Source organism: Anopheles arabiensis, chromosome 2 (assembly GCF_016920715.1).
Source record: "Anopheles arabiensis isolate DONGOLA chromosome 2, AaraD3, whole genome shotgun sequence".
Lineage (NCBI taxonomy): Eukaryota > Metazoa > Arthropoda > Insecta > Diptera > Culicidae > Anopheles > Anopheles arabiensis.
In genome coordinates, this window is record NC_053517.1 from 309,758 (window position 1) to 431,653 (window position 121,896).

The following is a 121,896-nucleotide window of genomic DNA, read 5'->3' on the forward strand; positions in this document are numbered from 1 at the left end:
GATGGAAAGAATACACTTGTTCTAAAGCTATGCTTTTCTAGAGAGGTCGTTCAAGGTTCGACTTAGTAACGATAATAAACACTTGGTCAAATTTGAAAACAGTTTGACCTGAAGTTGATAAAAACCAATCCTGTTTTGGGATGGTCCAACAGTAAATTGGATGAACGCGCCAACTCCTTAAAATTCGGATCTGTTCGATACTCATCGGGAAAATCCCCCCCCCCCCCTTCCTCTTCTCCCCCCATCACTGCCATGCCTGTCTCTTTAAAAGGAACCTAATAAGATATTATATATAGGCTAGCCTGACCGACATGTACAGTTGAAACTAACAAGAAGAAAATGCTAAATTTTTAATAAACCGCTCAACTCAATTATAACTGTTACGAGAAATAAGTTTAAACATTAGTCGTCTTATTTGCATTGTTTCGTGTTGATATATATGATGCTATTATATGTATATATATATATATATATATATATATATATATATATATATATATATATATATATATATATATATATATATATATATATATATATATATATATATAACAGGCGCATATATATACTGCAATGATACTGTAATGATATCTTGTTACATTTATAAACATATATCTTTTTCAATGGTCAGTACGAATCAGACCTGAGATCAGTGATAGCTCTCCATCGATCACACCCCATTTATCTTCCAGCATGTCTCATCTAGACATTCAAAATATGTCATTATTTATTGCGCCTGACTAGATTTCAGCTCAATCGCAATCCTTTGTGTGGAATGGCATAGTTTGAGGGAAGAGCAACCCAAATAAGTATGTGTATTTAAGTAAGTGCATTGTATTTAATGTGTATTTAAGTAAGTGCACCACCTTCAAAACAATGAGAAGAAACAATTAAATACACTGAATCACTATGCAAAACTTATTTCTTGTGTAAGAATGTGTACCAATGTGCATGGTACCAATCACTCTGGTCAATGCTAGACGACGCGACAAACGATCATTGAGCTAAAATGCAAGCTGTGGTTCGTGTGTCGTTATTAATGTGATCTATAAATACATATATTTTGTCGGCTTCATGACAAAAGAAACAGAAAATTAATCATATTTTTTCCTCGTCTGTGTTCCACACACGCAGCGTGTGCCCGAAACATTCTACCTGCGCTAAAGCACGATCGTCACACGGTCCTTGGATCGTTGCCGACTGATCCAGACTGTCCGAAGAGTCTGTCCAATCGAGGTACCCACGAAATTGAATTTTCGTTCGTTTGACTGTCCATCCCAGGGGTTCGTCGCTTGCCTCTTTTTGTGATCCTTCACTACGTTTTGTTCGTTTTAGTCACAGTTGTCGCAAGTCAAAAAGCCTTATGGCGAGCGCCTGGCTGTGCTTTGCGTTCGTCTGATTTCCCATTCGATTACATCAGCTTTGCGTCCCGAAAATTGCGGTAAGGGACGATCTCGCCTCGAGACAAACGAAACGATCCTGGACTGCTTCACCCGATCTGTAAACCATCGCTTGTTGTCATCTTTCTCGCTCAGCAACAGATGAAGCGTAATTTTGTTCTGGATTAAGTCACCGGATGAAAATCAGGACATAAAATTGCTTCTATAATTCGGTAAATTGGATCATCCAACCACCAAAGACACATCTGCCAGAGTATCAGTAATGGTTTTTGTTATTATTGTGCTCTTAAAACAATCATCGAATCAGCCGATCGAAATCACGATCACCTTATTGTGCCTAATTTAGGTTCTGTTCTGTTTTATGGTATTTTTGATACTACCTTTTTTCGAGACGCTTGTTTCCTGAAATGAATGTTGTAGGGATGATCGATTTCAAACATGTTTTACTTGCTACGATCAAGCCTCCCGCAGATACTTCTCATGCATGATCAGAACAATTTACATTAGTGATCCACCACACTGGATGCGACAAAGGGGACCCTCCCAGGGGAACTATGTCTGTAGATGAAAAAAATAATTTGTGAACCGCATGATCCACAACCTGTTTGTCCTTTATGTTGCCATCAGACACTCAAAAGTCGTTTAAAACATTTTGTATTTGGAACCGAGCTAGCAAAGCTAGCTAGTTGCATGATACATTTTCAACACGTTTTGGTTCTTTTAACTTTGTTTGACTTGTGCCTTCTTCAGATAATTCATCGTGTCATCAATAATTTTAATAATAACTATATTTTGCGTTAGTTGCTCTTGAGTGCTATAAACAGAAATAAAAGCATATGGTTTTAAGTTCAAGCGAGTCTATCATCTTTTTTGTGAAAGGTGATTGATACATAGTTCACCATCACCATCAATTGACATTGACCTTACAGGCGTATCTATCGGCTACCTGATAGTAAATTCCGCTTTTCATCGTGTCTATCATCGTCATGAGTTCGAGCCCCAAATGGACCGTGCCCCCATACGTTGGACTGACTATCCTGCTGTGGGTAAAACAAAAAATCACAAAAAGCAAAGCCCACTTGTGGTACTTATGGTTGTTGTGCCATAGAAGAAGAAGAAGAAGAACAACAACGATCGTTTTTCATTGTCTTTTGCTTTTCAATTTCTAGAGGTAATATACGGGGAATTGGGTACATAGATGACAATGATTAAATAAACAAATATTTAGCTTTTTTAAATTAAGCTTAAACCGCGTCCCATTCCACACATAAGGCTATCGAATGGGTTAATGTTTAAGTAGAAGTCGTACGCTATTTGAAATATGCAATATCAACTATTAATATGCTGCATGCCAAGATAAGAAGATTCCATTTTGCAAAATTCATCATAAAATATAAAAACTATTCAACCGTGTGTGAAGTATAGAGAGCACTTGCAAAACGGCGATTAGGATATGACTGCAACGTATAATACAAGCCTCAAGAAATTCAAGGTCGCTAGAGGTGGAGCGCTAGATTTTAAACTATCTATTTTAACTGCCATTCATTGATGATAACGGCTTACTCGTAATTCTCTTTAGATATTTGTCTTGTTACCTCCTCACTTAGAGTTTCTTGGTCCATCGTTTTTCAGCGCGCTTTACCACTGAGTGGAAACTTATAGATTGCATTTTGATAAAACAGTAACGAGTAAAATGCATCAGAGTAGGTACATGGACATCAGTGCTGCTTTATGTAGCCGCTGTCTGAATTATTGCCAGTTGAATTCTCCAAAAGAGGAGGAGTTCCTTTACTTCCCAATCGCTAAGGAGTTAGCACCAAAACACACTGCGGAGGTACTGCAAAAAAACAGTGCAAATGACCCAGTTGTGTAGGCTTGCTCTGCATACCATATATTGTTTGTTCTACACTGGTGTATATGATGATGTAGGTTGTGTAAGACATTCTATGCACCAATCCTCGTTTACAATATGACCACTGGAGTCGTTGGGTCGACTAGGACCTGGCCAAAATGATGCAAAATTGCAACAGTCTCACGTATCGGCCGTTCTTTATTAGCGTATACCTGGTCCGCCAAAGCGCGGCCGTGGCCTTTCAAGGTGTTCCATTCAAGGGACACATTTAATTCAGATAAGATGTTTAAATTCTCGTTTACATCAAATGATAGTTTGTCTGTACAATAAGAGCTGGTTTTATGGCGTAATGTAACAGTATATTTATTCATCAAACATTCAGCTTAAAGCATTTTAGCTGATTGCATTGAAGATAATTGCCAAAGCACCCGTTAGAGAGTGAGACTCATTTTACAAACTGCTACACGCTATAACAATACATTAGAATAAAGAATATGTTCTGGGTAAATATTTAAAAATCTAAATTCATCAGTAAAACACATAAGAAGAACAGCAAAGTTATTCTTCTTTTCGTAGAATGAAACAAACCGATAACCTTGAACCCAGGCGACCTGTGCGACAATCTGGGAAACCAAAACAAAATCATCCGTCTCCTGAACAATCATCTCCTTCGACATCCACGAGAAGCCACGATTTGAACATTGTGTACGACATAACGACAACCATGGCTAAGGTATTGCTATTTCACTTGAACCATTGGAGCAGAGATCAAGAAAACTCATTAATCATTCATTCTTCCAGTAAACACGTAAAGGAAAGACATTCGACACAGGTTATCTCCCTAGGTCCCTAGCAGAGACGGTGATGAGAGGGTCGCCAACACGGAAGGGAAGCTTCGTCATCTCGGTGCTACCCAATTGTATACCTCTCTACTTATTAAATTATTACATTTTAATGACACGTATCAAACCGCTCGGGCATGATCATCGGCGCGTCGCAGCAAGGGCAAAGAGCATGGCTGAACACGAATGCTGAGCCTTATTTATCACCGAGAACTTAGTAAAACTGTTAAATAGATGCACCTCACGGCCAACCACACGAACAAGTTGATTATAATGATATTACACTCTGTTTCACTTCAATGGAATGTCATCAAAAAATAAATCGTGACATCGATCGTGAGCTCTATTTCCGACAATAGAAAAGGTATATTTATCAATGTTGGTGCGTGTAGTTGTTATTATAAAAAACACAAATAAAATATGACTTATTTATGATAGTCGTACAGTAGATATCATGGCTCCTATATCACCGATCTTGGTTTTGTTCTAATCCAGATTAACCTCTTACTGCTAGGACTTGAATATTGTATAACGCAGTAAAAATAAGTCTGATAAGCCTGTATAAGACCAGTCTGACTACGTAAGTCGATATGCTAACAAGCGATCATGCAAAACTCTTTATAATACTGTTTTCAACTCAGGACGAGTATGTTACTATGCAAAAAAAAATTATAAGCATGATTATCCAATTGTTTCCAATCGCTAAGTGTTGTTAATTGACAATGTTTAAACATTCCAGAACTCAACACGGAAATGAGGCTGAGTAAACTGAGCAAAAATAAAATAATCCATTATCTTATAAGCATTGGCATCTAATTATCTGTAAATAAACACAAATGCGCTCTTCGTTCTCTTACGACTGAACTCAATCCCCGCCAATGTCCCCTAGGGCTTATTGACGCTGGGTAGGATTTACACATTAGCAAATTTCCTGCAATTTAAAAACGCACACACCAATTCTATCTAGCCCTTTGTAACAAAAGCCAAAGTTTTGACGTAAAAGGCTTTTTTGTCGGGAATCAACTCTCACATTCTTAAAAAAATACTCATTCCAGTTTCTCTTTCATTATTGTTCCTTTCACTTGCTTTGTATCCTTTCCGTACATTCGGCTGATTTCTTGCCTGTTCTTGCTCCTTTGTAGCCTGTTTCGCCTGTTGGTTATTGAATTGATTTTCTTCATATTCGACGATATAATTTATGCAAAATATGTTAATGCTTTAGTTGGCGGCGCTCGCTGCTGCTTTATCACACTTTTACTGAGCAGAGCAGTGTGATCTCGTTTGAAGATTTCTGCTGTGGTTCATGGCATTAAATTAGTTAATGTTCTTGTTAGGCACGTAAGTGATGCGTAAGAGACGCTACTAACCACTGAAACACTATGTGTGTGTGTGTATGTGTGTGTGTGTGTGTGTGCCCGCGTGTGTCTGTGACTGTTTGTGTGTGTAAATGAAGCATCGTTGCGATGCAGTTTTGTTCATTCTCGAATGAAAAGAGCATGATCAGAAGCAGCACTTCTTTCTCCATCTCTACTCGCTCTCTGCCGCGCATCGTCGATGCATTTAGTTGTTGTCTGTCTTGCAAATAATACGTTCTTTAAAGGCTGCTTAGCTCCAGGGCGTGCCATAAATTGACATGTGATGATTTTATAACTAATTGAAAGTTAATACAACATTACATAACCACTTGGATTGCACGCAGTTGGCCGCTCTTCGGTCGATCGCTAGCAGGAATTGACTTAACATTTTTTTCATTACAGTTATTTAGGTGCAGCTAAAAATTCAAAAAAAAAATACTCAGGGTGGTGCAGCTATTCACACCTTGGGAAATCAATTTGATGAATTGCCGCGGCGCATAAATTGGATGTTAATGAATTTAAATTATGTGTTGCACTTTCGCTCGTGCACATATCACTTAATGCCAGTTCGAAGATAAAATCACAAGTACTTTGTGATAAAGTAATTCATGGACGTTTCTTGCTCAGATCGATTGATTAGTTTCAGTAGGCGTTAGATAACTGTCATATTGAAAATAAATCTTTTAGCTCGCACGGACGTTAGGGATCAGAATCGGGAAAACCTGTTGGTGCCGCATGTAATGTACTTCGTGACAGTTCTGGCAGAGTGTTGCCATACGAAAATAACCTCGGGCAGAAACGAGAATTGGCGCAAACCTGACGACGGAACGGTGATGCACTTTGGCAATGACGATGATGAGAGATGGCGATAAAATGTGCGATGAGTAAGGAATAAATAAAGCATTTATCTCGCTAATTGCTGACATTGTAGAAGATATTCTCACACTTTACATCCAAAGCTACATCTGAGACCTTCGCGGGTGTCACGCTTTGTGATGGTTTCTCTCTATAACCGATTACAGCCGATTAAGATAGTCGTTCTAGAGGATACTGGATCAATCGCGCAACCAGGAGAGTACCTGATGTATCAGCAATTAAAGTGCTGTTAAACAGAATGGAAACATGATCGAAGGCAAAGACGAATAAATCAATAATGTTGCTAGTGGAAGACTTAATTTATGCAGTGAGATGTACGAACACTACAGCAACTGCAATCATGATACTGTCCGATTGGGAGGTACCCTGATCAGGTCATGGTTTAAAATGGACTTCAATTCAGTTTGTAGTGTAGCTTTTGCAACTCAATAAAAGCTAATGCTCGTCTGTCATTACAACTTTACAATGTTTGGCGGGACGGCATTTCATATAAAACTTTGTGAGACTTTTATTGTCATTAGAAATTGTTTATATTTAACAATCAGAGAGGCTTTGATAACAAGTTAAAAGTGTCGGAAATGGTCATAACATCAAACTTTTAATCACCATACTGCAAGTGAAAAAACGATGTGTTTCTGGTAGCGTATTTCTGTCAGTTAAATAATTGTAGCGAAAAAGCATGAGCTTGAATGACCTAATACAATACCGTTGGTATGGTTTTATGTTTAATAGCTAAATATATAGATACGGTAGAACTTTCCTTAGGTTATGCTAGGTAGAGAATTGCTCAAGCCGTGGACCATAAAGGGATGGTAAAATTTGAACTAAGAGCCCGAAGAGCTATGGTTGGAAATTCACTCCCCTATCGTTTACTTCAAATGAGCCACAAATCTTCGGTGTCATCTCAACAGTTGATTAGCCGCCTCAGAAGTGAATTTAGATTGCACGGTGTGCAGTCTAAAGGAAACACGTCACAAGACAGTTGAAATAGTACCTGTTTTAGAGTGCGAGGCAAAGGATGTAACATACAGGGTAATAAATGGAAAATTTATTTGCATTTCACTACTGACGGTACTGATGATTGGTGCTGCCAGTTTCTGTACCACTGTCGGAGCTGGGAATGCAATGCTAGGGGAGACCTAATCCACCTTTCCTGTACCTTGAGTGCAGTATGACATTTTGACTTCCACACCGCTTCCGCCGTCCGCGTCGTCCGGCATCCAGCTTCATCCGGGATCATTTGCTACGGTAGTCGTGATCGTAAACGTACGTTGCTATATGAGCAGAACCGCTTCACATTCAGCGTTCCAAGGCAAGATGCTAGTAGGCCCCAGTGGCAGACCGACTCTTGATCCACGATGTGATGCTTTCTTTGCGTAGTGTTCTCACGATTCGACACGCGGGAGAGGATCGGTTTGTTCCATTCGTTTTTACCGGTACGTGTTGCAAGCTGCTTCCTGAGCATGGTTTTGACTCCTGAATAATGATTTCCATATCTCCTCTCCGCCTTTGCTGTTGAGGCCAAACACGCAATATGTATGCTCTCCGGCAGGATCATCCTTCCATTGCTTTGAGGTTGTACATTCGGTGAAGCTAAACGCAAGGTTGGAGAATGGTTCTGTGCCAAAAGCGTGGTTAGGTCAGCTCAACCGATGAATGCAGACATCAACAATATCGCCTTCGTCGTCATCAGCATCTTCTGGTCATCTGACTTCTGGAGATGGCGAGGTTCTATATAATTTAGACACACGGTTTTAAGTTCAGTAGAGAATTATACATTATAGTTTCAAGAAGAAACACCCATCATTCGTCAATACAGTTTTTTATCTTATTCGCTTTCCAGACTTGTATCCTGTGTCATCAATCGTTCGCTTATCTTTTTCATAAAGTACATTTCAAAAGCTATTTAGTTAATTCAAACAAAATGTGTATCCGAATTTATAAAAATAAGAAGTCAAAACTTGTTCTTAGTTTTTTTTTTGCTGTTTTTTAAATAATATATTTCCATCTCCATACGTTATGTATTCAAAAACTGCTCTGATTCATCAAAATGTTCATACACAAAAGTGATTAGATGGAAGATTTTCATACAAAAGTATAAACGAACACGTATACGATGGTGCGGTACCGAATATCGTGCTATGTTAGTGCTTGATCGCCTTGGTTTCTATGGAATGCCGCTTTTAGAGCAGTGTGTGTCCTGTAATGCCAAAAACTCCACTTCGAAAGCCAGCCCCGTGGTCACGATTCTGACATCCTATGCTGATAATTATAATGACAGTTTACGATTTGTGGCGTCTCGATTTTCTGTACGTTCGTTTTCCTCGCAATTCACATTGCCCATCTCTGGACCATCTGCTGTAGCGTTCGCTACCATAATGTTGTGTTATCTTCAAAAATATCCACCCAGACAACTCGCGCGTTTGTGGTGCACGTCAGTAAGGTAAATCCTACCCGATATAATTAGTTGGCTGCGATATCGGTGCAAAGAAAAACATTATCGAGGTGCGTTTCCTCACCAGTTTAGTACGATCGATGAGTGATCGCGCTCATGATGACGTTTGACGCGGCGTGAGAACAAGTTTATGGTGCTGGCAATTTTTGACAAATACCCGGATATCCCGAACGAAGCGAATGACAGACTAGACGGAAAAGAGGAGCAAAAAATGAACGCTACGCTTGCATGTCGTGACGAAGAGATGGCCTGCGCTTAATTAAAGACTACAGAGAGCAGCACGAACGCATGTAATACATTAGAAGTAACGAAAAGTAATCTGAACAGTACTGGAGTATTGTTAAAGTGTTTGTTTTTAAAGAAGCCCAAGAAGCAGTTACCCAAAAAACTTTAACATTTATGGTATAAATTAAATGAAACATGAATTGACTCATAATTAATGACAACAAAGTAAACTTTTAATTTTCAATGTAAAAAGTACGTACTTAGCTATTCATGAATATTCGATGTCATTTTTGTACTCACAATGAGCTGGAGCTAACCCAAAGTAAAGGAATCCGAACGTCTCATTTGATTTACTTATCTGTTGGTTCAAACTCGTCAAATTGAATAAAAAAACCATGTAAAGCAATATGAATACAAATATCAAACGAAAGGGACATTTTTAAACCCATACAATATGTCATGTTGTGTGAGCAGTTATAATGTGCACATCGGCAGATAAATTCCCATAATCCTTGTTGGATTCAAAATGCTTCGCGCGTTGGTGTACAGCAAGATTTTTCGGGGGTTTTTTTCTAACTTTTCCGCTCCACCGCATGCAGTTTGAAGTGTTTGGGCAAAGAATCCTACTGACCTTTTCTCCTTCAACACCCAAAAAGAGAGTCTGATAAACCACGACTTTGCTCTGTCAAGTGCAGCCAAATTCAGCACTAGAAACGGATAAGCAATTACACAAACGCACATATATACAAACAGTTTGGATACCGAATGTGGCAGAATGTGGCCTGAATGGTCGCTGTGTCCTTTTACGAGAGAAGCAAAAGGGGTTTCGTTGCTGTCGGATAAATCCCCCTGGAGGGTTGTCCATTTTCCGAATCGAAGATTGATTGGGCCCGAGAATAAGTTTTCCTCCATCACGCTCCGCAATCTCCTTCAACCGTGCGCGGCATTACCTGTACGGTTTCGTTCGTTGCAAACAGAAATCATCGAAGTGAAAAGACCCGTGAAAAGTCTTGCTTGCGGATTTTTTCAAAGCATTTCACCCGTCGAAGGCCAGCAGCTTAATCGGTCGATACTTGGATACGTGGCTGGGATACGAGAAGTTGAGATGGGATTATTTATCATGCTGGACATATGTTTCGGGGAAAAAAGGGTTTTTCCAGTCCATCCTGTGGAAGATGGGTTTACACCTCCGTTGAAAGGGGTGGTAGCCGCTGTGGTTAAATTTAGTGCTGCTGTTTGCTTTTCACGTTTTCCCCCTTTTCCTTATCGGGTGGATTGCAACGCATTAGAACTGATGAAGGCGCGATTGTCGGTGGATTGTTACTGAAGTCACTTTCCACATACCACTTACCCATTTTTATATTCCAACTGCCGTCTCAAATTTCTCCCTTTCTTCCATTGTATCCTTAGTTCCCGATCGATGAAAGTAAGTAACTGTTAATCGATTCACATATATACCGTATTCGATGCAAAATAATGCAAAGCAAATTCCTATCCAGTATCGTCCGGCTGCTGATGGGATGTGATGAGTTGATGTGATGAAAGCAGACCGTTGTAAGTTTAACATTACATCGGACAGTGTAGAAAACTACTCTAGAACACGATCATCAAAATGGAAAAGATGAAAAAAGTTAATCTAATCTAAAGGATCCAAAGTTGGTGGTTAAGATGGTACACCCCTGTGCTATCGAAGCACGGAAACTGGACGTGACCAGAAACAGTGACACCAGGCTTCAGAGATCGGTCAATCATTACGGTAGCGAACGAACACGACCGTCATCCCAGAAAAGCGTCCAACAATCTGCACCAATGACCACGAACCGGCGACGGATTGATTATGTTCAGGCTCCCGCCACGGAATCCAATTATACTGGGTCTACGACGCTCGACCACGCTGATTTGTGGTTGCAAAGGTGTCGCTTTTCTTGATATCAACTTGCGCGCGCACCATGATAAACTTTAATCAACATACCTGCAGTAACCTTTTGACATCACTGCGTCTTGATGATAAACAAGTTTAGCACACTGCTCGTCTCCTGCTTTCGGATGTAAGACACCCACTTTGGTATTATACAATGTTAATTCAGGAGTGATCGATCCATCCAGTGATGATGAATTTCCGAGTAAAACCAAATGTCTGGACGTCTCACAACTTCGCAGCACTGCACTGTTTTTATGTGTTGTCCTCGTCTTTTTCGGGTAACTAAATCGATAAGCATGGACTAAAAAACTAAAAATCGTTTTGTTAATTTTATTAATTGGTTCCCGGGAAAATTGCATACCCCTGAAAAGGGAATCAGACCATCGGTTTCGGCTGCTGTTGTGCGTGTGCTCGGACGAAATTAAGGCAGCCTCACCTCGCTGGTCAACGCTGACTGTTTAAGCATGTTCTTTTTTGTATCGAAAAGATTTGTCTCTGGTGTCGTGCCATCCCGAAGAAACGAATCAGCTCCGAACGCAACGGGAAAGTCTAATGATGATCGCTGCGGCTGCCGTCGTCTGCACGTCATATTATTATCATCTTTATAAAGATTACTTCTATAAATTATCTCTTAACTCTTCAGCTCGGATGATAGTCTATGATTATCCACAAACTCCTGAGCATAACTCATTTTGTCCTTGTTTAACTGGGGATGGATAGGTAAAAAAAGTATGTTCATGAAAGGACGATGAACAATAGCTGTGGCAGTGAAATAAGGGTATGATTATTTGAAATAAAAAAAAATCACTTGTTAGATTCAAACGGAAAAACACTCTCATATACACACTCTTTTAATCAGCTTTTGTAATTCGAAAATTTTCTACAGATCTTGAAGGAGTTTTGGTTAGTGGATGGACAAAAAATTGCATTTCTTCTTTTGGAGAAGAGACAATAAATAACTCTCACACAAGCACTGACCCCAATTACTCAAATAGAAAATTTAAGGGTTGATTTCGCTTGACGTGCCTTTCGTTTCCATCCGCATCGTCAACACCGACAGCAACGCTGACCACTAGCAAACTCACCTATGGGATCAAAAATCACCCCTTGTGAGAACGGGTAAGAATGCAGAACACTTTCCCTTGCCAATCGTACTTCAGTGTTTCTTGTTCGTGATTATTCTTACGAGGGTGAAAGATTCCTTACGAAAATTAGCTAAAGATTGAATATCAAGTAGCAATAAATCGTTCAAGCGTCTTTTTGTACAAAGGTCAAGACAAGAAGTGAGGTGCTAGGATCAATCCCTTCGTTTTCGGCCAGTCAATTAGGCGTTTGACATGCTGGATAAAATCTGTTCCAGTCACACCAAACCTTTCAAATGCAAACCAAACCTTTTGCTAATGTATTAATGCTTTATAAACTAAAATCTAAATTAATATTGACCTCAGTTTTTACATATTTTAAAACTCAATTTGTCATCGAACAATATCGAAATTATGAGGGAAATTTGAATATATTTTAATCGTTATCTATAGCTAAAAGCCTATTTTTTATAGCCTATTTTTTAAAAATGCGCTATGTATGTATGATGAATGTGATTAAATTTCTTCTCATTCTTTCTCTCAATTCTTTAAACCTTCTTTCGCTATCCTCATAATTCTGAATGGTGACTTCATAACAATGAATTAAAAAATGATTGAAACCATAGAATGATTATAACGGTTTAACTGAGAGGAGGAGAAGCATTGGAGAAGATCGTAGATTCAATTGATTTTTGTACATTATTTTACAGCACGAGAACGATAGCAGCGTATATGTTTGTAGTTTTACATCGTTCAGAGATACTAAATGCGATCCCTTATATTACGAATGCCGTTCAATATTATGCATAAACTTTCCAAGTATCAAACGACATCTTAAAAACTCCAAACACGACTGACATTCTCAGTTTGAACGGAATCCTGAACGACCACAGTAGATGAACAAATTGGACCAAACTACTTACTTGGCGGAACGTCCTACGCGGATATACGAGAGGTTGGTCCTTTCGAGATTTGAACCCAGGCATGTTGTAAAGTCATGCAAGTTGACGACCACGGAACCGCCCCGATTGTAGGAGCGGAGCATTCTAAAAATAGCAAAACAACGGGTGGCGCCATCTATTAGTGAGATGAGGTGTGAAATTAAGCTTTTATTGCCTCGAAAGCACCCTAGCCGCAAAATTGAAGATTTCGGACGTCGTGTGGACGTCGTGTGGACGTCCACCCGACGTCCACACGACGTCCGGTTTAAGAGGTTACTCGACCAAGCGAACTTTTTTAGACGGGTTTTATGGCAAAAATTGTGGCAGATTTCCCAGGGTTGTTGTATCGAATAGCAGCCACAAAAAATAAATTTTATGGATGGGTAGAAAAAAATGAATCTTGCCTTCCCCCTTACTCCTTCCTGGTCGGTAGTTGCGATCACACCAGCTGTTCATATGATGGTGGTGGGAGTGATATCGCTTTTATCTACTGTCTTCTTTATCCGTTCTACCAGATCATACGCGTTTTCAGTGACGTCCTTCCCCACCTCCTTCATTTTCCCAGCAGTTATTGGCGAATGCTTGACCTTGTGTGAGCGCGCTTGACTCGGGGTTGTTGTTTTTTTCCTTCCCGTTTTTTTTGGCTGCTGATGCATTGCGCGTTGGCTAGAGCGCCGTCGTTCGAATCTGGATTTGATCAACGCGCAAGTTGTCGTGTGGATGGAATCGATTTACCGTTCGAGCTATTTGCCGGATCGATTGAATGCATGCTTCGTACTGGTTTTATGTTATTTGTTAGTGCAGTTAGTTGCGCTTTTGCAAAAAATAAAAAATAAAAAAACAATTCAAACAAAATATCATTCAATGCACTAGTCCGCTCATGTTAAGCCAACCAAAGCTTAGTTAAAGTCAACGGAAGGTCAAATATTAATATGAGGGATACCCTTTTAATCCTTGTTACCGGAGTCTACTGATCGGAAGAGAAAAAGGAACGTCTCCCCCGCCTCTCGCTCGATGCTGTAAGCGAGGAGCGACCCGCCCCGGCTTGGCTGACGCATGCATCGCTCGCGTTGCCTAGCTTGCTCTTTCTCTTGCCGTTTTTGAAGACGCATCATCGTTGCGGATGGTGCTGCGCGGCCATATCGCTATCTGTAGGGTGGCATAGAGAGTTGTATTCTAGCCCGTCGCTGCACTCGCCATTGACGTAGCATGCGTGAGTGACGTTTATGATGTATGCACAGTCGATAGCGCTGCAGCTGCGCTCGGGGATTGGCTGTGGCGACTGGCCCTCCGGAAGCCTCAAATGCGGGTGGTGCAGCCGGACCTTTCACGCGCCAAGCTGCTCTACGCGTCCCCGCATTCTATGGATGGCTTGGTTGGTTTCGGCTGCCCCTCGTTGTCGTGATACCCGAACACAACACAATAACATACCCGTCCTAGGTTCAAGCCCCGTATGATCCCAGTGGCACAGGACTGGCTATCCCGCTATGGGTAAATCAAGAACATCGACTAACAAAAAAATCATGTTGCTCCCTTCTTGTATGTCCTTCCCGTTCCTGTATGCTCCCTCCAGCTCGCTTCGCTCTTGTCCCCCTTTGTTTAGAACCTATCGTCGCTCTGGAACAATTCGCGCTGCCGCACGCAATCCACGCCTTCATCTTCTCATCTCACCTCTTCGACTATCACCCTTCCCGCTCCTCCTTCCGCTCTTGTTTGACCCCCCCCCCTTTACCCCCATTTTCTCCCTTCCACCTTCTTTCCTTTTAATTCGTGATGCTGTTCAATGTTCAAAAACAATAGTAAGGTGCGAGCAGGGGCGGATTAACCAGTACGCTAACTTAGCGGCCGCATGGGGCTTAGAGGAAAGGACCCCCCCCCTCGCTCACAATTAAAACTCGAACTCGATGCTCCCACGATTGTTGTCGTAACTGTCGAACTACCTAGCGTTCCAGCTGGCCACATACTAGCGCTCCGTGGAATCACGTAGTCGATTGCAGCCCGTGGTTGATAAGACCCTACAGCTCCCTGCCATCTCCCTACTTTCTTTGTTTTACAGATGATCTTGCATCCCCCACGTGCCGAGGCCGAGTGCAGCAACTCAAGCCCACATCTTCCCGTACAAATTTGCTTCTTCTTTGACGTAACGAGTAATACTACGGACCGGGCCGTAACGGCTTCTTTACCTTACTAAAACCACGTTATAGAATAGTCGGCTCTTGATACCTGGAGAATGGTCCGGATGAGAATCGAACTCGTCTGGCCTCGTAGGAACCGATCTAATCACAGCACGCGTTCAATGAGTCGGGACGCTGGTCGAAGAGAGCAGCAGAATTAGGATTAAAATGCATTCTGCCTTTTGGTTTAAAGTCTGTATACAATATGCGGCAATTAATTGTTGCTCGACCGAAGAAAAAGTTTACCAAAATGTGTCCCAAATATACACATATCATAATACTGTGTTTGTGGTTGTGTTAGTCACTCTTGTGGAAAATGAAAGATTTGACAAACTTGAAATCAACATCATACATGAAATGTAGGACCCCTGTGGGGTCAATGAAGGGGGAGTTAGTGGAGTGTATTAATTTTTTAGGTCATTTAATTTTGCCCACCAACACAATCACACACCAGCGTGAGCTTTTTGGCGGCCATCTTGAACCCTCAAAAACCCCTCGCTCGAAACGTCAAAAACCGTCACAACTACTTACAAAAAGCATCGCTAGCGAGGGAAAATTACACCGATTTGGAGCGTTGGCGAGCTTGTGAAAACCGGGGTTTGGCCTGCGGGACTTCCAATGAAGTTTGATATGTACGATCCAACCTGCTCTTGAACAGCGTGGCGGAAACGTCAAATATTTTATTCCAAATTTAGCAATAATAACAAAAAACAATAACAAAGCGACACGTAAATGTTTCGGTATAAAAATTGAAACGCAATAGACATCGTTTTTATGAACACAGGTAATGCTGCATTTTCAAACGGTCAGAACGCATCACAGGTCCTGTGTGTTAAGGATTCAAACTACCCCCTCTGATCCACTATTGTCCAGTTATTTTCGGCAGATTGAACTGCCCAGGTATCTTAATCCTTCTAGGTAAATGTTTGCTTAAAGCGTTTGTTTTAACCAAAAGGCACAGTTTCTTCATAGAAAATACGCCTACAAACTTAGGAGGTAAGAATCAGCGTACAGTTCCAACGATACATGAATTCTACATGTAAATCTGTAAGATATCGATTTGTAGGCGGTTTTGTAAGCCATTTTTGTAGAAGTTTTGTCTGTAGTATTTACTTTGTGATTTTCTGCCAATCAGGTAAATAAATAGAAAGAGGTAAGAATGAATTTAAAAAAGTGCAAGCTCTGAGCAAATGGAAACATCTTATTCTTTCCACTGTTCTGCTAGCATCACATTACGGTTGGGTTGCAAACAAAAGAGGCACACAGTTATAAATATCCCTCGCAGCACGAACGTGTCAGCTCCTGCGCATAAAATAATCACTGTTTGGTTTGTTCATACTGTTTTCTTGTGATTTGTGAATAGTGTGACAAAGACCAGCGAAGATGGAAGAACCGGATCGTGATGCAGCACATGTTGGTGCAGTTGGAAAAGTTGACACAAAAAACGATGCGCTAACGGTTTCATTTAGTTCCGAGGATTCCGACAGCTGGACTCTGCTGGGAAAGGAAAGCGATCGGCAGAGCAAAGAACCGAGTGGAGTGCAAGAAGTTATAAAGGAAGAAGTGACTGTGGAGGAAGGAAAGGGCCAACCGTCTCGAAAGCAGCGTCACGACAGTCATCGCAGCACTGAGTGAGTTATTAACCATTTTATATGCGGACTTTAGCCTTTAGGAGGATAAAAATAGCTTTACTAGAGACAGACTACGCTCCACCTTGATGCAATCTTTCATGCACTACCAATGTGTTCCGGTTTGTAGTTTTCATGTAATAATCTGGCAACAATTTAACAAAGGTGTAACTGTTATCGATTGTGTCACATGTGTTGAACTGTGTTTAATTTAAATTGTCCTTTTCAGCTCGCAACTAGATGAATCTTCCGATGGAATCAGCATCATCAGTGAGAGTGACGCCAGCAGCTTGCCAATGGAAGAGGATTTGCATGATGATAGAGGTACACTTCATTTCTCCCGAACCATCGATTTAAAGGCTGCTGACTATGAACCTTTAACGCCACCATTTACGCCGGATGATGTAAAAACAGTAAAAGAAGAAGGGAGCATTCAAAGGAAACGAGAAGTGCAGGTGAAGCATGCCGATGAAAATTCAGTTGAGCCGGTACAATCGATGGTTGAACATTCCCCTGTCAGCAATGCCAACTGGATCATATTTAGCCTGATAGCCACAGGTATGGTAGCCGTTATACTTGGCAACTCAATGCGACTTCAGAATCGCGTTAATGAAATCAATTTTGAGCACGAGAAACGCATTTCGGAGCTTGAACTGGAAAACAATATTCTGAAGAACGAGATGAACAAACTGCGTCATCTTTATACGCGCTCCGAATTAGACGAACAAGTTCAGCGGGCTGAATTTGAGTGGATGGATGCGCTAAGAGAAGCAAACGTGGTAGAAATAACTGAAGATTATGAAGAGCCAACTCGGGAAGCTAAAGCCGCCGAGGCAGGTTTAAAGGTTGAACAAATGGTCCGGAAAGTACCTCCTCAAGATAGTGGAGTAAAAAGGAAAGTTGTTTGGTCAGGAGACGAAGAGGAACCGATGTTGATTGTTGACAAAGACTATGTTTTACCGGCGTTCTGCTACAACAAAGACCAAGCAGTGCATGACGATCTGTTTTCCGAGTATAGTGCCAAATATTGTGATGTAAAGAAGCGGAAGATCGAATCAAAACAGAAAAAGGCAGAGTTTCAACAGAAACAGCAAACTAAACAGGAAAATTATAACAAATTTATTAATCCAGCAACATTAGAACCTTCTCAAGAAAAGCGCTCTGACCCTAGTAAACCAGCATCACCATTTAATATCGATTATCAGAAAGCATTCGATGCCATTAAAGCAGAGGGTAGTGTTATCGTGGATGCATTGGGGAGCATTTTAGATCTATCACCCGAACCAGAGGACAGTTTAGGAGCGAAAGTTCGAAAAGTTACTCCTGAAGCTACAACGCCAGAAATACTTGATGTGAAAGCAGAATTGCTTGAGTCAGATCATCACCAGGAATCCAAGGAACTGAAGCACGACGATAGGAAACAAAGAAAGTACAGGCCGGAAGAAAAGAAAACACATAAACAAGAGGACAACTCTCATTCTTCGGGAGAAAGTCAATATTCGAAACGTAAAGACGGCAGTAATCATTCGACGCACGAAAGTCGTCATAAGAAGCAAAAGAATGGTCGTGCAGACAACGGTAAATATGAAAATAAGGAAAGCCAACGCGAATACGGAAGCTATGAGCAGAAAAAGTTCGTCGAAGATAGCAGTCATAAGAAAAGTCATAAAAAAAAGCATGACGACGATGGCAAACATAAATATGTTACGGAACGAAACAATGGTCGTTATTCAGATTCTTATATTTCAGCTGACGGTAGCGATGATGATGATGATGATGATGAGGATGATCATTACAAAAAGAAATTCGACCAGCGTGAAACATTTAGCGATCACAATCATGACGGCAAGTCTTTTGAAACAAATCGGGCTAAGCAAACGGAGGCACTCGATGAACGGATACAACACATTCGCGAACCAGCTGGCGAAGGTTCGTATCTGGAGCAATACAAACGGGCAGAATCGAAAAAAGGAAAACGTCACCAGGAAGATGATTATTACCACGGTCAGAAGCATAATAAGCATGCGAATAAGCAGCAGCAACAGCGGAAAGACGGAGACTGGAACGAGAAAAGGTATAAGGGCAGAGATGAATACCGTCAGAATGGCGGTAAACATGGTGAAAGAGGCTCAGGTGATCAACATTGGCAGGAACGCACGAAGCATGGTCGGCAGGAAGCTAGGGATGAGCAAAGAAAACGGGTGGAAAATAATTGGTATCTAGAGCGAGGAAATCAGCGAGAGGAAGACCGAATTTTCCATTAATCAAACCGTAGAGCGCGATAAGTGAGGATTTCATAAGCATCCCGCTGTAAAATTCATAAAACTCTTTTCTATTCAATTTTTCCTTTCACCCACACTAAACATTTTAATTTTTTGCAGTGTAATGAAAGGATGTCGTTAATGCGTTTCTGCATACATTTTTCAAAATGAGCTTCTACCACAAGTCAGTTTCAATGCATACCGTAGTAGTCACAATGGGTATGCTGCATTTGGTGTGGTTATGAACAACCATGCCGCAAATGTTATAATATCCACCGCTAAACAATACATGTGATATATATGGAACTAATAAAAATGTGTTTCAACTCTAAAGAAAAAAAGAACAGTTTTTGTATGTTTGGACATGATAACGGCAAATACGACATGCTATGGCCTTTATTTGTATTTCCCAGCGTATCTAGCGTCCGCCACCCAGAAAACTCGGTCTCCATCGCTGTACCGCTGGCAGGTTACGTTGCTTTTCCTCGTGCTCCCGTTCGGCCATTTGTTCAGCTAGGAGACGCTGATTTTCGCGGAATTTTACTAATGGATTTTCAAACGATTTGTAATAAGTCATCACATCACGTACATCTTCAACCTCGCTCGTAGCAATCGTCACCAGCATAGCCATAAGATCGAACAGCCCAGCATCGTCATCGTTACCGGTCCAGCGCGGTATGTTTAGGGTATTCTCCGGGTGCAGTTTGGTAGAGTTTGGATCCCAATCGACAACGATCACTTTACTTAGGTCTCGGTTTAGGTTGTCCAGATTTTTCACATGATGACCATCGACAAAGTGTGTAGCATCCCTCACCAAACGATACATTATGTAGCCCCGAGGATCAAGAGCGTCCAGTATCGGGAACACTGTCATCCCTTGATCGGCGGTGAACACTACAATTTCATAGTTTGCGGCTAGCGTTTCAAGGAACTTGTCGACGCCGGGACGCTTCTTGAAACGCCAGCCAGTTTGGTAGGTCCAGTCTGGGTGTACCAGCACATCTTTCATTTCAAGCACAAGCGTATAGGGTGGTTGAACGTACGGATATTTCAGCGGGTCGGGCAATAGTTTTTCGCGTGACGGTTCTTGAATCATTTTTTGGTAATAGGTCATCGATTTCCACATCCTACGGAAATATTGCTGAAAGGTGGGCAGTTCCATGAACTCATCGACGATAATGTTACCCTCTGCGTCTCGGTCAGGCGCACCAAACACCCATACCGTGTACACACAGAAAGCGGACACGGAAAATCCAAAGAAGACGAATCCGAACTTCATCCTCTTCCAAGATGATTCCTTCTCTGCCTCCTCCTCCTTCCGATGCTTCTCTTGCTGCTGTTCATTTTCCGTACCTTCAACGGCGGTTTGAGGGAATAGCTTTGAAAGCAACTGCGGTGTGGGAGCATTCTGCTGTTGTTCGTTGCCAGAACCTTTTCCAGCTGCAAAATAATGGGGAAATTACACATATTACACAACTGTCGTTCGGTCGCGAACACGCGGGATCGATACATACAAACAGCCGAAAAGAGCCGAACTTGCCGGCAGTGCAGAAATTTGGCCGAGGTACAGTACGACCGGATCCATTTAGATGGAAGCGGACTGGCGTCCCAAGCCTTCACGTATCCTTGTTTAGACTGACAGTACTGCGCGCGATTTGTGCCATACAGCGAAGAGGCTGAAATTGTTTGAAATTGATAAAATTGTCTGAAACGAAGAAAGTCGAACAGGTTTCTCGAAACCATTTTTAATGTTTAGATTCGTGACATCGGAACGGGCTCTGACACATGCTACTTGACAGCTTCGCCTGTCCTATGTGACAGGTAACATCATTTGAGATGTGGATAAAATTTTCTGCATATACTTTATTATCCATTTGATTAAATTACCAAAACCAATCCTCCAAAACCAAACCAAAGTCCCGTTATCGTAATGGATTTACACTATTTAAATGAATGAATCGGGTAAAAAGTAGAATTGAATAGAAATTCTGAGCGCCTAATGTCATATGTTGATCTGTCAACTCGCACGGAAACTGGCCAACCGTTCCATCTGTAGTTGTCATTGGTTTCGGTCGTGGTTAGGTGGCATACAATTAAAAGAATAGAATAACACAATTATACTACAAGACTATAAAAGCTTTTGCTGATATCCAGTAATTACAACTAACATTTACTGTTGTGAAATAGCATAGTTACGCGAGTGGCTCGAAGCCAGCATATACTGTGTTTTAGTAGTGATTTATGCAAAACAAAGCTGCAAACGCCAAGGAATCGCGTTTGTGTGGCGGAATTTCCTGTCCAATTCTTGTGCATCATTCCTAGCACAAATGCATTTGTAAAGGGGGTTCTTTCGTGATATTCCTGGTTCGTTGTTTAACTCTCACAAAATTGCACATTTTCGGGCCATACACACGGCAGAATCCTCTAAACTAGATCTATTAATTTCCAAGTTAGCCGAAGTGTTGTGTGACCTCCAGTCAAGCCAAAGCGATTGTGAAACAGTATCACGAAAGGTCATCATCGGTGCCACATCTTGTTTATTACAAAAAGTTAGTGCGGCAGCGTTTTTACTGCATACAATAGAACAGTAAAACTGGAAGGGGTAAACGTGACAGCGAAATTCATTTAAATGTGATTTAAGATCAGCCCCCTGAGCAAATTCACAACTTCCTGTGACGATCGGAAATTTGGTCTGGAGATAAGCTATCATTATTGTGGATGTTATCAATGCGTTGAGAACGAGAAAAGGTGTGTTACGAGTTCTGTGTGTATTTTCTGTTACAAGTGCCTATAATTTTGTTTGTCCAAGGTGTACATGCCGTTAAAAATACCATTTAACACACTGTATAATAAAAGGTTTGTGTTGTATGTTGTGGAACGATTTTTAAGCAAGTCCGATCGCTACCAAAACAGTCCCACTCCAGGGAAGTATACACTAGACGTGGTTAAGAATAGCTGGAACACGAACAACATTTGCTGAAAGCCATTCCAGTGCTGGCGTACCAAGCATCAGTTTAGCTGGCAAAAATGGCACAAGAAGCGGTAAGTAGGCAATGCGCTCTGGTAGTTAGTTTCAGATCAAATTAAATCATGCACTACCACAATCACTCGTCATCATAGCAATTGGCAAGCGTTTGTGTCCGCGTTGTAAGCGCCCCTCAGTTTGAAATTGCGTCGGAGATTAACTGAAGATGTATTTAAATAGTATAGTTGTTTATGTTCAAACGCAAAGAATCGTCCGTCAGCTGAAGGACCCTGTTCATAAATATGAAATACTGGTGCCTATTTAGCCACTTAGTGTGATGTGCAAAGAATGCCATAGAAACCGAAACATACTTTGGAACAATATTGAAACGGTACATCTAATTATGTTGTGCTATTGCTAATAGATGAAAATACATTACTTTAGAACATGTTCGCCTGGTTTGGCTGGGTTGGCCGAGTTAGTTGATTAAGAGAAAATGTTAAAGTAGTTCAACTTACTTTGATGTTGTGTTTATTGTGTTGTAGCTACAATGTTGTCATCATTTAACATAAACTCTACTTCATGTTGTCACGTTATGCTGGCGTATAACTACTTTTTTATTGATTTTATATTGATGACGAGCCAAAAAGTGCCAATTTTTCTAATTTGTTGGCGGGCAAGTTACCCCAGGAACGCACGTGTTCGGTACGCACTCGATCATTGGATCGCAGCAGGCACGATGGGGATAATCGCACACCCATTCACGAACATTGAAGTGCAATCCAGGCGGACACTTCATTTCGCACGCTCGGCCAGTCTCACACACATAATAACGGGTGCAGTCGCTGTGCGGCAACATCACTGGCTGGGGTGGATTGAATGCAGGACAGCCAGCATTCGCCACACAGTTCAGTGGACAGGAGTTGCAGTTATCGTTAAACAGTTCCAATGATACTGACGGAATCGGTCCCGAATTCAGTTCCAGGCCTGCAGCCAATGCAATCACAGCGAAAAGGATGAATTGTTTCATCTTAATCTTTGACCGAGACGTGTGATTTCCAGAGTATTGACTGATCTCAAGTACTTAAAACAATATGAGCTTTATGTGTAAAAGGCAGCTGATTTTATACTGCTTTTAAGCTTAAAGATTTACAGACATCAAACAACAGACATCAATTAGAAACGATTTATCGATATTGTGAATGATTATCTGATAATTTTGTCACATCAAGTCGATTATTAATAGTGATTCCATCAATCATCGTTTCTTTCCATTAGCAGCGACAACAGAATTTGGAATAATTGTTGGACGGGTTAGACTATTTTTTATTTTACAGAAAGAGTTTTATATGAAAGAGTTAGGCGTGATGGATGGTGTATGACAAGTGATGGTTCGTTTACGCATTTCTTTGTAGTCTTAGGATTTAATACAGGATATCTGAAGGCAATGTAAAAGGATTTGTTGCTATTACCAGGTATAAGAACAATGTAGTGGCATTTCCTGCTATTGTGGACTGGGCTAATTCATCTCCAAGAAACACTAATCGGGGTTTGATATAGTTAGAGAAGGGCATACAAAATAATATTAGAATTAGAAGCGAAAGCCTTTGCAACATCGCATATTATGAATGCAGGTTACGTTGCTTAAAATATCAATCAAGCTTCGAGATGCATGATTTTGTTGCCTAATGCACACTGTGCGATAACCTTTTACCAGGTATCAGTTAAAACATTCTCGAATTAAAAAAAAACACTAAAAACAAAAATGTTGTTCATGTCTCTCAACAAAATACATCCACCCTTTTTTGTATCTATGATTGTAACTATGATTGATTCGTATAACTGTATGTTGAATATCGGTATCTGAATGTTATCTACACCCGATGGTTTAATTTTTGTTATCTAACAACAACAACTTAACAACATGCCCGTCATGGGTTAATACCCGAATGGACCGTGCCCCCATACGTAAGACTGACTGTCCTGCTAAATCCAATTAAATAAGTCACTGAAAGCCACTAGCGGTATAGGCATGCCTTGACTTGGCCGATGGCCGGAGAAGAAAACAACTCTAGAAGCAAACAACCTAAACATAGAGAAAAGCTCATAATAACGTACAATAGCTATCAAATGTGTATTTTAAAGCAAAAACCACATTTGAATTTGAATCGTACTACGTACTTTGAATCGTAATCGTATCGGAAAATCCGAAATGGAAAGGGAGGATTTTGATGCTTTTTAAATCAATTTTTGTTTAATTAATTGTGCCATAAATACGTCTTAAACTATTGTTGGACAAACTTATTTCCAGCAAAATGCTAGCTAACTAGCAGCTGTAATAGAATCAAAGAAAGCCATGCGCATCATCATCTGAAATCATGTTGCTGTAGAAAAGAGCGCACTATAAAAGTTCACAATTGCTCTCACTATTCCATGCTCTCCGAGCATTATTTGCAGTTCTCTCATTTGAAGACGCTGCATAAAATGTTTGCCTCTTCTCTACCATCAAAATGATCGCTCTCTCATGCGATCGTGAGTCTTGATCGAGAGGCTGGAATTTTCCAGCGATCGTGTTGGTGCTGCACACTACATTAGCTGCTCGTTCAGAGCGATGTTGATTGATGTAGTGGTACTGCAGATGCAGTGCATGGAGAGCCAGGGCAAGTCTTAGCTCGGAGCAGTCCGGATGAAAGAAAGAAAGTCAATTTCTTCGCAGTATGTGTTCAGTGGTGCTCGCGTCGCGTAGCCCATGCGTCTCTAGACAACGTTGATAGAGATCTTCACAACTAGGATACTGCACTGTTTCCGGAACTATGCTCCCTGCAGAATAACAGTAGTGTGGAAGTGACGTGACAGTGTTTAACTGTAGATTAGATTTACCCTGCAGACTGTTTCAAGCGAATAACGTACGGTTTTACAAAAGAGGATGGCAACTATGCTGTTCCCTACAACGATCCATTATGCGTTGCGCATAGGAACTGCTTTTTGAGAAGCACATGATTTCGTAAAGAAAGAAGCAAAGCCCTGATGCTGCTGCGTGTGCGTGAGTGTTAGTGTTGCAGTTCATGCTTCGCAATTTTTTCACGGTGGTAGTGTTCCGTTATAGTGTCGTTATTAAACCGGCAGGGCAGCTAGAAGCCGCTGACCTCGCCAGTGCAATTTACACGAATGTCGGAAAGTAAAAGATGCCCTGCAGAGAAATGGAGCAAAATGTGAAAGTGAATCATCTGCTTTATGTGCTGCTGTAATGTGATACTTTTCGATGCTTTAGTGTGTTTCTTTTGTTTTGTTCGATTCTCCAAAGCAATGTTTTGTCGCTTTCCTGAGTGGAGTTAGTAGTATGTAATATAGTATCGTAAGTTGTAATACAATTAATAATCCCCACATTGTGATAATGAAGAAGAAAAACAAAATTACAATCATGGACCTTATCCTGCTCTGGGCTCTAAAGGTAAGGATGTTGCGTAAATAGAAATTTGACTTAGTCTGATTGTTGGATTAATTATGATCTTTCTCGATGTGTTTTCATTTTTATTGAATACGATGCAAACGATACTAAAATAATGTAACTTTCCCTTGGCACGTTTGATTCGAAACACAAAATATAATGGGATTTAATGAACCATTATAAAAATTGCAACAATAAAATCATAGTTGGTTATTTGAAGTGATGGATGAAATAGTTTGATCGCGAAGCAATTTAAAATGCCAGTTACAGCTAATGATAACAGCGTGGCAAAGCCTGATCAATTTATTTAATCCATGTCATTTAGAGTGGTTCATATTTACACTCGGTCGATGCTCCATTTTTGCTTTAGTTTTCATTTAAAGTTTAGGTCTCTCTTTCTTGACCTAAACTGAATCTTGCCTAGGATGTTCGAGAATAGAAACAGGAAATCAGCAAAGCTAAGCGAACGTTGCAGATGCACGTAGGGTTGAAAATCATTTCCATTTCGAGTTATTTGACCCATTTCCTGCGCGTCGTATATTCAAATGAAGTATGAACGTGCTCATGGCAGCACAGGAACAGTGGACGCAATAGGATCGAATTGGCTCGCATCCGCACACAAGCGCGAACCGATCGCCTCTCAGCATCCGAAGACGGCATAGTTAAGATAGTAGTTGAAAACGGGGCAAAATTGGCCAGTTAGGCAGCTGCATGTTTTATTGTTTCTTTATTTTTCTACAAAACGCTATTATTCTTACACTGTTTTATGTTTCTACTATTTATGATTTCAAATTATACACGGCCTCAAAATAATTCATTAATACATCTTTTTATTTTTATTCAGGAGAATTCCTTATCATGCTTATCATAAAGTCTTGCTAATTTGCCAAGTTTGCGATTGGGGTAAAATGGGTACATATTTTCTCTTCCTATCTTTTTGAATTTTTTGATTGGCTTTGCGTCATATGTCATCAGAAGCTGCCCATTTTGCCCCATGCGAAGCGTTTTTTAATATTTTCTGTTATTGTTGTTATTGTTGTTTAACAATGGGTTATAAAATGTACATGATGTTGATAAAACACTTCATTGAATACATTCTGAGTCTGGGAATCTATCTTTTCTGTGAAATAATGCTTAAATAAAGAGTGCCCATTTTGCCCCGTTTCCCCCCTATTTTATAGTGTACGGTTTCTGATCGACCTCGTCTGCGGGCTTGAAACGGATACACCGAACTGCCTGTTTTCCTTATGGTGATTACAATGATGTTGACTGTGGGGCTGTTGCTGGTGATAGTTGCATTGAAAACGTTAGCGGAGCATCGCGGAACTTGCTTTTCTCGTTTGCTCTCCAGCAGTGGCTTGTAGGCAAGACTTAAGAAAACCTGCTCGCACCCTTTCTATTACTCAGTTCTGATCTCTTGCGATGCATCCTTTGTCGCTCTATGAAATACTGGTATCTGCCGTACCGGCCGGCATTTATAGTACTTCTCTTTGCTTCTTATTTTTCTTTCGGATCAAATTTGCGGTATCGTAACTTTTTTTTGCGGTTTTCCGCTTGATCCGGTAGGCGTAGTAGGTTACATGGCTTGAGGGGTCTTGGAAATCGGTCAACGAACGGGTTTCGTCGAAAGTTGCCCGGTTGTGTCGATACAGCAATTGGAATATCCAGCTACAAACGCGTACGGAAGAAAGTACCAAAAGTTGCTGCTTGGCATCAGCTGCTCAATGTTAGCTACATGTAATTTTCAAGGGATGTATTAAGATTTGTGCATCCTAAAAAATGAATAACACATAACATTTTAGATGTTGTGTCCAGAGCTCCTAACGCGTGAGTTAATCTAATTTGATATGCCCTACTACTTTGATATGCTACTGTCAAGTATTATGAATCACGTTCACTGGTACTATTTTAATCGATTAGCAACTCTTTTAAATGAAGAAAAACGTTTTGTTAATGAGCGTCAAAACGGTAGTAAATCTATTTTAAGTAAAAAGTTTGTTTGAGCTGAGCAAAAGAAGAATCGATTCGTGTATGAGCTTCCCATGTAAGGTCGAATTAAACGCAAACTTTCTTTCCGAATGATTACAATCATCATTTGCAGCCAAATCCGACAAAAGCTCTCGAATCAGGCGCAAACCTTCCACTTGAATTGACCCAACAGTTGTACACGTACCTCGCCACTGTCCGAAGACTTTCGCTATGTGCTGTGTTCCGAATTGAAACCGTTACGCAGTAGCTTCGAGATCGGGATGTTGGAGTTGGTATTTTCCTCGTAAATCAACGTTTTCGCTATGTTCTTCATTTCATATTTCTTCCTATTGCTTCTTTGTTCGTTTCTCAAGTGATGTGTTCACTTCCATACCTACAATATCCATACCATATCACGCTCTGGGTAAAGGTGTAATAAATAGTAAGACAGATGAGTATCTACCGGACATGTCTGTACTTCTTCATCAGTAAAAGAAAACTTGGTCCATAATTTTTTTCCTTCATTTTTTAATTATTATATTTTGTGAATTAGCACCAAAATACGCGAAAAACGTGTATTCGATTTAAAAATGGTAAAGCTTGTGTTATTTATGTCTGCTGTTGTTATTAATCGTCTAACACAGCGATGTTCAAACGGTGCAGAATTCCTCAGGGGGGGATTTTGAATTTTTTGGGTGGCAATTTTTGGGTTGCCACGCTCTCCCCTGCTCATGAGCTTGTGAGGGGGGAATGAAATCCTATATGCACCCTACATGGGGGAAAAGCTGTATAAAGGTTGAAAACCACTGGTCTAACACATAACATCAAGTTCGTTTCTTAGACAATATTCGATAGTAAGTAATCCAACAAAATGTAGCTTTGCAATTGATTCATTCTAAAATCACGAACCTGTATAATAAAAAATCGTGCATTCGTTCGGCTCGTTTATACATTCAAAATGTTATTAAGATGGCTAATATTACATTGAAATTTTTATTGTTCACACGCAGGCCGTAAAACAGTTCATCGATCGAATCAACAGCTCTAGCAACGACCCAAACCGAAAGGCGGTGACACCGGCAATTGCAACCCGATTCCTCTTGGCACGAAAATATGACATCACTCGCGCAATGGCACTTTACGAGCAGCATGAACTAATACGGCAACGGGAAGGGTTGTATGGATTTGATCCACAAACAGAACCGCTTCGAACAGAGCTGGAGACGGGCAAATTCACGATTTTGGTAAGATATGTCATCTAACATTCTCAAATATGACAAGACAGTTACGATTAGCGCGCTTGCCACAGTTACAATGCGTACACTTGGTAAAGTGTACAAATTGTCTAGTTGTTTTCATAGTTTTACATAGAATTTTCTATTCATTCAAATCATAATCTAAACATAAAAAAGTAAATATGTTTTGCTTGTTTCTTACAGCCGGGCCGGGATGCCAGTGGGGCAGCAATCGCCCTGTTCACTGCCAATCTTCACTATCCAATGACCGTGACCCATAAAACAACTCTTCAGGGTGTTGTATATCAGCTAGACGTAGCTTTACAGAGCAGCGAGACACAGAAAGCTGGTTTAGTATTCATATATGATATGAGTACTTCGAAGTATTCCAATTTTGATTACGATTTGTCGCAGAAAATCCTCACACTGCTAAAGGTACGTAAACATTATTACCATGTTTAAAAAAGTGTGTGTGTGTGTGTGTGTGTGTGTGTGTGTGTGTGTGTGTGTGTGTGTGTGTGTGTGTGTGTGTGTGTGTGTGTGTGTGTGTGTGTGTGAGAGAGAGAGAGAGAGAGAGAGAGAGAGAGAGAGAGAGAGAGAGAGAGAGAGAGAAAGTGAGAAAGAGAAGAGAGAATGAAAGTGAGAAAGAGAAAGAGAGAGAGAGAGAGAGAGAGAGAGAGAGAGAGAGAGAGAGAGAGAGAGAGAGAGAGAGAGAGAGAGAGAGAATAGCTTCTGATGTTGTAGGAATCTTCGGTTATATTCAATATAATAGTACAATAGTAGTTCAATATAATAGTATATAGAACAACTATTTTAGTTGATATTGCACTTGAAACCAGTTTTGATTAACCAGATTATATATACTTCAAGCTGCTACGAAATTAACTGTCCTATGCAGACAAAACTATCTGAAACGCCGGCGTATTTTACAACCCTTTAGTGACCTAAAGTCGGTGGTTGTCGCGTTGGTCGAATTAATATACTCTGCCGTTATGTTGGCAGACACAGCCGTACAGATGCTAACCATTACGTACGCATGTCCCGCCCACGTGTGCCAACAGATACTAACCGTACCCGAGGATCAACCAAGTTATGGTCAATTGGCGTCGTTAGCTGATCGTCACAGCCCAGGTGACGCTGCATATCGAACGAACACTATATTCAGTACGTCATAATTCAGATGGCGTATGTGTATCCCCGGCATTGAGCGCTTGTTGCCTAGTCGTATCGCTGTCACAAATGCGGTGTGTATATATCGTGCTCTCGAAAGTTTCATACAAGAGATAGTAGTATTTAAATAATATGTTTCAATTGAGAGTTACCCCGCGCGTCTCCGTATGGCGCGCATATTGTGTTGCTACTGTTTGTGTTTTTAGCGACGTTCTAGTACGGACGTAACAGCATGTACACATGCAGCGGATGTTCACATATACACTGTCGCTTGTCGAAAAGAAGCAATTTGTAAGCGGCGCAAAGCGACAAACGAATAAACAGTAGTAAGTGAGGGCGGTGCGCTAGGCACACGGCGCACGTTACGGATTTCCTGGAAACCGAAATATACGCCTGGATGCCTATTGCATCGCAGGGGCAAGCCCATCTTAGGACAAATATCACCTGTTGTTCCGCTGTTGCCCTCATCGAATTCCTTTCAAAGTCGCGGGGTGATTCAGTCTACCGGGAGTAATCAAACGAAGCGGGACGGCGTGAATTTTGCTCGCGCAAGTCGTGTTGATTTATTTGCTCACTCGCACCACTACCTGCCGACATCGTACATATTTTTTCTTTATTGTGCTTGTTGTCTTTCATTGAGTCATCGTGAAACCTAGAGGTTCCGTTCGTAATATCAATCGTGGTGACAACACATGCGCATGCTCGAAGACGTTAGCCAGGCGCGCGTATTTCGGTGCACGTATTCGTCGTGCTCAAAAGTGTAAATATATGGTAGATCGTCGTGAATAACAAATCCATTTATTCTGCTGCGGAAAAACGTGTAAGGGAAAAAATCGGATAGTAAAAAGTGCAAGATTCGTACGTCCATACTTTGTACAACTACAAGGAAAGCGTAGCAATAGCGCTTCAGAACGTAGCGCATATCTCGTGACGGTGAATAATACATAATTTATAATTATTTAATTGTGCTGGCAATCGATAAGATATCGTTGATTTGTGCTGGTGCGATGCGAGCTGGTTATTAGGTTGACGATCCTTAAGTGTTACGAAGTGCCTAGCTCCCGGTTGACGTAGTATCTTGAAATTGTATTCGAATCTCGTGTGCGATGTTTATTGTAAGTTTAATAAAATTTAATAATTAAAAGCAAGGTGTTGGTTGCGTACATTGCTTTTCATTGTTAGCTTACTATGTCGCTAATTCACTAGCATGTTCACGTGACCTTCGTTAGCAGAACAAAGTTTCGAGTCGATCTAATATGTGTCTGTAGATTTGCGCACACGCAAAATCAGACCGTACGCAGATTAGTCTCAGCGCAGAAGATGCTTGTCAAATACGATGAAGCTGCCATTGCCTCTCATTAGAACATTGGAATCATATTATATTGCACAGTTTCAAAATGCCTTTCTTTCTGTGCGTTGCGATGTATTGCGATTGAATTGGATGTCAGCGAAAGGAGTAATCGTCATAGCAGTTGAATTGTTATCAACGGACTTCATGTTTTAATTTGTATTGTTTTCCTTAAATTTCTTAATTTAAAGCTTAATCTAAACTGGAAACGTGTAAAAACATGACGTAGTTCTGATACTGGATAGCGTTTGTAATTATACAGAAGTAACAATTTATTTCTGGTGGTATGCTCTAGCCACCGGAAATGATTCCATATTCTGCTTCTTAGATTTCGACTTCATTGAATGTTTCCCTTTTTTATGCGATTGCTTTTACCTGTATTTTACCATCCATGCGCGTCCCTATTCCGAGTTCCCTTTTTGCAAGGACGATATAACGTTATCCTGACAACCGAAACCAACGCTACCATCTGTATGCGTGTCTATGACGATGCGTGTATGTGAGTGTATGCGTGTTCACGGGAACAAGTTCATGTATGTATGGGTTTCGTTAAAATGCGTGTGCGTGCGGTCGTTGAAGGCGCACGCGTTTCACGAACCAAACACGACGGGAAGAGTTGGGTTGTTATTTCGTGAACAGCAAGGTTGTGTTTGCGTGGACACGCACGCGCATTTGAACGGTTCACCCTCGTTTTGGATTGCACAAAACGGCCAACTACAACACACATCGACAAAATCAGCGCCATATTACGAAGTGACCGCTAATCAGTATGCATCAACTTTATACGCGAGGCAAACGAACAGTGTTGAATTCGCGGTGCCAAAATCAAAAACTCTGAAACATTGGTGTCAGTGACCAACTTATTTCTAATACGTCTCTATGGTATGTGCATTCATGAAACAGTACAAAATTGAGTGACGGTAGTTTTTCAAGTGCAAACATTAAGCATCACGATATTTCGACTCTCGTCGACCCTTCGAAAATGACGTCGTTAGTGTCATGGTGTTGATGTTAGATAGTGTTTGTTTTTAATTGCGAAAATCTCCCAGCATGCTTACCAGTGTTCTGTACAGAATTTGATTCAGATAGTTAGTTGGCCGTGGATAACGTTTCTATGTAAATCTGTAAGGCTGGCTTCCGAATCTGCAGTTACGGCGGTTTTGTGAAACACGATAGTTATCAGTGAAAGAAAGTGTATGGTGAAACAACTCACATCCACAATCCGAACGGATAGCTCTTGCAAATGTGGCCGCTGCGGCAAGTAGTGTTATCGATTTTGTGGAAAATCTAGCATCCGTCCAACTCGTGGTAGCGTTTTTTGTTCGAGAAAAGGTTATAAATATTTCCTTTGTTCTTCTGATCTATCCATGCGCTGCATATAACAACAGTGCATGTAACAATTAATCGAATGTACAATCGACCTACTATCCTACAAAATTTTCCATATGATAGGAAATGTTTGTCGTCATTATAAGAAATATCTGTGATTAATATTAAAGAGAAAGCGTGCATTGAAGGTTAGTACTGAAAATGTCGGCTCGGTTAACTGATGACTGTTTTTGTGTGTGTTTTTGAACATTTCGGGACTGTGTCATTCCGTTTCGAGTCGGATGAATGGTCGTCCTACGCATTTTTGTCGAATGTCGTTCCTGCAAAAAGAATCGATTTTACATAATTGAAATGTCATTCAATTCCCTGAAAACAGGCGTGACAAGGCGACAAAAGAATCAGTGAAACCATACTCAAACGTCGTCTCTTCCATCGGTCAATGAAGTACGACAAAATCGAACATTTTTTAGCAACGCGATACTTAAGAAAGCAATCGAAAGCGAAGGATATACAGAGAGAATTCATTAGATGCAGTGAGTTTCAGTGAGAATGCAAAATGCAATGCAAGCAAGTGATCATGGCAGAATGGAGCGCGTTTGTGCTTAAAATTAACAAAAAATCAAGCACCTCGTTAATTAGTTCAATAGAAATAACATCACATTGTTGTCCTTGTTCAAGGGCGTGATTTGGCGTTGGATCAAGCATTCTTGAATTCTTTGCGTAGGGCTAAAAATATAATACTAAATTGTCGGCTGTTCGTTCGACATTTTTAAAATGAATACTGTAGCAACTGTAAACTGCTAGCTAAGCCATATTTTACTGTTATCGGTCGCTGATGATTCTGTAACAATTTCCCTCGTATGGCCTTGCATATTTTGCATAAGGAATTTTAGCGAATTAATGAATTTATCAAAAACAATAATGTGCAATACTTAAAACCATTCTACTAAAAACACAAACAAAAGCAAACCATTGTATGTGAACATTTTAAGCGCTACAATTCCTAACCAAAAAATAACTCATGGCCTTTAAGGGATAATCTTATCAATTCCTATGAGTTTTAAGATTTTTAGTATAATTTACACAATCTATTAACGCCTAAGCACATTCCTTGTTGACCCTGATGCGCTAGTAAATATCAACAAATCTTGATACATAAAAAATCGTAAATTTCATTGAATGGTTTTAACCATTAACTTTTACTATTTATGTAACTTTTACAAAGGAAAGAATCGGTCTTAGTTAGAACATTTGTCTTCAAGACGAACGAAAAAATAATGTTATGTCCCCTTTCGCTATTCTTGTATTCTTTGCGTCTGGTGGCCTAAGAATGCGTTTTCCCTACCATGCAATTGTATGTTTGTATTGTTTGTATTGTTTGTATTGTAATGGGCGCTCTATCCAGTTGCTATTCCGGTTTGTTTTCCTCTTTTTTCGTGTGTTGAATGGAGTTATATGCCACTTCATGTGATACATCCTTGATACATCTTAATTCTTAATCTGTATTGGTGTGACTCGAAACCTAGGAGAGTTTTGTTATTGAAAATACATGGTGTTTCTGCGTTAATGTGCATATTGTAATTAGAAGTACTGCAGGAAGGATAATGTTTTATCTGCAATAGTACTACATATATTGGATTATTTTCCTACACATGTAGAAAGTTCAATCAGGGGCTTGAAATTAACATTGTCTTTAATAGTACATTTCATTACTACATTATTTTTTGGGATTAAAGACCATTTAGTGATTGAGTTAAAATGAATGTAAAATATTGCCACTTAAAAATGATCACTAAACTGACGTGGATCGATGGATCATTGTTCGGCATCTACTATCTAAACTATTACTGATTACGGTCATCTTTTCTATTTCAGGGCGGTTATCCTGCAAGATTGAAAAAGGTCCTTATCGTAACAGCTCCGCTTTGGTTTAAAGCACCTTTCAAAATTCTAAGGTTGTTCGTGCGAGAGAAATTGCGGGAACGTGTCTTCACCGTATCAATACCGCAGCTTAGTTTACATGTTCCTAGGGAATCTCTTCCAGTTCGGTTAGGTGGCACTCTAGAAGTCGATCATTCCTCATGGTGAGTAGAATTTATACATAATTTGATTAGCAGCACATTTTACAAAACGGTGTCCAGTACTGCTACTGAATTTCGTTTCGATAATCCTGATTCTCAAATCCTTAATCCCTGGTGCGTATGATGTGGCTATTATTGCTTGATTGCACCTGTCGTTGATTTAGTGTTGTGTTGTGGCAATGCGATCGCTGTTTGTTCATTCTCGTCATCGCTATTTAGTATAACTGAAACGAGTTTTCTCCTCTAGCCGCCTTTTCGGCTGCATATGTAGTTTGATGAAATAGCACTAGCATAAAGCTATGCAATAGTAAGGAAAGAGTTTAGTTATCTGGGATTAAAAACAATCGATTCTTTTGTTCCCTATAAAAATCGGTATCTCCTTCCGCAGGACGCACAAATCATACAATTTCTGGGTGTTGGACTGCGTCATTTATTGTGCATGCCAAGTTTAAGGTAACATGAAATTAACTTTCTTCTCAACAGTAATGCATCCTTTAATCGAGCATCAGAATTTCACTGACTCATATTCGCCCACCATAGATACATGCCATCCTCACCCTGTACCACAACAAACCATTCTATGACCTTTTCGAAATTGAGTTGTTTTTTTCATTTGTATTATTATTCATCGCTTTCAGGATTGAACGTATGATGCAAATAAAAAGAGTAATGAAAACTGTCAGTCTGTTTGTATTTTTCAACGAACATGTGCAAACAATACACGGAAAAACAATAACGTTAATGAGATACAAAAAAAAAACGAATAGATATCCTTAGCTATAGTTCTGATGGTTAACTGTATGAAACCGACTTCTAATTGTCAATCTGACACCTTTTTATAATTCGTATGTTGTATTTTTATACCTTGGAAGCTTCACTTAAGACGATTGAAGGCACGTGTAAGAATGAAATATTTATTTGAGGTGCATGTTTAAAGAATTAAGAGGTCAAAGACGAACTCCTTATAAAATTGCAGTGTAAGTCTATTTTCTGTACAGATTTAATTTGGTAGTAAATGAGATGCAAAGTATGTCGTGTTTCATGTAATTTTTGTAAAGAACGCCACATTTTAATCATACATTTTCCACCTTTGTGAGGGATAACGGGATTATAAGTTGTTGGAAGATAGTCATTTGGATAAATGTAAGGCTAGTTTACTTTTGTCATTATTTTTCACGGTCTCGCTGGTTTTTTTTTACACAATGGGTTTTCTTACCGTCTGTCATGTTTAACTATTCTTAAATATAAATTTAAAATGGTATTATATCCTGCATCGAAATCATTTGAGTCGTGTTTAATCGTTTGAACAATATTAATTAATGTTAAATTATGTTTTCAGGTTATTGCATTGTTACAAATCGATGACGAATCGTGAAGACGAAATTATTGCAACAGCGGGCCAGCAACAGCAGCAGCCACAAACATCTCAGTCGAACTCCACGGATCTTAATGGAGTGATTGGTGCGAGTCCCGTAATGGGTAGCGCGGGCATTGCGGCGATAGCTGCTGGAACAGGTACACTGGACACTCACCATTCTCTAACTGGTGTTGTTGGCTCGGAACTAGTGGACGTAGAATTTGTGAATTCTCATAACCATCGAGTGTCTCCTGAAAATGGCGCCGAGGTGGAGGATCACTTAAATGTGGAGGATATTAGCAACATAGCAGTTGTGGGTGCAAATCAACATCTTCCGGCAAATCATGCAGGCCATGTTGGACATCAAAATCACCATACAACCAGTGAGCTTTGGACAGAAAACCCTCCGAGTAGCGCTTCGTCTGGCTTTAGCGACGATGACAGTTTGGCCGGGGCAGAAGGAGACCCTAAAACGATCGAGCAAATTGTGCAGATGGTTCGTGAAAGGGGAAAAATGGGTTTAATCCGCGAATATACCGAAATAAAAGCCCGCGCTCCAGATGGTACCTTTACGCATGCAAAGTAAGTATAAGCTGTGCACGGAATCGGCCATTTCTTTTATTCTGTAATGGTAATGGATGTAAAATGTCTGTTTTTACAGGTTAAGAAATAACCTAGCCAAGAATCGATACACGGATGTGCTGTGTTACGACCACAGTCGCGTAGTACTGTCTCAGGAAGAGGATGATCCCGCGACGGATTATATCAACGCGAATTTCGTCGACGGTTATAAGCAAAAGAATGCATATATCTCCACACAGGGTCCGCTGCCAAAAACGTCGTACGATTTTTGGCGCATGGTCTGGGAACAGCACTGTTTGCTGATCGTCATGACGACTCGGGTAATGGAGCGGGGCCGCGCCAAGTGTGGACAGTATTGGGAACCGACCGAAGGCGGTTTGGCGGAGTATGGTTCATTTCGATTGCGAACAATGTCGATAGAAACTAACGAAGATTATACAGTGGTGGAGTTGGAAATAAGAAATATTAAGGTAAGACAGACATATTGCATGCTAACTGAAGCGTGTGTATTAAAGTAATGTATATTTGTATTGCAGACTGATGAGGTAAGATGCGTATCGCATTGGCAGTTTACCAGTTGGCCCGATTACGGAGTGCCGTCGTCGGCGAAAGCTATGCTAAACTTTCTACAGCGTGCCCGTGAAAAGCAAGCAGAGATGGTCCGTGCGCTAGGCGATCTTTGGGCCGGTCATCCCAGAGGTCCACCTATAGTCGTTCATTGCAGTGCCGGGATCGGTCGAACGGGAACATTCATCACGTTGGACATATGCATATCGCGCCTCGAAGATGTCGGTACGGCCGATATCAAGGGCACGGTGGAAAAAATTCGATCACAACGGGCCTACTCAATACAAATGCCGGACCAATACGTATTTTGTCATTTAGCACTGATTGAGTATGCTCTTTCACGCTCAATGCTACAGTCGGTGGACCTTTCGGAGTTCGACGATCGAGACGAAGAATCCGATTAGAACATAGCAACTTAAGTGACAAAACCAGCATTAGCGAAATGTGCGCGCATGTGATCTAAGACGATTGATACTGGTCCGGCTCATCGGCTTCGGATTTAGAATTCCTGAGTAGGTGTGGAAGCTATCGTATTTTGTACAGTAGGCAAACTGTTGTTAATATTCTGAACGCTGTTTTGCACTGTTCCACCTCCAAACCGATTAACACTTTCTCCGCAATCACAGTAAATAGCGATCCGTTTTTCTAACAGCATTAGAGGTTCTGCTGATGTATCATACATGCAATCACGCTTCACGTTAAGTATGTGGGTTCTATTACTGTTTTAAAATAACTTCACTAATTTTTGACACAGCAAACAGAAACCACGATCCTACATCCTACATAAGAAACGATAAATCCTGACTGTTAATCTGCGAAATACCAGGAGATATTAAATTACAGCATGGGAAGAGATGTGGTAACACACGGTAGGAGACTGTGGTGTGCCCTAGTATTCGCATTTAATTTGGCTTTTTATTATGTATTAGCATCAAAGCTCTTTTCCCAATCCGGATGCTTTTCAAAGACAGTAGCAAACGAAACGGCCAAACTCATTTCAACAGCAGGTGTAGCAGGTGATTATAGTTCGAGTAAACTCATGGGAAGACGTTTATCGCTACGTGCAACAGACAGATTTCAAGCTTTATCTCCTATTACAGTTCAATGCGAAAGTCTTTTGCAATCATCAGGAGTAGATCAAAAACAAAAATTGTATGATAATTTATAATAATTTTCCAAACCCGCTACATTTCAGTGCGGTAACATTAGAGACAAGAAACAGCGTAGATGGCGTAGAAAATATCAAGTCCAGTGAAATGTGAAAAAAAATCAATTACTAAAGGGAAATGTAGTAATATTAAAAACCACGGTAAAAACTGTTGTAACAAGAATGCGAGAAATAGAAAAAAAGATATCAAACTTTATTTTTTCTATTTATTTTATCTTTAGTGAAGGCGATATTCGTGAGTGCAGATAGAGATATTTAAAAACTAGAACGGTAAAACAATAATTGGAAAGTGGTACTGGTACGTTGGGCGTAACAAACAAACAAAACAATAACTAAAAAACAGCTCCGAAAATAAATTTAGAACATGATACACATATTGTGACTACACTGAAGGTCGTTCAAGAAAATTTGTATTATTCATCCCTTTTAAAATAAAATGAACCGAAGCGGGTTATTGTCGCCCCTGGTTTGAAATCAAGTGAAGGCAGATAATCAAATTGTATTGTCATAAAATTAAGCCAAGTTTACTTCTGAAACCCGTCATCATTCTTTTTATCTCAGTAAAAGCATCAGATGATATTGTGCGGCCATGTGCAGATGCAAGATAATTGCAAAACCACGCCGGCTCACGACTCCGAGCTGGCGGAGGTGTTCGTTCATTTTCCTTTTTGTAACAAAACCCATGATCGTAAGGAAGCAATCGAAAAGATGAGATATTTCTGCTGGACAACGCACTGAATCGTGAAGCCAGTGTGAGGTGAATGTGAGAAAGAAGCGAAATCTAAAATATAACCTATTAATGGTTTACAGCTCTGTTCTTCTATTGTGTTTATTTCTCAGAGAAATCCCTAAATGATATGAAGTATTGAAAACTGTATGCCGGCATGACCGTGTAGGTTGCTTGCCAAAATGAACGAGATGATCGCGCGGAACAAGGTGGATTATTAAGATATATGCTTAGTCCACTTTGGTGCGAAGTTAGCAAATGTTGACGATTATTGAGGAACTGATGTGTAGGCTTTTCGCAACTATTTTTATTGCGGATGTTAGTACATGGTCCTAATGGGACATGTAAGCCTGTGTAAGTAGTAGGCAGGCAGGGAAGGCTTTCGAGATTTTATTCAGAACTACACAAGAGCCTTTGCTCGACATTTGTTTCCATTTGGGCGTTAAGGATGTTTCGAGGTTTGAACCCACGACAGGTTCGTTGCTAAGTTATGCGAGTTGACGACTGGACCATGGAATCACCCCACGAAGAACATTTCAACACGATTTCGTAATACATAGTAATTTAAGGCGCTTCTACGTAGTGCGTAAGATGTCAAGATCGTATTGAGATTTATATGAACTGTGTTAGATTGTATGGTATTGTATTCAATAATCCATACAAAATTCAATACCCGGATCCCGATAAGCGCTTGAACTCTGGTTAAACGCAACTTATACTCAGCTTACATGCGCAAGTAGTTATGTGCCTTGCATATCATTCCCTCATAGAAAAACAGACACGTAATTACCTTACCGTACCGTTTTCCGATGTACATTGAGTGGATTACTGCCAGAATGACAGCGATTGGTCAAAATTGAAAAAGTCGAAAGAGGTAGATGAGAGATATATGAAGCCAGAAACATAAAACAAGCTATCTGTAAAGTATAATTTTCTAGCTATGTATGGGTAGCTATGGCGTTAACGTAAACAGTGTGAAGCAATCAATAGTCATATCGCCTTTATCTTTTTTCTCAAAAAAGAACCAAGTTCTGGCGAAACTTAATGTAAACATATTCTTTCAGACAAATTGTTAAAATCAACTGATTTTATTGCCAAATTACGATGTTAATTGAGTTTTTATGTTAATAGTGTCTAGCTATGGTTTGCAAGTAGTACAGATTGAGCGAGTAATGTTTGACTTTCCTTGCTTATCTAGTGCGGAGGATAAAAATTACATGGCGATCCAAGCTCATAAAGGGAATGTAAGCAAGCAGATAAAGTACAACGAGCAGCATACTGCTGGAAAATGCTGATAATTTACGAACATATTTGAGTGTAATAATGTCGCACTGAAAAAGTACTATGGCTGTTTGTATTTTTCACCGTCTTCAGAAGACACGATATGGTATGGTGCCCTGTTTCAATGTTTATTTAAAGGAAAGGCGGTTTCGGAGAATTGCTGTACGTTGATTATATCGTGTGCAGTATTGCAGAAAAATCTCGACCGACATGAATACGTTTGCGAAGAACAACTCTGGAAGGATGGAAGCGAAAAAGATGTTACAAAAGTTAGACACATCATGCAGGATCCTCCAACCACTTTCCTAATCCCTGCGCGAACGAATCATTTTTACTTATGTATCTTTAATCATACTTTATCAAGAAAGACGGAAGAAAGCAGTGTTACCGCGATTTAATTCAAGACTTAATAACTGTGTTCTACGTGTATGCAAATCGTTCGTAATTTTACACGGTTTATGTTGCAGTAAAAGCTGTCAAAAAAGGCTACAGCTCCCAATTTCCCAATCTCAAGTTCTAAGTGCCGTATTAAGTTCACTAAATCACAGCCGGCTTTGTCTGTTTTGCCATCCACCAAATCGCTACAGCAATACTTGTGACTGTGACAGTCTCATGTGAATTATCCGCTACATCGAAACAAATGAATCATCCAGCAGTAGGCACATGATTACAATGATTATACGGTAAACTGACTCCAGCATGCAGGGTCTAGTGGCGCTGTGAAGCTTAGCTAGGTGGCTTTATCAATGCGCAAAGCATTTGAACATGCAGCGAAGTATGTTTTCTTCGTATATCAGGTGAAGGTACTTTGATGACATTTTCGTTCCGGACATTTGACATTTTCGACCGACACTGAACCTGGCTGCGAAAGCAGCGATGAAGAGGAAAGCAGATTTGCAGCTGGTGTCAGAAAACGTTGCGGAAGACGTGTTCCTATTCCTACTATCAGCAGTCTAGTTGCAGAGCGAAGGTTTGTCCGCTAATTTCTTTTCGCAAACGCTGCACTGCTACTGTGTACTGCGTTGAAGAATTATTTGAGCGGCAGTAGTATGAAAAATGGCTTCTCACATATTATGTAATGGTGACACACATATGCACCACCTTCTAAGCTATTGTGTACTAAATGACTTCGCATAGATGTGTTGCCTTTTAATGATACACATGATGGAAATGGCTTTCAAATCTATTGAAAAAATAAATAAATACATAAATTGCAAACTCTAAACAACAGCACAATGGTGGAATTATCATTTGGTTTCTGCTCTTGTCTTTTTTCATTTTTAGCAATCATGTGAACGTAGAAGGTGCTACTCACAAGCAGGTGGTGGATCTCATCAAATCCGGTGGCGATACTCTAACGTTGACCGTCATATCAGTCACACAGCAAGTAAGTGCGAACTCTGGCGACAATACGCGGTCGCTTGTGTGTATTGGTGGCACTTACTAACAGTTTGTTTCTTGCTTCAGGAGGCGGAACGTCTTGAACCGACGGAAGACCCTGGCGGATATTCATACATCGACTATTCGGAAAAACGTAGCCTGCCCATTAGTATTCCGGATTACAACATCATTCATCGTGGGAACGAGCGATACGTTGTTTTCAATATCCATATGGCTGGTCGGCAGTTGTGCTCACGACGGTATCGCGAATTCTCAAACCTACATCAACAGCTAAAGAAGGAATTTTCCGGCTTCAGCTTTCCCAAAATGCCCGGCAAGTGGCCGTTCCAGCTAAACGAGCAGCAACTGGACGCCCGCCGACGTGGGCTGGAGCAGTATTTGGAAAAAGTCTGCGCCGTACGGGTGATTGCGGAAAGTGACGCAGTCCAAGAATTTCTCACCGACACTGTAGATGATCTGGCAGCGTCACCAGTCGATATTAAAATAATGCTACCCGACCATGCCGTTGTAACGGTGTCGGTGCGAAAGTCGGCGAATGCACAGCTCGTGTGGGAGCAGCTGGTGCAGCGAGCCAATCTGACCTCTTACACTCAGCAATATTTTTACCTTTTCGAAATTGTCGAGTACAATTTTGAGCGTAAGTTACAACCCCACGAAATTCCTCATCAGTTGTACGTGCAAAACTACAGTACGGCTTCCAGCACGTGTCTTTGCGTAAGGCGATGGCTGTTTTCTATAGAGCGAGAAATGTCGCTTCCTGCCGGCGAGCAGGCAGCGAAGTTCATTTTCTATCAGGTACTTACCGTGGGGCTTCAGTCGGTCCTATAGGTTTCGTAAAATTTTGCATACATTGTGGAGACAGGAGCTTCTGAGTGTTCGAGGTTTAATGTTGATTGTTCTGATTGTACCTTTTTGTCATTGTGATGTTTGCAGGCCGTCGATGAGGTGAATCGCAGCAATATTCGTGCAGATGGACGTTTGTATGAGCTGAAAGCGCTACAAGACTCGAAAAAGGCGGACGAATATCTTGCACTAGCACGCACTTTGCCCGGCTACGGTGATATCGTCTTTCCACATTGTGCATGTGACAGTCGTAAGGAGGGCCATGTGGTACCGGCAGTAGGCATGAAAAGCTTCCGATTGCATGCCTGTAGGGAAGACGGTGCACTCGAGGCACAAACCGTAGAGTTGCAGTGGGCTACAATCTCACGTTGGGAAAGTGACGAGGAATCGATGGCGTTTTGTTTCCAGTACAGCCGCTCGGACAAACCGCCGCGATGGGTTAAAGTTTTTACACCATACGTAAGTTAAAATCTTATTGCGGTTATGTGCTAGTGTAAACATTATGCACTGATATTGATTTTATGGTTCTCTCTTTGTAGCACGCATTCTTGGCCGACTGCTTCGATAGGATAATGGAGGAACGAGCATGGGACGACACAGGAGAGTAAACAAACGCACGTTCGATAGTCGGATATGATAATGCATTTCAGTTAGCCAGGATGAGGATAGTTTTATTAGCTGTGAATGATTTGTCTTGGATGAATGCACGCCAAGACATGAAGATGATGTTACAACGGATGTTTACATGCATCGACAACACAAATTGTTGCTAATTATTTAGTCATGAAATCGATGGCGAACCTATATTTCCGGACGATACTGCGCCTGTCGCGATCGTTATGTTGGATCAAGATGGTACGAAATTATTACGATCGCTATTGTTGTAGTATTACGAAATAGAAGAAAGAAGCAAATATTACTACTATACCTTCTGGAGCATTCCGCCATGTTTAGCTATGATCTGATGGATCCACTTATGACTAATCTAGTAGTTTTGCACAGCTAGTAATATATTGCGACGCATGTTGGATGAAACATTTGTCACTGAATAGTGCAGCGAAACGTCTCTCTCTCTCTCACTCTTTCCTATTTTCAAACTCTATCTTTCTTTGTGTATTTCTTTAAGATGTCTATTATTTACGTAGTACCACTGACGCCATCGTATGATAAGATGTTTTGTTATGGCAATTCTTTTGGAGTGATAATCTCGAAGTACTACAAAAACACACCACACACATATTTATCCCACGTCATAAATAAGCATAATACAAGTAGAGTAGAGATCTGAAATTATTTCCATTTAATTTTCCGCGTTGCATACCATTCGCTGTTGAAAAATGTCTCGCTAAGGTAGCTGATACTTCCATTTTATTTGCCTCGAAACATGTATTAGTTCCTTACCAAACGATTTTTTAATCATGCAGCATTCTGTAACGCCTTGCAAGTAAAGCATGTTTGCGTTTGAGGTAGCCAAGAAAGGGATGCGTCGTGTACTAGCAGCAGTATGAAACATAATCGGTAACGCCTAACAACCAAAACATTTTTAACATTTTGGACAGTATGTAGCTTGTTAAAAATATTCATATATGTTTTCGTAAATACAGTCATTTGGTTAGTGGTATGGTCTGTCAGAAAACATTCCAATTTATGTTTGTTGATTGTTGAAACTGTTGCTTCATTCCACTACGCCATGATGCCTTTACAGCATTACTATGACGCTAGTCTGCATGTTCAAAAATGGTATGAGTTGCAAAAGGGTTATGATTGTTTAGGAAAAAAAACAATAGTTAGAAAAAAAGAGATTTGAAGATGCAACAAAAGAAAAGATGATGAAAAAAATCAACAAATTGGAAAAAATCAACAAAAAATAATGTCCAATGATCTCTCTACAAAATTATCACTTGTATCTATGTCGTGTAAAGCTCCCAATTGTTAGCACGTGAACGTATAACAAGTAAAAACCTTGTAGTATTTCGATCTTAGTATTACCAACAATCAAGGACCGATAAAATTAAAGCCACCACAAAGGAAATTAATGTTTGAAGTAGACAAACCATGTACATAGAAATTAAAGAAAGTCGGAAGGAAATTTTACTCTTGTGGAAGAAAGATACGAGTAGAAAACGTCCTAGATTATATGCTGACCATCATATTTAAGGCAAATTTTTGCACAGTAACTGATGTATGCTTGCGCACCGATACACACGTAACGAATGAAAGGACATAGATTTCAATTAGAACCGATCAAATGATATGCTGAACAACATCATTAAGATAGTATTCTGTATGTTAGTCTATTTCTTGTGAGACCACGATAAACAGAATTCATGAGAGTTGGCAATGTCGAGCACAGGAACGAAAAAACAATGCAACATAATCACATTGACTGCTACATGAGGCAGCGCTAATGCAAAATGCTTCAAATTGGGTACCGGGTGCGCTCGCTCAAACCGCAATGATGGAAAAGTTGTATCTCTTGGCTGCAGGATCTGTTCATAATTAATTTCACGAATCCAGAACCATTGTATGTTTTACTTACGTAAATAATTATCTCAGATCAGATCAGCGAGTTCGTTTCCAACAAGCGAGTAAATGCACCTACCACATAATTCTAACAAGCTATTGCAATGCAGTGGAAATGTCTGTACGTTTTCCCGAACCAGTTGACGTGCAAATGTGTGTATCGTTTATGCAACACGCAATAGTCAGAACAGAATTGGATAATTTGGAGGGATCTAATTGTACGCCATTATGCAACAATATAGCAACTGTTTCTGTGTACTCTGGCCTTCTGTACATACCAGAAATAGAGAAGCAACGGCTATAGTTAAAACAATTATCAATGACGAGTCTTCTTCTCTTAACAACCTTAATCGATTTAGGCCTGGCTTAGCTAAACCGAAACGGAACTTTGGTTGTCTGCTCGGTTCAGTTGAGATTTAAATTCATCCAGGGCATGTTGTAAGGTAAGGTGCATCTGACGACTGTACCACGGGACCGGCACATCAAGAACAATTAAGCAATGGCAATTAATAAGAAAATATTGTTAAGAAATAGTAAATCCTGATAACCTGATACGATAATTGGACAGTTTAAAGCTCGGTATAGATCAGCAACACATTATATTATATAAAATACAAAAAGAAGCAGACCATAATTTATTATATATAAAAGTGATACTATATAAAGTTTTAAAAATAATACTAACAAAGTGTAAAAAAAACTACTGAAACATTTTGCCCCATTCCTGTACAAAGCGTTCCGAAATAGTTTGTATTTTTGAGAATAACGTCATTGGCTCTATCGCTAGAGTGGAGCCAGTTGGACAGTTTCGCTTGTTTGTCAGTGTACGTCTTTTTCAACGGCCTGAATGTCTTTTGTGTTATCGGCGAAGGTAATAGGTTTCAATTGTTTGGTTATGATAAACAATCAATTCACATTATCATCAACGAGATTGCACATTCGTGTGTCTACTGCCGCCAGTGACATGGTTTGTTGCTTGCGTCAGATAGATTGAAGAACTAATGGATCTGTAACCTAATCACACCAGGTAAGCGAATGAGAATGGTGTACAGCGGTGCTACTAACTCATCGAATCTGACTAGAATTGTCCCCAGAAGCAACGATTTGCTTGACTAAGCCACCCAGTGTCTTACCGTGTATTTGTACGGTTACTTGTGTTGCGGTTAAACCGTCTGCGTGTTTTAGTGACTGTCGGTACTAATAAGTCGATAAGGCGACGAGGTTGCTCTATAGAAAACAAAAAAAAGCGATGAAATGGATTTTCATATTCTACCTTACCGATGAAGTTTCGCGTAGAGCTGTGTGATATTGTCGCTCAGAGCATGGCTTTGAGCAACACGATTAACGGAAAAGTGTGAAATAGAATTTGCATCGGCGGAACTTGGCAGCCGCTGTATGGCATAGCAGTACCAGCTCCATAGCTCCATTGCCATAGATATTGTGGTGTTGTAAAGTAGTGGAAACATTCGTGTGCAAGATTGGTTAGATGTGTTTGGTAAATTTATCTGAGAATCCTACAACAACTTCATTAGACATAATACAATAATCCGTTTAATTCAAATTGTTGCATGATACGTGAACGAACGTAAAGATAATATTTTCTTTTTCGTTGGATGAAGCGATAAGATTCCGCTTATTTAGCGCATTAACGGGTGTAATGAATAATTGTCTGTTCGCATTGGAAAATGTACTGTGTAAAGCAACGATAAAGAAGACCCACAAGCGTGATGGGCTCAGATTATCTTATCTTTCTGGACATCCTTCTTTTCGAGAGGTTCGATTGAAGATTGGTCGTGCACGAATATGATAGTAAATTCCAGGTGGAGCTATTTTTTGCAGTTGAAATGCTCAAATTCAAATAATGTTTAACAGTTTTTAATTTTTAAACAACAGTTGGTTGTATCGCCGGTGTTGCGTTTGCCAGCTTCGCAACATTGGTTAATTGCTGTGCGCCTTTAGGAAATAATTTGAATGGCATAATGGACGGCCGATGTAGCTCACGGTGCAAGTGTCCCGGTTGCAATGACACGAATTAAAAAAAAATAAATAAAACGTGACTTTTCGATGCGTCGCTGTACCTATTTTGTGGATTGCTATTGATATTAACCCTTCATAACTCAATAAGGTTGATGGTGCTAAGAAATGTGTTTAATTTTTATTTTCCTAACGTAATATTTCTAGAATAAGAAAGATAGTCAGTGTGTACGCGAACGAAATAGTGTGTGTGAGTGTGTGTGTGTGTGAGAGAAAGAGAGGTGCTTCGAGGGAAAAGGCACATCGTTCGTAAGTTTGTATCAAATAGATAGTGCAAACAAATCGCGATCATGCACAAAGGTGCTACAACGGATGAACCACATGGAACGTCACGGCAAGGGCACGGTCGGCAGTCCAAGGCAGGCGTCCCAATCGAGAAAGAGAACATCCCCTTTGTCGATTCGGATCACGAAGACCAATGCTTTGACGACGGCGGCGATCGTTTGGCAGCCGCGATCAGTAGTAGATCGACAGTTGACCAAGAGTACGACATTATGACGGAAAGCCAGGAGAATCTCGCTCGAGCCTATATTACTGGCCGCAACGCAGCTGGTCCCAGCCTTGCCGAAAGAAGAATGCAGGAAAAACTAACAGTTTCCATCGACACTAGCAGTAATGATGGGTGAGCCGCCGTATTAGAGAATAAATTCACAGAAACTAATTACTACTTCCACCCATAGGGATTTGATCGAAGAGGCCAGGGACAAAGCTACGGAGCTGAAACTGATCGACGAACGAGCTAGAGGTTTGCGTCGAAACTCCATTTCCTTACCAAGCCTGAATGTGAATGAGCTGGAAGTACTGAGATCAGCGCATGAATGTGAAAATGGTTCAAAAATATCGGTAAGTATGATGTGACGATGCATGGAATGGTGAAAACTGTGAAAAGAGATGCATTCAATCTCCTGAACGCCTTTCGAATGCCGTATCTGTACAGTTGATGAGTTAAAGGGTGTTGTCGAAGGTTATAGTACTGTCGGCATGTGGTCAGCAACACTTTGCGATTCAACTAAAATAGGTACGTAAATTAGTTGGCGACTAATTTATCCTAAAATGGTGCAAAGGTCGTTTTTTCCGCCGTTTATACAGCATCGTGAGGCATATTACCATCTGAAAGGATTTCAAATTATAGGCAAACATAGAACGACCATGCTACAAATTGCGCCATTACTTCTTAGCTTGCTAATGCTAATCGAGTAACAATGGTTGAGTGGATCGGGTGATCTTGAGTGGAGGTAAAATGTGTTCGCTTCTAATTACGAAGTACTCTCACGGTACTGGGGAAGATGCATTGGAAGCACAAAACTACTGTTCAAATTGCGCACGACATAACACATAACATTGCTTTATTTCCAGGTCATGGAATCTGGATCAGATTCTCTGTCGGACGGAACTACGGTTACCCCAGAAACTCCTACTACACCAGCAAACCTCAAACCAATGCTACAGTTTAATGATGATAGCAGTAGCGACGAGGACGATAAACCCCGTAGCAAGTGAGTAGCGTTGAAGCTGGATATCTTTTATCAGAGATAAGATTTCACTTTTCCACAAATAACCTATAAATCATTGCAGAACGCTTATCGCACGAGCGTCTTGCGATATCTTACATAGCCATTGGATCAATGGTCAAATGGACAAAGAGATAGTGTGGACAGCTAAAAAAAACATTGTGAGCTGGATTGCGAGCGAACAATTTGCTTCTTACGAAAACAAAAATAGTTGCTGTAATCACTCGCACGACATGCAAATTATCTCTTCATTTGTTCCCTTTGCAATCACAGCGTAGAAAAAAATTTTTTTTTCAACATGATTCTATTGACCGAAAATCCAATGTACTTGGCTCATTGTGATTAGTGTGGCAGGTATGAAAATAATTGTATTGCAATAAAATAAGATTGCAACGGCGCAACGTTTAGCAGCTGTCGCTGGCACTAAGTATCTTCAAACACATCAACTGAGCGTTTGATACAATCAGCGATGGGGCTTTGGCCATCATCATCATCATGTGTGTGTTTGTGCGTTGTGTTGGAATTTTCAATCGGTCAGCATCTTAATCGTCTCTACGACTAGGCTAGGTTAGTTCCTTAGTAGGCGCAGGAATCGATCAACCGTTTCCATCTTTTTCGCCCATCGCATCTCTGCGAGCTCGGCATATAAGGTAAACAGAGCAGAGGGTAGTTTGAACTGAGCGATCGAATGATAAGGTGCATTCGCTGTGAACATTTGCGTAGGATTAGAAGTTTTAGTTTGAGCACATGTGACCGTGTTTGCAGCTGCCAGTGTTTGCCAAATAATTGCTGATTATGGTCAACCAGTGTTCTGTGCAGCGCGAGTGTGAAATGGAAGAGTTTGTGGTGGAGCCTAAATATGCCACCTTCAGTCACTTCGGTCAAACAGGGTAAGGGTAAGTAGGGTCAGGGGAAACATAAGCAAGCCAACATCTACAGAGTATTAACGCTGTTCCAATTACTGTTCCATCAGAAGAAAGAGTGTTTTTTAATTGAAATAATCGAAACTATTAAAGTGTTGCAAAAGTGGTGTGAAAAGATCACTGTATGTGCAATGTGCATCAGTGATAATTATTGAAACTTTTACGTACATATTTTTTGCTTATCATGGCAACCTTTCCTTGTGAATAACTACTCATTTGCTTGCAGTGCATATTCCGCGTTCCTCCTACGCTGCCGATTAATTCCGAGCTGATATTGTATTAGCGGCTATCCTTGGTCCGAGGGTCGTTGAGGTTCTCGTATGCGTATACGTATACGTAAACAAAGCACGCAACATCTTGGCAGAACCAGCAGAAACAGAATACGTTATCATACAAAGTTGAATTCATTATATTCATATCGTGCAGATGGGTATTTTACTCCCAGCCTATAAGAAGGACTATAAAGAATGACGACACTGAATCTTACTCTCCGAATCACAGAACGAGTTTCTCTCTATCGCAAAAGCAAACGGTGCAGAGATAGACAGCTCTCGGAACATTCAATGATATTACAGTGGGTGCAATGTGTTTAGCAGTATTTACGTTTTCGCTGATTTACATTCATACAGTGCTTGACCGATTATTGGCAACAGAATGACAACAAATACGAATCGTTGAAAGTATATATGATACAACAAAACCTGTTTTAGTTCAAAGCATTTGCCGATTCCGAGACGATGACGAAGCTTATGATACAACACATCTACAACAGCCAGACAAACAAACAGCTGTTGTGTGTCGAACGGTGCGGCAGTGCGTCTGGCACTACCATTGCCGCATTTAACGAGATAAGGTCTGCCTTGCCGGTCGGTTCAGGGCTGTTACGCGCGGTGTCAGATCGTTTAAGTCTATAATGTCTACATTGCATTTTACTTCCTAACAACATAAAGCTGCTATAGTAAGCATATTTTGTGTATTCATCAAGTGACATTTATATCAAAGTAGAAGTTTAAATCGATTGTGATGGGGTGGTTGTATGGTTGTTGTTGAGTAATGAATTTGTACGGTATAAACGTATGACCTTCTGTCACTTGAATTTGTTGCTTGGGAATTGTATTGAGGGGACGAATGAAGGAAACAAGGAATAAAGAAGGAGTCTAGCGCAAGCGTTCAATCAGTACAGACGTTCCTCTCTCTACCAGTTGAGAAATTCACTAACTAAAACATTATGGTCCTTCGTAGAACCGGATAGAATTGGCTATCGAGATAACGACAATTCGTTGCACACGGGTGCATTAGTGGCAGTGTATTGTGCGTTTGCTGTTTCGATACTCGTAGAGAGATTGAGGAAGTGTGCATAGCGGCAGTGTATTGTTCGCGCGAGTGTCACAGTGTGAGTTGGACACTAGGACATTCAGTGTGCGTGTAAAATAGCTGTGCGCGTTCGGACAGGCTCATACTTGAGCATACGCATGCGTTAGATCGTGCACTTCACAAGTGGCTTAATTGTGAAGTCCAGATACGCAACATTTGGTGCATCGAGCGTTCAAAGTGTAGAACGTTTTCGGTGAGAAGTGTTGTGTAGCTTCAGTGCGGGAGTGCAAGTGTTCCCACAAACCGAGTACCTGACTTCCAATTCGTGGAACGTCGTTGGTGGTATCGTTTGTTCCAGTGTAGGTGCGCAAGTTACCTACACACGCACATCGAGCGTTTTCAATCTGTGGAAACGTGGTCGGTGCGATACATTATTGTGTGTTGTCGAACCGCTGCCGTTCGAATTCACAAGAAATTACCAGTGCAGGTTTGCAAGTTCCTGTACAAAGCATATCGAACGTTTTCAATACGTGGAAACGTGGTCGGTGCCAGTTATTGTTTCTGACGGTCAAGTCTTTTGGACGCTTGTTGAACAATACATTGTTCAAGTGTTAGTGAACATTGAATTAAAAGTTGTATGTTTCAAGTGTAGGTGAGCAAGTTCCCTATACACGTACATCGAACGTTTTCAATCTGTGGAAACGCAGTCGGTACGGTATCTTTTTGCTTGTGATCGATCATCAGTCGTTCGAATACGCAAGAAGTGTTTTCAGTGCAAGGAGGCAAGTTCCCTGCTTAAGGCATATCGAACGTTTTAATTCGTGGAAAACGTGGTCGGTGCTAACAAACGTATTGTGAACAATACGGTTCGCGCGCGTTATTCAAACGGAGTGAGCGTGTGCGCGAGTGAACAATTCTCTCTTTTCGGGTTAAGATAAAGGTTCGCGCGCGTTATTCAAACGGAGTGAGCGTGTGCGCGAGTGAATAATTCTCTCTTCTCGGGTAAAGCAAAGTTCCGCGTGTGTTAATCCGAGTGTGTGCGTGTGTGAGTGTATGCGAAGAATACGATCCGCGCGTGTTAATCCGGGTGTGTGCGTGAGTGTGCGAACAATAAAACCGCGTGGTTTGAACTAATTCTACGGGTAGTGTACGGGACAAATTGAACTATTTTACGAACATTCAGTGTTGTGAAAAGTGTTTTTTGTTACAAGTGAAAATGCCTGGTTCACTAGTTCCAACGACGTCGGCGGCGTTGGAGGAACAAGACGCATCGCATCGTGTATCACATGTGCAAGCTGCATCAGACAGCGATCATGTCCAAGCCAATCCAATACTGAGGGCAGCCGTGGCAAGAGAAGCTTCGGAGAGTGAGTTTGAAGGTTTTGAATCAGTAAATTCAAGTCCTACTTTTCCAACAGCAGCAATGCTGGCGGAGAAAAGAAAGCGAATGCGTCAGCATTTCGACCAAAGGCTGGACCGCATTGATCAAGCACTACAGCATGCAACAAGAGCGGATGCCGCTTTTCTGAAAGGATGTGCGTCACGCTTGTCGATGCTATCCACGGAATATGAAACATGGCACACCAACAATTTGGTTTCTTCTTCCAATGCACAGTTCGAACAAGAAGAAGAAGAGTACGCCTCTTTCGAGAACCGCCATTTTGAGCTTTCATTGGCAATTGAAAGAAACTTGTCATCAAGTGTAGTTTCCACACCAACACGCGATACCATGCCACACACAAAACTTCCCGAAATGCGCTTGCCAACTTTTGATGGAAAGATGGAAGATTGGTTACCGTTTCGAGATGCCTTTCTCAGTCTTATTGATCGCAATAAGAATTTAGCCGACGTAGACAAGCTACGATACTTAAAAGGCTCTCTTCAAAAGGATGCTCTTAACGTAGTAGGAGACATCGAAATCACCGACGCAAATTATTCTGTTGCCTGGGAAGTATTGAAATCGCGATTCGAAAACAAAAAGCTAGTGGTGAAACGATATCTTGATGGATTATTTGCGATACCACACATGAAAAAGGAATCATACGAATCACTGATTTCTTTAATTGACAGTTTTGAGCGTGGTGTTAAAATGACGACTAGAATGGGAGTGGCCACGGAAGGATGGAGCGTGCTCTTAGCTCACATGGTCTGCTCTAAATTAGACCTGGCCACACTTAAACAATGGGAAATACATCATAGCTCAACCAATGTTCCCACGTATGACGAGATCATGAAATTCCTTCGCAGCCAAGCAACTGTTTTGCAAGCCATGGCTCCAGACAGGAATCGAACAAGTGAAGAAACAACAGCTGGAGGCAGAATGAAAACCCGCAACGAAGTGTACAGTTAAGCCGGCCACAAAGGTTTGTTCATTCTGCAAAAGGGCTTCACATGCTGCGTACCTGTGCGAAGTGTTTCGAAATGCATCTGTAGAAAAGCGACACGAGCTAGTGAGGAACGGACAGTTGTGTTTTAACTGTTTGTCGGCGGGTCATCAGCGAAAGGATTGTTCGTCCGGATCTTGCCGTGTATGTCAGCGAAATCATCATACGATGCTTCACAAACCGAATTCTCCAATTGATCAGTCGTCATTAGCATCAGCGTCATCACTGCCGTCTACATCAAATGCAGAAGCAGCTACACCGGCTTCTATTGTTCAACATTGTGCGCGCAACAATTTCGAAAAAATAATCCTGTTACCAACAGCAATGGTACAAGTAGTGAATGTTGACGGAACACGTATCTGGGCTCGAGCTTTACTGGATGGAGGTTCACAGATCAACATTGTTACGGAACGATTGGTACAGCTGTTGAGAGTCCAGAAGAGGAACGAGCATCATCTGCTTGGTGGAATAGGGAAGGCACAGCATTCGTCTCATCATTCTGTGAGCCTTGCTATCCACTCTCACTGCTCTACCTTCAAGGCAAGCTGGAAGTTCCATGTGCTGCGAGAAGTGACGTGGGACCAGCCAGCACATGCAGTCAATCCGGAAGGATTGAACCTACCGAAGGGAGTGACGTTGGCGGATCCTCATTTCTATGAGCCAGGGCCAATTGATCTACTTATTGGGCGAGAAGGTTACAACGATCTACTTTTGGGTAACATTCTTCGGTTGAATAGCCCAAAACTACTACTGCAAAACACGGAGCTGGGTTGGATTGTCTCAGGTCAGGTAAGCCAAGGTCTAACACACTCTTCCTTAGTGCTCAACGTCATGACGCTGAATGACCAACTAAGCCGGTTTTGGGAACTGGAAGGCTGCTACTCCCCTGCGATGTTATCCGTCGAGGAAGCTGAGTGTGAGGCAGTATTTGTACAAACAACTTCACGAGACCACGAAGGCCGTTTCGTGGTAGCCTTACCAACGCGTACTGAAAGGCTTAATCAACTAGGTGACTCTTATGAAGCTGCATCACGGCGGCTACAATCGCTCTGTAGGCGATTAAATATCGACTCGAAATTGAAGCAGGAATATTCTAAATTCCTACAGGAGTATCTCGATCTAGGACACATGGAAGAAATTCCATCTGACCGCCATGACATTGGAAAGACATATTACATGCCGCATCATTGTGTAGTACGACCCGACAGCCTCACGACTAAGCTAAGAGTCGTATTTGATGCATCCAGTTCTACTGATACAGGGGTATCTCTCAACGATGCACTGATGGTGGGACCTTCAGTGCAAGATGATCTTTTGTCGTTGTTACTCCGATTTAGAGTACCCAGATTTGCGATTTTGGCTGACATTGAAAAAATGTATCGCCAAATTTGGGTGAAGGAATCCGATCGTCCACTTCAACGCATCCTGTGGAAAGAATCTGCTGATGATAGAATTCGCATCTATCAGCTGAAAACCGTTACGTACGGCACAGCCAGCGCACCTTACTTGGCCACCCGTTGTCTGCAAGCGTTGGCTAAGGAAGGAGAAACAAGATATCCCAGGGCATCCAAGGTCCTCGAGCAAGATTTTTACATGGATGACATGATCACCGGTGTGGAATCTGTTGAAGATGGCCGGATTATTTGCAGCGAAATAAATCAGCTTCTACAATCGGCAGGATTTCACCTGCGCAAATGGGCTTCAAACTCGTCTGAGTTACTGGAGCAAATACCAGCTGAACTACAAATCGAGGGAGATGTTTTGAACATCGATCGCAGCACATCCATCAAGGCTTTGGGTTTAAGATGGATGCCATCATCGGACCAGCTAGGGTTTAGTGTGCCTGGTTGGAAGGAATCAGAAATCATCACCAAACGCATTGCGTTATCAGACGCAGCTAAGTTGTTCGATCCTCTTGGACTGTTAGGACCAGTCATTGTAGTAGCAAAGTGTTTCATGCAGGAGCTCTGGAAGAACGAAAATACCTGGGATGAACCTTTGGAGTCTGAACGGCAACAATTCTGGTTGCGCTTCAGAGAACAACTCGCTGATCTGACTAGCTTGACAATTCCACGACGAGCAATTGGTGGAACAGTGCGAATTGAAGCTCACGGATTTAGTGATGCTTCCCTACGGGCTTATGGCGCCTGTATCTACATACGAGCAGAATCGTCCGATGGCCAAGTCTCAGTACGGTTGTTATGTGCTAAGTCAAAGGTGGCACCGATACCTAATACCAAACGGAAGAAAAACGTGTCCCTTCCACGGCTCGAGTTGTCGGGAGCGTTGTTACTATCACACTTATGGCAGAAGGTGAAGCAAGGGGTGAAATTGGAGCTTAAAATCAACTTCTGGGTTGATTCAACGATAGTTCTTCATTGGCTTTCAAGCAGTCCTTCCCGTTGGAAACAGTTCGTTGCGAACCGAGTTGCGGAAATCCAGCACCAAACCTACAAGATGCCTTGGAGTTATGTGGCCAGCGAGCACAATCCAGCTGACATTATTTCGAGGGGAATGATGCCTTTGCAGCTCATGGATTCCCAACTTTGGTGGCAAGGGCCCTCATGGTTGCATCTTCCAAGTCAAGCTTGGCCTACGAACAAACCCAATACTGAAATTTCCTCGGAAGATTTGGAAGAGCGATCGATTGTAGCCACATCTCAACAGGTACCGCCAAATTTTCTATTCGATCTTTCTTCATCTTACGAAAAATTGGTGCGACTTACGGCATATCTGCTGCGATTCATGTACAATTGTCAACCGACACACCGCGGAAATCTACGAAAGGGGTTTCTAAAAATAGATGAATTAGTGTCAGCGTCTCTAACGCTCGTTCGTCTGGCCCAACAAGAAACCTTTGCTGAGGAGCTTCGGGATGTTCGTCAAACTGGAGCGGTCAAGCCGAACTCAAAACTGAAAACGCTAACACCTATTCTGAAAGAGGGTATCCTACGTGTGGGTGGTCGTTTGCGAAACGCGCCTGTTTCGTATGAACGCAAACATCCGATAATTTTAGCGTTTTCTCACCCATTGACCCTACTGATTGCGCGTTCTTATCATCGACAATATCTGCATGCGGGACAACAAGAGCTCATATCTAGCCTGCGTGAGAGATTCTGGCCCCTTCGCGTACGCAACCTGGCACGAAAGGTCGTATATGAGTGTGTAAGTTGTTTCCGATCCAAACCAACAACGGCAGAGCAAATCATGGGAGATTTGCCCAGCGAACGCGTAAACCCAGTTCTCCCATTCTACAACACCGGTGTGGATCTGTGTGGTCCATTATTCTATAGACAAACCAACAAGAAGGCTGCTCCAATCAAATGCTATGTTGCTGTTTTCGTCTGTCTTGTGATCAAGGCAGTACATGTGGAGCTTATTTCCGATTTGTCTACTCCAGCCTTCATTTCTACATTGAAGCGATTCATAGCTCGTCGCGGTAAACCATCCGTAATCCAGTGCGACAACGCCAAAAATTTCCGGGGAGCTGATCGAGCGCTCAAGGAGATGTATGAGCTGTTCCAGAAACAACAACATCAGGATGCTGTTACAACTTACTGCGGAACGGAAGGGATCACCTTCAACTTCATCCCTCCGCGGTCACCCCATTTCGGTGGGATCTGGGAGGCCGCAGTGAAGTCGCTGAAACGGCATCTCAAGGCTACGATAGGATCCAGTATCTTGCGGCGAGACGACCTGGAAACTATCTTAGTTCAAGTGGAGGCTTGTTTGAACTCGCGACCGTTAACTGCACTTTCCAACGATCCAGAGGACCTGGAAATTCTGACACCTGGTCATTTTTTGATTCAACGGGCGCTTACATCGGTCCCTGAGCCATCTTATGCTGAGATTCCAGGCAACCGCCTGGACCGCTATCAACAATTGCAGGAGTATGTTCGGCGGATTTGGAAGCGATGGAATCGAGACTACTTGTCTGGTTTGCATCCGCGTACCCGGTGGACTTCAAGGCGAGACAACGTTCGGGAGGGCACTATGGTCCTGCTGAAGGAGGACAACCTTCCCCCTCTAAAATGGCGCTTCGGCCGAGTGCTGAAGATTTATCCTGGTGATGACGGCTTGGTTCGAGTGGTTGATGTGAAAACGAAGGATGGAATTTACAGAAGAGCCATCACCAAGATCTGCATACTGCCCGGACAGAAGGAAGAAAGAGAGGTTTCGTAATAAGGGTTGAAAGCTACCTTTCAACGGGGGGCGGCTATGTTGAGTAATGAATTTGTACGGTATAAACGTATGACCTTCTGTCACTTGAATTTGTTGCTTGGGAATTGTATTGAGGGGACGAATGAAGGAAACAAGGAATAAAGAAGGAGTCTAGCGCAAGCGTTCAATCAGTACAGACGTTCCTCTCTCTACCAGTTGAGAAATTCACTAACTAAAACAGTTGTCGAAACGGTTATTTACACTAAGTCGTGATATTGTTTAATTTCATAACCCGCTGCATGTACCACCAAATGAAACAGAAACCTCTTCCGGACTAAACGACGCTCCTCGATTGCACCACTGCCCGCCTTGAGATTAAACGACAAGGAGATGATGTCGAACGACTTCGATACGCACAGCGTGCTAAGCAATCAGGCTTCGATCACCAGCGTAAACTCATTGGCCAGCTTGCTGAAGGAAAAAATGCAGGTAAGCTTTTGCAATGAGCTGTTAAGAATTGAAGAAGCAAAAAGGTAAAATTAATCCAGGTTTTTGGGAATCCCTGTGTTAAAACGTGCGTCATCGGGGGCGGGTGGTTCATGTTTTGCGGGAAGTTTTGTTTCAGTTCCAACCGGTTCCAACGGGCTGTGTCGGGCTGTGTATCATTTGCTTTGGTGATCTACAGCGCACGGCAGGCGTCGCCAGGTCTTGCTTAAGGCTGACATGTGCTTAAGGCGACAAAAGATGCCGTTGAGAATGGGGTTAAGTGAGCCAAATTAGAAAATTACCGCGGTCGTTGGTAGCGAGTACAGTGTATCCAGTGTAACGAAACGATCACGACTAGGGGGATATTGGTGCTGGCTTTATGTTCTGATCGTTTTACGTGTTCGCAAAATAGATCCCATAGTATTCTGTATGATTTATATTCAGCGATAAGAAAATGATTTGCAACGACTTTGCACATTGACTTGCATCTTTTCAGCACGAAAGTAATAGATACAAACTGTCTGATCAATGAGACGACTGAATGAATGAGAAACGAATGAGAAAACCGCAAACTGTATACACTTGAGCATTGTTTCCCGTGTAAAACGAGATGATTAATATTACAAGGTCATCACGGCACCAAGCCAAGTTTAAATCAGGTTGCAAGTGCTATTTGTGTAAGTTTGATCAACAATTTGTGATTGTGAAGGCGACATGTTTGAAAGATAAGAACATAAAGAATCACACACGAATTTATTTGGATAGATTCATATGAAGTGGGGAAACACGATATTGAAACCTGACGTACTTGCGAAACGCATGCAGTGAGCCCCCCCCCTGCCCTCCTCGCGCTCTCCACTCACGCTCACTTTCCGAGATTGAGTTGACGCTCCACATCCTTGATGAAACGTTCCGGGACCTGGCTTTCTTTCATCATTTTTATTTTGTTGGCAATAATAGTTTTGATGTTCCTAATGAAAGAGAATGTAGTGTAAAGGGAAGTGTATGTATATACTATTGGCTAAATGCGTTCGTATATGTTACATACCTGTCACGTTTCTTTTCCGCTTCCAGTAGGGCTTGCTGTTCGTTCTTAGCAATACGTTCCTTTTCGCGGCGCTCTTGCTCTTTGAGGTTCATTTGTTGAATGATCTCTTCGCGGTATCTTTCACGCAGTTTAAGCTGCTTCCGTTTCTGTTCCATCTCCTTGGCTTCTTCAACTTTTAGCTTTTCAATCGCTTTTTTATGCTCTTGCTCATCGCGAGCTAGCTGCATGGCACGTTCCGTTTTCTAAAATGGGCAAACAAAATGCTTTACTGAATGTGGTGTTGCATATGCGAGTTTGTGCAAGCATGGACATTGACTTACCACGGCCTCTAATTGGGCGGCCCGCGCCACTGCCAACTGTTGTTCGAGCTCTTTCTTCTTGATGGCGGCTTCTTTCTCACGGCGTCGAAATTCCCGCTCGATGTGTTCCTGGCCCCGCCGAAGGTCCATATCATTCTTCTCCGATTTGGTGTCGAGCAGTTTTTGCTGAATCTTGAGCATTCGGTCGTGCTCCTTCTCCCGCACTTCGGCAGCAATTTTGCGCTCAAATTCTATTTTCTTCTGCCGTTCCATTCTCTGGCGCATATACTCCTGAATTTTAAGCTCGGCTATACGTTGCTCCTCGAACTCGACCTGCTTGTAGTGAGCGGAAAGCTCGTATGCCTTCTTTAATCCCTCGCGGACCTGATTGACACGATCGTGGCGTTCCTTTTCCTTCCGCTTTTCCTCTTCCGCAATTGCCATTTGTGCTTGTTTCAGAACGCGCGCTTCTTCCTCGATCCGTTCCGCTTCCTTGAGGCGCATTTTTTCGCGTTCCAACAGTTGGTTACGTATTTCCTCCGAGTGTTGCGTGGTGAGCACTTTGTTCACTTCCCTTTTCTTTTCCTCTTCTTTGAGTGCCTTTTCATTTTCCTGCAACATCATTTTCTCGAGGCGCAGCTCCTCCGTGCGTAGTTCCCGCTCGATCTCCTGCTTTTCCGCTATCTGTGCATCCCGTATAATGTGACATTTGGCGGCCAGAATGATGCGGTTGGCCCGTTTGACCTCTTCCTCTTGCTCCTGTTTGGCGAGGAACGCTCGGTCGATGATTTTCCTCGGGCTCGTATCGGAGTCTCGGTCACCTTCTCCATCTTCCAGTATGTTGCCCACTTTTCCACCTTTTTGTTGACGCTCGCGATCAATTTCTTGCAGTCGTTTCTTGCGCCGTTCAGACTCTTCCAGCATATTCTTCTTCTCTGTCTCATTTGCTTTAAATTGGGCCAATCGATCCTCGAGCGTCTTTAGTTTAGCCTTGTCCTGCATGCGTTCATAGTCCTCCTTAGACCAGAAAGCAGGATACACGGACGATTCTTTGCTGGGGATAAGCAAATTTCGCACATTGTCTTTGTTCATGATTTGAACGACATTTTTCCCTTCGTACGGATCATCTCTTTGAAGATGAATGGGTCTCCATCGAAGCATGAGATCGCATTCCTGTGGGCTGAAAACGAAGCAAACAATCAATAACTGTACGAAGGATCCTTAACATAAAGTATTAGCAAGCTTACTGATGGCGATTGTAAACTCCCGGGCGATGTTGTTTCGCTGGCAAATCATTGCTGTAGTTAGATTTGGCTTGAGCTTTTACAAAGTTTTTGGAATGTTTCGATTGCATTGGCATATTGAAAATCGTTCAATAAATTGTTTGCAATTATTTAGATCGAGTTTTAAAAATTGTTCTGGAAACACTTTGCACTACTCTCTTGCAACGTCGATTCAACCCGATACCAATGCGCTAATAAAATGAAATGTTTACTTAGGTTTCCAGGTGTACCCTAAACCGTCGCGTAGTGAAAGTAATAAACAGCGCCGATCCTACAGCCAGTAGCCTAGGAAACGTTTGATGTTCGCGAACGACCAATACGAAATGTTTCCCAGTTTGTATTGCTTTGCGATTGTTTGATGTGTCCGACGTGCCGGTAACTCATAGTAACGGTTGCCCTAGAATGGAGAGGAAACAGTGGTGTGGTGTGGTGCGACTCATCATCACATATGTTGGCCAAAAATGTGTGAAAACGTGCTACGGATGACGGGGGCCGGGAATTGAGATGATAAAAAGAAGATAAAAATGTATATCAATATTGAATACGTTTCTCAGGAGCCTGCTCCCTGATAGATGCTTCTGGCGATCAGACTAGATATGGTCGCCCAGAGTGGCAGTAGTGGGTTGGTAGAACAAACGTATTGCTAGGTTTTCGGACAAGTTCATTTACAAATCAGCAATGATCGGTATAAAAGGAAAAGCCGAAGCTTCTATGGAAGAGCTAGATAAAGCTGGTCAATCGTTGAACGACGAACCAACAAGTGCAAACGTTTCATTCGCTTGTTTAGCAGATTTAGATAACTCAAAACATAACCTGCCTCTCCGTTCGAGGAAAGTGTCTGTTTGTTATATAGATCGTGAAAAACGATCACAAATTCCATCGCTCTTAAGATGGCAGGCATTGCGCGAGGTAATGATTGTTCCGGTATGAAGTGATTTTATTGCTAGTGTCGCAACAACAGGCAAAATCAAATTTTCTGTGAAAGTTTCCGAAATGCCCTGTAGCAAGGATTGGCTACTATTAATTTATGTGGTATGTGGTTGCATAGAGAAAGTGAAATATTTGACACAATAGAAAACACTACGTAGTGTAGTTACTTGCACAATCAATATTGAAATACGAAGAAACCAAATACCTGTATACAGATATCAGCAATGTTAATTATTCCGAGCGTCGCCCGACGTAGGCTGAACCTACAACTGCTATCAAAATTAATTTGGAGTGCGAGTGGTGTGATAATTCAGCGACCATGCCGACGCTGATTGGTTTCCCACATACGATGGTCGTGTTCTAATATTTGCTTGTTTCGTTTACAGAACGTACCTGCTATCATTCGCAAGAAAAAGCGCGAAACTAAAGACTACAAGCTTCGCGTGTTTGTCGGGATGTTATTCCTTATCATAGTATTTCTGGTGAGTAAATAACGAACGCAATGCACTGTTCTTGAGAGTGTGGTGTTTGTGGTGCTAATTAGTTTGTAAAACGTTTCAGGTTGGCTATGCGTACGTTATGTACAACCAGAAGCTGTTGGCCAAGTCGTACTTCGAGAGCATTAAGTTTCACAAGAAAACTAGGAACTTTCGACTGCTGGATGGGAAAGGGGGCGAGCTGTTAACGGGGGTGTTGGGAACATCGCTGAATATCGAGCAGCCGTACAACTGCTTGCCGAAGGATCTGAAGGACGATGGCAGTGTTTGTTATGAGTGGAACTCAAAGGCGAGACTTTACATGAATCTAGCCAAATCGCCAGGACCGGACATCAAATGCTACTCGTTTCAGTGGGAGTCTTTGCTAGCTGATCTCTACCCGACGGACTGTTTCGATGTTTCCGAGGAGCGTGGCTTCTGGTATGGCGGAGGATTGACCAAGGGCATTGAATACATTCTCGGGAAAGCAACGATTCCTGCCGGACCGTTCGTGACTGGTGACATCAACATGCATCAGTGGGGCAACGCACTGAAGCGATATTTTCTAAACTCACGCGGAGTTGCCATTCAAGTGGACGAGAAGACGCCTCTATACGTAAGCGTAAACACCGATTCCGGCAAACGGCTGTGTTTGCAGGGCAAAAACGACAAATTTGCCTTTGTAAATCAGCAGACGCGCTTCCCAGAGTTGAAGTACACCGTTTGCTCGGGACCGGACATGAAAACGCTTCACAACGGGCTGATGCAGAAAAGCCTGTGGGATGGATTGACTGAGCGGGATAATGACGTGATAAAGTCTCTGCTACGCGAGCCAGTATGGCAGATACCGGCCTCCAAGCAGGAAGATCTCACCGAGGTGGCCATCTACAATTACACGGAAAGCATCATTGCGCTCGGATATCTGCGGCTAGGGCATGTGCTTGTGAACGAGTTTTGGCAGCGCACGATTGGCGATTTCCGGCTGGATTCGGAACGTTTCCCCACGCTGGACGAAACCGTCAACATACTTCACCGGCGAGGCTTCCGCGTTTCGTTTATGATTCAACCGTTCATCAGCACCGAAAGTAGCAACTTCCGGGAAGCGGTCGCCAAAAAGCTGCTTATATTTGAACGCGAATCGGAAAGAAGCATCCCGGCACTAACGCGTTACAAGAGCACTACGAGCGCCGGTGTGTTGGACGTAACCAATAATGCCTCCATACCGTGGCTGGCCGAGCAGCTGAAAAAGATATCGGAAACGGTAGAGATAGACTCCTATTTTGTGGACTTTGGCACTGCGTTCAACATTCCACGCTACTATCAATGCTCCCAGACGCTTGTCAATCCGGACGAGTATAAAAACTACTTCATGGAGCGCTTTGAAGGCACGCTGAGCATCTTTGGTGTGTCGAGTGCCATATCCGTGCCACGTCCACCAGCGTTTCTTAGTCTACCGCCAGTGAATAGCTCGTGGAGTGGACTGCAAAGCATAATTCCTACGATGCTTTCCTACGGCATTATAGGCTTTCCGTTCTTAATGCCCGGACCCGTCGGTGGAGACTTTGTGCTGCCTACGCAGCAATTAAAGAAAATGTATTCATACTACTCCTTCGAGCTGCCACCACTGCCTGATAAGGAGCTGTACATCCGATGGCTTCAGCTTGCCACGTTTCTGCCCGTGTTGCGTTTCACTCACCTACCGTCGGAATATAGGGATGAAACGGTAACGGTAATTGCGAAAGAATTGGCCGACATTCGGCAGAGAGTGCTTCCCCTGCTGGAGCGTTTTTCGAGCATCGCCATGGACGAAGGATTGCCGATCATCCGCCCGCTTTGGATGCTGGATTCGACCGATGTGAACTGTTTTTCGATCGACGATGAATTTTCCATTGGCGATGGAATGATTGTGGCTCCCGTGCTCAAAAAAGGAGAAACGGTTCGTGAAGGTATGTTCGTGGCTGTCTCTGTCTGTTTTGTATCACGCACGCAAAAGTGGTCGTATTTGTCTAATTTTTTTGTGTATGCATTTGTTTCAGTTTATTTACCGCAGGGCGTTTGGAAGGATGGCATCGATGAGTCATTGCGGAAGGGAAGCCGATGGATACACAACTATCACGTGCCGCAGAATAAAGTAGCGTATTTCATAAAAATGCCCGATAATACGCGCTTCTAGTTGCAGCGCTAGCCTACATTTCTCCTCTGTCCAGAGCACGCAAAAGGCAGATGAATCAGAAGTATACTATTTATTCTATAAAATAAAGATTTATTAAATACAAACACGTGGTCTCAAATGACATCATAAAAAAGTACGTAAAGCGTTATGAAGAGTGCTGCATGTTCCGCAGCCAGCAGTTAGCATCATACACAGTGCGCAAATGCTGATCGGCAAATGCATGCAGTTTTGTACTGAGTATAGTCACGAGTGCGTTTTATTTCACAAACTGTTTGGGCAAGGTGTGTCCAGCATGTCTATGCAAACACCGAGAGCAGTGCCATAAATGTTAATATAACATATTCACTCTCCAAGGTTGCACTGCGGCGCGATTGTTGTGTTTCAGATGTTGTTGTTCACCTCATAGTCGTCAGCCGGTGTCGACGGGGATGGAAGATCAGAGGGACCGAATTCTTCGAATGGTATCGTATCGGGACGTTCTGTTTCCTGGCCTGATCGCTGATTTTCTTGACATACAGGCAGTTCCTCGCCGCAGGGTTCCTTGTCGTGTGGTCGGGGCTTGTTATTGCAATGCGTATCCGGTCGAGCGTTGGAGTTGGAATCAACGCATAGAATCGATCTGCGCCGTATCGGCACAGGCTTGTGTGGCTTGCGGCAAGTCATTGGGCATAGCTGCCAAGGTCCAACCCACCAGTTAAACGGACACGGATCGTCGTTGCAGTCTCTCGCAATCGGTTCATGCCGCTTCCCAAATGCATGGCGCAGGCACTGCTCCTCCTTAGCCACTCCCTTGCCACGATGATAACATATTGACTCACGGAACTGTTTTCCTCCGCCGCAGGTGGCCGAGCAAACTGACCAGTCCGTTAGCTTCCAGTAGTACGCCGATTGGTTTTTGCCGTTGTGTGAAGGAAGTGTATACTCGTAGCGAATTCCTGCCTGATTGTTCTTCTTCTTGATTACGATCTAACGAAAGATAAGGACAAATTAGGACAACCGAACGCTATATACAACTTACATATATATACTTACAAACACATTCACATCCTCCATGATAGGCCCTGGAATTTTGAGCCGTTCTTGTTCGTTTTCCCTCTCGTATAGACACAGACTGCTCGCTACTTCGTACTCGCCGGGCAGTTGAATGAAGCTAAGATGGGAAACCGAATCGTGTTAATGATGTGTGACGGCACAGCGCTATGTAGCTTTAGTTCATTTGAACTTACTGGTTGCAATTAAGATAGCACTCGTTTCCAGTAGAACGACCGACGCCGATGAAATTTTTCGACGGCAATATCTCCTCTATAAGCACATTGCGTGCTCCAGCGGGAATCATTAGTACATCGTGTACACCGTCTGTTGTGTTGATCTTCTTGTTGATTTCGCCCTTCTTCACGAAGCAAGTGTCACCGGTACCGCCACAAACGCCACACCTATCCTCAGTAGTGTTTGAGTCGACAACCCAATCACAACCTACCTTGCGACAGATGCCGCCGATGCACATGTCGTTCGTACCCAGGTTGCAGAAGGTGCCATCGACCGCCGTGTCTCCGAACGGTACGATCATTGTGTCCTCCGTGTTACTGCAGTACAGCTCGCACGGCTCATCTGGAAAGGCAATGGAAAGAGCGGCATTAATCGAATGAATCGATAATAGTTCCCGTTATTTCACTTACTTTTATCGAAGTAAGGAAGCCAGGTGTATTTTTCCCCCTTGATAGTGTCATTGTCATGGGCCGAGCACTGTTCCGCTCTAAAGCTGGGCGTTCCCAGCGGGCAGGCCTGGACGTGGCAGGTTTTGTAGCGTGCCCGTTCGCCGATGCAAAACATGCCACCGTGGGCCGGCGATGGATGGTCACATTCCCGGGTTTGCTTAGCAATGCCGACGCCACACGAGCGGGAACATTCGCTCCAGGGACTCCAGTCTCCCCAGCCACCGTCGACCGGGGCGGGCAGTTCTTCGACATCGACGCACTTTTGATTTTGGCACCACATGCGCCGACCACAATTGGTGCCCGGGGCCGCAGGTCGTAACATTGTGGTGCACACTTCACCCACAAGACACCAGAGCTGTGTGCAGATTTCGTCCAGCTTGGAGCACACGGTCATATCCTCGTCGGTCGAGTTGAACTGCAGTCGGCACTGCAGATCCGCATTGTACATGGCCCCTGGGGGGAGCTCCGGGTACTCGTACTCTTCCTGGCTGGGGGCATCTTCGAGACACTTGCCAAGACCCTGGTCGAGGAAGTGCGTAATGTCGCGCCGGCTACAGTTTGACCATGACACCTGCATAGTATCGGCTTCGAAGCTTGGCGTCATAATGTGAAGAATCGGTCCGATACGGTGATCGCAACCGGTTTTCGCCGTATCGTGGTACATTCCAAAACTGCAAACATAGAAAGGAACAGCTCATTAGGGCAATTGTCTGTGCGAAATAGTTTCCGAATCGTGTGAACTTAATACTGAACCAGGAAGCATGCAACCTATACGGTAAGGGCTAGCATTTTTAATGATGGGGCTGAGCTCGTATAATTTGTCTTATCACACAATCATATGTTTAGTGATTTCTAATAACTTGTCTCCGCTGAACAGAAAGCTGTGCTCCGCTGCTTTCTGTCTGCATGCCTGCTTGCCTGTGCGAGAGGTGTGGGTCCGTGAGATAGTATGTACTATGAAATTATACTAACAAAATCGCCAAGCGTGAATAAACACAGCGTTTCGCAGAGTGTGAATAGAAATCGAAAGAAAGATTTATGGTGACACACCACGATAAATCAACCAACACCAAGGGATTGATCTTGCAAGGCATATATGTTTGCACGCTTTACCTACACCCTGAACAAGACAGGCCTTCAGGACATGTTCGACATGGCGAACATTATTACGGCACTGGGTAGTAGTCAGAGAATTGAGTTGTTACTTGTGTTGCTGGTTGTCGAATCGCCTGAATTTGTGCGCGCCTGCTTCGGACTGACATACTACACGGAATGTTTATTGCATGAAAACGTAGTCAACAACTCGTCATTGTCCGGAGTCAAGCATCAGCAAGTTAAGCAAAACCATTCGTTCCTCCTTGGAATGGCCGTTACTGGTGAGGTTCAATTTCAGTAATATCCAGTAGTAACTCTATTAAGATTTGAACAATTTCCAAATGAAATTGACACGTGGTAATGGCGCAAGGCTGTTGAATCTTATGCAGCGATTCATTTCGTCTACATATATCACACTACGCGAATGCTACCATTCGGCGGGTGTATGATTGGCGCGCTTAAGTGAAGTTAATTAATTGCACCCAAGCTGATCGTCGGGGGGTCGGAATTCAACAGAAGTTGATACCATAGCCACGATATAAACCATAGGCCAGAATAAATCGTGCAGATAGCAGATAGCAATAAAGTATCCGCCGTTGCCGCTACACAGAAAATTTCGCAACTGATCGACATCATTGTGCAGTTTTTATGAAGCACATATCTGTTTTTTCTCTAATTGTTGATCGTACTGCGGCTGTAGCTATCATCTTTCTGGTGCGCAGAAAGTAGCACGAGCAGCACTGAGCTCAGAAATGTTCATCCATTGGTTTAACCGTTTGATGGAAGTATTAGCGATCGTGCGGTTTCTGCTCGCGCGTCAGTTGCAGCAGCCTCATGATAATGCAGATTTATGGGACTACTTTCGATAGTGCATGACATCATCTTATCATTATCTGCATGCAGTGACCAGGACCCGACTGACTAGGACTAGTAATCGATACAGCGCAGCAAACACTGATGGATCGTTCCGAGGTGCGTTTGTGACTTTTATGATTGTGGCTCGAACACAGACACAAACGGCATACGTTAGCGTTTGCAGGTTTTGCGTTGGGCCTAATAAAGTTGTTCTAATTATTCTGCATCGCTCGGCTTCACCTTAAACGCAGTGGTAACCATTAGCGTCACAGCGTGATGCCTGAGGGGCCATCCGGTAGAACAAACTGTTTGTTTGTTATAAAATTTATAATGAAAAGACAGCTTGATACACCTTACGGTATGGGGTGGTTGCGCTATTAGATGCAGCCAGCGTGTCGCTGTTGACATAAATTTCAATATAAACCCACCGGTACCGGTTGACGGAGTCCCGATTGATCACCCGCATTGAGAATATATTTGTGACGGGTTGAAACTGTGGAATAAAAAAAAACCCCATCAAGCTCGGACGAGACGTTAAGGAGACTTTGCGACGGCGTTATAGGTTATGTGGCCAATGGAGCTGCGATGCCTGGCGAAGGGTATCTCGCGATCTCACAAGCGCTATTGGCGTAAAGACGAATGATCGCCAGCAGTGCGACGCTCGTCTATCGCACCCGTTAGAAAGATACGATCAGGCACGGGCGGGGTGTGCTGGTCTAAATGAAAAATTAGCTCTAATCTAAATAATTGCAGAATAATTAATCCCTCACCTCCTAGTATCCACCTGCATCGCAGGGCAGCTTGCAGTGCGGTTAGGGGACGTACGTATTCGGAAGCATTCCGTCGGAAGGGACGGTGCCACTGACGCTGAATTTAGTGGCATTAGTGTGAATGCGTTCGAATGGCTTTTGTCACGCTTGTTCGCACACTTTGCATCTGGTTAGCATATTATGTTAATTATTGTCTTTGCCAAGCAGCAATCCGTAGCATTTCGCATGTGACGGTTGTATGTCCCTGAAACAGCCTCTCCGCGTCTTTGCGTTGGTTAAAAACTGGCAGTGGCTAATGCCTACTAAAATGCCTCACGCTGCTAAAAGGACAAATTCAGTAGTGAGAGTAGTGGGACAACAACAGCAAAACAAAACTTCAAAGTCTTAATCGATGTTACTTTATCAAATCGAAGGATTTTTGGTATCACAACTGCATTATCTGTTGTTTTTTTTAATGTTGCTGGGTTGGAATTGAAATTAGCTTCCATTTCGGCTTGTCGGCTGACATGTTACAGCAACAGATAAAACCTCACAAGTCATCGTTCGTGCCACGTTTGTTTAAACGAATGTGAGAAAAAAAAACATCGCGCAAGCATCGTGAGCCGACTTTGCATCGTAAGGAACGCAAGAAAGAAGATGAAAAAATGCCAACAATCGTATCCCAAGAAAGATACATAAATTATCGTTGGTGAGATTTTCCTGACAGTTCAATTAAAGCCGCCCTTTCTTCGGCCGGATCAACAAATCGGCTACAAAGGAGCCGCGTGTAGTGCAGCCATTGCCATCATCGTCGATCCAACAAACGAGCGAGACTCAACGCTTGCATACAGCAAATGCTTCTACAGACTTCTACAGAGCAGCCGTAGAAAGATCGCTTTCCATCGATCAACTCGATTGATCGCGTACTGTCGTCGAATGCAAAGATGTGTGTCTCGGAAGTGGAGAGTAGATCAGTGTAAATCATCAACTCGCTGCAAGGATGTCTAATTGAATGTAAGAAACACGTGATAGTGTACATTTGTGCGAAAGGAGTGGCGAAGGGGGGAGGGGGGGTTCGCTCGCAAAGCAACAGCTACAATTTATCGAAATCAGACCGTGATTATAACAAACTAATCCCCTGACTAACGTCCGCCTGACACGCGTGCAAAGGTGTACACAATAAATAACGTAGCACTGAAAGGGTTGACCAATCGATGTGCTGTACCCCAGAACGTTGGAGGGAGGGACTTAATGCCTTGCCAATCCCAGGGCCCATTTGGTTCAATTACGGCGATAGGGGTGCTGCCCTGGCGGCCGGCATTCTCCCTTCCATCGGCCAGAATAGCAAAACAATAAATTATTCAACGTGTCAATACAATTAGGGATCATAAATCTTTGCCGACGAGGTTTGGCCAGCGCATCGGCTTTGTTGTTGTCGAGTTTTGATTGGAAAGGCTTTGCAACCAATGCTTCTTGGTGCGAAGCCAATGGGATGCTGTACGGTTGCAGTGTCGTCTTTTCGGTGACATCTGATCCATGCACACCATTTCCCTTTTTTCCTCGTAAGTCATGGCGGAGGAAGTCATCAATCAAAAAACTGTCAACTAGCCCCCACCTTCCAGTGCGGTGTTTCTGATACCATCCGCAGTAAGCGACTGTGACCGGATTATAACAACAAATGCAAATATTGAACAACAATTAAAGCAAGCCCGTCGGCTCGCGCACCTCCACCGGTGCAACCATGCATCGCGCCCGGCATGCATCGCGAATGGGGACGCGAATGGTTTGCGGAGTGCTACTGTCAAGGCAGATTAGCGCAGAGCCGCGTGAAACGTGAAAAGTTGTCGAGTGATGGTGGGCGAAGCGGACCACCATCGGCGAACGAGCATGCTTGAAAGTCGGTATTTGCCGGCAGGAAATAGGCAGTTGGGTTGCAACCGAGCACTCTTGTCGGAACGGTCAACACTTACTTGTGGCCCAGCTCGTGGGATATCGTATGCGCCAGGGTAATGCCGTTGTCCTCGTTGACGCTGCACGATTTGTCCGGCCGACACATGCCGCCTACGTTGGCCACGCCGAGGGTTCTGTTGGGAACGAGCAAATTGGTCGATCGGATACATACACATACACACATAAAATCACACACAGGTATAGGGAGCAGAATTGCGGTACTTACGCGCATCCATAGTTGGAACAGATGTTCTTTCTTGTCACTAGGATGGCCACGTCATGATGGTGTGGATCTTCGTCGGGCTTGGGGTTAAGGTTTCGCTGCCAGCTGTCACGGAACGAAAAGATGAAGCATACGATAGACATCGTCAGTGATGGCGGCGAACCCGGGCGCGGGGATATGTAACAAGCGAAAGTTACCGACAAAAGTTCTCCAGCGTGTTGCTGGCCATGTGCGTGACGTTGAAATCGGCATGCGAATCCTCCTCTTCGAGAATGATGATTTTGACCACTGTAACCTGGATGGAGTTGCCAATGGTGGGATCTTTGTACAGCGACGAGACCATATTCATTATCATCAGAAGGTACTGCTGAAGATCGACGTCCTGGTGAAACTGCACCATCGAATGGTCCGCAACGACGAGGGCCTCTACGTGGCGGGGTTTGCTAATGCTTCGACGCGTTCGTGCCTTGCCTTTGCCCATGGTTTTTGCCATCTTTCGCTCACCCTCCTCCCGGTGGCCCGTGTGTGCGAAAGACGCCGTCAGATCGGGATGCTGATTGCGCGTTTTGCGGCCGCCTTGCACGAGGACCTGTAATGGAGGCCTTTGGAAATTTCTTACACATTCGCAAACAAACGAACTGTACGTAGAACAGGAAAATGAACCTCATTCAGATTGCATTGTTGAATGAAAATCGTTCAATCATGATCGACGAATGAAATGAGGCGTGGACACAGGAATGCGTTGTAAATAAGCGTTGGATATTACCTTGCCTTGGTGTTGCCATTCTAGCCGCGTTTCGGTCAGCCGACGGGGCTCTCTGGTGCCGCAGTTGCTAAGATGACGCTTCTTGCGCTTTCTTTTCTTCTTTTTGATGGCAGATCGCGAGTTTTTCTGGTAATTGAAAGAATGGAAAAGAGACCATCGAGAGTTGAATGTTGTTTTTTATCTTGCTTTACTCATTAAAACACTGATCGCATTATCCGAATTGTACCTTTGCTGGCGTCTCTTTAACATCGGCTCGTTTGAAGACCACGTGCGGATGCTCTCCATTCGGACCTTGGGGATGATGTTTCGCTGGTTCAATCCAATACTCCGTACGATTGGTTCTCAAAACACCGGCCTGAGGTAAAGCCCAAAAGGTGTTAGTTTCAATTACTGTAATACTTTCTTATGAATTATATTGAGTTTGATTCCACACAAAAACCCATATTGATCTCGAGCATGAAGCAGATCTCGAGCATTATTAGATTTAATTAAAAAAAATACGAATTTAAAGTAAATCCCAGCCTTAAGGCAAAGCGTACGCTTTGTGGATTCCAACGTATCGGATGCTAGGATCCAGTTTTGGCAGCAATCGGTCGCATCGTATCGGACGGTGGCGACATGTTTAGTGGTGTGGTGAGTCCCATTAGCTGAGCATAATGTTTCCGTGTTTGCTAAGCGGCTAGTGACCGGTTTCTCCACACGTCCTACTCTCCAAATGACATCGTGCGTGTTAACATTGCCACCGCAAAGCCATACTCGCGATGAAGGAGATGCTTTGCTTTTGAAGTAATATTAGATTAATTAAAATATTATGCAGGCAATTACGATCAATTAGTGCTCGTACTTGAGAGCATCATCCATAAATATAATTTCCTTTCTGAATAAAATATGATGCTCGGTTGTGGAAGGGCTATAATGTAAAAAGGTGATGAATGGCGGGCGAGTTGGTAATACTTATCGTATTTTTTGTCATTCAAATAATTTGTTGTTGAAAATATGGTTGTGTTTGCACTTAAATATTATCAAATCAAATAACAAAATGTGTAATATGATCGATTGTTTGACGAAAACCGAACACCGAAACGTTGAAAAAGCAATGTTGAGCAAATAAATCTTATCCGATAATTAAATTGATCTCGAGGGTCAATTGCATTTCCCGTCTACCGCCGATTGAAATCTTTCGTTGCCATAGGCTTCGTAAAGGGTTGTGACATGGTCTTCCGATGAGATTAAAAAGAGACGCAGACATGTTACTGATTGCGCTGGCTGTGGAGTTTCTCAAGTTGATGAATTTGTCATAGCCAAGCGTGCCATGGTGAGGTGGGGTCACCAGAAAATGCAATGTAAAACTAATTAATCGGCAAATGAAATGACAAACGACCGCTCATTCACCAAACCTAAGATCTTTGGCAGGATTGGTTGATTAAAATGAAGCGCGTAAATCCAACGGAGTTCGATTACAACAGCTCGATACATGCACGATGTTTGTCCCAGCACATAAATTAGGTATGGCAGGGATCGATCCTTAAAAGGGCGCAACTGCCCTTACTCTGTAGATTGAGCTGACGAGCGGAGATTGTGGCAGTCAAACTATGGTAAGGGGGTAGTGGTTTTCTCGATGCTCCGTCGCGCTTGGTGCACAACCTCACGACTTAAAAATTAATTATTTCGTCTGATGCTGTACAGGTACGTACGAATGAGTGAGAAACTTTAAAGCACGACTGAATCGATAATGATCGGTGCAGTAAGGCGCTGGCGCCAGGAAGGAAGTCGCCGCTGCGCCGCGTCGTGAGCATTGAGGCTGGTAGAATGCAGTGTTCGATCGATTGGGCGGTCTGTCTAGCATAGTGCACGGTTGCATGAGATGCAGAAGTTGTTGAAAACATTCAGCTTGACAAATCCATACGAACACTCGCCAGCGGAAAGTAGGAAAAGTTAGGTTGCTACAGCTTCTCTTGTGGCTGCATTGCTTGGAGAATTGAAGTAGACCATCAACTGTGCTGAACGATGGCGCCAACGGCAAAACAACTTACCAGTCCATTGCAGGCGGATAGCGCCACTCGAGATTGGTCGTGACCTCGGACCTGGCCTTGGTAGTGACAGTTGATGTTCCTCATAGGTCGAACTCGCGTGCGAACGTCGCGCCGATGTCGCTCGATCACCATTAAAGGCGCAACAAACGAAGCCGTCGACGGTCTGGACTCGGATGTAGTTGAGAATGGAATGGAAGAGAGTTTATCTGTGAGTTTGGTGCACTCTTCAGTGCAGATCTCTTGCAACGAGTTTCATATCAATCAACAGGCGCACTATGGATTCATTGGGCTTCAACTGTTTTAGAGGCGTCGCCAAGCCTTGTAGAATAAGCGACGTAGAAACATAAATGCGCAGCGTAGACGCCACAGGTTACGCAGCGATTGAAAAACTCGTTTTGTCTCCTCTAAATACGCTACTAGCATTGATAGTGGCGCCTAGCCGTTCGTGATGCTCGAGGCATAAGCGTCACGGTGGCGACGAGTATTGATTGATAGGTGAAATCATTACGGAATATTCCCAACCTTGCCCAGCCATAATAGTTTTCATGCTCAAAATACTTACTCAAGCTCCACATGAAGCGTTTCATCGTCTATATCGATGTGGTAGTGGAGTTGTTGTGAGGGATTACTTTCCACTACGCTACGCCGACCACGCCGCCGGCCGCGATCAGAATGAGATTCGTCTTCCCCGTGGGTGTGATGATGAGTTAACGTATGTGAAACAATTTCACCGAGATGATTTACTTTTCGTGGTACGATCACTCTAACGCCCTCGTTCAGATGGTGAGTGTACAGTCCTGTTAGGGTAAAAATAAAATCTTATACTTTTGGTACGCTACTTATACGCTACTTCGAAGCGTGCTAGTGTTTTGGGCTCGAATTGTAGCTCATGTAGGGAAATGCGTAGTGATAGAAAAGCTTAGTTTAACGAGGAGTTGTAGCGTAATATTCTGAAGACATTAGTGTATTTGATCGTAAGTCCTACCTTGATATGATGTGAGTACAGGATAAATAAATAAAATCAACGGTAAAATGTACAATGCCGTGGACGAACTCATTTTATACACTTGCTCTTTTGTGGTGATGGTGATGTTCGCATACAGTAGATAATCGAAACAAAATATTAAAGTTTCACTGTTCACTTTTCATTTTTAACATTTTTTGCTTCGATCAATTGATGCACTTGCAAAATATCCAACACGGTACGCTAGTTATGGGCACTAATTTCACTGGGCTTTTTCTCGCACTATGCAATACTAGAGGCTTGGTTTGAGATTTAGTTAATAGATACACACATCAGAAGGTTTTTGCACTGCTTAAATTGTACACTTCCAGCAATTGATGTGCATAGTTCTCGAACCCGATACAGAATACTGAGAATTTAAACAAGATGCACTTACATTCGCCACTTAAGCATTTTGTTGCTTAAACGTATAGAGATAATATTGTGTGTATGCAACACAAACAATGTACACTAATCAAATGATGCGTCCGATCGCAGATTCACAGGTAATGACGATAAACTATTGCCCTTCGCTCGCAACTCACCACGCTGGCCAAGCAGTTGGCGTGGATTCGAGTTTTTATCCATTATCGATCAATCTACTCATGGTGAGATCGCACTGGAAGTTGGAATCAACCTACGCGGGATATTGAGGATGAATTAATACCGATCGCTTCCACAACTGTGAACTGGGCGGATGGCAAGAAGCCGCAAAGAATCAGTTAGGGCTTGGTGTCGCGGCACACGTTACGCTCAACTGCTCGGCTCGGCCGTGCGTACGCAAGTGATCGCAATCGTGGTAAGCGGCGGGATTGTGGTCTCGCGGTGCGCAACAAACTCGAGCAGCGGTGGTCGTGATGCTGTCGCAATACTACGACAAAACGACAACGCTGCCACGCTCTTTGGAGTATGGCGACAGCTGTTGGGTGGAGTGTGGCGCGCAGCGTAGTGCACGAGGAAGCGAAGTAGGCAGTGATTTTCAATCGCTGCCGTAGCGATGAATTCTGCGGTTAATTTGTGGTCGCCCGGTTTGAGCGCCGCGCGAATCTGGAACCAAACCGACGGTACGAGTTGTAGGCGATCGCGTGAACCGTCCGGTTTGGACGATTTTCACAGCTCCCTGTGATGCCTTCCGCTTGCCAGAATGGTTCGGAGGATGTACAAGAAAAGGTAGCTGCAGGTGGAAGTCTGGAGAAGTTCGACACGCTTTTATCTTTCGTCGGGCATCGGGTAACAGCATCCAACCAGCGCGCCAACTCTGCTCGTACAGCGTGGAGCGGCCTACCTCACAGGTTGACTGTGAATAATACCTCGCTCCAACCTCAACGGGTATTCATTGGCTTCAAACACTCCACGAATCTGAAAGGAGATGAAAACAAAAAATAAAAACGGCTCATCACCACGGCGATAGCGGTCTGGCAAAACAGCAAATGATCAGGTAAAATCGAAATCAGATAAGGTCTAATCGAGTTTTAATACTGTGCCGCCAATGTCGTACATCTTCGGGAATGGCTTTTCGATGTCGTCGCATAATTCGAAGGGACGTATTGGAACCGTCTGGAAGGGGACGACTGTGCGCCGCGAAAAAGATCGGCGGCTCCTCGGACACAGGCGCCACATGTAGACTCGAATGGGTGCCTGAATTGCTTTCATCAGCGGCGACGTGGGTGGATATTGGAATACCTTTCAAGAGGCTCGCGTTGGCCCGTCAATGTTCGATAGCTTTGGCGTTGAACATCTATTTGAATGAATAATTGATTTTTAAACAGTTCACACGGTTGGCAGACAAAAGGCTTTGTTTCGGCGACTTTTACTATATGCGAGAGGTAATAAAATAAACCTTATACACTGACTTCGGAGTAGGACGTTAGCCGCTGATGCTACTCCTTTGCAATACTGTATCGCAAATAAATTCGTTGACGAACGTTTTTAAACCAAATCGTTATCGATAATCGGTCGTAAAACGCTGGCTTGGTCTGTGTTCCTCAAATTGCTGTCATATACATAAGAAAAACGAATGTTGCAAATAACGGAGTGGGATATACGCTCATTTATTGATGTTTCTATATGTTTACCCGTTTGTTTGGGTTTCTACTACCAACGCCAACCAGTTAACAACTGCGAATTTGATCAACTCATCTTATTGTTGTTATTTCATAGATTTGTGTCGAAAATCAAAATTCATACCACTGCCATTCGACGCAAACTGTTATGCAGACATCTCCAAACGAATGCTTTCCTGGTGGCGCCAGAAATTAAAATGCTAATCGCTACTAGCGTCGATAACAGTGTCTCATCATTGGGCCAGAGAAACTTGTGCTACAATTTATGGACGGTGTTTAATTAAGAGTTTTATGTGAAGAGAGACGCTGTGGCAAATTTTGGGTCGTTTTGCCGTGGGTAGGATTTGGCATATTATTCGGAATCAAATTCTGGGAATTGTCACAGTATTGTGTGAGTCTGAAATATCGTATGATAAATGAAACCGCGGGGGTAAATGGTATCGCAATTTGAAAGCCCGATAATACCAGCCACTCTAGTAGTAGTGATAGTGTAAAGAACGTCATTCGCACAAGGAGAACGTCCTCCACCTAATGAATCCTACACCCACGACGCGAAAGGATGATATATTGGTTTAACCTTGTGGTAGGATTATATGCTGATGGCTTTGTTACGCCATGTTACGCATTGGAAAACGATACAGGCAAAACGAAAAGTTTATCTTTCTTTCGGGAAACGTGAAACCTACAACGTTCACGGCCTAGGTCCAGTTTTGTTTAGCCGTAAAAATCTTCCCGCCATCTAAACACCGGCAAGCGCTTTGGTGGTCAACTGAAAAGGATTTAAACCCTCGGTGTGCGATACGAATGGAACATCGCACTAAGCTCTGGGTCGCCGATGTGGGTCGAGATAGAAAACAACAACTCTTCGTAAGATGGAGGAAAAATGAGAGCTTAAAACAGATGAAATAAATATAGCACACACACACACATAAGACGTCGATGCATGCGTATTCGATTCGCTTGAATATCGATGCGACCATAATAGCATGCTCAATTCAGCTTAAGATCAAGTCAGATCGGTCAATATGGCATTACTTTGGGCGATTTGTGCCGCAATTACTGTGTTCATCACTTCATTCATCATACCCAAAATGGCCGTCGTTACTTTACGGTAAAGTGGGTAGACAGAGTGTAAACTATGGACTGCTCGTTAAAACCATAATCGAAACCACGATCAGTCGAGGCGACAGCTTTGCGTTATAATCCTTTCATTCATTTATGTTTGCTTCCGTTGCGGCGGCGACGACGACGACGACGACGGCTACCAGAGCAATGCAAATGGATTAACTGGACTGGCGAGTTATGAATGTAGGATCACTACTAGGCGCCAACTACTCACTCGTTCGCAGATTGGTCTAGAGCGTGACGTCTTGGGCAAACATAAAAATCCCATAAAATAACAATGAATAAATCAATACGGCCAAAAAGGCCATTGCTGTTTTCGTTCCCCAGCGGACTTCGAAAGGAGTGCTATGGTTTATAAGGAGTGTTTTGGAAATGTTCACTGAAAACTGTCGAACTTCGATTGACATTAACATGCGGCTTATCACCTGTTAATTAAAGTGTCATCCTCAATGTCTCCGTTTGCTTTGTTCGCAAATCCTGCACACTATTATTGAGTGGAGCTTTTGAAAAGAAATCGACGAGGGTGACAATAAAAAAGTACAAACCAGGCTTGACGTTGGGGATTCAGAATGCGTTTCTCAAACGAACTCCTAGCAGCGGGTTGTTTTGTTACTGATAGCTTTTTTTTAAGATTTTGCAGTGCGTTTTTTGGAAAAATTTAAAGCAGTTTGTTTGATTCGATGGTTTGCTGCTTGAAACTGCTCGTCAGTAACAGTTTTTTAGCACCATCACCAGCATTTTTTTTTGTAATTTAATGACATACCATATAGTTTATGTTATAAAACTAAACTACCTTTAGTTGTGAATGTCTTATTAATTGTTTACTTGATACTTCTTCTTCTTTTTCTTCGTTGGCCCAGCAACCGTTGTCGGCCTGCCTGTACGTACCACTAATGGGATTGACTTTCAGTGACTCATTGATTACCATAGCAAGATAGTCACGTCCTACGTATGGGGGGACATGATCCATTCGGGGCATGAACCCATGACGCACATGTTGTTAAGTCGTACGATTTGACGACTGTACCACGAAACCGGCCGCTTGATGCATCTACATCTAACTTTTTTTTTGTGCATGAACTGGCTGGTATAACAATATTTACCAATTGATTGGAATCGAGGGCAGTTTCTTCATACACTGATTACTCATAACGTACGAGCAGAATCGAGAGCGTGTGGTAATTAAATACTTCCTATGGTTCAACGTTCATTCACAGATGAAATAACGTCAGCGCTTGCTATAGGTTATTTTTGGAATAATGGATCGTATGTTATGGTAGAATGGAAGGTTAAGTAGGCAATAATCTTAACTTTGCTTTCTACGAACTCTAGCATTGATGACGATGATCAAATTGCTAATTGAATTAAAATATGATATAGATTAATATGTGATACAGTCAGCAACTTTATGATATTTGTAAGATGACTATGGCACGTAAATGCAATGTCAACTCAAAAGCTGTCTGCCAGCGAATTACCTTGCTCTTGGAATTTGGAGAACATGGTTTATATTAGCAAAGCTCTGTGCAAATTATCACTCCATCGTACGACCTGTCTGGCAGGGGTGTGCAGAAAAGTGATAATTAGCCATGATTTATGTCACAGATTGTTCACTGCGTGTTTCCCTACCCAAGCAGGCAAAGGACTCCAAAACAGCTCTGCAGTCCGGTCGTATACGATGTTAGTTGTGTTAGAGTTGGGCAAGCACTGGCTGTCATTTGCATAGCCCAACACGGTTTGATTATTTCTACTGATATCTTGCCTTTGCTATCGGTACATGCCAAAGTTAACACAAGCATGTTGATCGAACGGAACATTTTCCTCGATTTTTCAACTGTAAGTACGATTCATAAGATTAACAAGTTTTTTTTTCGAGTCATTGTGCAAACATCTCACATTCCGCTGTGGCGACGTTAAAAATGTATAATCAAAACTGTGCTTTTGCAGAATTATATTGCTGGCAGTATAATTGCGTTGCACATGCATCTGTGAGTGACCACTGGTCAACTACAATCACTAGTGGCCACACAGAGAAAATGTATAAAATACAGAGATGACCACACACAATCTTGTTTCAACCACTAAGTAGTTACCTCCTACGCACCACTTAGCACCTTCATGATGTTTGACATACACTTGAGTTTTGAACCAAGGCCCGTATGCCGTTGAGGGTACGAACACACCCCAAAAAGCCGTCGTTCGTGCTTAAGTGTCGCTCAGCGCGAATTGGATCCCCCAGCATTTGTACGCCCATAAGGTGTCGTGTGTAACGTGCAATCGTTTCGTTTGTGACAGATAACAGCCGGTTTAGTTTCCGGACTACGGTATACGGTTCGACTCCCACGTGCAGCCCCCAAAACAAAGCTATTAGTTGATTGGAATACGCACCCTAACATACACATACACACATAATTAAAGTCCTCCGCAGGCTGTCTGTATGCAAAAGGACCACTTCCCTTTTGGGGACTTTATTGACAGGCTGTATATGGCGACGGTAGCGGTGACAGTTAAGTGATTCGACAAATTCGCGCTACGATGTACGCCGCAAAGAGAGGAAAAAAGATATATAAATAAAAATTTTGAAAAGAGAATACATTTAGATAGAAAGAGAGAGAAAGAGAGAAAGAGAGATTATTATGGTTGAAATAAACCGTTGTATGCAGGGAGTTTCAAGAGTCGACACACGTCGTTGCTTCTTCTAGAACTGAAACAACTTTCGTGATCACATTATCAGTTTCTCTAAAGAGGGTACATGAACAAATGTAGACTTTTATATACTTTTTACTTCTGTACTCATATTTGCATTATAAGATTGAATTGAGAGAATTGGGCAACGTTAGTCCGTATTACAATACGATAAAAGTTGTAGAAGTCCAAAAGGATATTATATTACATTTTCTCGTTGATCTCATATCCCTCTATCACGTTTTTTGAAAATAGAATTTAATAATAGCGTAAAAACAACAATACTATGGATAGGACAATGACTATGGATAGGACAATGACTGTGGATAGGAGAGACGATAACATTTGTTTCCGTTTTGCTGGATTTCCATAGTAGCTGTAAGGTTATTGTGTATGGTTTTTTGTTTGTGTGTGTTGTGTAAGTTGCCTTGTTGGTGCCATCTTTCCAATACGCTATTGGCCCATTTAAGATATCTTATACTTCAAACGATGGGCGCCAGATTTTCATTTCATTTCTCTCTTGCTCCTTCTTCGGATGGTTTGGAATACGATACGATACAGATGAAAAAAGGCTATATTCACAGTTTGAATTTGTAATGCGGCTTGATTACTAATAAATGGAACTAGCGCCTCGAGTTGTACACGCATGTATTTATGGTTTTATAATCCCGGGAGATTATCATTTACGCTAAATTATGAAATCATTCCATCCGTTTCAAAGTTAGGAAATTGCATAGTGATTTAGGAAGGACTGGATAAGATACAGAGACGAAATGTTTGCATATATTCTTTTTTCTTAATTTTAACAGCGGGGTATATGGAATCTGATGGCAAATATGACAATGTAGCAATAAACAAAAACCGCCAGAGAGGCTACGAAACTGATAACCTTGATTGCATAAATCGATTTGGACTTGTACAATTGTACACATTTTTTAAAGAGCAACTCCGTTTGTTCTTTCTGGTTGGTTTCATTTTGCTACCAAAAATCCAACCACCCATAGAGCCGGAACGTGTCCCGTCTTGCAACGTGCAGACCGGAGCAGGCAAGACGTGAAGCAGAAAGATTGTGTGAAACCGTGAATAAAAGAGCAATATTGATTGCATGCGGCCGGTCGAAATCAGATACAAAACACAACGGGGCCAGCCCTCGCTTTGTCTGATCGGCCAAAAACCATAAAAGGTTTGTTTGGTGTGTTCGGTGCATTCAACGATTTCTCCGATCGTTGGTATGCCATTGGTATAGCAAAGGACAGGCAAAGGGAGAACAGAGCCCTGGGATGCGTCCTTTATACCTGCCTGCCTGTTACTCGGGTGTCCTACCCTACGCCAGTGTCGTTTCACCTACAATCGTGGTGCTTCAACAATAATGATCTCGAAGTCGGTTTTCGGTTTCTTCCCGAACGAGTTTCTTCGAGATTCCTGGAGGGCTTATGCAGCAAGGTAAAGTATTGTGTAAACACCTTGCTGGCGCCTAAATGATACCTTTTCTTTCTCTCGTTCGTTGTTGTTGTCGTTTGCTTTCTAGCAGTGTGTTCTTTGACCATTGCTTAAGCGTCACTGAGATTCTGATATTCTTCTACACTATAGCTTCATGGCAGCATCTTTTGACCACCGAAAAGCAGTTGCGCAGCACGAGCGAGGAGCGTGTTTAAAGCAATAGAAAACAAACTTCGTAAAGAAAAGAAGATCAGATGCAGAGAGACTGTAAATGGAAAAATGGGAAGATCAGTTTCCGCAGGCGTACCGTGTCTGTCGGACTGGGAGGCCGCCAAGATTACGTTCGGCAGGGTGTCGGTTCTAGAGTTCATGGAACTTGTCGGTTGGCACCTTGAAACCATCCGCATGTCATGTCTTGTTTTGTGTATTACCCTCGTTGAATCTGTGCTACATTGGGTTTGAAAGAAATGGCTCAGCGAAAACTTAATGGTTCCTCCGTCACAAAAAAAACTTTCTTGCTCCTCTAACGAAAAGCGCGCGATGTGCGTAGCTATATATTTTCAGTAAAAGTATGGTTTGGTCAAACTTTCTTCACCTGCCAATGAGCAGCATTTGATTAGTATTACTTGTTTAAAAAAAAACCATAAATCCATTTGCATGGATATCGATGTGTAGTAGACGAGTGGCCCAAGAAGCTTATTAAATAAGTCCATAACAATAATTCATTCCAAAAATTACAATCATACAAAGCATCTATAGTTTACCTTCTTCTAGTGATGGATTTGTATAATATTTGGCGTATTTCGAAGAAATTGAGGATGAAATAGATTTCCACAGAAGCCACTATGCATTGATTAGTTGTGTACTTTCGGCGCCGTGCTACGGCGTATTAAGGCGTAGTTATGCTAAGCATCGATCCATTTCATGCATATTACGATCCTACACTTGCTAGCAGGCTGCTTACACACAACACATAATGAATTATGATCACTGGATGTGGCAGATGTTGGTGGTAGAGCACTTAAGTCGCCGAATAGCACGGCAAAGTGAAAACACTTGAAGCACTTGAGATGTTTATTTACGACTGGTTACAAATTGATCACCGATACGCAAGCCGTTCTGTACTGGTCACTTTGAAGGGCAATACGTTTCATTATTAAGCAAGCACTGCACGCCTGACGACTTTAGCACTGATCTAATTCGCCTCGATGGAATAATCTATTTGCCGTCATTCAACTAGTCAATTTTCGAAGCGCAATCGCTACGAAAAGACTCCGAATCCTCACGGCAACTCGATAGAAAAACAGACGAACGCGCACCACCGACAACCGTCCTGTGCGAGAAGCAGGAGAGCAATAAAATGTTTTACTCTGAAACTCGAACCACTCAGCCGAAACCAGTGCAGTGCTGCGCAACCACTTTTACATTTCTTCAAACACTATTTTAATCTAGGCTAAAAGAACGATAAATAAATTAAATATGGTATATCATTCTGACCACACTTATGATTCATCTAATGTATTGCGTATGTAATCTGTATAGAATATACAATACGTATGAAAGTATTTAAAGTTTAGTACCACTGATGCTATGTTTTGTTGGTTTAGTGGGCTGCCACCATGACACAGAAAAAAATGACTTTGTTCGTTTTAGAATGAGGCTCTGCTTAAAAGTTGTCATAGTTTAAGTTGTTGCAAATAAAATGAATACAAGCAAAACAACACTATTTTATATCTCAATTGAAACGGGTCTATAAGTACATGAATTAGATTAAATAAGGCAAGGGTGTAATATTCTATAAAATACTTGCTTCCGCATTTTTGAAATTGTGTTGAAAAAAATGTTTGGACATGTCCAACAATCGGTATGATCGAGTGTCCCCGAAGATGAAAATGTTGGTTTTAAGATAAAACGTATATACTTTTATGTTCGATATTTGCCAAATCTATGTTCAATTCAACATGCCAACTGAAATAAACATAAACGCCACAGTACATGGTACCACAAATTATTACAATCAGCGACATCAGCAACCAGTCATGTTCTGACGCTTTAGAAGGCAAGAACTGTGCAAGAATATCGGGTAGTTACTCAGTTTTCATGTCACATTCGCTTTCATTATACTTTTCGTATCGGCATCTTTATTTGTTTGATTTACATCAAAGTATTTCCGTTCAAGGGGTAGATATTAGTGTTGGGGAGGGGGGGAGGGGGGTGAGGGGTTTGGTTACGTTTGAATGATTTCTAGCGCCCATAAAACGGTTCCGGGCGTAATATATGAGTAGGTTGTATTTGTTTCCTTTCTGCGATGGTAGAGTAAACAAACAGTGTCGCAAGCCGCCTACACGATGGACGGCATGCGCCCGTAAAAACACTCTGGGTACGACGGTGAGGTTTGGCAAGTTAAAACCTGTCACCGAATCATAAGGTGCTGCATGCGACGACTCCAGCACAAATCGTTCCTGAAACGGGTTAGTGTTGACATTATTCTCATAATATTGAAAGGTGAGTAGGCTTTTACAGTTTGAACGCAAACCAAAATCATGTTTGATAAGCGTTCATAATGTACGGCAAAGTTTGGTACCTCGGCAGTGTAGGCTAACAAACCGTTTTAAAGATGATTTTAAGCACTGAGAATGAATAAAATGCTGGCATCATACTGATCTACACGACACGCGAGTAAATGTGTTTGTATCAATGGGTTAACGTTTACTGTGAATCGAACGTGCTTGAAGAAGAAATCGAAGCGCTTGAAAACCACACAGCATGTCGTCGGCTTGACCGGTCTCGACTCGATTTTCATTCATGAAAAATAGTGATCTACCTTCTCCTGACCACACGCCTGCACCTCACTGAACGGATGGTAAGCATTAATGAGACGTAAATCAACGAAACTACGGTATGCCTTACGTTTGTTGAACGAAGCGTTGGGTGCGCGTTCGCGAAAGTTAATCTGCGCGTCTCGGTTGCCCACGTTCGATTCCGAGGCAAAATTGTCAGAGCAAGTCGTTCGATCGTATAGCTTGCTTGTTGACCAGTTTTACATTTTGTTTTCAGAGGCTCTTTGCTACTATGACTCGATCGATGTTTCTTTACTTCCCCTTGCCGTCTTTTGATTCTGAACATAAACATTGGAGTATTCCATTAAATTGTTAGCCCACGCACTTGTCCTCACGTTTGAGGTAAATTCTGTGGACAAATGTTCTGCACCATTGGTAATGTGCAATTTTTGGCACAATAGAGAGAAGATTTCCTTATGACTATTAACATTCAAACTTCGCAATATGAGCTGATAGTTACTACTGGATAATTCTTTTACATGAGTTCCAACGTTATGGAACTTATATATTCTCTCATCTAAAGCACGAATTCGACTCAAGTTTCACTTTATTACAAAAGATTTAAGAAAACCATGGCCGAGTGAAGAAATCTACGTGTATTTTACCTAGCATTGATCTAAATGATTTGATGCGTCAAACACTTACCTTAACAAACGAGCCAATTGTTTGAGTGCTCGTGAAATTTAATATATATAACATATACAGTGTCATGTTTGAGTGAATTAGAAATAGAGTTAGTCTAATGGAAGGAAATGGAAAAATTGGCTATTATGAATAAACTACATATGGGTTATGAATGATTTAGATAATTTTTACTTTTACTTCGAGGTGAAAGCTTAAGAAGGTTGAAAACCACTGACTTTAATATCCGCGCTAAAAAACCATACGAAGTTTCAATATTCAATGTGTAATATAAATTTAATTACTTTTTAAAAATATTTAAATCGCTGCTAAACAAAATCTTAAAGGTCTAAATCGTCTCAAATGTACAAACACAATTTTTTTTTTAATAGAAACGGAAGATACATGACCGACCATTGTGCTATTAATGTTTTCATGAAACATTTCAAGCTTTTCCTGAGCTTTGGAAGAAATTTGAAATTTATATCTCCGCTAGACATTCACAATCGATTTCACGAACCTCTACAAAAAAAACATAATTATAAGTAGCCATAAGCCATCCAACCAACTTATAAGAAAAAGGGAATAAGTACGCAAGCCAACTGGCTTTGATGGTGAGATCCGTGGTGTTTTCCGTGGCTGCATGGTTTTTGAACAGCCGTGCCTGACACACAAATTTCCAACACATGAGCTTCGAAGGGTGTTTGTACTGATCATAATTTCAGAACAAAATTTCCAAGTAAACTGTCCTCCAAGTAAAATAAAGGATTATTATATTGATAGCTTTGAAATAGCAACGTAATGCAAGCGTCCTACATTAACCCTCTACGTAGAGAAGTGTGTCACCATCACATTAAGTCAGAGAGCGAACGCCAGCGCTGGCGTTTTAGTATGCTGGTGGTAGTGTGATGCTTCGTTAATGGGATCGCAACTTGGATTACAGGACTAGGTGCACCACTCGGGTAACCGCATCTAGATCTCCGCATTTAATACATCAGACGTGCTTTTATCACAGGATTTCTCTACGGAAATATTGACTGTTCGGCGCTGCTGTCTTCCGTTAATTTATATCTGCCTAGAAGAACCCTATGTGCTCGGGCATTATTGGCCCACATGGAGAATTGGACACCTTTAGCGCACAGGATTCATGATTACGCATGTGCCATTCCCTGAACACTAGTCTCATGGTACAGTCGTCAATTCGTACGACATAACAACATGCCCGTTGTAAAATGGATTCAATCCACGAATGGACCGTGCCTCCATACGTCCCTCTAGGACTGAGTATACTGCTATGGGTAATCAATAAGTCACTTAAAGGACAGCCCCGCTAGTGCTACAGGTAGCCCATGATCGACAACGGTTGTAGTGCCGAAGAAGAAGTATCCCTGAACACGGTATCTGAATGTTTTTGAACCTGGATTCTGAGCGACAGAAATTTTATCTCAAGGTGCTGTGTCCTGATAATGCATGTTTTTAAAATGTGTTAAAAGAGAGTGTTTTTGATGATATTGATTTCAAATTTGTGAGATGTGACTTTGAAAATGAAACGTCTGTCATTAAGACAAGGATAACAAACGAAAGTATGGGACCGCAATGCGTTGGTAACGCCGGATCTATCTATAATCCATCAATTTCGTGATATATCATAACTACAGCTGCTGGTCGTGCATATTCCAATGACAATTAATTACGCAGGAAGAAAGAACCATAAATTGATTACTACATCGCATGAATAAAGCTGTCCAAATTCTTAAATGCTCTTAGCGTGATGAAGTGCAACCAATTTATTGTCATTTTCTGTCGCAATGTTAACACGAATAAAGCCTTCGGTAAATATTCGTTGTGTCTTAGTTCTATGTGAGCTGTGCATACATCTGAGTAGAGCATCTGGAAAGTCGCTAAGTGTTTTTTTGGAGCGCAACTAAATGAAGGCGAAGAGTGGTAATCGGGAGCTTTTTGAATCGCTCTTGCGTTTTCCGAAGCGAGATGTGTTTGACTGTGTGCCATTGCATTATCTCGTTCTCAAGATGAGTGGCATGGGATGTATCACCCCCCGTGCTGGTGTCCGTAACGGTTCCACTATGACGACGTTGATAGATATTGGGTTGTTTGTGACGAATCTAATATTAGCTGTGACCATGATGATTTACGGCATGTTCATCACCCAGCGGCACATGCAGTCACCGATCATGTTCATCGGATTGAAAATGGTGAACTTCACCTGTTACGCCTCAACTATTTATGGATTGATCAGCTGCTTCATCAATCGGCGTGATATCTGGAAATTCTACAACGAGGCATACGCCGTTGATAACATGCTGGAAGAGCTAGGCGAACGTACAAATTTCACGCGCAGCTTTGCACTGTTCGTTGCCTACTATAGTACTGCCATAGGGATGTGCGTTCTAGTGATCGCAGTAATGTACAGCGAAAACCTACCATGGATGCTGCTGCTGAATCTTGGCTACTCTTACTTTAGCCTCACAACATTTCACATCCTCAGTTTAACATGCCTCGATGTCGTACGGGCGCGTAACGTACGTTTGAATAAAGTTTTTCGGAAGCAGTTTTCGCTCGAGGGAGACGTTGCAGATCAACCAGCGCTAACAGTCTACGACCCGAAGCAAACGCTGATATTGCGCCAGATAATGCAAATATTTGATAAAATTAGTGACCTAGCTGACAAGGGGAGCTACTATTACGGTATACAGGTAAAGCGGTACTACATGAAACCACGTAATGAAGAATGCCATGCCATAATGATACGCGTTTCCTTGATCTTTCATTTTCCAGATTATGGTCAGCATTGCGGGCTCTTTTGTTTATTTAATGTTTTACACCTTTGCCTTCACACTCGTCATCCGTTCCGTGTTACCTGCCGAGATTGTGTTCAATGCTGGGCCAATAATTTCATACTCAATGTTCGCGTACAATGTATTTATTGTGGCTTTTTACGGAAATGCACTGAAGCAGCAGGTAACGTGGAGGAAGTCACGATTTAATCAAATTAATATGGCAAAAACAAATACCCTGAGTTTTTCTATTTTACTTTTCAGGGTAAAATTACCGGGCAGCTGATAGACAAGGCCATCAATTCCACAAATAATGCTGAATTAATTGAAATGGTATCTAGGCCACTGTCCCGCTCGTAACTCGATGTCGTGTAATGTGACCAGAATATTTTCCTACTCAGCACATTCACCTCATCTCTGTTGTGGCTTAGTTGTTTAGTAGTTATTGTTTTAGTTTAACGCTCTCTCATGATAATGCTTTTCCCAATGAACTTTGTTTTTGTCGTTAGTGTGCACAGCTATGTTTCGCTAGCACATTTGATTTTGTGCTTGTGTTTGGGCTTATAAGCACGTTGTGTGAAAGCGTTAAGCTAACGTTAGTTTGATTTGCTATCGTTTGGTACATTTGAATGGCTTAGCAATGTGTAGAGCTTTTTTGTTGCCTGTTCATTCAATTCTCAAACGAATTGTATCCTATATAGTCGTACAATATTTTGCAGTTTGAGTAGAGTTCATGTTGCCTTTATGTTGGGTGTTTGGGCGTTCAATATCTGTTCCAGATTCTTTGCACCGACACTTGACCATACTGTCAATGTTTTAGCCCTATTGAATCGGTCGATTTCGTTTTTGGCACATTGGAAAATTGGAAAGCTGGTTGAAAGTCTGTCACACAACACACACAAACACACTCTTTGAATGGGAGTAACCGGATGGCGTCGCAGTAAAATTGACCCTTGATTGCTTATCCAATGCCATCTAGCACTATTCAAGTGATGCTCTGTGCGATGCTATGAACTTTACATTGATTTTGTTTTGCTGTTGCACCAATGCTTTTTGTCTTGTAAGAAGTTATGTCCTTTTTTGCTGATACCATGTATGTGGAATTGGGTTCTTTTCATGCTTCATTGGTGATGATTGTTTGCTGTTGTTGTGATTTGACGCATGTCTATGGCATTACGTCGATGTACATTTTCGGATGAGTGCTCCTGGAAACTGCTAAAACAAATACACCCTCTCTCGTTTGACCTTATCGTGTGCGACATGGCGGATGCTTCTGGCGATTGCAATCATGCGGGTGCGCTGCTGATATGTGGCAGTTGCGTATGTTTTTGATGCAACTGGGCCATCGATCACCGATGATAACATGCGGACTTTTTCCGTTCGACTGGACACTGATTTTTTCGGTATGTTTCATGCACGATGCCTTGTTATTGCTCCTCAAACACGTTTTAACTCAATTTCACCCACGCTCTAATAAAAAATGGTTCTTCCGTCAAAGCCACCGTCATGCTGGTAGATTTTCATGGGTTTAATAGGATAAAAACCCTAAAGTGTAGCATTTGACATCAAAACATCAACACTCGATCGATCGTTTCAATCAACTGAAGCTCAAAACAGAGCAAGAAAATGAATATTGAAATCTTGATAAAACGCTATTGTATATGTTGTACCACCAACATCAGACGATTATTTTTTATTGAAAACAAAAAACGGCCATAAAGGCCATGATTTTATGTGGACAAATGTGTCGTTAGCTACAAAAAATCCAAATAATAACAGGCTTTTAGGATGGGAAAGGCATATTGTTTTCATGCAGTGAAATTTTAAACTGGCACAAGACACAAAAAGAACTACTCTAGCCTTAAAGCTCCATTATCAGCTCAACACTATGAGCATATTTTTTATGGTATGATAAACTGAAACACGGATAACACACAATAATGATTTTTTATTAATTAGGATAAAAATGCAAGTACTAAGAGACGCATTTACCCAAAAGTATATTTATATATCATTTTATATTAGTTTGATAAGCAATAGAATATTTACACATTTTATTGTTTCAGATCCTTTCTACCGCTGCAACATACATCATCATTTTACTTCAATTTGAAAGCGCTGGAAGCTCATCAGGCTAAGACACGAAAGCGCATCGGATTGGATTAATTAGAAAAGACACATCCTCGTATGTTATACGGGGTTTCAAACATGAGTATACAGTTGCTGTTTTATGTTTCGTATGGTTTGAAAACAATAAATCGAACATATTTTTGTAATTTCTCAAAAACCTAACGATAAACAAAATTCGAACGGTAGGACGAGCAAGTGCAAATCGTGATGAAACTTGCGTACCGTCTGTATAGCATGTACAGCCGGAAGGAATATTTCACGCAGCTTGCGAAACGCAACACATGTCCCGTCTTTCTGTCTTGGAGTCATGTTCAGAATTCGTTTCAAGTTGACGTCGACGTACGATACTTCGCAACGACGTCGTGTCGTTGTTGTCGTTAGTTGCAATAAGGGTGGCGCCATTAGCACCGCAGGGAAGATGAAAATTCTATTGTGAAAGTCTCGTGTGGTTCTTTTGTGTACGCTCTTTCGAAGAGTCACGCTTTTCAGAGTGCGGTAGTGCGGTGATAGTACGTACGGGGATAAGCTGGTAGGGGTCTAACAATTGCAGCGTGTGATGATTCCAAAGATGCATCTACGGCTCAGTGAATTCTCGTCTACCGCACACTCCAAGTAGAAAGGAAACTGCTACATTGCAAGAGAAGAAAAACATCAAACTATGTGCGGCATTAGTATTGTTGCAGAGTAATTATAATTCTGATGGTGTGAAGACAGTTCAATATTTTGGTATTGGAGCTTTTGCAATCTTCTAAAAACTAGCGCTCTGAAAGCATGTGGGATTTTGCCTTTGATCGATGCATTGTTTGCCTGCTGCATGTGCTGTTAAATAGAAAACCCAGAACCGGTTTGGTATTTTCTACGTTACGTGACATTTCGCATCGGTTAGTTTTTGCTCAGTTCTGTTCAGTGACGTTACGTCAACGTTTTTTTATTTATTGTTTTATTTTTTTCAAAGCCAAATAAAAGTTCATTCTAGCACAAATCGCATACGCTAGGACCATCAGTTTCTATTTCATAGGTGGGTATGAGAAACGTTTCGTTAAGTTTGTTCTTTTTGGCTTAGGTATATTATTAAAATGGTATGTACTTAAAACACAGGTAACGATGTTCTGCTTTCCTGCTGGAATTCTATTCCTATCCCCCAAAATGTGATTTGACGATTCTGAAATACTTAATAGAATGCAGTCGATATCAGCTAGGCAGATTGGTGAAAGTTTGCTGTGTGTCGGTAGGATACAGAACCGCACACAAATCAAACGAGTAAACGAATTTGCACTCATGGAGGAAAAATCAAATCAGCGAGGCGTAAGCGCCCTCACTTCCGATTGTATTGACAAACGGTGCCAGATCGGCGGATGCTGCGTTGAGTTTGATTTGAATTCAAGTGAATTCCGTTGCTGGTATACGTATTTTGCGAGCACCCACAAATATCCCGCACCAAGAAGGACATGCAAGGTGGTTTGTTTGCCTGTTGAAATACATCCTCTTCAGTGTGTGTATGGTACGGATGCGGATATGATAAAGGCAGTAGATGCAGTTGGAGCGCTTGCGAATTTGCAATCGCGGTGGGTAAAATGGATGTTTTATTATCTTCGCTGAAGGCAAGGCAAACAGATTTTATGTGCCCCTAAAACTTTGCCGGCTTACGAGCGACAGGCTCTGAAGATGTTCAATTGAATGTTTGAAAGTTGATTGCCTGCAAGAGAACACATGTTGCATGATCATGCTGTCGATCGGCTTGCTTTGCCAATTTTCAGTTCACCGCCGTTTCGTAGTGCTACAGATCCCAGCGGGTAAATGAATTTAATTGAAAACTTCCAACGTGCTAAATTGAATTAATTTGATGTTTTTCTGTTTAATATTCAAACTTCCACAGCATCATATGTTTGCTGTGCCCTGCCTGTTGTTTTTCAGCTTCACCGTTGGCAGATACATATGCTGGCCTCAACGTAGCCGTCGGTGGTAGGACGTGCACGAATAGCAAAACGAATAACAAAAAATCTCACGAAGAACGATGAAACTTGAAATTCTCTGTCCTTCGTGCGCTGTTTATGCGGGTTCAAAGTTTGACTTCTACCAAAAGCTTGTTTCTCCTGACGTAGATGAAGTGTGATCCGAGACGGCTGAGGTGCCTGAGTGGTTGTTGTTAATGCACTAGTGGCTTGCAAACTTTTTTGCCAACACTTGTGAGTGTTTGATTCAGTGTGCATGACCGATGGCTTTGATAAATTAAAGGCGGCTCCCGTGGATGATAGACCTCTCCTGTTTTATTAATTTTGGTATCCGGTAAGTAAAAGTGTTAAACGAATTGTTTTGCTTAACCTAAAGTGCGGCGAGGCTAGCGCTCCATGGCTGACGTTATTTTGATGTGAAAAACTTTAGTAATTTCTGGAGAGTGTGATAAGTTATTCGGAAAGGTTTAGTGACACGTCTTTTGCTGAAAGTGCAGGCCATGTCAATGTTGAACGTCGATAACGTGTTTGTTCTTCTAATATCACCATTGGAAACTTGGACAGCTCAGTAGCATTAGCATACTAAACGAGCTGAGTAGGTGCGAGAAATCCTTTTAAGCCCCCCACCTGAGAACCTGGGAACATCAAATGGCTGCACTGAAAATAACAAAACTGATAAACTACTTAGTAGATTATGTTCTATAACCATGTTAGCTCTCCAACAAGTCGATGAAGGTTTATTCAACTGATCGGGCTCGATTCGTTGACCAGAGAGATGCTGGCAGTATTCTAATTTTTTTTATTGCTATCTCTAGTTTGTTAGCACTTGTTCAAAGTAGACTGATGGGTCATGTTCTGATACAAGCTGGACGGTTGAAAAGTTTCAATGTCTGTTGCCGATGGGAAGTAATCAGCTAGGATCGAATGTAGAATCCTGGGACCATCAGACATTGCGAGCGATTGGGAAGGGTAGTTGATTTGATTCAATTAAATGATTTCCTTCCCGTCGTTCTTTGCCATCGGCACACCAGTGTTTCGTCCTCAATAATGTGTCATACGCAGTGTCGTTCGTTATGAAGCAAGTGTCTTTCAGTTTACGGTATAATCGATGACCTTGAGGCTGAAAAGGTAGGGTTTGTTTTGTGGGAGTCCAATGTTCGTTCTAGCCAGTACCGGTCAAGTGTGTGCTATTTGTGTTAATAATTGTGATTGCTATTCGTGCATTTCCATAGACAAACACCATCAGATCGATGCGATTAGGCGTATGCAAGAATATCCAACTGTTTGTTTTGCCATAACGAACGGCTCATCCACCTCAGTTGATCAGCTTAGCGATGGTAGCAATCGATTGATGAAATATAGTTGAAATGACATTGAAGTATGTTTCTACTAAGAATAGGAAAAGTTTGCTATGTAACTTTAAGAATAGTTTGTTGATACACTTTATTATATAATTCAATAATAAAACAGCGAAAAATAAAATCCCAGGATATTGAATGAAAAAAACTGTTAACGTACCACGCGTTTTCGAGGTTTTGAAATGGAAATCTCGATAAGAATAACAAGCGGTTTACTCGACGCTTTGAACAAAAATATCTTGACCCGAGTAGTCTCTTTGCTAGATAATGGAATAAACAAATTAATGAAATCGATGTTTTTTGGAACGATGACCATATACCTCGTGGATCAGTATTTCCGCTTCGTCTAGAAAAAAAAACACGAATCCACTGAAGGATGTCAACAGTAATGAAAAAAAAGAAAGGTTTATACGTCTCGTTGACTGGTCTGTAAACGGAAGAGTCCGCCGAAGCCCAAAGTATTAAGGAAAGTTTTCTGTTCTATTACTGCTTTTTATGCAGAAGCCAACAAGACAGTACTTTCAAGTTCGAGCTCTACGCCTAGGAAGGGATCTGGTCAAATGAAGGTTAATGATGTTGTTTTTCAGACGGGCTAAAGTTGTTGGTAAACGTTCAACTAATTGCCGTTCAATGCATTATCTTAACAAGGCAGATATATCAAAGCAGAGAATAACTTTGACTCCCGAGAGTACAATGATGTTACTTTGGTTTATATCAGACCGTACCGACAATGAACGCAGCCCAAGGACAATTCTGATACAAAGCACAACGATGATCGACAGCGTACGCATGGATACGCTATGCAATAATGACTGTTGCCTTAGAATTGTTAATCTCTATCTAAAGAGGTGTTAAGTCTTTAGCACGTGAATAATTTATGAATAATTTAATAAAAGTACCTAATCAATAATTCCCCTACCCATATCCCGTGTTTAGAACGTCTTCTGTTATCAGCAACACTTTCCTTCTAAATGCAACCAGCTGTGCCTGCTGTGCCGATAATGTTAAATGCTTCTTTGTTTGACATCGCCTAGTGATGATGAGTGACAGCTATTGTTAGCACGTTTTAGTGTAACTCTATTGTATGACAATAATCATCTATCTGCGTTAACTTAGGGACACCATGAAAACAGGAAACAAAGCCTTGGATCAAAAATGTCGAAGAATAATTAATTTAATTATTACTCTTTTAGATTTAGGCTTCAAGTAAAATTTCCATTGATAGGTTAAGAAACCGAAACCGATGATAGATTTCGCAAAACAGTCCCTAGTTTAAATTTCAGCAAACGTCCTATTCTCTTATTTTTTTCGACATTTGGATGTTAAACTTTGCTTCAACGCCAATGTAATAACGTTTGTTCATGGAGGTTATTAGAATTGCTGGCTAGAATAGTGTGTGACGACTGTAGCTAGGTGCAGTGCTGCTTTCAAACTGGCCTAGATAGTGTTGATGGAGTATTTCGGATTATCTAGTACCAGTGGTTCTAGAAGTTGCACCACAAAGTGTAATTTGCTTCCGCCATATCCGATTAAACAGCCTCGTCGGTGAAGCGCCAAAAAGTGTTTCACCCCATTACGGAGTTTTCGACTGCAACAGCTCTCGTTTTGTTCCTATCGATGTGTGTTGTGCTAGTCTCATACCCACACACAGGCATACAAATACACACATAAAGACACACACACATACAAAAGAGAAAGGTATAGAGGGAGGAAACTTGTGAAATTTAATATGCACCGATGCATCCGGTTCCCTTACTGCCTTTAGTCTCTCGAGACAGGGGTGTGTGAGTGTATTCGTTTACGGGGAAATTTATGTTGTGTGCACCGGTACCCTATTTTCGCTTCCATCGCATTAAAGGATGAAAAGTTGTTTTGTGGAATGCGGTTATCGCCGTCTGCCAAGGTGCATCGGAACAGTGCGTGACGTCGTCTATTTTGAGCGCGGTATGGTGCACCGTGGGAGCAAGGAGCGCAGGTTCGCATCCCTTGGAAAGCAGCGTTTTGTGCTGTGTAGCACGTGAGTTGTGTCCGCAAGTTGTCCTGCTATACATTTGTGCCGTTTCATGAAGTGATGAAGATCGTGCTGATCTTGTGTTCGAACGAGGAATTTGGCCAATTTCTAAATAGAAAGCTGGAGTGCATTCGGAAGCAAAAGTTTTACAACGTGTTTCCGGGAGCAGTTACCTTGCAGAGGCCTTGCGGGTGTCGTCGCAGGGGTTGTCGAACATGGCACGCACACATTACGGCACACTTGGCACTTTATGAGTTATAATGAGTGGAAGGGAAAAACATTCCTACGATCCTTCATCCTTCTTATCCTTCATCAAGATGCTGATGCAACCGGAGAAGAGGTTCGTGTTTTCCCAGCACGATAACAGGAAAGGGTGACCGCGAAAAAGGCAGGTCAGTGTCAGAACGATTTCGCTTGCAGTTTGCTCGTGCACGCGAGATGAATGTGAAACCAGCAAGCCTCGACAAGCACGAAACCAATGAAAGTTTCAAGCATTAGGGGTGGGGAACGGATGCTCAACACTTTTCGTTCGGGATAGTGCAAGCGTCCATAGTAAGGCAGCAGGTCTTAACTAATGATATATAGTGTCGATGACGATGTAATTAGGTGTGATGTAGTTGTGGTGCCCTTTTGCGCAGAGGCTACGTGGTTAGGTCATGCTGAGTGGCTGTCACGTTCCTGTTCGGCAAGATGCATCACGATCGAAGCGGGTGCCGCTAACAGCATAAAAGTTATCAAATATATGCGCGTTTGTTTTAGTTGTATTTGTATAAAAAGCGGCTTACAATGTTGCCCAGTTAAGGTTGTGAATTTGTGGTAGTCATGTCGCCATTTTGTTGCAAAATCGCACTGATGAAGAATTTGGGCACACCTAGCTCGAACTGAATCAGTATGACACTGTAGGTGGCAAGGGCAGAGATAATCTGAAATAAAAAATCGAAAAAAGTGTATAGTTATAACGTAATTTAGTTTAAACCGTCGTCAATAACTCGACCTACTGAAAGAGCTAAAGTCCAGTCGAAGCAGAACAATCCGCACGATACAACAGGCCTCTGATGTTGAAGATGATGCGAAAAAAGTACAAGCTAGTACACCAAAGGATTGTAAGCAAAAATAAACCAGTATCGTTAGATAGTGCGACAACGGGGCAACATTGCGATGATGAAAGTGTGTCGAGCAGGAAGAAAGATTTTCTTTGCTCCCCATCGTGCAATCTGGAGAGTCGTGCACGTTTGGTGTAGCGTTACAGAGATGTGGTCGATAAAAGAAATAAGCGGATTATCAGGCAGATTATGGTACGCCACGCGATGGAACGACATTGTAAGCCTCACAGATGTGAGCGAAAAGTAGCTACTTGTAGCGCACGACCGCTCGATCATCACATTCCTCTTACGTACCCGTTCCACTAGAGCCGGCGTCTTGGATGATTGATTTATTGCCTTATGGACCAGGACGGCCGTTTGCTTGCCCTGCGGTCGAATTGGATAAGGAAGAAACGTACACTTCGTCAATGGGTTGCGATGTTGCGCTGATTGGTGATTCGCGATATTACTAGAATAATGCGTGGGAATTACCTCTCTTTTCAGATCGCTCCCAAGTTTGACAAGCACCAGGAAGAGCAAAGTGTACAAGATAGTTAATGCTGAATAAATCAAAGCAAGGGCTAGTACGATCGGTGCCGGGTTGGTTAGCATGTGTCCAATGGTTAGAATGGAAAACACTACTGTGACAATCAGTGACGCACAGAACATCATTGGCTTGAAATTCGAGAAAAACGATAAAATTATGCAAAATGCACATTGTTTTATTTACTTTTACTACACGCTGCTGAAATAAATGATATCTAAATGTAAAGTAGAGAACAGACAATCACCTGCCACGCGAAAATGGTGGAAAATATTCCAATGGCATCACATAGATTGCTGTAAATTGCTGTAAATCCTTGTATATGATTCATCAATACCCTGTACGAAGCCGCTTGTTCTCCTGAGTGTTTCTCCACAAAACAGATCCTATAACAGTGAAATTAAAAAAATCTACATTCTAACACACGTTCAACTAAAAATGATTTACAATGTAAGCGTACCTTAGCTGCTTGTTGAATGCAAAAAACCGGTCTCGAAAACTATACAACCCGCTGATAAAGGCAACCACGCAGGATATATGTATGGATCTGATAATATAATAGTAAGAGGTAATGGCCTGCTTTGGCATGCTCTGTAAAGAGAGAGTTGTGTTGACGAGCATTTTTCCAGCGGTGTAATCATTTAGGATCAGTAGTCCCTGACTAGCAAATGATCCCAGGAGCAACGCCACACAAACTAGGTGATGTTTGGAGTGCTGAATTTCATAGAAATATTTGCTAAACTGGAAAATAGTTCGACCAATAGTTTGGTGTCCGTTTAGGTTTATAAGTTCAGGTATAAAGTTTAATAATTGCCAGCTTTATTTACCAGAAAATCTGCCTCTTCCACTAACTGCACCATGTGCAGGAACTTTTTCCGAAACAGCAGCACCAACGTGGCTGACACGGAACAATTAAAGCCAGCAAGCAGATATAGAATGAGAGTGACCATGGTTATGATGCGGGATACGGGCATATTGAGAAACATCTTGGGCCACGATACGTAAAGCATTTGGAGGAAAAACGTTTGCCATAGAGTAAAAATGGCGATGTCTATAAATTTAACTTCTGATTTCAACGTCTTGGAGTGGTTACAACGATTGTTAGAGTGGTGAGAATTAGATGGAAAGGAACGCCCTTTCGCTTGGGAAATCGTATATGGGAACAAACCGAACAGCTTCAGTACACGTATATTGGGTTTCATCGTTTCGAAGAAACTCCCGATATTAAACCAATATTTTAGCCGAGTTGACATTCCGGGAAATTTGTTCCGAACTTCGAAACCGAACTTGTGTCTCTCTGATGCTTTATCACACTGATCGAGAAAGCGTAGCAGCGTTCGGAAAATAAAATCACTTCCCACTGATGGAGGCGCACGGTGGATGGTGTAGAAACGATTCCAATCTGCACTTTTTTACTCAATTTTGTAATGTTACTCGAATAAAATGGAAACCCTTTTCCGCTGTTTTGCCAATTCACATCAACTTCTCAGCGACAACTGATGCATGGCTTGAAACAATACTTCGCGCCGAGGAAATATAAGCCAGTCCGTTCCATTTCCCCCAGAACGATCGTTTGAGCGGTGAGGCGTGGATAGATAAACATACCACAACGTGTTTACAGAAAGTCATAATATTTGTATGGTGGTAAAAAACGCTCTCGCACTGGGTGCATGAAATAGGAGTGGTAAAAAAGCATTGCAGGTGTGGGAATCATTCGGAGAATGATGAATGTTTTCTATCCACACCCGGTACGAACGTTTCTCTATAGACGTTAAAACCAACAAACATCACAGATAGAGGGGTTTAGGACTTTAAATTTAATTTTCAAAAGTTAATGCGGAAAAAAACAACTCCTTTCAAAAGGTTGGAACAAATGACAAAATAGTGGAAATAAACAGCATGGAAAGTATCGTTATTTTGAAACAGAACCTCAACGACTTGGTAGAAATGATTGCATAGAAACCAGACCAAGGCGCGATGCATTTGGCATAAAAAGGTTTTAAACATTCATATCTATAAGCGAATTATTGTACTTTCTTTATCACCTGTCGGTACACAATTCTGATGGTGATATTTCAACGACAAGGAAAACAAACAAATTGTGCGATTCAAATTCACTTACAGACTTGAACCAAAGACATAAAACTCGCGCGCACGGTGAAAGCGAGTGGAAAGAGAAATAACAGCTTGCGGACTTATGAATATTTACTGAATTTAAAGGAATGCTGGAGTGCAGCAGCATTGACTGCAAAAGGACATGATCTTGGGCTTGTAGAGGTAATTGAATAAAGAATGGTATTTATTCAGCAAATAAACTATCGCAAAATGCGCTGTCACCAAGGGCGCTATCAAACGATTGCAAGCGAAATAAACGCTGTGACTTTGAGACAGCCGCTGCCGTCCGTATCATTCGTTTGTCGGGTGATGCCTGCTGCAAAAAGGGAGCAAAGCAGTTAAATAAAACAGAAACTTCACTAATTTGCTGTTGCTACAGCTTTACCCAAGAAGTGCATGAGAGTGGGAGCTGGACTGAGAAGATCAGTGACAGTGACGGAAGCTTTCTGCGTTGCGTCTGTACGCAAGCATGGGCAACTTTAGTCTGTCACAGTGCACAGTGCACTGACTTGTTCAGCTTCTCACCACAGCCACAATACTGGAAGAGCGATAATTTATTTAAATTGCAACAAAAAGAAAATGTTATCCACAGCCGGCCAGCATAATGACGTTAAATCATTTAAAAACGGCAACTTAAACGGATGTCCAGGAAGTTGTGTTTGGGCGGTTGGGAAATTAGTCTTCTGTACGCTGGTACCGTACGTTTCCATGGAACTTCTGTCAGCTAGACGCGCTGGATGATGGCCGAGTAAAGGCCGACTAGATAGGAAAGGAGAGAGAACAATCGGTGCAACATTGCTGTCAACTTTCAGTCCCTGCGAGCCCTTTATGTCCGGTGCAGTGCTATTCGAGATGGCTTCAATTTCCATTTAGCATTTTTCCTTGCCAGCCAGAGCCGGAGCAGAGTGGTCTAATGACGGACGTAAAGTTTTCCGATAAAGAGATAAGCGGAATAAAATAAATGTTTTACGTGACAAGCGTTTATTTTGAGCAAAATATGGCCCATCGAGGGTCGCCCAGTCCGGCAATAATGGCCAAGGGTGAAGGCTTGGAGGGAGATTCGTTGTAGCAGTATGCCTGACGGTAACATGCGGTTCAATCCCAGCTGGGGGTTTGAAACCCTCGTGAACTAAGAGATAAGGGAAAGGATTCACCTGAGGTGACAGAAAAGATGTGCCTGCAGAATCGCATGCTGAATGTAAGTGTCTTTGTTTAGGTTGCTGTTCATGCGAATGGTTTTAATTTTCTCGACTCGTAAATAAAACTACAACGACATTTGCTGTTCACGACGGGCAGCATTATATAGGTTGGTGCTTCCAAAACTCGCGCTAATAAGTTTCGAAAAGGGTGTTGTTGGTTGTTATCCATATTTAATGCTTGGAGCTATTTTCAATTTCATACAATTTACAGATCCATGCCGAGCAGCTTGTCCAACGCGTTAGGAGTAGAACCAAGGTAAATTCTGAGCCCTTTGCGTAGACACGAATTTTTGGAAAACCCCGTCTTAAAAAGAACCGAACGAATGACTGGAGGCTATGTCTAGCTAATCTAGATGAAAGATTGCATTTTCCCTCAAAGCCGAGCGAACGCCCACTGGCGTGAATGTGGGCGAGCTGTAAGCTGTAATCAGTCGTAATTCATCTGTTTTGCAGTCAAAGAAAAAGCTAATCAATGTGTCAGGTTCGGACAGTGGTTCATTTTTCACACACTCAGCTGACGGTACGCGTGGAAGTGCGAGAATGAAGGCAAAAATAGCTTCTTAGGATACGAACATCTATGGGCATGTCACCGATATGGTCAAGAAAAAAAGATGTTTTTGTAACAATGATTTGACGAGATTGTATTTGTTGGTGTACGAAAATGGTATAATAAAATAAAATTGAGATTTCTGTTGCATCCATTCATTTCATTTAAATCTCGTATACTCCATAAACTTCATGCAGTAGGAAATGTTGTAAAAAAAACCCACACCGTGGTGATTTTCGACCACAGTCGATCAACCCTAACGATCGCTTTATGTCATTGCCAGCTATATGTAGTGAAAGAACAAAGGCTTGTACAAAATCTAATCTCCGGTGGAAGATTACTGCCGTGCTGACCCGGGTCGTTTGAGTTGTGTCGAAAAGATCAGTTTCATTTATTTCAAAAAGGAGCTAATGTCTCAACAAACACATTTTCGGCTAACATGTGAGACGAAAAAGGCCCGTCTGGGTCGGTGGCATATGCCGAGAATGTGTTTCACATATTTTTATTACATTTCCCTTAGCAACTATTACCACATTGTTTTATTCATATTTTGTATCGAAAGCCGTACAGTAAACCGCGGTTAGGAGTTGGGCGGTTAGTCGCTTGGCACTAGATATGATGGGTCGTTTTATTTTTAGGTAGCGTCGTTAGATGATATTTTTGATGGAATTGCTCTGAGGATAACAAAGCAGGCGGCAAAAGAACACGATTCGAATCGGTCACTTTTTTATAACTCTGTCGCAGTAGCTGAGAGAAAGAGCAGAGCAATGAATGTTGTTCAGGCAATCGTTAGGATACATGGAAGGAGTGAGTCCGGTCTTCCTGGCTGTGGTGGCCCGTATTATTTTGAGGATTTCGTTTGAGCGTTGAGCGGCTGGTTGCTGGTATCTTTGGCAAGTGAAACTGGATTAAAAACGGAACAGAACTAAAACTAGCATGAGATACGGGATGATGTGTCGTGGTCGTGTGGGACTCGTTGGTGTTTAATTTTAACTCAACATTTTACCCGTTTGTGTGCTATGTGCTTTGGAAGTGGGTCGGAACGTGAACCGAGGTTACCATAAAGCTATTCAACACGGTTTGATATTTGTTTTATCTTTAGAACTTTGTAAATCCTGACAGAAATATCCAATATTGTGTAGTATAAGCACACCTCATCCGTATAAGATTCCATCAGGATAAGCGATTCCAGCAACCTCTGTAAAGTGCAGATAACACATAAAAACTAAGTATAAACTTTTTTAAACTTAAATATTATTCGTATAAATCATTTACAAAAACATGTTGAGTGACATCTTTAATACACGTTGTGCGGCGTACTCGCGTACATTACCATTTATACTATTTTTATTTTCAGATCTATTAAAGGTGATTATGGCTGTATCGTAAGAAACCGGCTGGATGCAACATGTTTTTGATTGAAATGTTAATATGTATTATTGTTTTACCCAAAGCGCACTAAAGGCTTGTGCTCGTAACATGCATAATTCCGACCCACAATGGGCTATAATTTTCGAGTAGTTCAAGTAGTTCCTCGGTTCAGTTCAATCGTAGCTCAGGATTTTCTCTCACAATGCCTTAAGGTGGAGTGTTTCGAAGATGTTGAGTGATGTACCGACGGTAAACGGTCGAACATGTCACGCTTATTAGTATAGGTCGAAAATTAACCAAGGTCAAAAGCTCGAACCGGAGAACGAATAAGGAGGAAGCATTCGCAGGCGTGATTTAGGAAGCTTGGTGGAACGTCTTGGGGGATTGTTACATCCAATCAGGCAGAAATTTTGCGTTTAACTTGTTGGATTGGATGTTGACTTTTTCCGGTCGCTGGTGAAATTGGTTTTAAGAAAAAGGAAAACAGAAACCGACTAGTCTTGCACAGTGAACTTCAACCGCAGCAGTTACCGGCTCCCTGCGGTGCGCCTAAATATAAATGCGCCATCGCACAGCAAAGCGTGGTATTTGTTCGGTAAAGTCAACATCACCGATTGGAACGAGCACAACCTTATAGCAGAAAAACATTTACTTTCTAAAACCACGCCATCGAAGGGGGTATGTGAGCGACGGAGTGCGTGGAACGATGGCATGAGGAAACTGTGCGTATGCTCGCCATTCCTCGAACGGGCGAGGGCACCATTCGTTAGTTCGATTTGGGAGTCGGTACGCCGGAAAAGCTGTTGATTTGCATTATATATTAATTAAAATTTGCTTCCGGAAGTTCACATTTTTCATAATTGATTACGATAAGTGGGAGCATTTGCTTTTCTGGAGCGGACCGTGGCGGAAGCTGGGCTCAATTAAATCGATTACGGAGAACACACATTCCTTATTCGCTCGAAACCAACTCTAGAAAGCTTCACGTTTGGGTATGAGTGTTTTAACGTGTGCGTTCCATTTCGCAAGGATTTCGCCTCATTCATGGATGTTTTTTTTTTCAATACATTTGGCGTAACGTTCTACTTGGTCACGTCGGCCTATATAAACTTTCGAGGCGTATTTAGTAACACGCAGCCGGATAGACAATCTTTGTTACGGGGGGACCAGGATCCCCGGGGAGATTTGTACCTACGACGGGAAAGTCATTAAGTCGTGCGAGTTGACGACTGTAATACGGGTCCGCCCTAGATGAGTTAAATAACTCCTTTAGTGCAACTTAGGCTAAAAGAACGATGTGTTTTATTTTGTTCTTTTGTGAGGAATTGAGTACTGTTGTTCGTATCGCTTTGATGGGTGACGTCTATCAGAAAGTATTCTCTCGTGTGAAGGCAATTCTTTACTTTTGCATCTGGAAAAGAGATGACGGTCACGAACCGCACAAAACAGATTAGTGGGAAATAAGAATTGTAAACCGTGGATTCAAAATCGCGGGCAACGAGGGTCAATGGAATAGGATTATTGTGTGCAGTGAAGCCACTGTTGAGTAACAATGGTTCACACACTTCAAGCCACGAGGAAAGCATCGGATAACGTTGGTTCCTGCTAGCGGCCGATGGCGATCCGTGGGCGCACGTTTATTTGAAGATTTAGTTCCATTTCTCCGTGAGTCGAGTGATGGTCGAGAACGTGGGTGCCCCGAGGGTCTTCTGCACGAACTCACAGGAGATTCGTATGAGGTTTGTCCCTGAACAATCATACTCCTCAAGTGCAGGTGAACACATCTCGCGCGCCCCTGCTCAGGTACGCCACAAGTCCAGTTGAGGTGAAACCACGCACATTGTGGGGCGAGGCGTTGAAGTAAAAGAGGAAAGGGGAGGTGTGGGTAGGTTTACGGCAACACGCGGCCGAGCGTGTTTTGTTTGCATTAGGGACTGAATCTGGCGGATGCGGTGCAAAATATGTTATGCAACATAAAACATTGAAATAACCATATATTCATAAGGTACCGTCGTTTTCCTTGGTTGAAGTTGTACCTTTTGAATGTGTTCGGAGTGTCCTCCGGTGTCGGTACTGATTGTGCTTAGTTGAAAGTACGAACGGGTCCACAGGTCCAATGTTTCATCTTTCCACTTCTTGGAACTGAGGACTTATTTCGTATTCATGTTTGTACGTTAAGCGAATCTTAAATTTTAAGCTTGCCGATGTTCACGGGTTCGTCGACGGAAAATTTTCCTTTCTTCTTTATCTTGCCAGTCTACGCAAGACTGCACGAACCTTACGGTTTTCGTCATTCGATGTGTTCTTGCTGCCCCAGATCCTAGCCGAGTGCTGACGGGGATGGTTAGCAAAATCTCAGAATGCAATAATTTGAGGACACTTTGTCGGATTGTTTGGCGAGATTTAAGATTTTTGTTTTGTTCTGTGCTATATCCCCTCATAGAAGGAGGATGTCGTTTCACAAGGAAGAACGCAAGCGACTAAGATACAGCCGTTACGATTGTACACCCAGAACTGTTCTAGCTTTACTCAGTAGCGGTGTGGTAGTAATGGAGGATCAGTTTTTTTATACATTGCAAAGCTAGCCATGCTTGTATTTGCAGAACGTTCTTTCGTTTTACGAAAGGAAAAATCTTAAACGTGTGAAACTCTGTACAAGTCGCCTGAACTGGATGCGTGATGGGAAAGAAAACATTGGAGAACCTGATATGGTGAAGCAGCCGGTTGTTAAAGTTGAATGCAATTCGCATGAAATTTATCCATCGAAAATCCAAAAAACATTTCTTCTTCCTTCTTCAACATAAACATTGCACAGTCGAACGGGTGCGCATAGTGAATTGTGTTGCTTGCCCGCACCGGCACAATCCGGTCGCCGTTTCTAACAACTTGCCGTTCTTTATTTGTGTGTGGCTGGTATTATTGCACGGTAACGGGTGCAGGAGAAATCCGGCAAGGATGATAGGAGCTATGTAGGTAGCTCCAAAAGGCTCATACATGTGACAGGAGGACGCCACATCACGAAGACTCGAAGGTGGAAACGTATCTTATCTCACCGGCAAATGTTATGTGCGCTCTCGTCGCTGTAGTTCGTTGTTCCTTTGGGATGGTGTGTGCATAAACATAAACAAGCGAGACGTTTTGTTCTGTTGCTGAAGGGTCCTATACCTTTGTTCAAAAGAATTTCAGTACAATGACTCTTCATTTCCGCAGCGAAATGGATTTCTCAATAGCAAAGAGTAACGTTGGATTGAAGGGCTTGTGAAAGTGATGGTATGTAGAAATTTGCACAACTGTTGTTCAAACTTGTGTTACATAAATATTAGAAACCATCATTATTGTTTTGCCATGAGCACAAATTGCATTTTATTTATAATTGGATTATGGTTTTTGATTTTTGTTTCATAAAGCTATTCGTTTCGGAAAACTACTCTCAAACACTTCTCGTTCTTATTGCAAATAAAATATGCAACGTCTCCGGAATGTAATTAAACTATTCGGTCCTTCAGTGATCTTGGTCCTTTTCATGATGATGATGCCATCGAAATGGCAAAAGAAAACGATTTGACACCATCAGTTTGAAAAGTTTACTCATTTTGGGAAATGAGCATCTCATCCCTGTTTGCCTACTTCTTGCTAATGGTGCTGGCTTTAAATACATTCTCTCATTGACAAACTTTGCAGACTTCAGTGAAAAGCTGTGAGAAGGATACATGAGGGGAAAGAAGCGATTTTGGCACTTTCCCACCGGTTTTGTATTCTGGCCGAAGCTCAGGAACGGAAAGGGTACAGGATGAATTTTGATTTATATGTTGGAATAATTGACGAGATTGATCGATGTGCTAGTCGTGCTTGGCGAAGCCATTACGACGAAACATTGAGGTAAAGGAAACCGGTGTGCGAGTACAACGAACGACGAAATCTTTAGCAAGTTTCCGGCCTATTCTATTGTTTTGATTCGGAGAGAGCGAGAGAGATCGAAGCGTTATGATTTATCTTTACCCTACTCGGGAGTTGGTGACTGACGGTATGGGGAGTTGCATTTTGTAATTTTAGCGACGAGGGTGCACCCTTCCATGTGACGTACAGGCCCGCGCGTTTAAGATATAAATCACTATCGATTCGGTAGAAGCTCCTGTGTTGTCATAAATCATAATGAAACAGAATCGATTTTTTCGGTCTGATTTAAACCATTCAACTTTGAACTTTAAAAAAATTATTGCACGAATTGTCAAGATCATTTGGTCTATTATTCCAAAATGAATGTCATATTAGTATTGATGATTTCAGTAAATTTCACAGAACAAACCCGTTTATACGAAATGACAAAAGATAACAGAATTAAAATAATATTCCATAACTGAAAATGTTATATATTTCACACCTTTACTGACGATTTTGCTTTAAATTTCAGCATTTTTTAAAGCAAAACGTTCTCATAGCCAATCATATGCAAAACTTACGGCGAATGTAATATTATATGGAAAATAGTGGAATAAAAGTTACACATCCAACTCCCATGGTTAGGTAGAGAAGCTTAATCATAAGGCGTATGTATATACCGTCAATCATATAATAAACTTACTTATGGTAGCACGAACATTACATTTAATTCACTTATGATATCAAAATTATCAAAGGCAGTTTCAAAATATCGTCTGAGTCCCTATGGACAACTACTTAGGATAACGATTCCATCTATACCACTGTGGTTTCCATGACATGAACCCCATGTCTAACAATCTATCGTATTGCCAGGAGTAGGAGTTTTAATTTAATTAGGGCGCAAAATCGTTGCTCAATACGGATCTTGATTGTAGCTACCTTAGTTGATAGAATTGGGTTTGGTCAGGGCATTCAAGGAGTGTTTGGCACGGGCAGAACTACTTATCGAATGAGTGGAAGGATTGAACCAACTGGTTAGCTCAGTGCGAACTATTTACACGATGTCCTTTGGGTTTAGCAAACACATGTTGCCTGACTTTTCCCTTATGATTCGTTAAGGACCGACGAACAAGCATGGAAAGCAATCTACCACGGGGAAAGACGTTACATTGCCCTTGTGGGTGGAATATCTCGCTCGCAGCGAAACAACTATGGGCCATAGTTGTGCAAAACGTCCTAACGAATGGGGTACGACGCATGGGCTGAACTCTCTAATTCAGTTAATTTTGCTACGGCGATGACGATGGCGACAACGGATGGTTCGTGCTCTTGCCCAAAAAGCTGTTCGGCCTCCCCCAGAGGTCTGCTCTTGTTTGCATTCGTGGCACACATTTACGACCCCAGGCGGCCGGGACAGCGTAACGTGACACAATAAGTCTAGCGGAAGGAAGTTATTAGCTATTGCATGCATTGCTCCCCAGCGGGCCGCTGGGTGAAACTGGTGGACATTTTGTGTTATAATTTCTGATATTATTTTCCTTCCCTCACTTGTGCAGTTTCAGGGCATATCAGGAAGAAATGTATGCTCTGTACCACGGGAGCAAACGTACAGATGGCTCATAACACCAAAGTCAACGAGATTGGGGTGCATTTTCGGTTGGAGAGCAGAGCCTCGGTAAAGGATAGCTCTACCGACGGCTGAAGTCTGTGGTAGACGACGCATCCCTCGTAATCATCATATTTCACAAAGGGAAGTAGTAGTGGTAGCTGAACGAAAAGTAACGAGCTCCCACGCGTCCCCAGGAGCCCTGCAGTGAATCCAAGGACACGGATTCGACTGCGTTCATCTTACAATATTATCTACGCTCCGGTATCTGTTTCCTATGATTGTGGTTGCAGACTGTTAACTAACGACCATGTTGAGCACGGTTTCGAGTGTGCGGCTCGGGGGAAGCACCGCCCGAGGCAGGGCTGAGCTGTCGAGCGGAAGCTCCCCATCGCCAGGACCATTTCTTATCGCCAACGATAAAATAGCTTGAGTGGGAGAACAATTTAGGCTTTGCTGCAAATGGAACATGTGTCTCGAAGCAACTGAAGGCTTTCGTTTCATGTGTGACTTACAGAACGAAGCTCTTTTACGCATGTCAACATTTGCGGTTCAGTTTTGCTACCAAGTGACTCTGTGTTAGATGGTGACGGTCTCTTTCGTCGGCACAGGGTGTATTTGCATAAATTTCTAATTTATCAGCAACATGTGCAATGTTCTTTCTGGCCTTAAACGTCGAGGGGACTGATTGCTCCAAAATCGTACCACAGTTGACACCTTTTTCCATCTCGATCTATTTCGTCATACCCGTTGGCCGTTGTTCGTGAATCTTGATGCTATTTATACAATAGCATAAAGACTACTGTTAGTCCGAGACCATTGTCATAATGTTGGTAGAAATAATCATAATAGTTACTGATGGTAACAACTAAGCTTAGACTCTGTAAGTGTTTCGAGTAAAAGCTAATCTTTCGTATTTTTCTTTTGTTTTTTCATAACTATATTACATTACGTGCGATTCTTTGCTTGATGATTAGACAAAATCACCACCAAATCATACAAAATCTTAAAATATCGTATATAGAGAATATAACTCAAATGGCCTGAAAGGTATAGTTATAGAAATAGATGTGATAGTACTATGGTAATGGATACAATAGTTTAGCTTTAGATGAGTTAAGTATAATCCGACAAAAAGCGGCGTAAGAGCATATAGTTATTTTTGACTTTGTTGTTTTATTTCACTTACTGCATACATATAACTTTGGAGCTAAGTTACACAAACACTACAATTTAGATGTACTGGATTTGCTCCAGCCAAGCGTACTGCTGATCTCAACGACTTCTTTGGCACAGCCCCAACAGAGTGTCACTCCGCATCCACCGTGTCCGTAATTATGAATAATCGGAACGGAACCCTTTTGATCATCTGTGGGTGAAATAGAAAACATAGATTATCATCTAGTAATCCCGCGCAGCACTAGTTTTGCCGTAGCCTGATGTTAAGGAATCACACCCACTCTTCAACAATATGATTAATGGCAAGTAGATGGAAAACAATCATCGTTCATCCCCAGCAAACAAGTACCTTCGCATCAACGCGGAGGTTATCAGTGCAATAGCTTGCAGTTGTTTTTTTAGTCGTGTTTAAAAAATGAAACGGCTACGTTGCAATCTTGCTGTCTAAACATGATAACCTTAGCCAAGCCTCATCGTTTACATGAAACAAGAGTTATTGGTTTGCAAATGCGAATGATGCGTGAAACAGAAATCATGAAAATATTTTTACCTGATCGATAGTGTTCCATTTCCAGGCGCACGCTGTCCCGGCCAGGCCGCAGGCCGACCCATTCATTTGTAACACTTGCATTACGCAGACTGGGCAGCATTCGTTCACAGCCATCGAATATGAATCGGCTGTCGTCTCGTTTGACGTTTCGGTTGAAGTCGTTCATTTGATGCGTTCCACCCAATATCACTGTCTCGCAACTAGGGAGTTGAATGAAAGGAATCCTATTATTCTCCACTGATCGGTGCTTTTCTTACCGGTTGTGATAGGGAAACGAAACTTACTTGGGAATTATGTAATTACCATCATCACTGTCATCCAGAATGACTTCATAAATCCATGGAGCACTAACCCGAGCTACCTGACCTCGGATGGGAAGCACTGCCTTATCGCTCGCCAACTCAAGCGAACCAAGGCCACTACAGTTGACTATCAGATCCACGGGCCGGTTAAGAATGATTTCATCAAAGTTACGTACTTTGGACGCCACGAATTTTCCACCAACCGCAATAAAACGATTGAACAGGTATGGCAACAGGCCGGATGGTTCACATGTGAACGTGGCGAAATGATAACCACCGGTGTACGATCGACCGTGCTCATTACTGAGTCGCTTCAATTCCGGTTCCTGGATCTTTTGGCACCCGAACACTATTTCCTTCCACGCCGGCTCCGGATATCCATTGGGATCGGTCGTAAGCCTCATGCACGGTTGTAAGCAGACACCAATCTTTCCGCCGAGCCCATTCTTCCACAGCTGATGGAAAAACGTGTGCGTTTCACTGGACCATTTTCTACAAAAAACACACATTTAAACATGTTAAACACACTGTGGGTGGGTTTGCTGGTACAGGGTTTGTTGGCAATTATTCTTACACTATTTTATGGTCCGGAGTATTTCCGCAATAGTAAGGACCCCATAAACCAGCCGACCCGTCGCCTGTTGTGTTGGGACTAACATTTTCGGATATCAAAGTCACATTAGCCACATTATAGTAATGTTCAGCCAACTGCACTGCAACACTAAGCCCACTTACACCAGCACCAATGACCACGATTTGCTTCATATTGCCCATACACTTTTGCTGAACTTATTCTACTATACTTCCTTATGATGCGATCGTTCACACTGTACTGATTGCACCGGTAAGAGGAAAGAAGTATTTTAAATCCAATCACCATGCCGTTATCAATAGTGTTGTGATTTTTCATAAGCAAGATTCACGATTGTTTACCCCACGCTCCTTCCTGCTTACTTTCTTGCGCTCCATTCTTTTCTCTCATTTTGAGGCGATAAGGATTAGCGCTGTATAGAAACGCGTGAGCTAGAGTTATCTGGCAACATTTTGATTATATTTACCATCCGGCAATAGTATTGCTTAAGCATTCAAGGTCTATAGACAAGGAATTTTCTATAACGAGAAGAACGTGCGACTTTTGTAGATCTTACGAGAAGCATAGATTGTTGGATGAAAGGCTGATAACTGCGTAGGTTTCAACTACCGTGCATCACTCCAATCAAAGGGAAGCATTTACGTACTACGTACGTGTTAGCTGATTATCCTGTGTTACAAATCTTTACACGCTGCAAAATTATTTTAGCCATGTCATTGGTCACAGCAGGGCAGGGAATCCGATCGTTGTGATTATTCTCAGTTAAGTAAGTGTGAAATGCTTCATTTATACACATGTGCGAAATCCTACTGCACTGGACATTCACTGGATTTGAAATAATTGGTGTCTCCTTATAGAAGAGCAATGCAGCTTGCATATGCCCGACGACAGTGCTAGGTCTATTGACTGCTGTCCGTCGGTAATGCTTTTGAAAAGTATTGAGAATGATATCCTCCCTGGTTTCGTTGGTGCAAACTGGTTTGCCGTTTTGCGAGAATGCAAATAGAATTGCAGTCCCATTCGGTCAATGTATGGGGAATTCTCATTTCGTCACTGTCATTCGTGGAGTCATGAAGTGGGACCAAGCAGTAGGAGTGGTGTCAAGTGGCTCAAGCGCTTAAATAAGAACATTATCTAATTCTCCATCTGGGAACAATAAAAGAGAATTATCGAAATCGAGTTCATCGCAGTGAATAATTGATTAAATTGTAATGTACCATTTATGTAGTTCCTCTTCGGGTTCACTCCCTTCTACTTCCCAACTGCTTAGCGTTCGACTTTCCACTCCACTGCAGCACGATCTTATCTCGTTCGAACAAACTTTCTGTGCCGGTAGTATTCATTGGAAGGATCGCAACCAAGGGCTCGGAAGCACTTCTGTTGGGATGTGTGGTGCCTTGAATAAAACATCCATGGCTGTGACAATCTCTGCGGTGCTTTGTCGTGTCGTCGTCATCGAGGTTTCCCGTAACCCGAGGGGTGATGTTAATGCGAAAGACGTTCAGTGAACATTGGGTCTTAATGAGCTCCCGGATGGTTGCCTCGATGCCATAGATGGCATGGAAGGCCCGATTGAATGTGGCAAAGGGCAAAAGGCACATGGCAGTTGGCAAACTCATTGGAGTTGTTATTGAAGCACAAATTTATGCAAATCAATTTTTGTCGTTATCCGGGTTATCACATGCAAGTCGAGCAGAAGTGTAGATCAGTCAAGTGATATGCTTCAAAATATTGAAATCATTGATTTCTGCAAAGCGTGGGAAGGAAACAGTTTAAGAGAGTAAGTTTTTGCTATCTCAAAATATTTAATATTGCCCCGAATATTTGGCAACATGTATGCAAATCGTATAACAATAACATATTCAGTAATATATTTTGTATCGTTTTATATTTAATCGCAACTTATTCTCTTATTGATAAATACCAACACAAAGAACTGATAGGGAATGAAAAGGTATATATGATTAGCAGCCCTGAATAAGATGATACCATTTATAAAACAAAAATTCAGCATGTTTTCTAATCAGTGAAGGATAACAACATTTTCATCCATTGACGAACAATTTAAAGCAACGTTTTAAATGTCACTGGTATGTTGAATTTATTTACAATGCTAGGTGAATGTCGAATACTATTACAGTGGTATTAGACCCTTAAACTCATAGCCAAACATAGTAATTAGTTGATATGCACAAAACTTGTTCCCTGTGCTCAAAAGAAATCTAATAAGAGCATTTAAAAATTCCTTACGCAACTCTCCTATGTGGCTTGAGACAATCTTCTCGAAACAGTGGAATCTTTGTTCTGGACAACCCGTTGTCGTAATTACAGTGGGACCGAATTCAATTTAAACTTTATCCTGTTTCACATCGTCATGCCTAGCAGAATGGTTAGAGTGTAAAACTCGGAAACTTTCGCCCCTTTGGAGTGATTTACTGTCCTGTCTTCCCAGTGCAGGGTATGCACTGCACTGCAACGGTTTCGCCAAATGGTTTTGTTTTTTTCAATGATGAAAATTGTCTTAAGTTTTTCTAGAATGCTTTGGAAAGCGACAACTGACTTGCCTATGTAACAAGCGGCTTAACTTCGCCTAATTGCCGTTTTCATTTTACAGCCAGTTGAAAAAACATTAAAAGTTTTTTTTTATCTTTGTTGCCACAACAACAATTGCCATGTTGGTGCGATCGGCGCGTTTCAAACTCTTCAACTGGTCACCAATTGATGAGATAAATGTTAAAGGATTGTGAGTGGTATGTTAACTATTTATAGCTGAAATAAAAATGACTAAAATTATCTTATAATTGCCCTATATAAAACAACAATCTTGCCATCTTGCAACTTCAAACGAAAAATATAGATTCATTTACAACAACTATTAGCGACAATTAATGTGTATATGTTACTTAAAAATAATGCGTTGAAATTGCAAACAACAACATTACTTTATTGAAAGCTTTACGCATATTAGCAAAATAAAAAATGTTTCAATCTATAGGACTGCTAGGGAGCTGTGTTTCTACAACGTTCCGTAAAACGACATGTATGATTAATTTATGAGGCGTGGTAAATTGCGAAAGTCGGCTCCATTCTCGGGTATGATCGGGAGCAGTTTCCGGAACGATTAACCTCCTTTGCAGACACCCACTGTTGGATAAAGTGTCAGTCTCAATTTTACACCCGTCCCGACTGGTGGATGTACCGTCGCAGTGTCGCAGTGGTGATGTTACTAAACGAGTCACTTAATGTTTACAGTTCCATGGAAGTATTGTACTGGATTCTACGACTGTTCGGGTATGCTCCGTTCCGGCTACAGTTGGATGCAGACACACCTGACCGGGATGCATTCGGAACCTGGCGGACGAAACTATACACCATATCTTTCGGATTGGTATATACACTAGCTTTTATAAAATTCATGTCCGAGCTAAAACACACCGGATTCTCTGCATCGATGATCGAGGGCAAAGGCGAACGTATGTATTTTACTTTCAATTTTTTCACCACCATGTATGGAGTTGTGAATGGTTATGCAGTGCGAGACAAAATTGAAAAAATGCTCTACAAGCTGCATGCCGTGGATCAAAAGGTAAACCGGTTGTACAATTTTAAGAGTTGTAACCTACGTTCTAAGTCATGTGTTTGAATTAAGTTAAGTCATGTGTTTGAATAGATAAGCCAATGGAAACGCAACGTCGATCATCGCCGATTTTATCGAAACGTTTGGGCCGGTGTTTATCTGATCGCAATCGTGTTGTTGATCTACATTTATGGTACTATCATCACTTGTCAACTTCATGAGAGCTCGTGCAACATGCAGATTTTGTTCGTGTTTATTTATTTGCTATTCGTCAACTCCTACGCATTAATGATGTTGCAATGCACCGCGTTTATGGAAATAATTAGGACAAGATACAAGCTAATTAATGGCTGTTTTCGGTACGTATAAAAGATTATGTTAATGTAATGCAAATTAAATTACAAAAAACGCTAACAAAAACCGTCAAATCCAAGAAAATACAAAAAGTGTGTCATTTGAATCTTTTTTTTCTTCTATAGTAGCACGTTCATATTTAAATGGTTTGTTTAGCCCAGCTGAAAGATCTGTTTATCGTAGCTGTTAATGGATTGATTAATCGTCTTCGATGCGTTAACAAAGATGGCTTTAGCCATGGTATACAATAAATATTATCATCACCATAGCCATCATCTTTGTAATATTTGGAGTTCCAGTCCAGTGTATCGATCGGTCGGTTTCCGGTTGGCCGAAAACGTGCACTTGTTTAACGTTTAACATTCTGCTCCGCCGTTGCTTCGTTCTACAGTTTCAGTATGGTTTGCATCGTCACGCGTTAAGGTGTGCCATTCCCAACGATGGATAGCTGTTTGCTTGTTCAAAACGTTCACGATACATTTCGTCCCTTCTACTACCTGTTGAAGGTCACTGGATTGGCGCCATTTCGTCTTAACTCGCAGCCGTCCAACGATAGAAAAGAGTTGTATTGTGATTTCGGTTACTCCGCTAGCTTTATCTGTGTATACTCGTACGCAATCTATGGCTACCTCTTTACGACAAATACAGGCCATCTGTACATTTCCAAAATCGTAGCCGTCATGGAAAACGGATATATGTTTTGTGAATTTATGGTGACAAACGTAGCGATCATTTTTGGTTTAGTGCTTCGAAATCGTGTGCTTGAGATTTTTGTACAATTGGCTGAGATTGACGAGCAGTTAAACGTCCTGCGGCTTCCGATCAAACACAACAGACAACATCGCCTACTGACAGTGCTCTGTAGTATTGTTTTGGGATCGTTTCTATTCCTCCTTCTGGTGACGATTTCAACTGTGACGTCACGCCTTGAATCGTTCGACACGCCTGCTCTCGACGTGGCGGCGTTGGCGATATCGAGTTTCTGCTTCCTTCTGCAAATAGTACAATTTACTGTGATGGTGCTACTCGTGCTGTCGCGATACCAGACGATTAATGAATTATTTAGGTGAGTTACAACGAATTGGTGATCTAAATGTGTAGTCTGTTCGATGTCGTTATTCGGTGAGGACGCCCTGGTGGCGTACGAGACATTCAGTGTGCTGTTGAAGTATCTCGGTGTTAACCCTCCCATATCATGCGATCGCAAACGGACACGTCTACCCTATCGATGCGTCAACATTTTGTCAATCGTACTTTCGACTCTGTTCTACGGGTATCTACTGTTTAGCATCTCATTGGATTCTGGTGTATTAAAGGCCGGCATAAAGTCGCTTATTGTTACCCGTATGCACGATCTGTACTTTGTGCTACGCTACATCACCGTTATCGTGGTGCAAGTGCACGTTCTGAACAATGGAGGCGAAATAAATCGATTGCTTCGGGCGCTGAACAGCATCTCAAACGCAGTGACACTGCTTGCCAATCGCAAAGGTGTATCCAGCAAACTACGATTCTTCGGAACGGTCCGGTTTGCGAAAGGGTTACGAGTATTTTCCCTGTCGTATCCATTTGTTTGTCTCGCCATAACGTTCACGATACTAAAATGGTTAAATTGGAACCAGCTTATTGGCCATGTGTTTCAGTTTGTGCGCTTACTGTACTTCACAACATACGTTCATCTCTGGCTACAAGCGACTTTGGCGGCGATGTTGGTCCTGTCGCGATATGAAGCTCTGAAGGACCTGTTCGGGTAAGAAATACCATACAATGTATGAACGTTTCTGCGTATCACAACAGGAAAAATCGTAAGGGAAAAATGCGCAGCATAATAATTAATTGCCTTTTGCCGTAAGCTGTAGCATAACGTGTGAGTGAAAGCAGGCTGTTAATTCTCATCCACGAATACCTCTTGTTCTTGTTTTTTTATTCTTGCGCATCGTTTTCTGCGCATGGTAAAATCATTGTTTATCATTCTATAGTGCTATTGTTTATTTTGGATCAAGTGATCTAATGGCAATGTGGATGTTTCGGTGGTAAAGGCAAAGGCATTTCGGTTCAGTTTGATTGAAGGTGGATAACACGCAGTGTGTACCACGAGGCGATGATCCATAATTTAGCTAGCAAGCAAATGTAGCAATATGCGTTGGTTTTCGGTGAACAGTGTATACGAAACGGTGCAACCGTTTATGTTCCTGCTTGGGTGTGTAGGATTGGCACCTTTCGGGTACAGATTAGGAATGAAACCGGTGAATCGTTACCTGGAGTTTTGCTATGTGCTAGTGTATGGTGGAATGTATACCTACGCCCTGTACTCGTTCCTGTTCGTAGCTAATGTGACCGATTTTCACCTATCGCTGATCATTGGTACCATAGAGTGCATCAATCTTAGCTGTCAGTATCTAACGATGGTATTTGCCATTGTGTTTGCGTGGATTGTAAAACACCGAATATCTTTTATTTTACAAACCCTGCATGAATGTGATGTACAGTTGAGCAAATTTAGTTCACCGATCGACCATCGAAAACTCCATCTGAAAGTGTCAATGCTGGCGGTTGGTATAGTGACATCGTACATGTTACTACTCGCTATACACCTGCCATTGATTTTGGAGCTTGTACCTCACATCGAACCATCGCTGAAGGAAATTCTCCCTTCTGCCATGTTTGGGTTGTGTTTTTTGTTACAAATTTGTCAATTTCTCTTATTTTTGCTGGTACTGCACGATCGATATTGCGCCATCAATCAAGCATTCAGGTAGGTGAAATTTGATCAACCGTTCCAATTAATTAATTACTGCTTAAGCCGGACATTGTCAATAAAGGTTTTGTTTACAATGAAAAAAACATTTCGGGGACAGCTGCTGTTGGGGTTGAAGATCCTATTGAGAGTTTGCATAGCGCCGTCAGTGAAATGTTGACTTCGAACGAGGACGCACTAAAGGCCTTCGAGTGCTTTACTTTGGTGGTAAAGTGTCTTGGACTGTATCCACCGGTGACATGTAGTAGGAAACGAACATTACTGGGCTACAAGTTGTGTAATTTGTTGGCCATAGCGTTCTCGGCCACTTTTTACGGATTTCTGCTACTATTTCATTCTCTCGATTTGGAAACGATCAAGCTCGGTTCGGGATCTCTCATAACGTCGCGAATGCACGATGTTTACTTCGTGTCGCGCTACTTGACGGTGCTGGCCGTTCTATTGCATTCTTACATCAACCAGAATAGTGTGGATCAATTGTTCGGCTCTCTTAACGAAGTGTCAAGTGCATTAGTAACTCTCAACACAAATCATGCTTCCGAGGGCTCGATTGGTTACTTTGGAACGCAAAGGTTTGCACGGCATCTGCGCTGGCTCATGCTGGTGTATCCACTCATGTTTGTGTCAATGACGGGCTTCGTAGAACGCTGGTTACCGCGTTTTGGAGTACAGGTGCATGCGTTCAATCTAGTCCGGTTTCTGTACTTTTACTCGTACGTTCATCTCTGGGCTCAGGCGATTTTGACACTGTTTTTGGTACTATCACGATATATTGCCCTAAACAATTTGTTCAGGTAAGATATAGAGCTATAAATTGCTCCCAACCTTCATTCGCAACTTCGCTTTCACCCTACTTCATTTTCACGGCAACCGAGAACTAAGAAGAATTGTAGCCACCCCTTACCATTGGGCAAACAAAATAAATTGACTCGTTTGAGGAACAGAACGAGCAATCCATCCTGGGAAAGGAGTGGCGCTGTTTGGTAAAAGTAAATAGGGAATACTAATATAACTGATACAATTAACTGATACACATGCTACGAGACAGGTAACATAATCAACCACACCTTAGTTTGTTCCGGCCACGGTTGATGGTGTCGTTCGTTCCCAAATCTACCGGTCCTGCATACATGTCAGTGAACGTTGTGTGAGCCCAACGAACGGAACAGTATCGCTTTTCAAGACTGTGCTACAAAATGGTGTATAAAGTGCTGCAAAAATTCAATACCTCTAGCTCCATCGAAGCTTTCCAGCCATTTCTGCTGTTGCTGAAGTGTCTGGGGTTGACACCATTCTTTTCGAATGCCTCCAACAGGCGTTTGCTTTCGGTGCTCAACGTCATCATTCTGCTGCTCATTGGCACGCTTTACATTAACGGGCCCTGTCGGCAAATTCGTAAGGACATGCTCCGCTTCCAGTCATCTCCGCTGGCTGTGAACAGTCGCATCTTCACGTACCTGATGGGGACGCTAGTGTATCATCTGACCATGCTTATAAACTTTCTCCATCGTCATCGGCTGCGGGAGCTGTTCCAGGCGTTCGTCAACATTGATCGCGAGCTGCAACAGGTCGGAGTGAGGATCAACTACCGGATGCATCGTTTTCTTATCACTGCCGGCATGGTGTGCTTTCTGAGCGGCATCTTCGTAACGTCCGCACTGGTCTATGCGTACAAAATTACCGTCCTGAATAATCAGCCCAACTTCGACGGTCGATGGTATTACAACATGTTCTCCTTCGTCTACTACAATGCCGCCTTTCCCACCATCACGAGCTATTTCGCCATCGTGCTTTGGTTCCTGCTGGTGCGCTTTCAACGATTGGCCATGGCAATTAGGTTGGCAAGTTCAACTACCACCCTTCCTCTCATCATCAAACCGAAAATCCATTACAGATGCATTGAACAGCGCGCGTGTCGGTAAGAAAAGCATTCCGCAACGTGACTGAATCGTTCTCGCTGTTTGGTTTCTCTTTACAGAATGTACTTTCCAACGAGTCCGTCGGCCGTGGGAAATCCGAGCGAGTTTGCAATATGCAGCGAAAAGGAACAGATTAATGTGCTGAAGCAAATCAAGATCCTTCACGACAAACTGAACGACGTGGTCGAGCTCGTTAATTATTGCTTTTCAGTGCAGGTAAGACTGCCCTCTTGGCAATTTTGTCCCATTTCGTTGGCGACCCGAACGAGATCTTCCCTGCTGAGTGCCTAGATGAAGAAAATCCGTAACAAAGCATAAGGACACGTTTCGGCAGGTCTGAAAGAATGCTTACCGAAGCGTAGCGTGTCCGAACGCTTGAGCACAACAGTACATGAACACGCCGACGACACAACAGTGTAGGTCACGAATTTGCTAACTTTTGCCACTTTAACTGTGTTGTTTCTTTATTTTCATCTGGATACGTCGTGCGTCTGCTGCTTCCTTCGATGTCGTCGTGTGCATTGTTATTCATCAGATCACATTTTGCGTTGGATTGTGCTTCGTCATCGGAGTCGTCTGTTCGTTCGGACTGTTCCGGGCGTTCATCTATCGTAACGAGCTGTTCTACATGGGAGTGCTGAACTTCATCTGGTACATGTACTATCTTTTCTTTGTCCTGTTTTTCATTGCCGTCGGTAGCAAAATAACACGCGAGGTAAGACATCTCCAATGCCCAAGACTTTCGTTACTATAGCAACTTGCGAAGGTTTTTGTTTCGTTTCTCAAGCGGTGAAGGCACAAAGGTGATTAATTTGTCTTAAGCAGAGCGTTGAGTGTGGAATTTGACTCGGAGGAACATGAGCTAGTTCCAATGATTCCTAATTTATCCGAATTAATAACTAATTGCCAGTACACCATGTTTGTTTAGTTTTTTTTTTATGTTTTACAAGTCTTTTTTTGTTGTTCTTACATAAATGCACTCCTTTTTCAGGGCAAACGAATCGGGATCCTAGTACATAAAGCCATCAACTGTTCGTCCTCCTCGGCAGTGATAAATGAGGTATAGTGTTGTGAGGGTGCAAACACGATGCTGCCAGCAATGTACCATGTGCGTGGATAATATTAATTCTTTATCTTTCTCGTCAGTTGAACCTATTTTCACAGCAGCTGCTACATCGTAGCCCAGTCATAACGTGCGGGCTGTTTGTTTACGATTGGACACTCTGGTACACGGTACGTAAGCGTCTTTGCCCTTCATAATGGACTCCCGTTAGTCTTAATCTACAGACCTAAACTAAAGTAAGCGCTATTTTTGCAGATGATTGGCGCCACAGCAACGTACCTCATCATCTTAATTCAATTCGATGTCTCGTTTCCGAACTTGGTCAATGTCAACGCCACGGCAGTGTACCGAGGCAGCACCTAAGGCTGGCCGTATCGACACCAACGCTAAAAGACGAGCAACTTGATCATCATCGCTGAATCTAGTGGGTAGCAAACTTTTCTAGGACAAGTGATTCTGGTCGTAGAAGGAAACATTCTTGCTAAAGCTCTTCGACGAAGCGTTCATAGAATCTCTGATTTAACGTGCATGTGCGTGTATGTGTGTGTGTGTGTGTGTTTACTTTGATGCTGAAATGAAACAAAAAATAAAACAGGGCTAATCTGAAGAGCCAGTTTGGTGAACTTGGTGTAGTATATTGTGTGGCACTTTTCTTTCCTCACAAGCGCCTCCCTTTTGTCTACAATCTAGACACGCAACCACCAGCCATTAGGCGTCTCCATCGTTGTTTTCTTCTGCGTTGCACCTACTCACAATTGCCGGCAAGCATAAAACGGTCATTGTTTGTGCTCTCAGTAACGTGTTTGAGTGCTACTTGTTAGCAAAACCACTTCATGTCCCAAGTTCTAGCACAGGAGCATGGTAGGTGCAGGCGGTTGATGGCGCCATGGTAGTAATTTGAATTAACCATCAACAACAGCTAGGTTTCAAAGTCAATTGCTGCTTCTTTTGGCAAATATTTACGCACTGTCAAGCTTGAAAATTTGGCACTGAAACCATTAAGCACTACTCGAAGCACACAAAAGCAACATAGTGACATCATGGTGACGAAAAACGTGTCCTATTGGAACTGTTGGAAGGGTTTATCGTAGCATCCTATTAAAGTATCTAACTTTCAGTTGGTACAAGAATCTTTAAGAAGTAGACATCGATATTAATGTTCTATCGTCACAAACCCACACAGACACACACTGTTTTATGGAAAATTTCTGCTAAATTAGTGTACTCAAACTTGTTCAATTATAGGAGAATACGAAAATCGACTGATTCTGACCGACTGTCCTGTACTTCGGTGAAAAATTAAATTAAAACATATCGATTTCAGTACTGTAAACGATTTGAGGACTCCTTGATGCTTAAACAATACGGGCTTCCAAGATACAAGTAGGATGACTGAGGAAAATGTATTTCAATTACACCAGCATGCTTTATGACGGAATAGTTTTTGTTCTGTCCTTTGCTGTCCTACTGCCCTGAAGATATTCGATAAAATTTGGTCATTTCTCTCATTTTTTTATGTTATGATAAAGCTTATGATATTCTATTTATTCTAACCGATTCATTCGGGAGTCGGTTGAACAGAAAAGACCATTTGTGGTAAATGATGAGGACAGTAATGGTCGAGGTTGGGAATTGAATTGAAGACTGGGTTGTTCTTGCTCCCTCTGCTGGTTTGTGGTCCGGATCGTCCTTATCTGAGATCGTACCCGATTTCACGCTGCACCGTCAGCTAACCATGCACAACATGGGGGTTGATAGCAGAAGAGTCATGATTTAAGGAAAAATAAAAATTGGTGGTTCAGAAAATTGCATATCATCTA

At 42.1% G+C, this 121,896-nt stretch overlaps 12 protein-coding genes across 32 annotated transcripts; 7 read left to right on the top strand and 5 right to left on the bottom strand.

The window, feature by feature from the left end:
* Positions 1 to 15,788: 15,788 nt before the first annotated feature.
* LOC120893860 lies at positions 15,789 to 19,353 on the top strand. Of its 4 annotated transcripts, none has more exons than XM_040295999.1 (3): positions 15,789 to 15,907; positions 16,487 to 16,754; positions 16,981 to 19,353. In XM_040295999.1, exons 2-3 carry the CDS (start codon positions 16,507 to 16,509, stop codon positions 19,013 to 19,015), a joined length of 2,283 nt encoding a protein of 760 aa, XP_040151933.1. In that variant the 5' UTR covers positions 15,789 to 15,907; positions 16,487 to 16,506; the 3' UTR covers positions 19,016 to 19,353. The 4 variants fall into 4 exon arrangements, with proteins under 4 accessions (XP_040151933.1, XP_040151932.1, XP_040151935.1 ...); XM_040295998.1 differs by lacking the exon at positions 15,789 to 15,907 and adding an exon at positions 15,914 to 16,119; XM_040296001.1 differs by lacking the exon at positions 15,789 to 15,907 and adding an exon at positions 15,914 to 16,041.
* A 6-nt stretch (positions 19,354 to 19,359) lies between these two features.
* On the bottom strand, positions 19,360 to 20,805 carry LOC120893861 (mitochondrial import inner membrane translocase subunit TIM50-C-like). The gene is made up of 2 exons (XM_040296003.1): positions 20,527 to 20,805; positions 19,360 to 20,452 (listed from the first exon to the last, which is right to left on the bottom strand). The coding sequence occupies exons 1-2, from the start codon at positions 20,753 to 20,755 to the stop codon at positions 19,431 to 19,433; spliced, it is 1,251 nt and encodes a 416-aa protein (XP_040151937.1). The 5' UTR covers positions 20,756 to 20,805; the 3' UTR covers positions 19,360 to 19,430.
* Positions 20,806 to 21,077: 272 nt separating this feature from the next.
* LOC120908473 (tyrosine-protein phosphatase non-receptor type 9) lies at positions 21,078 to 38,727 on the top strand. 4 transcript variants are annotated; one of them, XM_040319460.1, is made up of 8 exons: positions 21,078 to 21,760; positions 21,902 to 22,054; positions 28,404 to 28,637; positions 28,833 to 29,063; positions 34,351 to 34,559; positions 35,896 to 36,495; positions 36,575 to 36,965; positions 37,032 to 37,466. In XM_040319460.1, the coding sequence occupies exons 2-8, from the start codon at positions 22,040 to 22,042 to the stop codon at positions 37,464 to 37,466; spliced, it is 2,115 nt and encodes a 704-aa protein (XP_040175394.1). In that variant the 5' UTR covers positions 21,078 to 21,760; positions 21,902 to 22,039. The 4 variants fall into 4 exon arrangements, with proteins under 4 accessions (XP_040175394.1, XP_040175395.1, XP_040175393.1 ...); XM_040319461.1 differs by having other exon boundaries at positions 21,906 to 22,054; XM_040319459.1 differs by having other exon boundaries at positions 21,078 to 21,376; positions 21,463 to 22,054.
* A 2,276-nt stretch (positions 38,728 to 41,003) lies between these two features.
* Positions 41,004 to 45,318, top strand: LOC120896208 (sorting nexin-27). Its single transcript, XM_040300171.1, has 6 exons — positions 41,004 to 41,013; positions 41,079 to 41,208; positions 41,523 to 41,625; positions 41,706 to 42,434; positions 42,573 to 42,941; positions 43,022 to 45,318. Exons 1-6 carry the CDS (start codon positions 41,004 to 41,006, stop codon positions 43,088 to 43,090), a joined length of 1,410 nt encoding a protein of 469 aa, XP_040156105.1. The 3' UTR covers positions 43,091 to 45,318.
* A 601-nt stretch (positions 45,319 to 45,919) lies between these two features.
* On the top strand, positions 45,920 to 64,131 carry LOC120898503 (myogenesis-regulating glycosidase). 7 transcript variants are annotated; one of them, XM_040304444.1, is made up of 8 exons: positions 45,920 to 46,032; positions 47,187 to 47,661; positions 47,720 to 47,882; positions 48,396 to 48,535; positions 57,653 to 57,821; positions 61,765 to 61,860; positions 61,940 to 63,800; positions 63,891 to 64,027. In XM_040304444.1, exons 2-8 carry the CDS (start codon positions 47,330 to 47,332, stop codon positions 64,025 to 64,027), a joined length of 2,898 nt encoding a protein of 965 aa, XP_040160378.1. In that variant the 5' UTR covers positions 45,920 to 46,032; positions 47,187 to 47,329. The 7 variants fall into 7 exon arrangements, with proteins under 7 accessions (XP_040160378.1, XP_040160379.1, XP_040160377.1 ...); XM_040304445.1 differs by lacking the exon at positions 45,920 to 46,032 and adding an exon at positions 46,046 to 46,500 and having other exon boundaries at positions 63,891 to 64,131; XM_040304443.1 differs by lacking the exon at positions 45,920 to 46,032 and adding an exon at positions 46,046 to 46,195.
* On the bottom strand, positions 58,536 to 60,951 carry LOC120898506 (cilia- and flagella-associated protein 45-like). The gene is made up of 4 exons (XM_040304451.1): positions 60,413 to 60,951; positions 59,187 to 60,345; positions 58,867 to 59,108; positions 58,536 to 58,789 (listed from the first exon to the last, which is right to left on the bottom strand). The coding sequence occupies exons 1-4, from the start codon at positions 60,523 to 60,525 to the stop codon at positions 58,684 to 58,686; spliced, it is 1,620 nt and encodes a 539-aa protein (XP_040160385.1). The 5' UTR covers positions 60,526 to 60,951; the 3' UTR covers positions 58,536 to 58,683.
* Positions 64,092 to 83,080, bottom strand: LOC120898502 (A disintegrin and metalloproteinase with thrombospondin motifs 7). Its single transcript, XM_040304442.1, has 13 exons — positions 82,494 to 83,080; positions 74,399 to 75,775; positions 73,976 to 74,210; positions 73,414 to 73,576; positions 71,607 to 71,735; positions 71,381 to 71,506; positions 70,812 to 71,203; positions 70,618 to 70,719; positions 70,412 to 70,525; positions 65,704 to 66,413; positions 65,254 to 65,635; positions 65,060 to 65,177; positions 64,092 to 64,993 (listed from the first exon to the last, which is right to left on the bottom strand). The coding sequence occupies exons 2-13, from the start codon at positions 74,469 to 74,471 to the stop codon at positions 64,409 to 64,411; spliced, it is 3,129 nt and encodes a 1,042-aa protein (XP_040160376.1). The 5' UTR covers positions 74,472 to 75,775; positions 82,494 to 83,080; the 3' UTR covers positions 64,092 to 64,408.
* A 4,038-nt stretch (positions 83,081 to 87,118) lies between these two features.
* On the top strand, positions 87,119 to 89,501 carry LOC120896221. The gene is made up of 3 exons (XM_040300190.1): positions 87,119 to 88,024; positions 89,302 to 89,388; positions 89,484 to 89,501. The coding sequence occupies exons 1-3, from the start codon at positions 87,119 to 87,121 to the stop codon at positions 89,499 to 89,501; spliced, it is 1,011 nt and encodes a 336-aa protein (XP_040156124.1).
* A 742-nt stretch (positions 89,502 to 90,243) lies between these two features.
* On the bottom strand, positions 90,244 to 109,078 carry LOC120898511. 3 transcript variants are annotated; one of them, XM_040304463.1, is made up of 8 exons: positions 108,972 to 109,078; positions 97,523 to 97,653; positions 97,310 to 97,448; positions 97,011 to 97,193; positions 96,834 to 96,938; positions 96,435 to 96,521; positions 96,222 to 96,359; positions 90,244 to 90,771 (listed from the first exon to the last, which is right to left on the bottom strand). In XM_040304463.1, the coding sequence occupies exons 1-7, from the start codon at positions 108,978 to 108,980 to the stop codon at positions 96,234 to 96,236; spliced, it is 780 nt and encodes a 259-aa protein (XP_040160397.1). In that variant the 5' UTR covers positions 108,981 to 109,078; the 3' UTR covers positions 90,244 to 90,771; positions 96,222 to 96,233. The 3 variants fall into 3 exon arrangements, with proteins under 3 accessions (XP_040160397.1, XP_040160398.1, XP_040160396.1); XM_040304464.1 differs by having other exon boundaries at positions 90,244 to 96,359; positions 96,834 to 96,905; XM_040304462.1 differs by having other exon boundaries at positions 90,244 to 96,359.
* LOC120898509 (D-amino-acid oxidase) lies at positions 108,936 to 110,663 on the bottom strand. Its single transcript, XM_040304461.1, has 4 exons — positions 110,388 to 110,663; positions 109,796 to 110,305; positions 109,512 to 109,711; positions 108,936 to 109,151 (listed from the first exon to the last, which is right to left on the bottom strand). The coding sequence occupies exons 1-4, from the start codon at positions 110,585 to 110,587 to the stop codon at positions 109,009 to 109,011; spliced, it is 1,053 nt and encodes a 350-aa protein (XP_040160395.1). The 5' UTR covers positions 110,588 to 110,663; the 3' UTR covers positions 108,936 to 109,008.
* Positions 110,664 to 110,847: 184 nt separating this feature from the next.
* LOC120898507 (putative gustatory receptor 2a) lies at positions 110,848 to 120,699 on the top strand. 7 transcript variants are annotated; one of them, XM_040304456.1, is made up of 10 exons: positions 110,848 to 111,171; positions 111,263 to 113,155; positions 113,401 to 113,563; positions 113,658 to 113,991; positions 114,076 to 114,341; positions 119,073 to 119,229; positions 119,549 to 119,728; positions 120,005 to 120,073; positions 120,160 to 120,246; positions 120,332 to 120,699. In XM_040304456.1, the coding sequence occupies exons 4-10, from the start codon at positions 113,662 to 113,664 to the stop codon at positions 120,437 to 120,439; spliced, it is 1,197 nt and encodes a 398-aa protein (XP_040160390.1). In that variant the 5' UTR covers positions 110,848 to 111,171; positions 111,263 to 113,155; positions 113,401 to 113,563; positions 113,658 to 113,661; the 3' UTR covers positions 120,440 to 120,699. The 7 variants fall into 7 exon arrangements, with proteins under 7 accessions (XP_040160390.1, XP_040160389.1, XP_040160391.1 ...); XM_040304455.1 differs by lacking the exon at positions 113,401 to 113,563; XM_040304457.1 differs by lacking the exon at positions 111,263 to 113,155.
* On the top strand, positions 117,130 to 117,918 carry LOC120898512. Its single transcript, XM_040304465.1, has one exon. It carries the CDS (start codon positions 117,248 to 117,250, stop codon positions 117,890 to 117,892), a length of 645 nt encoding a protein of 214 aa, XP_040160399.1. The 5' UTR covers positions 117,130 to 117,247; the 3' UTR covers positions 117,893 to 117,918.
* Positions 120,700 to 121,896: the final 1,197 nt, after the last annotated feature.

Coding starts and splice junctions, on each gene's coding strand:
- LOC120898502 (XM_040304442.1), bottom strand. CDS start 74,471: ATGAGTTCGTCCACGGCATTGTACATTTTACCGTTGATTTTATTTATT. Junction 65,636..65,703: donor GCTTCCTTACTTCGATAAAA/GTAAGTGAAATA, acceptor TTGCCTTTCCAG/ATGAGCCGTGCGAGCTGTAC. Junction 64,994..65,059: donor TGGAGGATGTGAATGTGTTT/GTAAGTATATAT, acceptor ATCTTTCGTTAG/ATCGTAATCAAGAAGAAGAA.
- LOC120898512 (XM_040304465.1), top strand. CDS start 117,248: ATGTTGACTTCGAACGAGGACGCACTAAAGGCCTTCGAGTGCTTTACT.
- LOC120898506 (XM_040304451.1), bottom strand. CDS start 60,525: ATGCCAATGCAATCGAAACATTCCAAAAACTTTGTAAAAGCTCAAGCC. Junction 59,109..59,186: donor CCGCCCAATTAGAGGCCGTG/GTAAGTCAATGT, acceptor TGCCCATTTTAG/AAAACGGAACGTGCCATGCA. Junction 58,790..58,866: donor GCGGAAAAGAAACGTGACAG/GTATGTAACATA, acceptor CTCTTTCATTAG/GAACATCAAAACTATTATTG.
- LOC120893861 (XM_040296003.1), bottom strand. CDS start 20,755: ATGGTTTCGAGAAACCTGTTCGACTTTCTTCGTTTCAGACAATTTTAT. Junction 20,453..20,526: donor TCGGCTCTTTTCGGCTGTTT/GTATGTATCGAT, acceptor ATTATTTTGCAG/CTGGAAAAGGTTCTGGCAAC.
- LOC120896208 (XM_040300171.1), top strand. Junction 41,626..41,705: donor TCATATCAGTCACACAGCAA/GTAAGTGCGAAC, acceptor TTCTTGCTTCAG/GAGGCGGAACGTCTTGAACC. Junction 42,942..43,021: donor TTAAAGTTTTTACACCATAC/GTAAGTTAAAAT, acceptor CTCTCTTTGTAG/CACGCATTCTTGGCCGACTG.
- LOC120898511 (XM_040304463.1), bottom strand. Junction 96,939..97,010: donor GGAGCGATCTGAAAAGAGAG/GTAATTCCCACG, acceptor CCATTGACGAAG/TGTACGTTTCTTCCTTATCC. Junction 96,522..96,833: donor CGCCGGCTCTAGTGGAACGG/GTACGTAAGAGG, acceptor TTGGTGTACTAG/CTTGTACTTTTTTCGCATCA.
- LOC120893860 (XM_040295999.1), top strand. CDS start 16,507: ATGGAAGAACCGGATCGTGATGCAGCACATGTTGGTGCAGTTGGAAAA. Junction 16,755..16,980: donor GACAGTCATCGCAGCACTGA/GTGAGTTATTAA, acceptor TGTCCTTTTCAG/CTCGCAACTAGATGAATCTT.
- LOC120908473 (XM_040319458.1), top strand. CDS start 25,372: ATGAAGAAGAAAAACAAAATTACAATCATGGACCTTATCCTGCTCTGG. Junction 25,429..28,403: donor TCCTGCTCTGGGCTCTAAAG/GTAAGGATGTTG, acceptor GTTCACACGCAG/GCCGTAAAACAGTTCATCGA. Junction 29,064..34,350: donor AAATCCTCACACTGCTAAAG/GTACGTAAACAT, acceptor TTTCTATTTCAG/GGCGGTTATCCTGCAAGATT.
- LOC120898507 (XM_040304453.1), top strand. CDS start 113,599: ATGTACCGTCGCAGTGTCGCAGTGGTGATGTTACTAAACGAGTCACTT. Junction 113,992..114,075: donor TGCATGCCGTGGATCAAAAG/GTAAACCGGTTG, acceptor GTGTTTGAATAG/ATAAGCCAATGGAAACGCAA. Junction 119,729..120,004: donor GTAGCAAAATAACACGCGAG/GTAAGACATCTC, acceptor CTCCTTTTTCAG/GGCAAACGAATCGGGATCCT.
- LOC120896221 (XM_040300190.1), top strand. CDS start 87,119: ATGAAGGCGAAGAGTGGTAATCGGGAGCTTTTTGAATCGCTCTTGCGT. Junction 88,025..89,301: donor GGCTCTTTTGTTTATTTAAT/GTTTTACACCTT, acceptor GATATGTGGCAG/TTGCGTATGTTTTTGATGCA.
- LOC120898503 (XM_040304444.1), top strand. CDS start 47,330: ATGCACAAAGGTGCTACAACGGATGAACCACATGGAACGTCACGGCAA. Junction 47,662..47,719: donor GACACTAGCAGTAATGATGG/GTGAGCCGCCGT, acceptor TTCCACCCATAG/GGATTTGATCGAAGAGGCCA. Junction 47,883..48,395: donor AAAATGGTTCAAAAATATCG/GTAAGTATGATG, acceptor CTTTATTTCCAG/GTCATGGAATCTGGATCAGA.
- LOC120898509 (XM_040304461.1), bottom strand. CDS start 110,587: ATGGGCAATATGAAGCAAATCGTGGTCATTGGTGCTGGTGTAAGTGGG. Junction 110,306..110,387: donor ACTCCGGACCATAAAATAGT/GTAAGAATAATT, acceptor TGTTTTTTGTAG/AAAATGGTCCAGTGAAACGC. Junction 109,152..109,511: donor AATGGAACACTATCGATCAG/GTAAAAATATTT, acceptor TTTCACCCACAG/ATGATCAAAAGGGTTCCGTT.